This window comes from Silurus aristotelis, assembly GCF_946808225.1.
Source record: "Silurus aristotelis genome assembly, chromosome: 1".
In the NCBI taxonomy this organism is placed as follows: domain Eukaryota; kingdom Metazoa; phylum Chordata; class Actinopteri; order Siluriformes; family Siluridae; genus Silurus; species Silurus aristotelis.
In genome coordinates, this window is record NC_139574.1 from 13,720,197 (window position 1) to 13,864,375 (window position 144,179).

The 144,179-nt window shown below is 38.0% G+C and overlaps 3 protein-coding genes across 6 annotated transcripts; 1 reads left to right on the forward strand and 2 right to left on the reverse strand.

Moving 5' to 3' along the window:
- Window positions 1–12,761: 12,761 nt before the first annotated feature.
- lrrc30a (leucine rich repeat containing 30a) lies at window positions 12,762–15,581 on the reverse strand. Its single transcript, XM_083542243.1, has 2 exons — window positions 14,115–15,581; window positions 12,762–14,024 (listed from the first exon to the last, which is right to left on the reverse strand). Exon 1 carries the CDS (start codon window positions 15,260–15,262, stop codon window positions 14,384–14,386), a length of 879 nt encoding a protein of 292 aa, XP_083398369.1. The 5' UTR covers window positions 15,263–15,581; the 3' UTR covers window positions 12,762–14,024; window positions 14,115–14,383.
- Window positions 15,582–45,618: 30,037 nt separating this feature from the next.
- On the forward strand, window positions 45,619–84,668 carry lama1 (laminin, alpha 1). Its single transcript, XM_083543194.1, has 62 exons — window positions 45,619–45,868; window positions 48,761–48,931; window positions 49,283–49,395; window positions 54,130–54,372; window positions 55,531–55,710; window positions 55,957–56,046; window positions 56,804–56,921; window positions 57,480–57,658; window positions 59,193–59,298; window positions 59,631–59,788; window positions 60,389–60,529; window positions 60,640–60,804; window positions 61,213–61,317; window positions 61,817–62,031; window positions 62,455–62,566; window positions 62,667–62,777; window positions 62,946–63,073; window positions 63,286–63,372; window positions 63,860–64,071; window positions 64,263–64,369; window positions 65,177–65,357; window positions 65,475–65,611; window positions 66,021–66,254; window positions 66,572–66,715; window positions 67,424–67,609; window positions 68,046–68,231; window positions 68,342–68,469; window positions 68,627–68,747; window positions 70,077–70,217; window positions 70,369–70,487; window positions 70,602–70,882; window positions 71,123–71,265; window positions 71,394–71,492; window positions 71,589–71,700; window positions 71,853–72,009; window positions 72,185–72,395; window positions 72,937–73,053; window positions 73,314–73,477; window positions 73,633–73,771; window positions 73,875–73,977; window positions 74,076–74,192; window positions 74,347–74,529; window positions 74,649–74,803; window positions 74,932–75,075; window positions 75,163–75,296; window positions 75,761–75,908; window positions 75,995–76,119; window positions 76,259–76,409; window positions 76,525–76,669; window positions 76,848–76,989; window positions 77,124–77,238; window positions 78,018–78,185; window positions 78,532–78,683; window positions 79,019–79,201; window positions 80,388–80,577; window positions 81,350–81,456; window positions 82,156–82,345; window positions 82,452–82,604; window positions 82,951–83,104; window positions 83,275–83,408; window positions 84,049–84,265; window positions 84,359–84,668. The coding sequence occupies exons 1-62, from the start codon at window positions 45,808–45,810 to the stop codon at window positions 84,520–84,522; spliced, it is 9,276 nt and encodes a 3,091-aa protein (XP_083399320.1). The 5' UTR covers window positions 45,619–45,807; the 3' UTR covers window positions 84,523–84,668.
- Window positions 84,669–85,500: 832 nt separating this feature from the next.
- arhgap28 (Rho GTPase activating protein 28) lies at window positions 85,501–117,282 on the reverse strand. Of its 4 annotated transcripts, none has more exons than XM_083546470.1 (15): window positions 116,956–117,282; window positions 101,266–101,450; window positions 100,283–100,503; window positions 97,996–98,071; window positions 97,698–97,870; window positions 96,796–96,961; window positions 96,612–96,703; window positions 93,814–93,891; window positions 91,773–91,932; window positions 91,492–91,574; window positions 89,136–89,333; window positions 88,714–88,848; window positions 88,483–88,610; window positions 88,333–88,397; window positions 85,501–86,805 (listed from the first exon to the last, which is right to left on the reverse strand). In XM_083546470.1, exons 1-15 carry the CDS (start codon window positions 117,075–117,077, stop codon window positions 86,714–86,716), a joined length of 1,974 nt encoding a protein of 657 aa, XP_083402596.1. In that variant the 5' UTR covers window positions 117,078–117,282; the 3' UTR covers window positions 85,501–86,713. The 4 variants fall into 4 exon arrangements, with proteins under 4 accessions (XP_083402596.1, XP_083402597.1, XP_083402598.1 ...); XM_083546471.1 differs by lacking the exon at window positions 116,956–117,282 and adding an exon at window positions 111,344–111,491; XM_083546472.1 differs by lacking the exon at window positions 116,956–117,282 and adding an exon at window positions 104,615–105,032.
- Window positions 117,283–144,179: the final 26,897 nt, after the last annotated feature.

The window sequence follows — 144,179 nt, forward strand, 5'->3', positions numbered from 1 at the left end:
AAAAGCACTAAACTGTGCCATTCCATGTCTTTGTGGAGCTACTTTTACCTTTCACACCTTTGGGCTCTAAAGTGTGCACTAAAAACCTGTTTGATCCTTCTTTTTTTTCAAACTTTGCTCTCAATTCTAAAACAACGTGAAGGAAAAAATATATGTTTAAATGTAAAATTGCATGGCTGAAACCCTTTCTAATACCAAGTTTGGTCATTTGCGACATATTTTAAACTGGTTTAGGTTTTTCCTTCATCTTGGATGACATTGTTTATCTATCTTTACAATGTCTTAATATGAAAGCAGTTATCTTAATACAATTACCAAACGTTGTACTAGGAGTTAGCAGGAAAATGTCTCAATCAGTGCTGTCTACATTCTCCCTGTAAATACAGGACCTCTCTTTATCACTGGATTATGAGGCCACAGATTATTAAAAAAAAACTGTTAATAGAAAAAAAAATGAAAATGAACTAGAGATGTAGTCAAACTCATTTGTTTGTAGCATATAACTTACATTTAATTTACATACATTATTACAATATCCTAATATGACCACTGTTATCTAAATTCACTGAGCACAAGTTGCGTTCATTTATTTATTCAAGCAACAACAATAACAGGGTTTATATTCCAAGTCAAACCCAATTTTTAAATCCACTACGAACAGATTTCATAACTGATTAATCTGGGTGATGACGTATAACACGATACAACAATGCATTTAGCAGTAACTTCAGCAAAAGTTAAAGAAATCACAACAAAAAAACTTTTACAATTATTTTTCAATCTCAATTATTCACTATTGCATGTCATTTTTCTTACCTTAGTCCCTTTGTTTCCTTTTTAATGATCTCATTGGGATGCATTAATTTAAATTATATTATGTCTAGAATGCAGTTCCAATGGAATGGCGTGTGTTCCAGTATACTATGCCTGAATTCACCCTGTTTTTTTGCTAGTAAGGTGCATGTGTGGCTTTAACGCCTTACTCTAAACACTGAATATGGTTCATATATAATGTAACTTGATGATTTCTAGAGATATACTGTATCTGTTTTCCCATCACCATCAAACATTTTTTATTTTAACAAGTGAATAACATTTAAATATGCTTAGAACATTCAGTCATTTTCAGCAAACGCTTCATCCTGCTCAGGGTCATGGTCAGGGAGGATCCTTAAGCTTATTAGAAACATTAGGTGTGAATTATTGTACACATTTATTTATGTACAAAGTTCTATAGTAAACTCTTTATCATACCTGACGCACAAGACTGTCATTTGCACTACCATGCACTCACACTTTATGTACATTACTGATCTGTCATTTAATCTATATCCCTATTTAATACTCATACTGTCTATATTGTCTCACATAGTCTGTATTATCTTGTCTTGTCTGTTTTGTCCTCTATAGTCCAAGCTGAATGTATAGTGTTATTTATGTCTGTACTTTGAGAGTCACTAACAACTGGAACCAAATTCCTTGTGTGTGTCAACACACTTGGCCAATAAAACTGATTCTGATTCTGAATCTGATTCTGAATACACTCCAGATAAGTCACCAGTTTATCACAGGGAACCATGTACACACATTCCCACACACCTTCACACCTAGGGGCAATTTAGTATAGCCACCTACTAGCATATTTTTGGGGTAACCAGAGAGCCCATATGGACACAGAGACAATGCATTAACAGTACAGAAAAATTAACCTGAGCTAGTTTCATTTAAATGTCAGTAATATTCTGACTATCTATTATAGACAAAGAGATTTTTTTATTCCCACTATTTTAATAAGTTAGGGTACCTGGTGGTCTAGTGGTTAGGATGCGGCGCTCTCACCACTGCGGCCCGGTTTCAATCCCCGGTCAGGGAACCAACCCCAGCCATTAGGGTTGCACAAGCCTTAGTGCCGGTCCCAAGCCCGGATAAATGGGGAGGGTTGCGTTAGGAAGGGCATCCAGCGTAAAAACATGTGCCAAATCAAACATGCGGATGATCCGCTGTGGCGACCCCTAATGGGAGAAGCCGAAAGAAAGTTTTATCTTAATATGTTAGATTAAAGTTTTCATTATGTATAAGTTGATTTGTTTGTAGACTAAAAGCCCGGTGAACTATAAGAACTCAATAATAATAATATAATTATTGTTGTGATATAGAATTAAATGCAAATTAAGAACCACTGCTTTTCAATAAACCTACTGTTTACAGTGCTACTAATCATAACAGTTATTCTCTCTCTTTATATATATATATTTTTATAAATATATATATATTTTTTTTCTCCAGATTTAGTACCCCTTTACTGTAACAATAGCCTCCACTCTTCTGGGAAGGCTTTCCACTAGGTTTTGGAGCATTACTGTGGAAATTTTTGCTCATTCACCAACAAGACTGATTAGTGAGATCAGGCACTGATGTTGGCCAGGAGACCTGGGACCCATTCCAGTTAATCCTAAAGGTGTTGTAGTGGAGTTAAAGACTGAGCTCAATGCAGGCCACTCTAGCTCTTTCGCTCCAATCTGTCAAACCTGGTCTTCATGGACCTTAGATTGTGCACAGGGGCATTGTCATGTTGGAACGAGTTTGGTCCCTGAGTTCCAATAAAGTGGAATTATAATACTATACAGCATAAAAACACAGTCTAGTGTGTTGTGTACAGTGGGGCAAAAAAGTATTTAGTCAGCCACCAATTGTGCAAGTTCTCCCACTTATAATGAGAGAGGCCTGTAATTTTCATCATAGGTACCCTTCAACTATGAGTGACAAAATGAGAAAAAAATCTCAGAAAATCACATTGTCGGATTTTTAAAAGAATTTATTATGGTGGAAAATAAGTATTTGGTCAATAACAAAAGTTCATCTCAATACTTTGTTATATACTCTTTGTTGGCAATGACAGAGATCAAAGGTTTTCTGTAAGTCTCCACAAGGTTTTTACACACTGTTGCTGGTAGTTTGGCCCATTCCTCCAGGCAGATCTCCTCTAGAGCAGTAATGTTTGGGGCTGTCGCTGGGCAACACGGATTTTCAACTCCCTCCAAAGATTTTCTATGGGGTTGAGATCTGGAGACTGGCTAGGCCACTTCAGGACCTTCTTACAAAGCCAATCCTTCGTTGCCCGGGTGGTGTGTTTGGGACCATGGTCATGCTGAAAGACCCAGCCACGTTTCATCTTCAATGACCTTGCTGATGGAAGGAGGTTTTTAGTCAAAATCTCACGATACATGGCCCCATCTATTCTTTCCTTTACACGGATCGGTCGTCCTGGTGTCCATGATGTTTCCACCCCTATGCTTCACAGTTGGTATGGTGTTCTTTGGATGCAACTTAGCATTCTTTCTCCTCCAAACATCTCATATCAACAGCTTTTAAGTATGCATTTTTGTAAAAAAATGCATACTTAAAAAAACAGTGAAGGCGACTTAAAGGAAATTATTAGGGGCTGTTTTAAGTTTGTTATAAGGATAGTACCAACGAGCTACCAATATTTTGTCTCACTCAGAACTGTTCTACATTTAACCAAGTTCAGCACTTCTCTGCAACACATGATTTTAAGGTCATAGATGATTTAAAAAAAATATATCAAATAGGAAAAAAATCAAAACTGAAAAGAACTAGAGATGCAGTCAGACACATATAGTGTCAATCCAGTCTTCAGACAAACGTCCACTTTCACTGTCTCACCTCATCCACTGAAACGCTTTTCATCTATTCAGTCTTGAAGATAAATTGTTTAGATGTCCTTCATTCTTTAGTTATCACAGTTCACTTTGACTCACCATTAATGTGTTATTATTTTGATTCCTCAAAAGAAGGTAACATAATTTTCCTCAGTGCATCTCATCCAGATAAGAGTAAATACCTAAATTCAGTTATGATGGGGGCAGGTAGTGCTGGCTCACAGCTTCTGGATATGTGATTCAATCCTGAGCTCCTACAGCCCAAAAACATGTTGGTAGGTGGCTTGGCTGCTCTAAATTGCCCCTGGGAGTGAATGAGTCATTGGCTATAAGGCTCACCTGCAAGTTAAATTTAGTGACTGAATTAAGTAAGGACACATGAAGGGAATTAAAACGAAGTTATATGTATCAGTTGCACTTTTGAACACTTTTGAAGGGCCATTGAGCCCTTTAATAGAAAATAATTGTTGATTATTAAAATATTGAAAATGATAATCATCTTTGAGAAAATCAAATTCTTTAAATATTATTTAAGAATAAATATTAAAACATAGATTTTAGGATATCATTTGGTTGAAAGTTTATTCGTAAATAGTATTTAAAGGATTTTATTCTTTCAGTGTCCTTGATATGCTTTCCGGGACTTCACAGTTTTTCATAAAACATTTATATAGTACATCTGATGTACATGCACAGACCAGGCATAACATTATGATATTATAACATTATGGCCAGTGAGTGAATAACACTGATCATCTCTTCGTCATGGCACCTGTTAGTGGATGGCACATATTAGGCAGCAAGTGAACATTTTGTCTTTAAATTTGATGTGTTAGAAGACAGAAAAATGGGTGAGCATAATGATTGGAGCGAGTGGGATGTTCCCAGTCTACAGTGGTCAGTATCTATTAAAAGTAGTCCAAGAAAGGAAAAGTGGTGCACCAGAGCCAAGGCTCTTTGATGCACGTGGGGAGTGAAGGTTGGCCCGTGTGGTCTGATTCAACAGACGAGCTCCTGTAATTCGAATTGCTGAAGAAGTTAATGTTGTTAATGCTCGATGGGTCAGAACTGTTTTAACAGCAAAAGAAGGGCCAACACGATATTAGGCAGGTGGTCATAAAGTTATAAAGCCTGATTGGTGTATGATATAAAGAAGTAATTCATGGAAGAGCATCATTAGATTTAAGCAGCATGCATAAAAAAGACAGACAACCCTTTAACTATTGTTGTTCTCAAGAGAATGGGAGAATGGCAAAAATGACAAATATTGGTATCACTTTCATGTTCAGCAATAGCATTTTCTCTCTGTGTGCAATTTTCCAAAAGAAACGGTTGTCCTTGAAAAAAGAAATTTTTATTTACATTGCTTTCAGTTTCCAGGAACTCTAGCATGACCCTTGGCTATTTCCTGTTTCCTGAGGTATGTGCACATGTTCAAATCTTTTGTCATTATTCACCATGGGGAAAAACCAATGAACTCTGGAACACAGTATAGACGAATGCTTGTTAAATACACACATTTGATAACCAATTAAGGTAAAAGTTGATGTATAAAATCTATTGTGTTCACATGTGAATATACAGGTTTGAGCCCTGTTTGCATATATTTATTTTGTTTATTTTCTTTATAAATGTGGCAGCAATGTTGACCTTAACTGTAAAGTGTGCTGGATACAAGTTGTTTTTATGATTTGATAAAGAGACTCCAAATCTCTGTTTTGCCCCCTGGTAGTAGGAGGGTACCACAGTATACATGAAAAGAGCTTTTATTGGCTTTATCTTGGTGTGGGGTTACACACAACTTGGTTTACAACCTGCCAAATATAAGTTACATCAGGGAATGCAATAAATTTAACTACAGATGTAAAGTAAATAGAGGAAAATGTGACTGATGTCAGAATGTCAAGACTTCTATCATTTTTTGTTTACAAGGGCCACACAGACTGATGTCAACAGACAACCTTTAATTTTTTTAATATACTCTTATATAGCCACATTAGGGGTTCAGGATCACTGGTCCTATGTTAAATAAGAGTAGTGCATTATGAGGAGCTCTTTACATTTGATGCCAGTAATCTTAACAATACATGGAGGTCCTAGAGAAAGACTAACTGTAGAATCTACACATTATTCAGCCAGATACAGTCGGGTGAACTAAGGGAAAAAAACAATATAACGCTTTTTAAAAAGGTGTCCACCAGGAATATCTTGGTACAGAAGTGTGTACTTAAAGGATAAACACCATCAATGTTCACAATATATTACCTCAATCTGTGTTTTCATGATGATAATGGAAAAAATCTCATTGTTGATGTGCTAGGTTGGCATCTGATGACTACAAAGACAGATTTACATAATTTTCATCCATCATCAAACCCTGTAGGAGCCCTGTAGGTTCTCAGTAGATGTGGGTGGGTCCTCCTTGATGAGACTATTTATTCAGGATAGAACATTTCACTACTGGGTAAAGGTGGTCATATTAACTTTTTGGAGTGATATCTTTCTTCTGGTACTAGTGGACTCAAGGAAACTAGGTTACTACTGGACCGTACCAGTGAAATGCAGGACATAACAAAAGCTAAAGTTTTTTTCTTTTAATTTGTCAACAGGCCTGTATTTTAGTTACAGGCCTAATGTGATATACTCTAACAGCTACTGTGAATCATGGGCATATCAAAATGTTTAAAATTGTAAACAAACTGGTTTGAAAGGATCTTAGGTTTTATTATGCACCAGTCATCTGCTACAAAATGCTGACATGCATTAACCCTTTCACAAACAAATTATTTGAAAACATTTCCGAGATTTTTTTAAACCTCACGAGTCATGAATATGAATTCAGACTTCCTTTTCTAAATATTACTTAATTGAAAAGTAAATGGATTGTCCATGTTTGGAAGTAGCATGAGTGCAAAAGGATAAAACATCATACCTGAGAAATAGATCCCAAATTCGTTATAACTTAACATATTTGTTCAGGCAAGTATAAACGTTTGAGCGGAATTATAATTAAGATAACAAAATCGTTTTAACAAAAAATAGCGAAATGTTCCTAAAAGCCGACTCGAACTGATTATCGATAAGTGTGAACACTGTATGAAATTAAAGGTTAAAGTTAAATACAATTCTAAATAATATAATTGTCAGTCAGAAAGATGGGGATCACACTATGGTCAAAATATTTTATGCGTCTCTGCCAAAGCATTTTTTTACTCTTCAATTCTAATACATGGAAATCATAAGGCACCAAAATCCCTGTACTACATGTTTGTGCAGTTTGTATAAAGACAGATATCTAAGCTTGTAAGCAACAGTTAGTTGTAACCAGAGTTGTAATTGTAGTGATGGTTGTTGCCTTGGTTACTACTATAGCCATTATATCTAGGACTCAGGTGTAGTTCATTTGAAAATTGCTCCTGGACAAAACAGAAGAACGCTAAGTAATGAGAAATTTTTAAATTGGGTCATCAATTCATACTCATTATCATCACCATCATTGCAAAAAAATAATCTTAACAGCAAGTAGAAGCAAATATATCATCTTATTTCTTCACATTATTATGAGATTTTTATTTTGGAAGTGTTTTATGTAGCCAGGGGATGGAAGAAGAAAATGTCCTTCATTACTTAATGAATGTTTTTAGCAGCAGCATTGCTCAAGGCTAGCTCATACCAAAACATTTTATTTATTTATCGTAGTCGGCTCATTATACGTGCATTGACGAAGACAAGTGCGAAGACATAAAGAGAAGCATTGTTTATCAAATAGATTTTTTTTTCACTGAACTACTTTTATAACTAATTGCATTAATGTACTTAGAACAAAGCTTGTTTATTCCCTTGTAAAATCCTGGATCCTCTCTGCGATCTTTCTCTTTCCATGCTTACTACAATGTCTCACATTCAGCTAGGTAACGTAATGAACAGGCATTATGAGATGGAAAAGACCCATTTGGTTCGAAAGCAAACAGAATGATACACTTGAACATGCAGGTTTAAGCCTGATGAGCACTGTGGCTTTTTCCATTTGGCCTAGCATAGCATGAGAATTATGAAGCTTTTAGATTCTATTTGATTTGAACCTGAAGATTTTATATTGGGTTCCAGCATGTGGCTTTAGGGGCTGAAACCCACCAGTGACTGAGTTCTTGGGAAATCAATGTCTCTCAGTGCCCAGGCTTTGTCCAGACATGTTATATATTGATTGGTGGAAAGGTTACTGTGTCCACATTGCAGCATGCTGAGCTCCAAGAATACAAAATATTTTATTCCTGAAAAAGGCATTAGTTCCATTTTATCAACATTCATTGGTCATCTTCAGTGGTCTGGATGGAAAAGCATGTGAGTAGGTAGGATAACAAATTTGATTTGTTGCATCACATATGTTAGAGGTTGGTCTCCTAAAACCCTCTTTTGTTTATGAAAGATTTGATAGTCAGCCTTGGGTTTACCATTCAAGTTTAATTCAATAATGTTGCATATTGGAGAATAACCACTCCATGTGACCAGAGCCGGAATAACCAGAATGGTTGTTAAATAACTAGTGTATTAAATATTAACCGAAAGAGGATTACAAAAGCTTGCATTCATGAGTGCTTACACAAGAATACAAAAAGTTAATGAACTCCAAAGAGGAACAACAAAAAAGGTGTGGGCAAATTATAATGGATGTTTTTGAAGATATAGCTTTATAGGATTGGCTGCAAATGTTTATCTTTAAAATATTGTTTATGAATAAAAGACCTTTCAGTGTTTTTACTGAACCATTTACAACAAAACAGGAAAACAAAGGGGGAATTATAAGTGAGCGAACAAAAATAGACACAGTCATATTAGGGAAAAAGAAGTAATGGGAAATATGAAAATACTGAAAACAACTGATTATGCAAGTTGCGCAATATGCAAAACACTTGTCGTGTGTAATGTGAACTCTGTTAAAAAGAGACTGATCTTGTTCATGAAATAACATCTAGCATAGTAATTGCCCCTCGGAGGATAACCCTTAAAAAGTTTGTTACAACTTGCTAGAACCCAATTAGAACCCTATACGTATCTATAAGGAACCCTTTTTTTTTTTTTTTTTTTTTTTTTTTTTTTTTAAGTGCAGACCATTCCTTCAATTAAACTCCACTAGGTATCTGGGTTAAAAGCTTCTGCTCAGATCTTGTCTCACATTGGTCAATTTTTCATGTCTGCTAAAATATAAATTGCCCCATAACTACTCCTTTTAAATATTACAAATGTGACTAATTCAGAATTATACAATAATAGATACTAAGATCATGATTAAATAACTGAATATTGTATTCACTGCACAGGCTCATGAAACATCATGAGGTCAGGATTGTAAAAGCCAAAAGTCATGCTGATCTTCTTATCCCACCACTAGAGGGCGCAGTCATGCAGAAGTACACAAAAAAAAAAAGTATGTGTGCTTTGTTTGGAGCTCAAACTAGTACACATTTATGCTACTGTCACGGGAGGCTTAAAGACTTGTTTTGTTGAAAGTACATTTTGATTTATTAAGTTTACACATGCTGAAATGCTCTTCTGACATGCACCATCCAGGTGCTTCCTCTTCGCTGAGATCAAGTCAGTAATTCAGTTACAATTTTGGCCAGACTGCCCTTTTCCAGTCCACATGTCAGGATGACACAGCATTAGTCAGAAAGTCAGGAGGTACTGCCATATTATAAAATACAACTTTTATTTTGTCATGCTATTTACAACATTTGGTAGACATCCTTATCCAGAGTGACTTACATTTATTGCATATATACCACTGATCAGTTATGGGGTTATGGGCCCCACAGGTGTTCGCAGGTGTTAGGGGCCCAGGAGTGGCAGTTTGGTGTGGGTAGGATTTAAACTCATGACCTTCAGAACCAAAGTCCAATGCCTTAACCCCAAAGCTATCACCTCCCCATCCATTTGTGTTCTTTAAACACAAACATCAGTCGCTAAGCAATAGTATTATGTAGCCTCGCAGTTCTTAGCTAAAGCAAGCATAACCAGATCCTATTCAATGCTAAGATAATATTATAAATTCTACTGAATCTATTCTATTCTGAATAGATTCTACTCCAAATTCTACCATAAAGCACTTGTCCTTCCTCATGAGAGTTCAGGTCCACTCAGGCATCAGGAAAGGAGACCCAGAATAAACTGCACGAACCTGTGAAGGACACAAACAAGAGAGAAGCGGCCTTAAAAGGACCAAATCTCCTCTGAATGGATGAGTGGAAATGACAGAGATGAAGTGGTTTAATCAACATCCGGGGGAACATGGGAGCTAGATAGAGAGAGAAAAATGCAGAGGCCTTGTTTTCCAGTGCATATAGAGATAACTACATTGTTTATTGTATACAATATCCGCTGACTTCCTGAAGAAAAGAGGTCAGTGGTATACACTGGTCAAGGTAACCAAGGTTTCTGTGTTGCGCCAAAGTCACAGGATGATTGTGTTTGTACCTACAGGGAAGTATATATTGATATATCATCATGTTGCTTTAAAGGTTTTAAACCATTTAGAGCTTTATCATCTATTTAGTCTTTTTTTTTTTCTTGTATTGCACCAATGGTGCTCTACAAAAATACATAAAAAAACCAACAAGAACATCCTGAGGACAATACGCCCTAGAGCAAAGGTCAATATAATTCAGTCCAGAAGGATATAATTACATCTGCAACATTTACCATCTCTGCCACCCTGATCCATTTTGTCTGATAAGAGAAAAGCTACTGCACCCTTGAAACAGCACTAAGTATAAAATGGAGGGAATCGGTGTGTGTGAGTGTATTTGTGTGTGTGGGGGCTGCAAAGGTGCTCAGGCTTGATACTCCTGTTCACACATAGACAGAGGGTGATTCTGTCTTGCTGGCACATGAGATTTTCATTCAGGCTGTGCATGGAACCATGACGAATCTCATGATGTCTCCAGTGAGAGGCTGCTATTATTCTATACACTTATAGTGTAACTGTGTAAGGTCAGTGTAGCTACATGTAACAACAAGTTTATGGAAATGACTGGAAATGTATATTGTCGAAATGTACATTATATATATATAATGTCATTTTAGTTATTTTTTTAGACACTGGTCCAATTTTATTTCATTCTATATTCTTTTACTCTGGATTTGATCATTTTCTCTTTATATGTCTGCAATGCAGTTCACAGATGATAATTGGGGCATTAAATTAGTGCTTTTATTTTCATCAATAGCGACTCACTATCCACTCTTCACATCATCACAAGGCACTGATTAGAAATTACCCTCACATTAAGCAATTAGCAATAACCTGCCAGCAAATCATGAGGCATTTTATATTTGATATTCATTCATCTTCAGTAGCTGCTTCATCCTGTGTACAGTGAATCTGGAGCCTATCCCAGGTATACTGGACATTGGATGGGAATACTTCCTAGATGGCATCACAGTTTATTATTTGCACACCCACTCAATCAAATATTTACTGTAGCCAGTTTACTTACTGGCATGTCTTTTAGGAGGTGACAGGAAAATATAAAACCCTGAGAAAATCCAAAAAGACAGGGTGAGAACTTCAATGAAACTTCACACAGCAAGTAAATGAAGTTCAGGATGAACCTTGGAGCTGTAAGCTGAAAAAAAAACACTGCTACATATCACTTACATCTGTATATTAATTCGTTTCTGTAGCTGCATGTGTACTGACATATTTTGTTTTCCTCTAGTGCTCCAAACTGAGCTGTGAACAGAAGAGGTCATGCTTCCACTCTCCCTGACTGATTTTACTACTTAGACTGAATGATATTGGGTTATCAATTAAAGTGCCACTTTTTCCAGCATACAAAAAGCACAAAAATAGTAATTCTTTCATCTGTAACAGTGGAATGTTTAAACCACCATTCACACATAAGATTATAATAAACTAAGTACTGTATAATATACAGTACAGACCAAAAGTTTGGACACACCTTCTCATTCAAAGAGTTTTCTTTATTTTCATGACTATGAAAATTGTAGATTCACACTGAAGGCATCAAAACTATGAATTAACAAATGTGGAATTATATATGGAATTATATACATAACAAAAAAGTGTGAAACAACTGAAAAATGTCATATTCTAGGTTCTTCAAAGTAGCCACCTTTTGCTTTGATTACTGCTTTGCACACTCTTGGCATTCTCTTGATGAGCTTCAAGAGGTAGTCACCTGAAATGGTCTTCCAACAGTCTTGAAGGAGTTCCCCGAGAGATGCTTGGCACTTGTTGGCCCTTTTGCCTACACTCTGCGGTCCAGCTCACCCCTAAACCATCTCGATTGGGTTCAGGTCCGGTGACTGTGGAGGCCAGGTCATCTGGCGCAGCATCTCCTTCTTGGTCAAATAGCCCTTGATGCCTTCAGTGTGACTCTACAATTTTCATAGTCATGAAAATAAAGAAAACTCTTTGAATGAGAAGGTGTGTCCAAACTTTTGGTCTGTACTGTAGTTACAACTTATACTGGACATTATTACTTATTTCAAGCTTTTATTTTTTTTATTCCATGGGCCAATAAGTTAACTTTAAATAAGTTCAATAATCTTGTAATTATATTTGCTTTATGGTAATCCTATAATAGGAAATAATAGCTAAACCTGACTACAGTCAAGATTTTGTGATTTCTGCTGTGCATGCAAATCATGTTTAAGCAAATTGAATGCATTTAATGTCAGCCCATATTGCCCTGTTTTATTTAAATGTGCACAGGCAAATGATTAGATAAGTTAAAGTGCAGTGTCAGCCAGAGCACAGAACATTAGGTGTGGTGTTAAAAAAAAAAGAAAAAAGAGGTCAGAGTGGTTGGACCTGCTCAGGAGTGTTAAGTACTTAGTTTGTTTGGCTGTGCAGAATCAGTGAGCTGTGGAATAATTAGAGAAAACTGCAATCTGACTGTCCATTTTATCACAAACCTAATGAGACAGAAAAGCCTGATGGACTACATTAACTTCAGATAGCCACTTGTTTGGGATATTATGGAGAAAAAATTGGAGAGATTGATATTTTTTGTAAAACTGTTTACTCTGCACACTAAAAAATCGAATACATACATATATTCTTTGAATTGATCAAAACACACAGTTGGTTAAGATGTTGGACTTCTGATCAGAAGGTCATGAGTTAAAATTTCAGCACCACCAAGCTGCCACTGGTGGGCTTTCAAGCAAGGCTCTTAACCCTCAACTGCTCAGTCGTATAAATGAGATAATTGTCACTCTGGATAAGGGCATCTGCCAAGTGCCATAAATGTAAATGTACACAAAGTACAGAAATAATACAATGCCTGCACACTATGTCTTGCTTGACATTTATTGAACTGATAATTACAATTATCCAAACTTTTTAAACATTAAGAAAATTATGCATTGGTGGAAAATAGTCAGATTCCCAAACATAAACTTTAAAATGCTGGACAAGCATTAAATAACATACAAGGCCAAGTTTTAATTTTAAAATGTATGTGCCGAATAAACTGAAGTCCAGTGTAGTCCTGTGTGCTGAAAAAGTCAACAAACTCATTATGTAAAAGAAAAGATTATAGGAACTGAAGAGAATAGAGAACAATGGGTAGAAGTTAAACCTAAATATAAACCCACTGAACAAAACATTGTAGGTTATACACATTACTGTTGGCGCTGGAAGTGTTCTTTAAGGGCATTTAGTAAATAACATTCAGTGGCATTTATCAATGTAACTGAGAAAATCTGTCCTGTTAAACAGTTAACCCTGAAGACATCAATGGACTGACCATGAATATTGCATCCTTTGTAACAGTATATTATTTATAACATAATAAAATTTCATATTATAAAACATGGCAAAAGCGATATGCTTATAACAGATGAGTACATTCACTATATAGTACCTGGATGTATCAGCAGTAAAAGTCCGGGGTATATGAAAAGATTTCGATTCTTAAAGATTTTCTTCTTGTTCTTGCTGAAATTATATAGTACATAACGTTCGGGGAAATAAGCCCAATGCCCTTCAAATAAAAGGTGCCGTACTTTTCAACAGGATGCACCACTGACCTTTCTTTTGTAGTAATTGAAATGTCTCTGCTTTGCACTCCAATACACTTGTAGAAAATGGTAGAGGCCGATTATAATTGCATCTCTTCTTCTCTTGGGCTTTCAAGAAAAGATTGTGGACAACAAGGGTCAACGTGACTGAGTCAGCAAGTTCACAGACAGTTTCAAATGAACTCAGCGCTGCACAAAAGGAGAAGAAGTCCAGTGCTTGTTTAGCACAACTGCCAAGCTGGTGCCCTTTGTTTAACATGCTCCTGGGAACCTTAAACGTGCCCTCAAGTCCTGGCACTGCAGAATGAAAAGATTTCAGTATCAGCAACCTTCACATACTCAGAGGGATCTTTTTACACTTTAATAACCAAGCCGGCAAGCACTTACACATTGTTCTCCACTTTGCCTGAAGGTTTTCTCCGTCTGTTTATGTTCTTTTCTACTATTAGGTTTTATAGCAGTAAGAATATTAATGGTATATTTGTGTTTACGCTCAACTTTTTTGTGACGCTTCTAAAAATCTAGTCATCCTAATATATGCAGTCTTCATAAAGCAATGGAAAATGATATTATCTAAGCCTTAACTAAATTTTTTGCTTCCCAAATAGATATGAATAGACCTAATAGTCCAAAGAATCACCACACAGCACAGCATTTCAGTTGGCCTTGAGATAGTTATAAAGAGCCTGGAGACCTCCATCTAACACCTCTTTAATTGGCTTGAACAGAGGGTTATGTATGATATGGAGTCCTTTATCCAGTGGGTGAGAAGCTAGTTTCCCCAGCCTGTTCAGCTGGTGCATTTCAGTAGGAACGTTCTGAATGTCATTATAATCCACATTGAGCAGTTCTAACTTGGTCAGACAGCAGAGCATCTTTGGCAGACAATGAATAGAGTTCTCTTCCATAATGAGGGTCTTTAGATCAGCCAGTGCTTGTATATGCTCTGCAATGTTCTCCAGCCTGTTACAGGCGACATGCAAAAAGACCAGCTTTTTCATGGCATATACACATGCAGGGATATACACAATATTGTTATGGCTCAGGTTGAGCTTCTGCAGGTTTGTGAGTGCAGCGAGACTATCCGGGAGACTTGTGAGTTGGTTGTTTGCCAAGCTCAAGACCTCCAGCTTTAAACAGGAGCCTAGCTCCTCAGGGACATCAGTCAGATGGTTGTGGTATGCAAAGAGCACCTTCAGGTTTTCGAGTTGCCCGATCTCAGGGGGCAGACTGGTGAGCTGGTTACCCCACAAATTAAGTACAACCAGGTTCTCAAGCAGCACCACAGATGAAGGCAAGAAACATAAGCAGTTCAGGGACAAATTAAGCTTCTGCAGTTCTGTTAGCTCCCATAACTCACCAGGAGGTGCAATCATATGTTGTCGAGCCAAGCTCAGCACCTTGTAACCAAATTGCATCACAATGTGCTTGCGGATCCTGTCAGATGATGTCAGGGTTTCCTCACAGGCTGCACTCTTTCTTCCTACACGTTTCATGTCCTCGCTTGTGGGCTCCTTCGATTTTTTTCCCCCCATGCTAGCACAGTGCCTCCACTCAGCTCTTACGTTTTTATGGCCTATGGCTCCTTAAGCAGCTAAGCAACACAAAACATCTTCACTGCTTCCAATCTTTTAAGAGATAGCAGAATCCCAGCTCTGATAAGAGGCCAGGAGAGCTCAGAGCATAGTCTGTGGTCCAGACTTCCATTGACATCCAAATAGAAGTATGTCTGGCGGACTAGGTCATAAACACACTTCTCTGGGTGTGTAAAAGAGTAACGCCTACTCTAGTGTCTCCAGAACATTTGGAAGGAGTTGCAGTGAAAGCCAATGGAGGGAGCGAGGATCTAGAACATATTACATCGGCAAACAACATTGCTGGAACGACTCATACCATGTTTCACTGCTTGTGTCTTCAGCTGCCCCTGTCACTTCAACGTTAATAACTAGCCTAGATTTTGGCTCAGCATGGGACAACTATTTCTGAAGTGGACATTGACTATAATGAAGGACCATGCATTACCATTAGACCATAATAGGGTCTTATAGAAATGTAGATTAATGTCTTTAAAACTCATAGGCAGTTTTGTTATATTACATGGCACATCAATTCATAAAATAATATCATTAAACTTTGATGGCTATTCAGTGAAGATTTCAGTGCTAGTTCTTTCCATCAATAGCTGTTCTGACCATCATAAACAGCTCATAACCATTAAAAAATGCAGATAAATGTGCAGTAAATCATGCAATGGAGCATGCAATATTTAATATTAAATGTAATGACAAATAATGAAACACTGAGAATTAATCACACCAGCGAAAGTGATTATTATCACAGAGCCTCAAGTTTATGACTCAAGTAATATGAATTCAAAAAAATTAATACACAGAAGCAATACATAGGAAATAGGAAAGTTTCTATTTTAAAATGTATAAAAACCTGATTCAGACACTCAGATAGTCTAATAGCTTTCATGCTCGTTGGAGATGAGAACCTGTTTACACTGGTCAGGTCCATTAAGAACTGTACTGTAAATAGCATGGCTTCTCATAAATAGACTCTCAACTGTCATGTGTTGACAATCGTAATGAATTTATTACTCACCAAAGTTTTTATGCTGTTAGCAACTTTTGATCAGGTTACAATGATGGGATAAAAAGTTACCTAAATTGCTAAGAGCATAATAACTTTGGTCTGTTATAGCTTCGGTCTATAGAAGTACATCCAGTATATGTAAAATATTATGCAAATAGAATAGGAATATAATGTGTTCCTCACATTTCTTACAGATTGTGTGATCTAACTGACATACATAATAGAGATTTCAGGTTTTAAACTCCAGTTGCAGCAAATGGAAAGGGGTTGTATTAGTGTCTGTAACCAAAGCTTAAAATGTATGTCATATTTCAAAAGGAAAGTTATGTGTTCAGAGATGGGTTACACACACATGCAATTTTTTGTGCCCATTCATTACTACACAATTGTCTAATTTGTCTGAGATGGGTTTTTAAACGCATTTAGACCAGTGGTCTCAACCTGCTGGCCTGCGGGCCATATATAACCCCCCACTCCCCTTCCCTCCGGCCCGCAACTGATGTAAAAAATAAAAGGCCGCAAAAATATTTTGTACACATTTTTTTGGAATTATTTTTTTTCTATTCACTTCATACCAAAATTACCCCTTCATATTTCATTAAAACAAAAACACACACACAAAAAACACAACTTGAACGCGTAAAAGAAACCCGCGCATGCGGCAGATTTGATAAGAGATGAACTGGTTTTGGGGCTTTTTTTTTGTTGTTGTTTGTCTGCGAAAGAAAATGAAAAATTTCTCTTTAAAAAACAAGCAGGAAAGTGAAAGACGAACACAGACAGTTTCAAGAAAGATGGACATTGCTGTATTTTTTCGTTGAGTTTAATGGAAATGCTACCTGTCTGATATACAAAGAAAAAGTCGCCATTCTAAAGAAATTTAATCTCAAGGGTCATTACTAAACACGGAGAACAGTATGAGAAGTACCAGGAAGACATGAGAAAAAAAAACAGCCACTGAGTGGCAGAGAGAGGTAATGTCCCAGCAAGGCTTTTTTCATAAAGCCAAAAAGGATGCTGATGCTGCAGTTACAAAAAAAAAAAAAAAAATATATATATATATATATATATATATATATATATATATATATATATATATATATATATATATATATATATATATATATATACAGTATATATATATATATATATATATATATATATATATATATATATATATATATATATATATATATATATATATATATGTATGTATGTATGTATGTGTATATATGTATGTATGTATGTGTGTATTCTGCTGTTTACATTTTTTAAGTGGGACAAAATGTGAGTTTGAGACCCCTGATCTAGACCAAAACCTTCAAAGATGAGTGCTTGCCTTAAAGACTCCCCATAAACAGGGATGAGAAACGAAGAAGAAAATAATTTTTTCCGCTGTGTGGTATGATACAACATAAATGCAACATTAAAGCAAGAGACAATTCAAAATGTAAAAAATAAAGTGTTATGATGAACATCTAACAGGAATCTGGTACCATCTAGTACTCAATATATATTACTGCATGAATAATCCTAACTGTACTTTACACATTGATCACTTAGTTTACTATAACAGTGTAGCTTTAAGTGTGTTTATGTCTTATTCTAATTTATGGATTTAAGTATTTAATATTGACCTTAAATGGCTTGCTACAGATCTTTAAGTCGATTTAAAGTATTAAAATATAGAGTTTAGCATAACATGCTGGGGTTACATCAAACTGTCGGATGGAATTGCAGAACTTAATATGGCTCCTCATTCGAACTGGAGAAAACTGCACTGTAACTTACAAACACCTGAGTTTTTGCAAACTCTACCAATTCTTGCATAACTCTCTGAATAGTGTGAATTTATGTCTGAGGTCTAAATGCAATGTGCACAACTCCTCTATTAACTCCTCTCTTACCATTACCCTAAGTCTTTCTACAAGAATGAGAATATAAATAAGTAAGAATAAAAATTATTGTAAAAAATGTATTTGTTTTTTATTTAACAGGGACAATACAATAGACATTCTTACACCGTGACAACCGATGCCATTTGCAGACCACGTTCCTAGTTAGGCTTTTACATAAGGTGAAAACAACAAATGAATCATCAAAAAAAGAAAAAACAAATCATCACAAAATGCAAAAAGAGTATGTAAGAAAGCAAACGGTTCAAACGGCGGCGACCAGTTTGACGAACCAGACACTTTATTTTATCTCTCTACCTTCTCTCACACATGCACACACACATCTCTCCCTGTTTCTCTTATGCTTTTTTTCCCGCTCTCTGCAACAGAGAACACCAATTACACCATATCTCAACAGGTGTGTTATTCTTACCGCTTGTCTCTACCGGCCTCGCCCTGCTTTCAGAAACCGGAGCTCGCAATGCTCGCCGCCCCACCCCACCACGCCCCCTTGCCACAAACCCCCACTGCCTGACTCAACCGACCGACAACCGACCCCTGTGGACATCGTCGAATTTAAACGGCTAAAGTGTTAGATACCCCCTAGTGATCCGCACGTTCATATCTGGTGCTCCCTTTTTAGTGAGATCTGTCAGTGGGCTTGCGATATCCAAATAATTAGCGACAAACCTCCAGCAAGCCAGCCCCAGGAACCAATCTCACCTTCTTTTTGGTCTTGGGTCTTGGGCAGGCTTATCAGTTTGGCGATGCACCTGCCCATGAATCAAATGGAAACCCAGATACTGTACTCTCACCTGCCCAATTGCACACTTCTTCAGGTTTGCTGTGAGTCCTGCCCGCCTCAAGGTTCTCAGGACCACTCTAAAGTGTTGCAAATGCTGCTGCCAGTCATTACTCCAGATGATTATGTCATCCAAGTTGGAAGCTGCATACCCGTTGGGGTTGGAGAATGCAGTCCATGAGGCATTCAAAGGTTGCTGGGGCTCCAAACAAGCCAAAGGGAAGTGTGACAAAGTGGTGTAAACCAAACAGAGTGGAAAAGGCCGTTTTTTTACAAGACATTGGAATGAAGGGGATCTGCCAAAGTCCTTTGATTAAATCCAGTGTTGAATAAAAATGTGCCAAACCTAGTTTGGAGTTCATCCCAAACCAATTTTTGTGGAGGTTTGTTTATCCAGGCAGGGGTAAAAACTCATCCGCAAACTCTTTTTGCAACTTCTTCACCTGTGCTCTCTGCGACGGTGAGAGGTGGTCTCCACAGGGGACCATGGTGAATTCTGACGCAGATTTTTGCTTTACCTCTGGTCCCAGCTCTTCCCGCTTGTTAATCACTATCGCTAGCAACACAGACACTGCCTCAATCCATGGTTTCAGGAAGTTAAGGTTGTACACCCCGAGTGCAACGCCTCTATCTGTGTGCCTAACCTTATAGTTGACATCTCCAACTCGCTGCGTAACCTCAAAAGGTCCTTGCCACTTCGGCAGTAGTTTAGAGCTCGACGTGGGTAGTAATACGAGAACTTTATCTCCCGGTGGAAATTCCCACAGCTGTTCACCCCAATTATAAAATTGGGATAGCTGTTCGAAGAGGCTTGTGGGACCTCTCGAACTGTAAATAATAGGGGTTCGAGCCACTTATCCCAGTTCTGTGCATCTACAAATCATCCAAATCATATTTTTGAGGGTTTGATTAAATCACTCAACTAAGCCATTGGTCTGAGGATGATAGACACTAGTACGGATCGATTTAATCCCCAATAATCTGTAAAGTTTGCTTAGTTTTTGTGACATAAAAGCCGTGCCTTGAGCTGGTTTCAACCCGGGAAAGAACACGGAAAAGTGCCTCCTCAACACTACATGCGGAGATGTTGCAGAGAGGCACTACTTATAGGTATCATGTTGTGAAGTCCAATTTAATTCTCTCAAAGGGGATCTTAAGTAAGGGTACTGGGTGCAAAGGCGCTTTTGAGATGGCTGGCTAGTTTTCCAGCTGACATTCGTGACATGCCACACATGGTGCCAGCCGACTTCCCAGAGCGTAAGGGATCGGAAACGCTGTCTGTGCTGCTCTAAGAACACCTTGGCATTATTCTGCAGCCCCATCTTGTTGAGCGGGATGGGAGCCACAGGCACCGGCAGTGTCGGTGGTAGCTTCTTGTTGCACGAGACAGACTCCATATTGGCAAACTCTCTCCAGAAATCTGAGAAGCAGTGCGACAGGGATTTGCGAAGACGTCTGCTCCCTCATTTAAGTTGCCTGGGATATACCCTGCCCTCAAGTGGACCAGCTTTCCCTGGGCCCACAGGAGGATCTGACGTGCCAGCTTGTATAGGAGGCAAGATTGCAGACCCCCTGGTGGTTAATGTAGGAACCACCGATGTGTTGTCCTTATGGACCAAGACATATTAGCCCTTGAGGTCTGGAAGCAAATGCTTCATTGCTTGAAGCATGGCCAGTATCTCCAGGCAATTGATATGCCATGTGTGATGGAGCCTTCTCCAGAGACCTTGTGCGGAGCAGCCATTCATGACTGCTCCCCAGCCTGTAAAGGGACGCATCTGTCGTAAGTGTAAAGGACGACCAGGAACTCCCAGCATGGGGCCTGAGACAGAAACCCAGGATCTCTCCACACATCCAGGGCACTTAGCTTATTGGACGGGGGAACTTTCTGCTCATCAGCCGGCCAATCTAAATCTACAGCACGGGTCACAACCTCCATTAGCTCCTCACGTGTCTATGTGCTCATCAGCGTCCACCCCTCCCCCAACCCCCCTCCTTGGAGGAATAGAGGTGGAGTGTAGCGCTCTCCACACAGAGGTAAGAAACACCAAAAGGCGTGCTTCCATGCTCTGGGAGGAAACACTGGATTTAGCAGGAGAAATGGTCAAATCTGTTTAAAATTTCCTGCCAGGTCCCAAATCGAGCCTTTTGACCTCAAATGCCGCTTCACCTCGGCAGAAGTGGGTCCGGAATCATGAGAAGTGAGAGCACCCCCCTTCGAGCAGTGCTCTCCGGGAGCAGAGCGGTCACATACGAGCACAATGTATGTGGCGCAATGTGCACAGAATGTGCGCAGAATGTGTGCATCCGGCTCCCTCTGGGGAGCAGTCGGAACGATCACTGCTTTTATTTCTTTCCATATTTTTTTGGACATTTCTCACTTACCAAAAACCTTTATGGGGACAAACACTCACAGAGCTTGCTGAACAAACAGAAGCGAATGCCCTGCCGGTGACGCCGCGCTTTCCATTGGACGGATTACACACGTGATTCAGAGCGTAGACAACGCGAAAGCGTTGATGCAGCTCGAGTTCCTGAAAGGGAATCAATATATCTGTTAGATGTTTTGTAAATTTGATTTTTTTCAGTGCCAGATCCCTCTTTTTCATTGAATGATAAATATAATTATTTATCCAAAGCAAAAAGTTTCCCCTGTTACTTTAAAAAAAACATGTTAACTACTGGATTGTATTTGCAAGTGTGTCCATTATAAAATCACAACACTCATTTAGATTATTAATTTTAAATGTACTGTCCCAGTTTATGTTATTCAACTCATTTTCAAACTTAAAAATTTTCTGATCAGGAATTCCAATTTATGTAATATAAAGAAGACAAATGTTAGCTATTATTATCAGTCTTCTTCTTCTTCTTCTTCTTCTTCTTCTTATTATTATTATTATTATTATTATTATTAATTTTGTTGTTGTTGTTGTTGGTAAAGCTGGTTTGTCAGCATATAATGTTTTTGTGCATTAATGTATGAGCTTTAATTCTGGTACTTAATTTGATTCATAGGATTTTAAAACTGATTTTGGCATGCACATAAAGTCATGGGCACACTTTCAGCCTATTTACATGTTTAGCCAAAACAGGCCAACACAGACATCTGTGGTATCTCATATAATCATCCAGAAAATAGACTGCATGTGAGACATTCAGTGTGTGAAACATACGTACAACTGTGGTGTACAACCAGGTGCCTGGAATGTCAGGAGCCAATTCAAGTAAAGCAATATATTCTCTTCAATATTTAGATGTTCACTCTCAATGCATTTTATCATGTCTTTAAAATCTTTAGATCAGCATATTCCAATTGGTTCCTGAATTTCGGACAATCTGTATAGGCTCTACAGGAATATACAAGTAATAAATATAAGTTAGCATTTTTTGTACATATGTTAATGCTGTAAATGCACCATCTTTCTTTTTGCTGATATTTTTCATTATATGCAAAAAAAAAACCCTAATAAATAATACATGCATATACAGTATTTTATTGAGTATATTAGATAATGGCATTGTTATGTGCAGGTTAATCCAGGTTTTAGTCATAATTACATCTTTTTTTATACCTCATAATATAGTTCAAGTTCTGCCCCTTCTTGTTTGCTGTGTCGGCATTGTAAGAGGAACCCGCACATAGCTCCTGGTGTGATGTTGCTGGTAATGTGAGTCACTTGACGATTTGACCTGTAAAACCGCAACCTCTATTGAGCCTTTTACATGACCCCTTCTGGGGTAAAAAAATAACCCTTGAGTATTTGACTTGCTAATTCACCTACTTTGTGCATGAGCGAGGCTGGGTTGTGCAAGGGCATTAATGCATGTGAAGCAACAGAGGATGCTGACCTGCTGTAAGCCAAGCAACTAGCAGTGCACCAAACTTTAAATTGTATATATATATATATATATATATATATATATATATATATATATATATATATATATAAATATACAGTGAGGAAAATAAGTATTTGAACACCCTGCTATTTTGCAAGTTCTCCCACTTAGAAATCATAGAGGGGTCTGAAATTGTCATCGTAGGTGCATGTCCACTGTGAGAGACATAATCTAAAAAAAAAATCCAGAAATCACAATGTATGATTTTTTAACTATTTATTTGTATGATACAGCTGCAAATAAGTATTTGAACACCTGAGAAAGTCAATGTTAATATTTGGTACAGTAGCCTTTGTTTGCAATTACAGAGGTCAAACGTTTCCTGTAGATTTTCACCAGGTTTGCAAACACTGCAGGAGGGATTTTGGCCCACTCCTCCACACAGATCTTCTCTAGATCAGTCAGGTTTCTGGCCTGTCGCTGAGAAACACGGAGTTTGAGCTCCCTCCAAAGATTCTCTATTGGGTTTAGGTCTGGAGACTGGCTAGGCCACGCCAGAACCTTGATATGCTTCTTACAGAGCCACTCCTTGGTTATCCTGGCTGTGTGCTTCGGGTCATTGTCATGTTGGAAGACCCAGCCTCGACCCATCTTCAATGCTCTAACTGAGGGAAGGAGGTTGTTCCCCAAAATCTCGCAATACATGGCCCCGGTCATCCTCTCCTTAATACAGTGCAGTCGCCCTGTCCCATGTGCAGAAAAACACCCCCAAAGCATGATGCTACCACCCCCATGCTTCACAGTAGGGATGGTGTTCTTGGGATGGTACTCATCATTCTTCTTCCTCCAAACACATTTAGTGGAATTATGACCCAAAAGTTCTATTTTGGTCTCATCTGACCACATGACTTTCTCCCATGACTCCTCTGGATCATCCAAATGGTCATTGGCAAACTTAAAACGTGCCTGGACATGTGCTGGCTTAAGCAGGGGAACCTTCCGTGCCATGCATGATTTCAAACTATGACGTCTTAGTGTATTACCAACAGTAACCTTGGAAACGGTGGTCCCAACTCTTTTTAGGTCATTGACCAGCTCCTCCCGTGTAGTTCTGGGCTGATTTTTCACCTTCCTTAGGATCATTGAGACCCCACGAGGTGAGATCTTGCATGGAGCCCCAGTCCTAGGGAGATTGACAGTCATGTTTAGCTTCTTCCATTTTCTAATGTTTGCTCCAACAGTGGACCTTTTTTCACCAAGTTGCTTGGCAATTTCCCCGTAGCCCTTTCCAGCCTTGTGGAGGTGTACAATTTTGTCTCTAGTGTCTTTGGACAGCTCTTTGGTCTTGGCCATGTTAGTAGTTGGATTCTTACTGATTGTATGGGGTGGACAGGTGTCTTTATGCAGCTAACGACCTCAAACAGGTGCATCTAATTTAGGATAATAAATGTAGTGGAGGTGGACATTTTAAAGGCAGACTAACAGGTCTTTGAGGGTCAGAATTCTAGCTGATAGACAGGTGTTTAAATACTTATTTGCAGCTGTATCATACAAATAAATAGTCATAATCATATATTGTGATTTCTGGATTTTTATTTTTAGATTATGTCTCTCACAGTGGACATGCACCTACGATGACAATTTCAGACCCCTCCATGATTTCTAAGTGGGAGAACTTGCAAAATAGCAGTGTGTTCAAATACTTATTTTCCTCACTGTATATATATATATATATATATATATATATATATATATATATATATATATATATATATATATATATATATATAAACACACAAAAAATTAACCAAAATTTGCCAACATCTCATAGCTGTTCTGAAAAGCACTACATCAGTACAATATGCCCTATTTCACTTGTATTTGGTTGAGTACATGCCACTTAATATTAAATACACACCATGCTCCTAAATTATAATATGGCTTCATTTTTTACATGTGAAAATTCAAATTAGAAAAAAACACATATTTGCTTTGTCACCATGGTGCATGACGGCAAATATTCATACAGGATAATGACCATAGAATGTCCAAAGTTGTACAAATATATAAGATCAGGCTTACCCACTTATACCCCAGAAAAAATTGGGTTGCAGAGATTACTACTTCCATAATAATACATCTTTGAATGTTCAGGGACTAGAAAGAGGCAATAACTGGAAAGTAGAAATTATAATGAAAGCTAAAGTGTGCCCAGATGGACATATGAATCTCAGAAACATAGTCAGACCTGTATAGAGATGGCACCAGTCCTAAACATCGTCGATAAATTACAGCATTTATATAAGACTGAAACAGAAAGAAATTATGGACTGAATCTCAGTTTTAAAAAATTCAGTCTGATCCAGCAACAAATAGAAAAGATTGCAAGATTTAAATTAGAAAATGTTTTTGAGAAATAGAAGTGTTTACATACTGTATAAATCAACTACAATCTTTTTTTTTGGTAGTATTGATTTTTATTACATTTCTTTTGTCTATTATAATTCTTATAATTGCACTGTAACTATAATAATTATCATAAAATTTTAATCTGATCAAAATCAACACTATAAAAAAAACTACATTGATTTATACAGACTGTAAACACATTTTTGGATGAAAAAGCTTATCTGCATAAAAGTGTTTTTTTTAACAGAATCATATTAATGATGCTAATTCAGAAACTACAGTGAAACTAATAGTTAAGTAATAAACTTCTATTTGTTCATTACAGCCAACAACAGTGAAAAAGCATTAAAACTGTGGTTTATCACACCTGAATTCAGTTTCTCCAGCCACACCCAGGCCTGATTACTGCCTCACCGGTTCACAATCAAGAAATCTCTTAAATAGGACCTGCCTGATAAAATGAAGTAGACCAAAAGATCCTTAAAAGCTAGACATCATGCCGAGATCCAAAAGAATTTAGAAACAAATGAGAAAGAAAGTAATTGAGATCTATCATTGTGAAAAAGGTTATAAAGTCATTTCTGAAGCTTTGGGACTCCAGTGATTCACAGTGAGAGCCATTACTCACAAATAGCAAAAACATGGAACAGTGGAGAAGCTTCCTAGGAGTGGCCGGCCGACCAAAATTACCCCAAGAGCACAGCGATGACTCATCAAAGCGGTCACAACAGACACCACAACAACATTACAACAATTCTGCATAGATAAATGGACAAAACCTTTTTGGATTAAACTTGTTGGAAAAGCGATGCAGATGATCTGGACTGGCAATGTATTTGTAGTGCCACATTTTCTTCACTTATTGGTGATGGTTTTGACCAGGGCTGTGACAGACATTTTGAGTTGCAGTGGCACAAACTAAAAAAGTGGCACTAAGGGGGTGGTTCTTGTTAACACAAATTATCCAGTTGTAGCAAATATATAATTAAATGAGACAGCAGACTCATTTCAGATTTATTGTCAAATATTTGATAGAACATCACAATTACACATTGCTGAGCATAACATGAACTATTTACTGTTTCACATTTTGATATTTACCTGTTCCTTTTACAGTAAAAACCTTTTTGAGAGAGGTGAGAGAGGTACCTCAGCCGATGAGAGCAGAGGGGCAGTGGCTCTAGGCAACAGCCCTGTGTACCTCTGTGCACGGCCCTGGTTTTGAGAGTGTTCCATGGTACATGATTGCTAACTATCAACAATTAAGTCTCTCAGGTTCTTTGGCCCATGTATCTTAATAGAATGTAACCCCAAACTTTTAAGCAAATACTACAGCAACAGTTGACTTTTAACTGGTTTTATCAGAATCATTGTTATTGATGGCAGGTTTATGCTATTAATCTATAGGCCTATTTCTGAATGTGACTGGTTACTTCTGAGGACAGTTAGACCCCTATTATGAATGAATGTGCAAACTTTTGAAATCAAAAGCTTTTTTTTTTAATATTATTATTTTATTTTATTTTTATGTTCCCAATTTATATAGATTTTTTTCCACCAAATTTTTGTTTGTTGGAAGATCACATTAAAGATGTAACAAGTCTGACATTTTTGTTGTTATTTCCGTGTTTGCATTTAAAAAACCTGCAATTTCATAAGGGTGTGTAGATTTGTTTATATCCACTGTATGTATATTTAGAATATACATTTATATTGGCATGGTTGTTCAGTTGTACTGACAGCTTCAGGGACCTAGGGTTTGATTTTTTGCATGTTGTGCACATGTTTGTGTGGGTTCCCTGTGGTGCTACTCTGGTTTGCACCCACCTGCCAAAAACATGCAGGTAGATGGATTCGCTGTGAATATATATTTATAGAAATGAAGTATATAAAGAGAAAGGCGAGGACAAGTTGTACAGAGGAAAATATTGTGTGGGCAGTGTGTTGAAACCTTTAAGTGATGGCAGTTGGGTGAAGAGGTAATTACCATGGACGGTTAAAATATAGGTAGAACCTTCCAGCACTCTTGCATATTCAGGAAAAGCACAAGCACCTGATTGAAAGTATTTTATAGCCAGTGACCGTCCTCTCTGCAGAACACAAAACAAGTTTCAAGAGGTCATGACAGGTTTTGGAAATGCTGAATGTTTTGAGCTAACCCAGGAGAAGCAGCCTCTGCTGAACTTTCATGACAAACTTCAGGGTGTTAGCAGATGGAGGCCTCCAGAAACTCGAATGACTCAACCGCATTCACAGCTGTGACATTTATTTCCAGGCGCAAGGTAGGCAGGTGGCTGTTTATGGAAGTCCACCTACATTTCTGCTCTTTTGAGCATGTTCGGGTGCAGTTGTTGTATACACACCCTGACAAAAGATGAGCCAATTCTTTCATGTAGATATACACTATAAGGACAAAAGTATTGGGACACCTGACTTTTCCACACAAATGTGGTTCTTCCCCAAACTGTTACCACAAAGTTGAAAGCAAACATTTCAATAGGATGCTTTTGGTTGCAGTAGAATTAAATATTCCCTTCACTTGAACTAGGAGACCCAAACACATTCCAGCATTTCAATTGAAACACTGACTGCACCCCAGGCCACCTCAGGATACATCACTACCTAACCTTACTAATGGACTTGTGACAGAATGCATACTTCAAATCTAGTAAAACATCTTAACAGAAGAGTGGACATTATTAAAGGGACTAAGAAATTATAAAAATTATAAGTATGGAATGAGATTTTTATAAAGTATTTAATGGCTTGGTGTCAAATTATTGTCCATATAGTGTCACTGCTGGATTGACCAATGGGTTTGTTAAAACAAGTCATTACTGTAGCCAACTGTAGTACATTATAGACAGAAGCTCAGGTGGACAATCTACATATTACCTAATATTTGTTGAGAAAATGCATTCAATAATTGGTGAGTCCATTCATTTTTAGTAATAGTTTGGTCCAGTAGATGTGGATAGAGCCCATCCAATAGGCATGAAAAGTACATACAAAATTCCACACAGGATAGTAACTGAAGCTCAGAATTAAATTGTGCCCCTTGGATCAACTGTGGATGCTACTTGTCTTATCAGAACATTGAGACAATATTTCACACTGGTCCCTTTCTTCTTCATTTAATCTGAAGTGCACCCAGTAGGCAAAAAAAAAAAAAAAAAAAAAGAGGCAAGTGATTACAACTTTTTTGTTCTTCACCACTAGCCTTATATAAAATATATAAAAAGAAAAAATCTACACCTTGAACCTCTTTTGAGTTCACTTGTATTTAATATTTCAGTAAATTCTGATAAGCCTGTTGTGTGCTGCATCTGCAAACTGAAAACCGTCTACTATCTGAGCTCTGATTTCTTTATTGGTCTCCCACGATATCAGGAGGAGGAAAATGGAAAGCTTGGAGTAAACAGAACAATAATCTGGAGATGAAGTAGAGCGGGATGATAAATAGATGGCAGTATATCAGTGCACAGACTATTACGTAGGATAAAGATGCTATTTGTAATGTCTCTGGAATAGTAGGGGGAGTAAAAAAAAAATTGCCACGGCAGACGGCTAATGTGGTTACAGAGTACCCGAATCGAGTTTGGCATACCGAAACAGCGGAAGGGAATAAAAAGCAATCAGCTTTCTGACAAGTGCATGGGTAAAAGATGAAACATTGCTGTACAGTATAACAAGACACCACCTGAAAGAAGTTTAAGCAACTCGCTCTCTCGTGAGCAGAAGGTGCTGTACACCAATTAGTTTCAATAAGTAGGTTTATCTACATAAATGTGAAGCATGAAAAGGAGTACTACTCAACTTAAACAGTGAATTATATTTTATACAAAGCTTTTGGCACCTGATATATTCCCTGTCTGAACGGAACGACAAAAAAAATAGATGTCAGATAAAAGGGCCTAAAATAATCATTACAGTATAGGGGTGTAACGGTACACAAAATTCACGTACCTCAGTTTTTAAGTCACTGTTGGGTTCAATTTCAGTACAGTTAAAGAGGAAGAAAAGCAAAACATAAAATTGCTTGTTGTTTTTTATTAATACAGTTTGTTATTATTAAAATTTGAACAGTTTACATTTTTAAAACAATTAAATAAAAATTTTATAAAATGCCTGCTTTTATTAAATAATATATACAATAATATTTTATAATATTTTATAAAAAATAAATCAAATTAATGCTATACATTTTGATACAAATTTATTAAAATTAAATAAATGGAAAAATTTTATTAAATAGTTTACCTTTGTTAGACCCCATTTGGGTGATACAGATGTGTATATAAGTGTGTGTGTGTGTGTGTGTGTGTGTGTGTGTGTGTGTGTGTGTGTGTGTGTGTGTGTGTGTGTGTGTGTGTGTGTGTGTGCTCAATTCCTTCCATCCTTCAGTCATTCACTCCCATGATATGTGCAATTGTCAGGGTTTTCTCCATTTAAGTGGAGAAAATCTCAAAAAAAGTGTTAGCGCTACAGATTCTTTAGGGTTTTCATGCATGCACAAAACAAATCTTACTACCGGTACGGAGTGAGTAGCCACAGTGACACTGCACTAACTTTAGTTTCGTTTTTATACCCCTGGCATTGTTGGGTATGTTTTTAAATGTAATAATAAGAACGAATACGGTCAAAGTGCTAGGCTCAACAAACTTGCGGTTCACCACTTAATACGTTCCTGAGGGAACTCAGATAAAAACTATGTTCTGCACATAAAAAGGACTGCATTTCGTACACCTGTACCAAACTGAAAGCCCTGTACTGAAAATGTCGGTATGAATACATGTACCGTTACACCCCTATCACAGATGCAACTTGAGTTACAGATTTATTCTAGTCAGAGCTGAGGTGGATCTGTCCCAGGAACACGAAAGGCGAAAGGCAGCGGAGAATTTATTCCAGGGTAGATGTGACACCATGCACACACATTCACACCTTGGGCAATTTAGCCTAACCGGCACATAACCCTAGCCCTAGGGAACCCACATGTACACTGTGAGAATATTTGAAACTCCAAGCCGTCAGCAACCTGAGCTCAGGATCGAATCAGGGACCCTGAGCTGTGAGAAAACTTCCCACAGTGCCCCAGAATTAGAGTAGCTTAGCTTCAGCTTTATTGTCACTATTAAAATAGAGACTAGTTAAACCAAACCTAATCAAACCTATTCTGGTCATTTACATTCATTTCTTCAAACACTAGTGACTTGCTTTCTTTCTGGTATGCTCAGATACATTTTTTCTGATCATTTTCTCTGTAATGGAACTGTGATTTAAAAAAAAAAGTGGTACATTTATACATTATAAATTACGAGGAGTGTATTTTAGATTTCATTTTGAAAAGATCATTCAGTATTGTTCAACTTTTAGTAGTGAATATAAAGATTAAGCACTTCCGCATATTTTCCAGGAGGTGCTTTTAGATGTCAAACCTGATCACAGCTGGAATAAAATTGTTGTATTCTGCTCGCTTTCATTTCTTCAATCTGCTTCGCAGTCACAGTTAATTGGATGTTTACAGCGCACAAGAGCAATCTTGCATTAGGCTGCTCACTTACCCAGCGCTCCAGGTTCCAAATCAGTTTTGAAAATTGCATTCTCTCAGTAGTTGGTCAGAAAATAGGTTGTGGATTTAGAGCAAATTTCTCAATAGCTGGAAATGTAATAGGTGACACTTGGGCAGCCATTACAATAAAAAAAGTGTTATCACTTGCATATATTAAAATGGAGCACTTTTAATCTCAGGAGGTGTTTAATTTTAGCCCATGGGGCATAATCATTGTGCTGCTTAGTGTTTTCTCTTACTAATATTTCTCACTCAATGCACGAGGCTTGCTAATTACTTGTTATATCTAAGTGTACTTCATAAAGTGTACTCAATTGTAAAGTCAAAACTCAAAGCGGTTGTTTTTCATAAGCTGCATACACATTTAAATACATTTAATACATTTATTCCATCTTCAGCTCTATTTGCCTATTCAGGCATGTGTTTATCGATTTGTTTACCATTACATACATGCTGTAGCAATCTTGAGCATTTCCCCCAATTCTGGGTTTGTGAATCACCTGCAGCTTTTTCATTTTCATCATTTTTCCCATCTTCTGTGTCTGGAATTGTGCCCCAACACTTTCTCTGCTCATTGGCTTCTGATGCATTCCACAGCCATTCTCAGGCTTGGCTCTGTTAGTATTGGAGGAGCAGCTGGAGTTTGTGCTCGCTATTGCTCCGGGCATCCAAACGGCCAGGGTGTTCTGCCAGGTGGACGTGCATGCTCCTAGTGGAGCGTGTACACTGCCAACACCGAGCATCTACTAATGGGCTTCAGCTGCTTCCATTACTAATGGAGGCTCAGTGTTCGACTCCATCTCTTCCATTAGTGTTTTGGGATTTTTATTCACAGTGAGATATAGAAGGAAATGAGCATGGGTTGATGTGGTCACGTCAAAGATGATAAGATGGATGCTTCTGCAATAAAATGTGAGAGTGGGTGTGCATTAGCTTAGAGAAAAATGGAGGATATTACCAATATTACCAAGCTTGTTTATATTAGCCTTTGACCCACTGCAAATCCCACAGCTCCAAATATTCCTGCATTAGAGAAGATGCTGCTTCGATGTTATAATGAATTAATACAAGTAGAAACTTGAGCTCTGGCATTTTTTTACATTGATGGTTAGCTGTTTGTGTCTTAAAACTGACAGTACATGGTATATATATATATATATATATATATATATATATATATATATATATATATATATATATATATATATATATATATATATATATATACCTTTTTATTTCCAATTTATATATGTGCTACTTTCTAGATTTTTTTTTGTGCTTGAAAAGCCTATGGCATTTTTAAGCAGAATGAAAAGCAATGTATGATCTGCCTCACATGTAAAAGGATGCTATAATGTGTGTAACTGAATTATTTCTGATTTAATCATATTAATCTTGAAGTTAAAATAAAATAATGTAATAATATAAAATAATCTGTCTGAAGTCAAGATTTTCAGAAGTCTGTGGTAAGATTTGGTTTGTTTTGTACATACCCCATCTGTAACCATAGCTTTATCCCCCCCATAGTGTGAATTCATGTGAATTATAATGCAGTCACAAATGCAGGGATAGAGAGATTTTTGCCTATATAAACATTAACATATATTGAACATTAACATACATACCCCATAATATGTTTATTGTATATTTGTATATTTATATTACATTTATTTAAAAAAAAAATGCTATTTGCACTTCTGATTAGATGCTAACTGCATTTCACTGGCCCTGTACTTGTACTGTGCACAATGACAATAAAGTTTAATCTAATCTAAATCTAATCTTAAATTTCTACATTCTCCGTCATCCCAAAAAATTTCTTTAAGTTGGTCATCTAACATCTCTGTAAACCTGCCTTTGCTGACCTCAGCCTTGCCTTTTAATCATACTGTGAAAGCTTGGCCTGCCAGAGGTTCTCTGGTGTTTTGAAACCACTGAGGTTCACAAATGTAATTTATCACCACATGTTCAAATGTATCTTTTCCACCCTAATGCTCTTCCTTCCCCCAAGCATTGGCTTGTACATTAAGGTGTATCTGCACCAGCTAACCATTTGACCTACCTTTCTGCACACCAACCACTCTTTTGCCTCGTATCCTTTCATCCATCCTGCCCTTTGTGTTCTTGTGTCTATCTAAAAAACTCTCTTTGCTCTATGTGATTTTCTGGACTTTGTGAAACTGCAGTGCATTGATAGTAAGTACTATGCTCATTTGCATTTAAGGACATTTTTTAATCACTAATATGTGATCTGAAAGGTTGTTGCAAGGAAAAAATGTGTAACAACTCAGGAAGAAGAACAATATTCTGTTATTAAGCTGCAAGAAAGGCCTCACAGGACTAGTAGGAATAGACAGGCTCAGTTTGTAGGTGACAGGGTCCATTCTTAGCCAGGCTTTCGCAATCCTGTCAGATATTTTTACTGGTCTTCACAGCCAGTCTGTTTACACTTTACTCAGGTCTTCTCCCGAGCTTTTGACAGCTAAAATCATGACTAAGGTAGACATAGTAAAAGTGATGATTGTAGTTTAGAGAGACTTGCTTGCCCCCTGTTGGTTTTTGTGTGCCCTGACAACTAAAAGAAAAAGCCACAGAAGGGATTGCTGCTGTATAAGCCTATGAATGCTTAGCCAATATAATAGTATCATTAATTTTATATATATATATATATATATATATATATATATATATATATATATATATATATATATATATATATATATATAAGGAGAGAGTTTGACTATGTACATGATTTAAAGCTTTAAAAATATTGCATTGTAGTATATATATATATATATATATATATATATATATATATATATATATATATATATATATATATATATATATATATATATAGTTCAATTTATCTTGAATAAATTATAAGATTACACATGTGTATTGTCCCAAGAAATACTCAGATATACTGAGAGAGAGAGAGAGAGAGAGAGAGAGAGAGAGAGAGAGAGAGAGAGAGAGGGAGAGAGAGAGAGAGAGAGAGAGAGAGAGAGAGAGAGAGAGAGAGCTCCACTGGGTGGCAGTAGAAGCAGCTAAATCAAGTTCACACAAAGTTAAATCTGATGGTCATTAAGACCTTCCAAGTCTCATTTCCCTCTCAGCTATAACAGAAATAATTACTGATTGAAGAGCTATGACACTGGCAGCCTTTTAAAAAAAAGATACTGATGATATACAGTGTTAAAATGTGGATTATTTTTTCTCTAAAAACAAAACATGGTTTATTTTCCTATAGCATCGTGGTTTTTTTAGGTATTTTATTGTTATAGTAGGAGGAGGAGTAACATTAGTAGCAGTTATCTGTAAGAGCAGCAGTAGTAACAGTAGTAGCAGCTCTATGTATTATATTAGGAGTATTATTGCAGCAGTAGTAACAGTAGTAGCAGCTCTATGTATTATATTAGGAGTATTATTGCAGCAGTAGTAACAGTAGTAGCAGCTCTATGTATTATATTAGGAGCCTTATTGTAGCAGTAGTTGTAAAAGCAGCAGTAGTAGCTGTAGTTGCAGCTCTATGTATTATATTAGGAGTATTATTGCAGCCGTAGTACCAGTAGTAGCAGCTCTATGTATTATATTAGGAGTATTATTGCAGCGGTAGTAACAGTAGTAGCAGCTCTATGTATTGTATTAGGAGTATTATTGTTGCAGTACTTGTAAGAGCAGCAGTAGTAACCGTAGTAGCAGCTCTATGTATTGTATTAGGAGTGTTATTGTAGCAGTAGTTGTAAGAGCAGCAGTAGTAACCGTAGTAGCAGCTCTATGTATTGTATTAGGAGTGTTAATGTAGCAGTAGTTGTAAGAGCAGCAGTAGTAACCGTAGTAGCAGCTCTATGTATTGTATTAGGAGTGTTAATGTAGCAGTAGTTGTAAGAGCAGCAGTAGTAACCGTAGTAGCAGCTCTATGTATTGTATTAGGAGTGTTAATGTAGCAGTAGTTGTAAGAGCAGCAGTAGTAACCGTAGTAGCAGCTCTATGTATTGTATTAGGAGTGTTATTGTAGCAGTAGTTGTAAGAGCAGCAGTAGTAACCGTAGTAGCAGCTCTATGTATTGTATTAGGAGTGTTATTGTAGCAGTAGTTGTAAGAGCAGCAGTAGTAACCGTAGTAGCAGCTCTATGTATTGTATTAGGAGTGTTATTGTAGCAGTAGTTGTAAGAGCAGCAGTAGTAACCGTAGTAGCAGCTCTATGTATTGTATTAGGAGTGTTATTGTAGCAGTAGTTGTAAGAGCAGCAGTAGTAACCGTAGTAGCAGCTCTATGTATTGTATTAGGAGTGTTAATGTAGCAGTAGTTGTAAGAGCAGCAGTAGTAACCGTAGTAGCAGCTCTATGTATTGTATTAGGAGTGGCAGTATTATTGTAGCAGTGGCAGTTGTTGTAAGCCAAGTAGTAATAATAGTAGTAGCACCTTTATTTATTAAAGGAGTATTAGCAATAGTAGCAGTAGTTGTATCTTCTTCTTCTTCTTTCGGCTGCTCCCATTAGGGGTCGCCACAGCGGATCATCCGTCTCCATACCACCCTGTCCTCTATATCTGCCTCTTTTACACCAACTACCTGCATGTCTTCCCTCACCACATCCATGAACCTCCTCCTTGGCCTTCCTCTTTTCCTCCTACCTGGTGGCTCCATCTTCAGCATTTTCTACCAATATAATTTATGTCCCTTCTCTGCACATGTCCAAACCATCTCAATCTCGCCTCCCTCACCTTGTCACCAAAACATCCTACATGTGCTGTCCCTCTAATAAACTCATTTCTAATCTTGTCCATCCTCGTCACTCCCAACGAAAACCTCAACATCTTCAGCTCTGCTACCTCCAGCTCCACCTCCTGTCTTTTACTCAATGCCACTGTCTCTAATCCATACAACATCGCAGGTCTCACCACAGTCCTATAAACTTTCCCTTTCATTCTTGCAGATACTCTTCTATCACAAATCACTCCTGTCACTCTTCTCCACCCACTCCACCCTGCCTGCACTCTTTTCTTTACTTCCATAACACACTCTCCATTACTTTGCACTGTTGACCCCAGGTACCTGAACTCCTTCACCTTCTTCACCTCTTCTCCCTGCAACCGCATCACTCCACTGCCCTCCCTCTCATTCACACACATGTACTCTGTCTTACTCCTACTGACTTTCATTCCCCTTCTCTCCAGCGCATATCTCCACCTCTCCAGGCTCTTCTCAACCTGCTCTCTACTCTCACCACAAATCACAATATCATCTGCAAACATCATAGTCCAGGGAGACTCCTGTCTGACCTCGTCCGTCAACCTGTCCATCACCACTGCAAACAGGAAAGGGCTCAGGGCCGATCCTTGATGCAGTCCAACCTTCACCCTGAACCAGTCTGTCGTACCTACTGCACACTTTACTGCCGTCACACTGTCCTCATACATGTCCTGCACCACCCTCACATACTTCTCTGACACACCTGACTTCCTCATACAATACCACAACTCCTCTCTCGGCACCCTGTCGTACGCTTTCTCTAAATCCACAAATACACAATGCAGCTCCTTCTGTCCTTCTCTATACTTCTCCATCAACATCCTCAAAGCAAATAAGGCATCTGTGGTGCTCTTCCTCGGCATGAAACCATACTGTTGCTCACAGATGGTCAAGTCAAGTCAAGTCAAGTTTATTTGTATAGCGCTTTTCACAACAGACATTGTCTCAAAGCAGCTTTACAGAAAACAACAGTGAAGGTGAATGGTGTGCGTTTGTCCCTGATGAGCAGCCGTGGCGACAGTGGCAAGGAAAAACTCCCTTAGATGATATGAGGAAGAAACCTTGAGAGGAACCAGACTCAAAGGGGAACCCATCCTCATATGGGTGACATCAAAAGTTTGGTCATAAATCTTTCAACAATACAGAACAATTTGTGATCATCATAGATCCAGCATCAGCTTCTCCATGCCAGGGCCTTTAAACACTCGGCATCTACTTCTCCATGATCATCCATAGGTCCATAATCTTCACGAGGTGGGACGTGACTGGAGCTGGCCAAACCTCAGGAAGCCTCGGGATGGGGAGAGAAAGAGAAGCAGTGGAGAGGAATTAGCGTAGCTGCTGTTCATGATATTAACAGCACAAGTTGATAATGTGCATGTGATCAGATGTTCTGGAGCACAAGGTTGTGATGTGATGTGCGTGATGTGTGTTATGTGTAGGCTTTGCTAAAAAGATATGTTTTTAATCTACACTTAAACTGGGAGAGTGTATCTGAACCCCGAACACTGTCAGGAAGACTATTCCAGAGTTTAGGAGCTAAATGTGAAAATGCTCTACCGCCTTTAGTGGACTTTGCTATTCTAGGAACTACTAGAAGCCCAGAGTTTTGAGATCTCAGGGAGCGTGACGGATTGTAGCGTGTTAAGAGACTGGATAGATACATGGGAGCCAAACCATTTAGTGCTTTATAAGTGAGTAGCAGTAGTTTGTAGTCTATTCGAAACTTAATAGGAAGCCAATGTAGGGACGATAAGATTGGGGTTATATGATCGTATTTTCTTGACCTAGTAAGAACTCTTGCTGCGGCATTCTGAACTAACTGAAGCTTGTTTATTAATGATGCAGGACATCCACCTAGTAATGCATTACAGTAGTCTATTCTAGAGGTCATAAACGCATGGACGAGCTTCTCTGCATCAGATATAGATAACATATTTCTTAGCTTAGAAATATTTCTAAGGTGAAAGAAGGCTGTTTTTGTAACTTGATTGATGTGATTTTTAAAAGATAAGTTGCTGTCTAAAATAACTCCCATGTCTTTTACCGTTGAACTAGTAGTTACAGAACAACCGTCTAAATGCAGGCTGAGATGCTGGAGCTTCTGTGTACTATTTTTTGGGCCGATGAGCAAAATCTCCGTTTTATCAGGATTTAATAGCAGAAAGTTATGGGTCATCCAATCTCTTATTTCTTCAACACACTCAGTTATGCGAGCTAATTGAGCTGTATCGCCTGGTTTGGATGAAATATATAGCTGGGTATCATCAGCATAACAATGGAAGCTAATTCCATGCCTTCTAATAATATTTCCTAATGGAAGCATGTATATTGTAAAAAGCAGGGGTCCCAGAACTGACCCTTGTGGCACGCCATAATTTACTAGCATTATCCTGGATAGCTCTCCATTTAAATCTACGAAATGGTAACGATTGGACAGGTAGGATTTAAACCAGCTTAATGCCTGTCCCTGAATACCGATGTAATTCTGTAAGCGATCGAGGAGAAGATCATGATCTATAGTGTCGAACGCAGCGCTAAGATCTAGTAAAACTAATAGGGAGATGTAGCCTTGGTCTGAAGCTAAAAGCAGGTCATTAGTGATTTTAACAAACAGATGGTCACCTCTTCTCTCAGCCTGGCTTCCACTACTCTTTCCCATAACTTCATGGTGTGACTGATCAACTTAATTCCCCTGTAGTTACTGCAGGTCTGCACATCTCCCTTATGTAATTCTGTAAGCGATCGAGGAGAAGCGATCGAGGAGAAGATCATGATCTATAGTGTCGAACGCAGCACTAAGATCTAGTAAAACTAATAGGGAGATGTAGCCTTGGTCTGAAGCTAAAAGCAGGTCATTAGTGATTTTAACAAACAGATGGTCACCTCTTCTCTCAGCCTGGCTTCCACTACTCTTTCCCATAACTTCATGGTGTGACTGATCAACTTAATTCCCCTGTAGTTACTGCAGGTCTGCACATCTCCCTTATGCTTAAAGATCGGTACCAGCACACTCCTTCTCCATTCCTCAGGCATCCTCTCCCCTTCCAGAATCCTGTTAAACAATCTGGTTAAAAACTCCACTGCCATCTCTCCTAAACATCTCCACGCTTCTACCGGTATGTCATCTGGTCCAACCGACTTTCCATTCTTCATCCTCTTAATCGCTGCTCTCACTTCCTCCTTACTAATCCTATCTACATCCTGCTTCACCAACTCCACATCCTCCAACCTTCTCTCTCTCTGATTTTCCTCATTCATCAGCTGCTCAAAATACTCCCTCCATCTTCTCAACACACTCTCCTCACTAGTCAACACATTTCCCTCTCCATCCTTTATTGCTCTAACTTGCAGTACATCCTTCCCAGCTCGGTCCCTCTGCTTGGCCAATTGGTATAAATCCTTTTCTCCTTCCTTAGTGTCCAACCTCTTATACAGTTCCTCATATGCCTTTTCCTTGGCTTTCGCCACATCCCTTTTAACCTGCTGCCGCATCTCCTTGTACTCCTGCCTACTTTTCTCATCACTCTGTCGATCCCACTTCTGTTTTGCCAATCTCTTTCCCCTAATGCTCTCCTGCACTTCCTCATTCCACCACCACATCTCCTTGTCTTGCTTTCTATTTCCAGATGTCACACCAAGTACTTTTCTAGCTGCCTCCCTCATCACTCCTGCAGTAGTTGCCCAATCATCCGGCACCTCTTCACCACCACCAAGCCCCTGTCTGACCTCTTCCCTGAACCTCACACTACACTCTTCCTCCTTCAGTTTCCACCATCTTATTCTTCTTTCAAACCTTACTTTCCTCCTCTTCTTCTTCGCCTCCAAAACCATCCTACAGACCACCATCCGATGCTGTCTAGCTACACTGTCCCCCGCCAACACCTTACATTCTCCAATCTCCTTCAGGTTGCATCTCCTACACAGAACATAATCCACCTGTGTGCACCTTCCTCCACTCTTATACGTCACCCTATGATCCTCCTTCTTCTTAAAATACGTGTTCACCACTGCCATTTCCATCCTTTTAGCAAAATCTACCACCATCTGCCCTTCCACATTCCTCTCCTTAAAACCATACCTACCCATCACCTCCTCATCACCTCTGTTCCCTTCACCTACATGCCCATTAAAGTCTGCCCCAATCACCAATCGTTCTTTCCTAGGTACACCATCTACCACTTCATCTAATTCACTCCAGAATCTTTCTTTCTCCTCCATCTCACAGCCAACTTGTGGAGCATAGGTACTGATGACATTTATCATCATCCCTTCAACTTCCACCTTCACGATCATCACCCTATCAGAAACTCTCTTCACCTCCACTACACTCTTACTGTACGCTTCCTTCAGAATCACCCCTACACCATTTCTCTTCCCATCCACACCATGATAAAACAGTTTAAACCCACCTCCAATGTTCCTGGCCTTACTCCCTTTCCACTTGGTCTCCTGAACACACAACACATCTACCTTTCTCCTCTCCATCATATCAGCTATCTCTCTCCCTTTACCCGTCATAGTACCAACATTTAAAGTACCAACCCGAACCTCTACTCTCCTACACTGCTCCTTTTCCTGCCGTCTCTGTAGACGCCTTCCTCCTCTCCTTCTCCTCCTTCGGCCAACAGTAGCCCAATTTCCACCGGTACCCTGTCGGCTAACGATACCTGTGGCGGTCGTTGTTAACCCGGGCCTCGACCGATCCGGTATGAAATTCTCATTTGTGATCCGCATATTTGATTTGGCACATGTTTTACGCTGGATGCCCTTCCTAACGCAACCCTCCCCATTTACCCGGGCTTGGGACCGGCACTAAGAGTACACTGGCTTGTGCCCCCCTAATGGCTGGGTTCAGTAGTTGTATCAGCAGTAATAATAATATCAGTAGCAGCTCCAGTTATTGTAGTAGTAGTAGTAGTAGTAGTAGTAGTAGTAGTAGTAGTAGTAGTAATAGTAGTAGTAGTGATAGTAGTAGAAGCTCTAATTATTGTAGTAGGAGTAGTAACAGTAGTAGCAGTAGTTTTTGCAATAGCAGTATATGTAATAGTTTTAGTAGCAACTGTATGTGTTGTAGTATGAGTATTTATATTAGTAACAGTAGTGCATATAATAGCAGTAGTAGTAATAATTGTAATAGCAACTATTAGTATTGTAGTTGGAGAAGTTATAGTTGTAACAGTAGTTGTAATAGCAGTAATTGTTTAATTATAGTATTAACAATAGCAGTAGTTGTTATAGTAGTGTCGTGGCCAATCAATATAAAAAAGTTAAAATGACAATCAAAAGCAGCAAATTAAGTTCAGGTTCCACCATCCAACACAAATATATTAAAATACCTAGGTTTTTTCTAATTTGATAAAATAATTTTTATTATCTTAAAAGGTAATTATTTATAAATAATGTTTGCCAATGGTATTCTTTTTTTAAGTAACATGTGATTTATGTATGGCCAATGCCTTAGCTTGTTCATGACCCTCTAGCACAGAAACCACCTCAAACCCTCATTATCTATTCTTCTAAGACATTTATTACTGTTTACAAATCACATCTTTAAAAGCTAAGAGCAAGATACATTGTGCTCACTGATGCTTCAAACATGGTGATTCGAATCAAACATTAATCAATTACTTTGAATAAACTAATTTATATGATACATGATAGAAGCACATAATAATGTAAAAGGGTAAAAAGCACAAAGTAGCAGCTGTACATATTGTCGCAGCAGTAGTTATAGTACCAGTAATAGTTGTTTTTGTAGCAGTAGTTCTTGTAATAGCAGGAATCATTACTGTTGTATTAGTAGCTCTATGTATTGTAGTAGGAGTAGTTATAATAGCAGTAGTTCTTGTAATAGCAGGAATCATTACTGTTGTATTAGTAGCTCTATGTATTGTAGTAGGAGTAGTTATAATAGCAGTAGTTCTTGTAATAGCAGGAATCATTACTGTTGCATTAGTAGCTCTATGTATTGTAGTAGGAGTAGTTATAATAGCAGTAGTTCTTGTAATAGCAGGAATCGTTACTGTTGTATTAGTAGCTCTATGTATTGTAGTAGGAGTAGTTATAATAGCAGTAGTTCTTGTAATAGCAGGAATCGTAACTGTTGTATTAGTAGCTCTATGTATTGCAGTAGGAGTAGTTATAATAGCAGTAGTTCTTGTAATAGCAGGAATCGTTACTGTTGTATTAGTAGCTCTATGTATTGCAGTAGGAGTAGTTATAATAGCAGTAGTTCTTGTAATAGCAGGAATCGTTACTGTTGTATTAGTAGCTCTATGTATTGTAGTAGGAGTAGTTATAATAGCAGTAGTTCTTGTAATAGCAGGAATCATTACTGTTGTATTAGTAGCTCTATGTATTGCAGTAGGAGTAGTTATAATAGCAGTAGTTCTTGTAATAGCAGGAATCGTAACTGTTGTATTAGTAGCTGTATGTATTGCAGTAGGAGTAGTTATAATAGCAGTAGTTCTTGTAATAGCAGGAATCGTAACTGTTGTATTAGTAGCTCTATGTATTGTAGTAGGAGTAGTTATAATAGCAGTAGTTCTTGTAATAGCAGGAATCGTAACTGTTGTATTAGTAGCTCTATGTATTGTAGTAGGAGTAGTTATAATAGCAGTAGTTCTTGTAATAGCAGTAATCGTTACTGTTGTATTAGTAGCTCTATGTATTGTAGTAGGAGTAGTTATAATAGCAGTAGTTCTTGTAATAGCAGGAATCGTAACTGTTGTATTAGTAGCTCTATGTATTGTAGTAGGAGTAGTTATAATAGCAGTAGTTCTTGTAATAGCAGTAATCGTTACTGTTGTATTAGTAGCTCTATGTATTGTAGTAGGAGTAGTTATAATAGCAGTAGTTCTTGTAATAGCAGGAATCGTTACTGTTGTATTAGTAGCTCTATGTATTGTAGTAGGAGTAGTTATAATAGCAGTAGTTCTTGTAATAGCAGGAATCATTACTGTTGTATTAGTAGCTCTATGTATTGCAGTAGGAGTAGTTATAATAGCAGTAGTTCTTGTAATAGCAGGAATCGTAACTGTTGTATTAGTAGCTGTATGTATTGCAGTAGGAGTAGTTATAATAGCAGTAGTTCTTGTAATAGCAGGAATCGTAACTGTTGTATTAGTAGCTCTATGTATTGTAGTAGGAGTAGTTATAATAGCAGTAGTTCTTGTAATAGCAGGAATCGTAACTGTTGTATTAGTAGCTCTATGTATTGTAGTAGGAGTAGTTATAATAGCAGTAGTTCTTGTAATAGCAGTAATCGTTACTGTTGTATTAGTAGCTCTATGTATTGTAGTAGGAGTAGTTATAATAGCAGTAGTTCTTGTAATAGCAGGAATCGTAACTGTTGTATTAGTAGCTCTATGTATTGCAGTAGGAGTAGTTATAATAGCAGTAGTTCTTGTAATAGCAGGAATCGTTACTGTTGTATTAGTAGCTCTATGTATTGCAGTAGGAGTAGTTATAATAGCAGTAGTTCTTGTAATAGCAGGAATCGTTACTGTTGTATTAGTAGCTCTATGTATTGTAGTAGGAGTAGTTATAATAGCAGTAGTTCTTGTAATAGCAGGAATCATTACTGTTGTATTAGTAGCTCTATGTATTGCAGTAGGAGTAGTTATAATAGCAGTAGTTCTTGTAATAGCAGGAATCGTAACTGTTGTATTAGTAGCTGTATGTATTGCAGTAGGAGTAGTTATAATAGCAGTAGTTCTTGTAATAGCAGGAATCGTAACTGTTGTATTAGTAGCTCTATGTATTGTAGTAGGAGTAGTTATAATAGCAGTAGTTCTTGTAATAGCAGGAATCGTAACTGTTGTATTAGTAGCTCTATGTATTGCAGTAGGAGTAGTTATAATAACAGTAGTTCTTGTAATAGCAGGAATCATTACTGTTGTATTAGTAGCTCTATGTATTGTAGTAGGAGTAGTTATAATAGCAGTAGTTCTTGTAATAGCAGGAATCGTAACTGTTGTATTAGTAGCTCTATGTATTGTAGTAGGAGTAGTTATAATAGCAGTAGTTCTTGTAATAGCAGGAATCGTAACTGTTGTATTAGTAGCTCTATGTATTGTAGTAGGAGTAGTTATAATAGCAGTAGTTCTTGTAATAGCAGGAATCGTAACTGTTGTATTAGTAGCTGTATGTATTATAGTAGAAGTAGTTATAATAGCAGTAGTTCTTGTAATAGCAGGAATCGTAACTGTTGTATTAGTAGCTCTATGTATTGTAGTAGGAGTAGTTATAATAGCAGTAGTTCTTGTAATAGCAGGAATCGTAACTGTTGTATTAGTAGCTCTATGTATTGTAGTAGGAGTAGTTATAATAGCAGTAGTTCTTGTAATAGCAGGAATCGTAACTGTTGTATTAGTAGCTGTATGTTTAGTTGTAGGAGTAGTTATAATAGCAGTAGTTCTTGTAATAGCAGGAATCATTACTGTTGTATTAGTAGCTCTATGTATTGTAGTAGGAGTAGTTATAATAGCAGTAGTTCTTGTAATAGCAGTAATCGTAACTGTTGTATTAGTAGCTCTATGTATTGTAGTAGAAGTAGTTATAATAGCAGTAGTTCTTGTAATAGCAGTAATCGTAACTGTTGTATTAGTAGCTCTATGTATTGTAGAGGAGTAGTTATAATAGCAGTAGTTCTTGTAATAGCAGTAATCGTAACTGTTGTATTAGTAGCTGTGTGTATTGTAGTAGGAGTAGGTATAATAGCAGTAGTTCTTGTAATAGCAGTAATCGTTACTGTTGTATTAGTAGCTGTGTGTATTGCAGTAGGAGCAGTTATAATAGCAGTAGTTCTTGTAATAGCAGTAATCGTAAGGGTTGTATTAGTAGCTGTTTGTATTGTAGTAGGAGTAGTTATAATAGCAGTAGTTCTTGTAATAGCAGTAATCGTAAGTGTTGTATTAGTAGCTGTGTGTATTGGAGTAGGAGCAGTTATAATAGCAGTAGTTCTTGTAATAGCAGGAATCATAACTGTTGTATTAGTAGCTCTATGTATTGTAGTAGGAGTAGTTATAATAGCAGTAGTTCTTGTAATAGCAGGAATCGTAACTGTTGTATTAGTAGCTGTATGTTTAGTTGTAGGAGTAGTTATAATAGCAGTAGTTCTTGTAATAGCAGGAATCATTACTGTTGTATTAGTAGCTCTATGTATTGTAGTAGGAGTAGTTATAATAGCAGTAGTTCTTGTAATAGCAGTAATCGTAACTGTTGTATTAGTAGCTCTATGTATTGTAGTAGGAGTAGTTATAATAGCAGTAGTTCTTGTAATAGCAGTAATCGTAACTGTTGTATTAGTAGCTCTATGTATTGTAGAGGAGTAGTTATAATAGCAGTAGTTCTTGTAATAGCAGTAATCGTAACTGTTGTATTAGTAGCTGTGTGTATTGTAGTAGGAGTAGGTATAATAGCAGTAGTTCTTGTAATAGCAGTAATCGTTACTGTTGTATTAGTAGCTGTGTGTATTGCAGTAGGAGCAGTTATAATAGCAGTAGTTCTTGTAATAGCAGTAATCGTTACTGTTGTATTAGTAGCTGTGTGTATTGCAGTAGGAGCAGTTATAATAGCAGTAGTTCTTGTAATAGCAGTAATCGTAAGGGTTGTATTAGTAGCTGTTTGTATTGTAGTAGGAGTAGTTATAATAGCAGTGGTTCTTGTAATAGCAGTAATCGTAACTGTTGTATTAGTAGCTGTTTGTATTGTAGTAGAAGTAGTTATAATAGCAGTAGTTCAGATAAGTGTATTCTAACTCTTAATCCTTTAACGTTATCTGTAAATGTTTTTCTTTTGCAGTGCATCTACTGCAACACTGGAATGTCACTCAAAACCAATCAACCTAACCAACTAACTAACTAACTAATGCAAAGCTGTGTTTTCTGGTATCGGATTTGTCGCTCGTGTGTTGTAAACTCTCGAATGGAGTAGTCCATTTTGTCATTGGGGTTGGGGGAGGTGGGGGAAAGAGATGGGGCTCTCCTTTATACAGATTGGTACATTCCAGACCAGGGTCTAGCGGGACAGAATGAAGAGTTGGGACAAAAGTTGTAGCTGAGAGAGAGAGAGAGAGAGAGAGAGAGAGAGAGAGAGCGTACTAAGCAGAGACAGAGAGAGTGCATGTGAAAGTTTTAAACGCTTATAGTGGAAACTACCAGGAAAGTAATCAGTAATCCAGGCGTGCATGTGCGTGCAGAGATGAAGCTCGTGCTGGTGCTCGTGCTGCTGTGTGCATCCTCAGTGTACTGCCAGCAAAGAGGTGAGCTGGAACTAATCCTTCAGTTTGAGCTTCTGCATTATTCTTTTTTTAGTACTGCATTAAATAGTATAAATGCATAAGCATGTGGTGTATGTCATGAAATAATAAATAGTTCATTTTGAAGCAAAGCACATAATACAGGTCTTTATACTGTTATGTAAATGAGGCAAAACTTTTTAATATAGTCAGAATATGTCCTTATCCTAATCCTTTTTTTTTTCTTTTATTTTAACAGAACAATATGTCAGTGTAAAGCTAAAAAAAATGTTTTTCTTCATTTATTAACAATGAATAAAGGGGAAAAAATACAAAAGTTACAATGGCTGAGGCTCTTCAAACTCAACATGCAGAGATTTCAAGGAACCAAGGCCAAAGTAGCATGTGATCATTGAAACACTGCTGATTTCCTGCAATAAATCAATTCACCGTAGTCTTTGTTACTGAAAAAACACTTACGTATCAAAGCAAGAAGGCCGTACTAACCTTGCACTGTCACCATTACGAGTTAAATTACAAAAAAAAAAAAAAAGTGTTTGTGCTTTTCTGTTATTTATTTGTCTTGACGGTGCAGTAACCATTAAACTGTGCTATGCATTCCAATGATCTCAGGTCAGTGTGAATTGTATAGTCTTAACAAAGATATTTGAGCCTCAGCATTTAATTAGAACAGTTAACATGCTTGTGTGTCTGTCAGCTTTGACCTATTGGTGTGATTACTCACCAGTTAATACTCTCACTTAATTTCGCAGCTCTAAAAAGGGTTTTAAATATTTTTTTCTAATAAAGAGATGCCTGGCTTGATCATTAGGGATTAATCTTATAGACACCAACATATAAATTCTCATTTTATAACCTCTTTATTTCTGTAAAGCTGCCTTGGGACAATGTTAAAAGCACTATACAAATAAAACTCAACCAAAATTGAACTGAGTTCTAGACGAATACCACAAAGCATTGAGGGGTGTCTGGTAAACAGCTTGCTATCATAGAAGAAGGACATTCAACTAGAGCTATTAAGCTGTCGTATTTCCAAAAGTCTAGTTGAAATATTCACAATTTGATCCTAAAGTTGTTAAAATCGGTAGAACTTATATACCTTTACACGCATGGAGTTTCAAAATTAGCCTCTGGTTTAGACTCTATACTGTTTTACAGTTTTTAGCCCAGGCTCTAGTGATTACATCACATTAAATAAAGGTCATTACTTCTGGTTATGTCCTGAGTTTAATTCTATTTAAGATGGTCAGATTAGATGTGCAATGTTGTCTCTGACTTTTGACTAACTTGCAATTTTATCTTAAGAGCGCAGATCCTGTCAAGTATTGAGCTGCTGAAAGCACCTTTATGTTTGCAGACAATGGACATTCCAAAGATGAGTGAAAACACAAAAGAATTAGGCGCTTTAATCCGGGCCACTGGGATAAGTTAACCTTTGGGTGCCGCTTTGGTCTGGTGCAGTCAATCATGGGGATGCTGTTGTCCAAACATTGCTGAACGCTGACGCCTGACCCTTATTTTCTCACAGATGTATGCCGGCGTGTACAGACTACACAGCTTCCCTCAGTCAGGCTGACCAATAGCTTACCATTCTCAGAAATGAGCCATGATTGTGTGGGCTCTTGTAACCTTTATTATAAAAAAAAAAAGGTGTACACAGCCTCGCTTGTCCTGCTCCCTCAACCCATCATGAGGTCCAGGTTAATGGTGGTAATGTGTGGGTAGGGACCAGGTGTTAGACAAACTGTAAATGGCTGCTCAGCGGAAATGTGTTAGAATCAGAGGTGCTGGTGAGATCTGACAAATGGATGAAATACAGCTTTTGGGAATTTTGTGGTTGTTGGTATTTGATCAGTAAATTGCAATGTGACTTGTGAGTTCTCGAAAATAACCTTGACCTCAATTATATTCATTATGTGAGATTGCAGGCAATTTGGGGGATCACTCTCTCATTTCTTTAGATGTAACCTTTTTGAAGTACATGCTTATTATTTAGTTATGTATCTCGAAGCATTATATTCAGTAACTACTCTGAATTATTTAGTAACTAGAGTGAAAGAAATTGGAAATGTCTGTAGTCACGAGTAAATATAAATGTGGTCCTGCTAGTCTACAAGGTTAAGGAAAAGGTTTGTATACTATTAATGTTCATTTTGAAGCTTAAGTTGGATAAGTATACAGCGTGAACACAGAAACATGTTAACCTAATGTCACATTAAATATACAATGAAATTGCAATTCTGTCTCTTGACAAATCCATACTTATCCACACCAACATAAACACACGTGGCTTGCTGGCCAGAAGCAGGGCCTGCATGTGAATTCCCTTATTCGCAAGCCTGTTGTCTCTCCTCGCAATAATGAGTGGTCAGGGCTTAAAAGGGGATGGGGGTTATCTCCAGACATTAAAAAGCCTGAGCTCACATGAATAGATGGCTGCCATTGTTAATTGTCCAAGACATAGTAATTTGGGCCATCAGTGGCTATGTGCAAATGCATGGGCTGATAAAGGGGGGGTCACTCTTCAAAGACAGAGGTTGCAAAGTAAAGGAGGAGGGGAAGAGTAGAAAATTGAAGTTGAAGATGGGAGATTGACTGAAACAGGGAGAAGACTGTTTCCACTTAGGGATGACTTGACGTACGTCACTAAATGTTACTTAAATATTCGTTCTGGTGTTCTCATTGTGATCGTTTGGTTTTGGAAAGATTGGTTCATTTAAAAATATCCCCAGAGAACATGAATGGAAACTGGTATTGCAGTGAAGAGTTCAAATCACAAGCGACTTGCTGCTAACAATGGTTTATCTTTTAACATGGAATTTAAATGCAGTATTGCTGCTTGTAGGTTGTTAGTAATTTTGTCCTATTTTTTTTTTTTTTTTTTTTTGGCCCTAGGTCTCTTTCCAGCGATTCTGAACTTGGCCAGCAATTCTGAAATCACCACCAATGCCACATGTGGGGACCCTGATCCTGAGATGTATTGTAAGCTAGTGGAACATGTTCCTGGCAGACGGATCCGAAACCCCCAGTGCAGGACATGTGATGCTAACAGCACAAACCCCAAAGGTTGGTCAGTCTGATATACTTTACTATTAATTTTCACACCCTTTTGCAATCTGATGGATTACTATTAGAGATTTCAGTACACCATAAAGCCCTACATTTTTCAGATGTAGTTAAATGAGCACTCAAATATGATTTGCTTTTCTACATTTATGACCTCCATAGAGATCCAACAGAGATTATATTCTGATGGTATTCTTAGTCTGTGGACTACCAGAATGTATATTATTTTAAGAGATTTCTTTAAGTTGCTCAGGATAAGGTTGGCTGCAAAATGCTGTGAAAATTTGACACAGGTTTGTGTGACAAAGGCTAAAACAAAGAAGTTCTTTAATTAATCCCCTGTCCCAACAGAACGACACCCCATCACCTACTCAATTGATGGCACCAATCAGTGGTGGCAGAGTCCCAGCATCAAGAATGGCCGTCAGTTCCACTGGGTCACCATCACGCTTGATTTACGACAGGTAAGGCGACTATCAGTATGAAATACAGTAACTTCGATACAATGCTTGTTTGAGGACAATAAAAATCAGTGTTGTCATATGTGATTAATATTTTACTGGTGTAGATCACCCAAAGCCTTTTTACACCACGAGTGTTGTATCATCCTCTGTGTGCCTGCTCTCAGTCCTCCCCTCTAACAATCTGTCAGCACCAGCAGGAGCCCACGAGGCTTTTGAAATCAGACCCCAGAACAGGAAATGCACTGTATTTCCTCCTCCTCATTCACCTCCTTCTGCATCTCCTTCCCACCCTCCCCCTAAATGACCAGACTTTCATTAATTGTGCAAGGCCACTGAGCTTACCTTATATGGATTAGCACACATGCTACTGAAGTCTTTCAGATTTACAGCCATGTATTGTATCCAGTTCCTCAACCCACACAGAAAAGTCAAAATGATCCTCACCTGAAATCTCACTCAGATAGTCAGATAGAATAGACCTGACACCAGCAGCTGGGCCACATTCTTCTGCAATTGGATATTTAATCAGAATTTAAAGCCTTTATTTGATTGAAAGGCTAGTGTACGTGTGGAAAAACAATATCCTTCCAGGAAAGTCCTGCAAACGCTGTTAAGTCTTGTTCATGCTGTTGAAACTGTAGTCTGAGATGTTTCTTCCAGTTTTCAGTTCGAGATGGATGCTGTGCTTGTGCAGTTACATCATTATTGCTGAGGTCTCAGAGACGTATAGTGAAAACTCTGTGTCGGCATGCATGTACTGCAGTATGTACAGCCTCCACATAAGTAGGTTTCTGTGGTTAATTATGCTGGAACATAACTAGTTCATGTTTGATACATTTTTTAGACAAAGAATGAGTTCCTAAACCAAAGCATCATGGAACTGATACCACAATAATCCATCGTGACAAGGTTTTAGGCATATTATACCTCTAGAGGAAAAACTTGTCGTGAATTGGACGCTTCACTTTCAAAAGTGTAAATGGGAGATCTTTAGAAATACCCTGTTTAGTCTATATAGCAGCGTGGTTAAATCTATTTAACAATGCGGAACCTAAACACGAATCAGCTTGGCCCACTCTCTTTTTTGAACAGCAGCCTACTGAACAGTGGCAAGTCCAGAAGCTTCTATTGTCATTTCGATCGTATATAGCTGCTGCAGTAGACAGCGAAATGAGAAAACGTTCCTCCAGAACCCTGGTGCTACATAAAACAACATATACAGAACACAGAGCAAAGAACTACAGTAAATTGTTCTAGCAACATAAAGTGCATTGTGGTAGCATTGCTGGGTCTCCAGTTTCAGACCGGATATCCATGAAATTCTCCTATTTCCTCCTACCTTGCCGGATAAAAACATGTTGGTAGGTAGATTGGCTATGCTAATAGGTGTGATTATGTGTGCACGGTGTCCTGTAATGGACTAGCATCAAATCCTAGGTATATTTCTACCTAGTGGATGTACTGTATTGTTTTAGACTATTAATTTAATTAACATTTTTCATTTTTGAGTAGTATTTTGCTAAGGTAAGCATTTGAGTAGTTGACTCTTCGTACCTATTTGCAAGTATTCATATAATTTGGAAGGGCTAACTTTGTAAAATGCTCTGCAACGTGCAGCTCTCTGTATATGCTGAGCTTCCCGTTCCACTGAGGTGGAATAATCCGTTGTGGTATGTGTGTGTGTGTGTGTGTGTGTGTGTGTGTGTGTGTGTGTGTGTGTGTGTGTGTGTGTGTGTGTGAAATTCACTGATTAATCAGAATTTGTAGGCGTTACAGTAATGTTCATAGCAATGATATGATAAAGATGATTAGCATAATGGTGATTTCTGATGATTACTACAAACAGTGACTGATATATGTATTCCACCATTTTGTCTGTTGCTCATTAACCGGATGCTGGCCAGAAAGCCAAACTTCTCATGCGCACTTCTCATGAGTGTGCTTACTTTTTGCTTTTGCTACATAATCCCAGTGCTAGAATGTTTTGAAGTCTCTGTGCTGCCACATAAAAAGAGTCTCGTTTAGCCAGAAGCACTTTCCTAGTCTGGGCTGAAGATGAGTCAGGCTTTTGTCTGAGAGAGATGTGGCAAGTGGGGGGTAGGGAGTGTGAGAGGGATGGACATAATGCAGGCCAGGACAAAGCAGGCCAGCGCCACAGAGGCCTGTTTGAGACCCTGGGGCCTGGGGGGGTATTCACAGAGGATTAGTTTATGCTACCTGCATGAGAAACAAAATCCAGCAGCACCTGGGCTGTGTAATTGGCTAATTAGGCAGCTTGAGGAAAACGCAGGTCTGATGCTAAAATCCATCCTGGCCATTGTTTCTTGCTGATTTAAAAGATTTTCAGATTCACTCAGGGTATAATAAGCGTAATTTGCAGTTATCGTTATGTAGCATGTTGTATCAAAATGAGGTGTACCATGTTTTTTTTTTCTTTGAGCTGCAATTGCATTGATTTCTAGCTGCATTTCTAGTATAATTATCATCATCCTATTATCTTATCCCAAATTCTTCAAATTTTGTCGTCAGTATTTCCACACCATACATTAACTTCCCCCTTTCTTCTGTGAATTTATGTGCTTGTATGTTGAAGCTCACCGGAAGCCTAGCCTACAGTGTGCTTGTTAAGTTGTCACCTCAGGTGTCATGTACCGTGTTTACTGCTTTGAGAACACCGGGTCTAGTTTCAGAAGGATGTAAGTAAAAAACAGTTAGTGTGAGTTAGTGTGAGGACCAACACAGCTGGCCCAAATGTCTCTAAAGATGTTTGGACAGCCGAGTGTGTCTTTGCAGGAGACCGGTATTACCATTTAAACTACCTGGGGGGGCCAAACAGGATGAGAGACCCCCAAATGGCTTCGTCTTCTGTTTGTTTGGTTTGGTGATGTTAATTAGATCAAGAGTTTTGTCTCAGTGCTTGAGGAATTCTACCGCAAGCAAGAGCAGATGAGTGAAACAATTTATCACTTCTTTCACTGATAGGGAAGTGTTTGCTTTGTGGTTTTCAGTGTCTGTGAATGCAGCGTGCTGTGTCTGCAGCTTTGATAAGATCAAAACATGGTGCAAATGTGAAGCTTCTAGTGCTGATTGTTCTTTCGTACTCTGCTACATCATTTTTTATTTTTTTTTAAGGATTTTAGTTTGGGAAAGAAATGAGTATCCTTGAAACTGCCCTGATGGTGTAGTCAAAATGTTTTAGAGCTCAATGCTCAAGGACATGATGACAAGGATAAATTTACTAAACAAATGGCAGAAACAGAAGCTCATTCAATGCCCTGTGGACTCAAAACACTACTTTTCTTAAGACCGATTTACACTAAAGTACACACTTGCAGTGTTGTATATCTTTTGAAGCTTACTTGTGATTTTCCTTAATAGTTGAATTTAAACTGTTCAACTTTGTGACTTGCAACTCCATCTGACTTTTTGCATTCCGCAGAATGTTATTTTCCATAGTAACTATTCTGAAACAACATATGATTACCATATGCGTTTCAAAGCCATTAAACGTGCCAGAGGTTGATAGTTTGGACTCGAAAATTAAAACACTTCCCCTTTAATAATACTTTACACATTCCTTTAATTTATGCTTGTAAGTGTTCATATATCTTGTCACGAGAGAGCTTTGGAATTCCTGTGGCTTAAGATGTGTATGGTAAATGCCCCCTTTCTCACCTGGTTATCGCAAATCACCGCCTCTGCAGCTTTCATTCTCATCACACCAGCACTGCCTTGGTGAAAGATGTTCACATGTTTGTTTGTCTCATCACCTTGACATTGCTATGCGCCAAGCACACATGGGGCTTCAAGACCTCCAGGTTTATCAAAGCAAAAAGGCAAATAGAGGAAAGGACAAAACAGTCAGGATGTTGTTAAACTTGGAACTTTGAAGCATGTTTTTGTATCAAGAATCTTGCTTGTGTCATCCACGCACAGTTTCCACACTATTTTAGATGTTTCTTGACTCATTATAGGGGCTGGGGTTCTCTATACCTTGTGGTTGTGGAAACACACTTACAATCCCTGCTATATGTTTGTAGAGGTTTAGTGTGTTGTGGCTTCCTGAGGAGGCCAATGTGGGAGGATTGTGAGGAGGAATTAGAAGCAGATGGAAGGTCTATGAAAACTTGGGGTTTTGTCTGGGTTTCTCGTTAGGATTTTTTTTTCTAGAGGGGGGGTCTCATGAAAGAGATTTTTTTATACAAAGAGCCTGTCAGAACTTGCTCTGCATGGGAGCCTGGTGAGACATGGACTGAGAATGAGAAGGACATGGGACAGAGTGGGAAGAGAATGACAGAAATGGTCTGCTTTAGTCTGTTTAGAATGAACACAAGAGACACTACGATCTTCCACTTTAGGCACAACGACATCGAAAGCTAGGATAAAAAAGACAAGTCTGGAAAACAGCTGTAGAATTGAAACGCTGCATGTCTACCAGAGGAATAGAAATGGCAGAGAGATGAGCATACACACAAATCAAATAAGCAAATCCAAAAGAAAAATTTTCCCCCTGAAGATGATTCGGTAGACAAACTTAATCCAAGTGCCAGCTCGTGAAAGTTTAATATTCCCAGCTTGCTCAGGCACAAAGCATAATTCGCAGACACCACCTGAGTGCCAGTGTAATCCACCTTTAAGTACTACAGAAACATTTGATATTTGCACTGTGTATTTATGCAATGAACAATATTCTTAAAACTCAGTCACTAAAACTAGCTTTTGCTGTTCTATCAGGTCTTCCAAGTCGCTTATGTCATCATCAAGGCAGCGAACTCTCCTCGGCCTGGGAACTGGATTCTAGAGAGGTCTTCGGACGGGGTCATTTACCAGCCATGGCAGTACTATGCCATCAGTGACACGGAGTGTCTGACCCGCTACAATATCACCCCGCGTCTTGGACCTCCCACCTACAAGAGAGATAATGAGGTCATCTGTACCTCCTACTACTCCCGCCTGGTGCCTCTGGAACATGGAGAGGTGAGCAGCTTACTTAGTCCCCCTTCCTGTTTATGCAGCTGTGTGGAAATAGTTACAAATCCTAAGACTAGCATCCCCCTGTATAACAAATAAGGCAGTTCATGACACTCTTTAAGACCTGAATCGAAAAATTCAGATTTTACGACACAGTAATTCAAATTCGTTCCGAATGCATCACTTTAAAATTTGGCCTATATGTAGTTTGAAATGGTTGTACATAAGTGTTATTTTGTGAATGCGAAGGAGGTTCACAGGGTCAGAGGTCCAAACAGTGAGAGCTAATCTGGCCAGAGTCCAATCTAAAGAATCCAACTGAGCTGTGGAACAATAAACAGTTTTAAAACTAGCCCCATATTATGTTTGCATGCTGCATATTTCTGTGATAGGATGTAAATCGGCAACATTCCTTATATAAATATTGATGTCTCTATTAAGGTTAGGATTGTAAACATGCTTACTTACACTGTAATCAGTATCATCAGTAACAAGACTTAAATGTTGTCTTATTAGTGATGCACATACATTTCACTCAGTGTTAACGGACTCCATTTGCTTCGTATTATAGTATCAGATACGCTTTTTCTATTTCTATCAAAGTCAATCTTTATATTTGTACATACTCATGTTAGGGGTGCGTCCGGATCACTGCTCACGGTTCAGCATGCACGTGAACCACGGATTCATTCCTCATTTTTAACTTGCAGATTGCAAGACAGTTTGTTTTAAAATGACTACACAGACAGTCGTGTGTTCCTGTGAATGTTAATCAGTCAACAACAATGGCTAGCGCATGTATGGGAGCATTTCCCTGCTGTAACTTTTCTTTTAATAATTAGAAAGCAAATTATATTTGTCTCCTCCAACATTTTTTGTTGATGAAAAAATGATTCAATCCGTGACTTAAAAACCGTAACGTTGTCTGAACCGTTAGTTATGTGATCCTTTGCACCAACATTATGTATACATACAGAAACTGCATTTGCTGTCTAAATATTTGCCCAGACTTTAAAACGAAGTGCATCTGTCCACTGATGATTTAGCTAAATTCTCATTCGGGCTTATTTATTAATAACTTGAGTTTAGTTATTATATCTTAGGTCTTCTAACATCCTGTGATCAACAGTAGAGTATGATTGCGTTTATTGTTCCTCGACCCAGATCCACACATCACTGATAAACGGGCGCCCAGGTGCTGATGACCTTTCTCCTGAGCTCCTGGAGTTCACCTCAGCCCGATTCATCCGCCTGCGTCTGCAGCGCATCCGCACGCTCAATGCCGACCTCATGACCCTGAGCTACCGTGATCCCAAAGACGTGGACCCAATTGTCACACGCAGGGTAGGTGTAATAGAAACTGCATTTAAAGTTTATTGCTTACTTATGTCATATAGGATTATTTCTTGATAGCGCATTTAATGGCAACAGCATTGTTTATTGACAGTGTGGGAGCCTGAAAGCATAGAAATGTCTTTATACATTTTTTTTTTATATTGGAGAATACAGGAGAAACCCTAAATCATGATTTAACTCCTATTGTTTGCACTGTGATTTGTAATATGAGTCTTTTTTCCCCCTTAAATTCAGTATTACTACTCAATCAAGGACATTTCAGTGGGCGGGATGTGTATATGCTATGGCCACGCCCAAAGCTGTCCGTGGGACCCCGTCACCAAGGTAACAGATGTTTTTCAGTTCTTAGCCAGCAATCTGTCAATCAAACATAATGAGTTTGTTGCCACACGTATTGTCCGTACCAATGAATGTCCTGTTTATACTGACATTTATTCTATTGTTTAACATTTTGTCCAGCTTCAATATATTATTATAGAATTTTTGTCTAGTTTTTATTATGAGAGTTTGAAATATAATACGTTGTAGACAGTACATCAGAAATGACGCTTAATTGTCGTTTTTTTTATGCTATCAATAGTGAAATCTTGCAATTCTATAAGTACAAGGCTCTTTACAATAAAATAATAAAGGTTTTATTTTTTCTAAAGCATTTTCACCCCCGCAGTTAAGAGAAAATGAACTGATCCAATCTGTGTTAAACAAATCTTGTCGCCTCATTAACAGTGAAAATCATGTTAACAAGAGGCTGAGAAAGCAATAATCCTTTGCTTCATCAATGGAGATCTTAAAAATAACACACACACACACACACACACACACACACACACACACACACACACACACACACACACGGCGTTAAGTGGGTGCTGGTTGAATTTCAGTCTAGGAATGTGTTTTTTTGTGTGAATTTGATTGACAGTCTGTGTAACTCTGGAGCATTTCCTTTTGGTCTTTATTTTCTCTGCCCTCTCTTTTGTAGCCTTGGAAGCTTGTGTGTGTGTGTGTGTGTGTGTGTGTGTGTGTGTGTGTGTGTGTGTGTGTGTGTGTGTGTAAAATGTCTCCCCACTCTCTTTTCCAGAAAATGCAATGCGTGTGTGAGCACAACACTTGCGGAGAGAGCTGTAATGAGTGTTGTCCCGGCTACCACCAGGAACTGTGGCAACCAGGGACCATATCTGAAGGCAACACATGCGAGAGTAAGACAGAGAAACACACACAGGACACTCCAGTGCCACTTAGGAAATGAGAGCAACTCTGTGGCATATGTATGGCATGCTGGGAGAATCTTTTGAATGTGGCCGCGACTAAATTTTGGCAAACAACCATAATTTCCTAATGTAAAAGCTTTTCCCAGCATATACCCCAGCCGCATAATAAATATTTTACAATATTGCATAATATTATTGGTAGTTTTTTTGTGCTCTACACAGTTCTTTGAAATGTATTTCACATTATTACTTCTATTACAACTTATGATGGATAATAGCATGTCATATATCACCACTGCTGTGTACACTTTTTTGCTGCAGTTGCGGGAAAAAGAGTACACACACATTCAATTCCATGGATATTTTTGGTGGAATTAATACATATTGAACTAATATTGGACTCATACTACTTGTGTTTTCTTCTTGTCACCTGAGACCCCAGGGTCCTGATAAAAATATGATGGAGCGTCTATTTTCCTTTCTTTTTCCCATGATTGCACTCAGGAGTAACACTGATTTTTATTTGTTCTCTGTGAAAATCTTCAGAATGCAACTGTCACAACAAAGCAGAGGACTGTTACTACAACCAGACGGTGGCCGAGCTGAAGATGAGCATGGACACGCATAACCAGTTTGTGGGAGGTGGTGTGTGTATCGACTGTACGCAGAACACTGCAGGAATTAACTGTGAAACTTGTGCTGATGGTTACTACAGACCACACAAGGTAAATGGTTAAGAGTTTATCTGTGTGTGTGTGTGTGTGTGTGTGTGTGTGTGTGTGTGTGTGTGTGTGTGTGTGTGTGTGTGTGTGTGTGTGTGAGGCCCAGTAAACACCCTCTTTCTATACTTGTTTTATGACATCTGAATTGCATTTTGTGTGTGTGTGTGTGTGTGTGTGTGTGTGTGTGTGTGTGTGTGTGTGTGTGTGTGTGTGTGTGTGTGTGTGTGCATGCATTGTGTTAACCACTAATAGTTTGTGTGTGGTCACGTTTCAACAACAAGGACAAGTTAATGTTTAAAAAGAGGAGTGAAGTATTCTAACAAAATCGCAGCAGCTAAAATATTATTTGAGCAGTATTTGTAATATTTAGTGATGGTTCTATATGATTTTTTATAGAACACAGAGTTTCTTTGTTGTTGATGTTGTTTTGAGTCAAATTACTTACTGTCTTTCTGAAGCACTGTCACCTTGTGGTGGCTTAGTTGTTGTGTGAGTTTAAGCCGCACCTTTGCCTGGCTGACACGTAAATCCATTGGATGAGGGTTCTAAAATAAAAATCATACTAAAAAGCTGACAAAATATTTTCACAATACAAGTGGGGGAAATTATTATTTGATCCCCTGCTGATTTTGGTAATTGACCCCCTTACAAAGAAATAAACGGTCTAGAATTTTTATGGAAGATTTATTTTAACAGAGATTCCGGAAAAAAAGGAAGACAATTATTATATATAAATTCATATTTTATATTTTATAGACTGAGTAAAATAACTATCTGATCCCCTACCAACCAGCAAGAATTCTGACTCCCACACACCCAAATTAGTCCTGTACCTTCAAGAAAGAACTCCTAATATCAACTCATTATGTGTAAAAAAAAGACACCAGTCACAGAATCAACCTCAATTCAAACGTCTACACCACCATGGGCGAGATCAAAGCCATCACACCATCAGCAAGAAGCTTGGTGAGAAAAACACCACGGTAATTCGAGAAAAGAAGAAATACAATATAAGTTAGTTGCCCTCGCTCTGAAACTCCATGCAAAATCTCACCTCATGGATGTAACTCTGAGGGATCAGCTCAGAGTTACACGGGAGGAGCTTGTTAATGATCTTAAGTGAGCTGAGACTACAGCTACCAAGAAAACCATTGGTAACACACCAAGGTTTCTCTGCTCAAACCTGCACATGAACAGGCCTGTCTGAAGTCAATGAACACCTGAATGATTTAGAGAAGGTTTGGGAGAATGTGATGTGGTCAGATGAGATCAATATTGAGCTCTTAGGAAAATTTAAGCTCGACTCTGAGTGATTAGAGGCAGAGAAATGCTGAATATGACCACAAGAACACCATCCCCACTGTCAAACATGGAGCAGGAAACATTCTGCTTTGTTAGAGGGTAAATTTACAAAATCAGCAGGTGATCAAATAATTACTTCTCCCACTGTTGCTGTGATGTACTGTATGTGTGACAATAAGGACATCTTTAATTTTTCTTTCAGTAATTACTTGTTTCTTGATGCTCTTGTTCTTAGGTGTCTCCCTATGCAGACAATCCCTGTGTGGAGTGTAACTGTGATATGAGAGGTTCAGTCAGCCATGTCTGCGTTAAAGACGACAAGCAAGCTCACCCTGGTAAAGGTAAGTAATATGTGTGCAAACATGCATACAAGTACATACAGGAAAAAGACACAGACACATATGCAGCAAAATGCTAGGAAAAATTGAAATTATGAAAATATTATCCTGATAATATTCTTAACAATTATTTTCATCTTAATTAATACAAATTTTATCATAAGATAAAATTTTTATTCACTATTACATTACCAGGCTGCTGATTATAGTGACAATAATCATGATTATAATTAGCTTTTGAAATATACAGTATATCCTTCTAATGTTTTGTTATTTTCTTCAGTTCTTTATTACTCATGTTGGTCGTTGTATCGGTTTCTTGTGCTTCTATGCAGGTGTTTTTCCAGGTCAGTGTGCGTGTAAAGAAGGGTTCGCAGGAGAGAAGTGTGATCGCTGTGCGTTTGGCTACAGAGACTTTCCTTTGTGTACACGCTGTGAGTGCAGCCTTGAAGGAAGCCTTAACATTGACCCCTGCAGAGAGTGTAACTGCAAGGTAAGAACCAATCACAGCTCATGTATTTGCATACCATGGCTCACATGTTCGAAAAAAGATTATGTTAATTGGATAAATGAAGCAGATCACCCACCTTGTTTGATTGAATATAATTTTGATTTAAGCTTATTTTATAATGATTATATACACTTGATAGGCAAAAGTATTGGGACACCAGACCTATGTGGTTCTTCTCCAAACTGTTATCAAAACTGATTTAGGAGGCCGGAACCTGTTCGGGCATGACAATGCTCCTGTGCACCAAGCAAGCACCATTAAATTTGGTTTACATGGAATGTCTTGAGTGGTCTCATATAGAGCTCAGCCACATCTTCCCAGAAGAGTTATTATAACAGTGAATGGGAACTAAATGGGATGTTCAATAAAATCTTCTAAAATCTAAAATCCTTAACTCCTTGACACTGTAAATATATTGTAGCCCTTTCTGGTCCAAATAAAGTGTATACCTAAACATTTTTATGTGATTGAGCATTCACATGAACTATTAACACTGACTGCAGAGCTTATCTGCATGTAAACTATTTGTCATATGTCTGCTGTGTGAATCCGCTTTTGACCGAGCGCATTATGCCTTTTCAGATCAATGTGATGGGGGCGAACTGTGACCTGTGTAAGCAGGGGTTCTACAACCTGCAGGCCAGTAACCCAGAGGGCTGCACTGAATGTTTCTGTTTCGGTGTCTCTGACGTGTGTGAAAGCTCCATCTGGACCACTTCTCTGGTAGACTTGTTTAAATATACAATCTAGCAGTGTACCAAATACTTAATTAGTAAGCAATATGATTGTATTTTTACATAGTCCAAAGCTTCACAGAGTGTCATTCTTTACAGGTAGTACACAGAGATGGTTGGCTTCGTCCCTCTACACACAGCTCCTCAGTCTACACAGCCCCGATTATAGAGGACAACCTTATCATCTCTGATAATGCTAGTGCTGCTAGGAGCTACCACTCTGTGTTTACCTGGACTGCTCCAGAAGCCTTTCTCAGCAACAAGGTCTGCCTTTCTGTCAATATTTTCCACTTGATTTCTTTCATACTCCTTGAACTACCCCTCCCTCTAATTACACCTAATCACTGACAGACTCATTACCACATGTGAAAATAATGAGCTTATACATGACCAGGGTGACACTTAATATTTGTAGCCGGGTTGATCCCTCGGGTGACAAATTAAATTGAAATACGTAATTATCCCTCTCAGCATCGCCAGTTCTTAGTGAAGAGGAAGGTAATTAGCATTAGAAACAGTTCTCATTTAGAGGTTCTGCTCCCATGTTAGTATGCATGTGAAAGAAATCCAACAAATGTCCAGCTGCTATTATTGTTGATAAACCTCATGTTGTGTTTGATGAACGAGGCCGACGCAGGAGCTGATGTTTGCGTGTTTTTTTATTCAACACAGCTGACTGCGTATGGAAACTTCCTAAACTTCAGCGTGGCTTATGATGTCTCAGTTGACAATAATGTGGACAAAACTCTCCCGGCACATTTCGATGTGATTATTGAGGTAAGCTACATGCTGCTTTTAGCAAAGGATTTTACATTTTACGTCCTTTCAATGTACCACTTACTACGACTGTCGCTCAAAAGATAGCAGGTGAGATATGGTTCAACATATCATACTGAGCTCAAGAATTCAAATCCTGATGATGCCACAGTTGTCTGTGGCCAGGATTCTTCAAGAGAGCTCTCAAGGAGGAAGAGGTCACAGTCTTTCTTCCACATAAGTCACAGAGACAGTGGTCAGTCACAGGAGTTCATGCTACAGAAGTTGGTGAATAGGGTGTTATGTTGTTTCCCTACCTTGCATGAGGTGCAGATGAAAAGAAGTGGTCAACTGGCTTTACATGCCTCAGAGGTAGCACATTATAGCCTTTCCTGCTTGGTATCTGTTGTGTGAATTAGGAGGAAACTATAACATTATGAAGTCATAACGTCATGCCTGATCTGTGTATATGTGCAATAGTATGTAATAAATTGATGACACATTCTCTCCTATCTGACAGGGAAACGGAAAGGCACTGCGCCAGCTTCTACCCACACGTCTATTCCTAAATCCCCATAGAGAGCAGCAGGTGGCACTGGGGCTTCTGCCACATGCTTTCATAGATATGCACACAGAGCGAAGGGTGCAGCGAGACGAGCTGATGAGTGTTTTGGCAGACTTGGCCAGTCTCAGAATCAGAGCTCACCTAAACACCAGTGTGGACGGAGTGTTCAGGTGGGAAACATTCTCATAGACACCTGCTGGCAGCGTCTCAACATATACCGTATATACCCTAAAAAACCCTACATTTGCCTGCCACAGAAAATGTTAAATATTTGTACAATTTTGTTGTATCGCCGGGGACTAACTCTATTTTAACTCATTACCCATCAGGCCCTTGTGTTGCTCCTCATTTTTTTTGCATAAAGTATTTTTATGCAAAGGGTCAGTGCCAGATAAAAAAAAAAATTGCCAACTTTATTCATGAATGATCTATAACCTATTCTTTAACATAATAATCCACTGAAATGCTTAGATATAAATCAGTGTACAATGTTTCTTGTGTGCACTTTCATCTAGATTTTAGAGCAATCCCTATCTAGATAAAATCCTGAAACCCAGAACCACTCCAAATACACTTTTATTTTGTATTCACAGGCTGAGCACTGTGCACATGGCTATAGCTGATCCCACCTCCATAAGCTCTGACATATCTCCAGATGTAGAGCAGTGTGAGTGCCCCTGGGGGTACTCCGGGACATCCTGTGAGGTACCAGTACACACATGGCATGAGATTTATTTCCCCAGTTGTGTCAAATTTCTTAAAAAAAAATTGTTCGGATGTTTAAGGCATTTTTTTTATCTTCTAGACCTGTATTTCTGGGTTTTACCGAGTTGGAGGCATCCTGTTCGGAGGGAATTGTCTGCAGTGTGAATGTAATGATCATGCCACCGAGTGTGACATCAACGGAGTGTGTCTGGTGAGTTCTAAAAAATTTGATGTCATCTTATATTATATAATCTGTTGACAGAACCAGATTTGTAATTTGAAATGAATATGAGAATGAGGTAAGTCGTATGCTATGGCTTTCGAAGTCTAAACTATGTGTGCGTGTGCGCATATATAAAATACTCCGATTCTTCCTCAGGACTGCTCTCACAAAACTATAGGACCTCACTGTGACCAGTGCCTTCCAGGTTACTATGGTGACCCCACAGACGGCACAGAGGAAGACTGTCAGCGATGTGCCTGCCCGCTGACACTGGCGTCCAACAAGTGAGTTAGTGTGTGTGTGTGTGTGTGTGTGTGTGTGTGTGTGTGTGTGTGTGTATTGCCTGGCAATCAGCTGCCTTTTGTAGCCTTGGAGTCAGTGAATGTCTGTAAGAGTGCTGGGAAGACTGTTGAAAACTCATTTTAAGAATCGTAACGCTGCAGAAATCAATCACATATGCACAAAATGTTTATTTTTTTATTTCTTTTGTTTGCAGCTTTAGTCCCACTTGTACTTTACGAGGTCCTAAGGAGATCACGTGTGATCAGTGTGAGCAAGGATACACAGGGGCCAAGTGTGAGAGGTAAACTGGAACAGTCATGCCTAAACAAGGGAATGCATCGACTTGCATTATCATTAACGAGCCCTATTTGATTAGTGTTCATTTCTCAGGTCAACTTTTGAAGTACCATATTTTCTCATTTCCTTTCGATACAATTGAATATTGGTTATTTATTCAGAATCTCGAATCTTTGAAATCCAGATGTTTGTCACACATGGTGAGAGAATTTATTCCCAGAAGGCTACAGCTGTAGTTTTTCTGGTGTGTGTGGATTTAAGTTTAGACTTTATACAAGCTGTATTTTCATTCAAATGAAAACCTGATCCATAGCAATAAAACGTTTAAGACAGTTTTTGGATGCATACACAAAGCAAATGGCGTGTAGAACAGAATTAACTAAATGGACTTTCTTAGAAATAATCTTTCTTGCATGCTTTCTAAATTTTTCTTTTTTTTTTTTTTCTTTTGCTGTATATAAATGTGTTCATATGTGCATTTTTCCATTCAGGTGTGCTAATGGTTATTATGGCACCCCCACCATCCCTGGTCAGAAATGTTCACCGTGTGAGTGTAACGGGAACGTGGACCCATCCGAGCCAGGCTACTGTGACTCTATTACTGGCGAATGTTTAAAATGTGCGAGACACACTGCGGGCCGACACTGTGAACGCTGCGAGGATGGATACTACGGTGATGCTATTATAGCTAAGAACTGCCGGGGTATGTGCATAAAAAATTATGTTTTAATTTGCAAGTTTATTAAAAAACATTTAATTAGTTCTTTTTAGAAAAAGACTAGAAAAAAATAACTTGGAAAATGAGTATTTAGGGCCACCCAGAGGACAATATGTGTATTGCAAGTTCTAGCACTATTTATGAAATAATCTTTTGTGTCTTTTGTGTATGTTTAGCCTGTGGCTGCCACACGAACAGCTCCATTTCCAGTGTATGTAACATAATAACTGGCCAGTGCGAGTGTAAACCCAATGTAGAAGGAGACAAATGTGACCGCTGTCAGGTATGTTTAAGCTCTTCTGAGACGCAGCTTTCTTATTTTAATTTTATTTATTATTGTTTATTACGCCTGCATGCAAGTATGACGTTCAGCGATATACCATAGAACTGCTAAAATAAGTATAATAATACATATATTTCCTACCATTAAGTTAATTTTTCAACATTAATAGCTCATTACAGTTACTGTAAAAACAGCTCTTTGCATTTGGCACCAAAATAATAAGAATAATAAATATAATTTATCATATGTCCTTGCACCAACATTTGAATGGATGGAGGGAGATTCCGGTGGAAAGAGGCAGATTTTTGGAGAGAAATCAGGCATAATAGGAGCGCAGCTGTTCCTCAAGCCCAGTGTCAGATGCTCGGGCTGGTGTAAGTGGTGACAATTGAGGTAGTCTGGAGCTCCAGTAGGTCCCTGTTCAATGTGATGCCTGACATTTGGCCAAACGGATTTAATCAAGATGAACGACACAGCTCACATTTGTTATTTGGATAATAATTGTTCACAGTTTGTTAGGGAAAGCTGTTTTGCAGGGCATTTGTAAGCACATGTGACTCGTTCTGTTTCATCTCTATCTATCTCTCTCTCCCTCCCTCTCTCTCCCTCCCTCTCTCTCTCTCTCTCTCTCTCTCTCTCTCTCTCTCTCTCTCTCTCTCTCTCTCTCTCTCTCTCTCTCTTTCTCTCGCTCCTAACAAACTCAGTATTTCTTGTATATTTTCCATTTTTTCATTCATTATATTGTCAATTTACTTCAATTTAAGTGATAATTCTTCGTAACGTCTGGCTGTATTCTGTGTCCCTCAGCTCGGTTTCTTCGGCATTAACAGCGGCGATGGATGCAGGGAGTGCAAATGCAACCAGTCGGGATCAGTATCAAAAGCATGCGATGAAGATGGGCAGTGCCAGTGTACCATTGGCGTAGCAGGCGGTAAATGTGAACGCTGCCAGCACGGCCACTACAATTTCACAGACAACGGCTGCACACGTGAGACTTTCCGCTATGTAACAAAACACCATTGTAGATGCTGTTTCAAGTGAGAGTTAAAGAAATGAATTTGAGATTTCATTGAAATTTGTACTTACTCATGAAACCTGTTTATAGCTTGCGATTGTGCTCACACACACGGCAACTGCAATGCTGTAACGGGTGAGTGTATCTGCCCACCAAACACCAGAGGAGAGAAATGTGAAATATGTGATGATGATCACTGGGGTCATGATGGAGAGACTGGATGCGAGGTACTAAACAAAATATATATATAGTATTCATATATAATAAAATCCAGTGTATGTGTTTGGTTATTACTAGATAATTTAAATGATCCTTATGACATACCTTGATTTACTTAAATCAGATTAATGTTGGTATTAAATTTCAGGAAATGTAATAAAGGCATATCCAATGCAGCTCAATAATGAAATTCTTCAGCGCATGTATAAAAATGCTACCCTTAATGTACACTATGGACTTCAGAATGAACGAGGAAAACATCCCATGTGTTGTTTAATAAATATACAACTTTAAAAACAAAGTTATTATTAAAGGAATTAGCTTCCTATTATTACTTGTAATTATTTCCAAGATTTTTTTTTCCCCCCAAATTACGCATTTATAACTCAATAATCATGGTATTGTTTGTCTCCCCAGCCATGTAAATGCAACACAGCCGGTTCAAACTCGTCTCAGTGTGACCCACTCAGTGGCCAGTGTGTGTGTAGGCCGCACTTCACCTCTCAGAAATGTGACCGTTGCACTCTAGGCTTCAGGAATTTCCCAGAATGCACGGCGTGCAACTGCGACGCTGACGGCACCCATGAGGAGTTTTGTGATACAGAACTGGGAGTGTGTGGATGTGAGAATGACGGACGGTGTGTGTGCAAGGTAGCGCTTTTTTTTTTGTGTGTTATAAAAAATAAAAAATAAATCCCTCTCCAAAATAATTGGTTTAAAGGGAAAAAGTGAATTAAGATCTACATTGTAACAAAGTGAAAACAGTGTAAAACAAGTACCACCTAACAGAAATCAACTCGTTACTCATATGCAGATTTTTATTCGATCATATTAATGATGAGCAAAAGTAAAACAATATTCTTTAATAACTCATTAAATAAATAGATATTGTATACCCAATGTGACAAAAGATTTCACACACTTTCCTTCATTACTACATTCTGATTTCTCTCTCTTTTCTCATTCAGGAGAATGTAGGTGGAGGAGGTTGTGATGAATGTAAGACTGGGACATTTGGCCTGTGGAAGCAGAATCCAGCTGGATGCAGCCCCTGCTTCTGTTTTGGGGTCTCCTCTGTCTGTGAGGAGCTCGGTGGACTGGTCAGAGTGCCAGTGAGTCTGCTCTCCATTTACGATTCTACTGTTTATTTTTGATGGCCCAGTGTTATGCACTTAACATAAAAGCTATTGAATTAGCAATACCATACTGTACAATGTGAGATTCAGCAGCAATGTGCAATAGTTGAAAAGCTGGTAATGAATAGAGGCAGTAAATAGAAATTACATAATACTCACACAAGACAAGAAAAGTCTGAATGTGCATGAACTGAGAGTATAAATTTCAAACCAAAGGCTAGCATGCATTAAACGATGGGGTCAAAGTGGTTCATTCATTGTTTGCAGAGGCTTAAATAAAATCCCCGCAAATGCCACGACTGAATTATATTCAGTGATGTATAACTCTTTTTTGCTGTTTGTGATTTTTAATTCAGGTATCATTCTGGGATGAATTTCTTTTATCAGTTCAGACAGTCACGTTGCTGTATGAAATAGGTTGGAATTGGATTTAAGAATGTTCGATTTCTCTATATCTTTCTATAAACAGCCAGACCATGTATGAGTAAAATACAATCAGATTCATGCAGAACCAAAAGTGTGATTGTGTCACACTTTCAATCAATAATCAACAAAACAGCAGCACAACCATTCATCACTTTGATCATGTGTTCTGGAGGACAAATGACAAATTTGAATGATTTGCAGCTATATTTATTACTGTTGCTATATTTGATCACAATTATCTCTCGTACTCCCTATTAGATCACAGTGGGTCCTTTGACAGAGCGTCTACATGTAGTGAGCCAGAATGACCTGCAGGGGACACTACAGGGTGTCTATCATGCTCAAGGTGAAATTCTGCTAGATGTGGCTCAGCTCCAGACTGAATCAACGACTCTCACCGGACCGTATTATTGGCGACTGCCCCAACCTTTTCAGGGCAGCAAGGTACAACACCACACACCAGCGCAGTCAGATTCCTTTCAAATGCATTCAAATATTCATTTTCTTATAAACGTATCAAATAAAATGGTTCTGCGTTCTTAAATGATGTAATTTCATTTAAAATTACAGCCATAAGTTATAAATAAATAAATATGTATATATATATATATATATATATATATATATATATATATATATATATATATATATATATATATATATATATATATATCTTTTTTTTTTTTTTTTTTTTTTTTTGCCAAGTGCATTGGATCTTAAGAATTTATAAGCATATTATAAGCATATCTTATGCCAATTCAAATTGTTTTTTAAACTTGATAATTGTTTCTGACAGCCATAGTATATACTTAAATCCTACAGAAATTCTTTCCTAAATTTATATCTAGCACAACTAAAACGATGTCATATTTTTCGGCAGCTGCTGTCATATGGAGGTGAATTATCATATACTGTAGCCTTTGCTGCTATGAATGGATCAGGTCTGTCCAATCATGAGCCTCAAGTGCTGATGAGGGGAGGACACCTGAGGAAGCTGGTGATTTACACTGACATGCCTGCTCCAGAAAGCGGCATTCGCACCACACATCATGTCCCTCTCACAGAGGTGAGCTTTACTCACACACTCACACAGCATGCAGAATATATATAAGTGATAACAGAGATGGGGCAAATAGACAGAGGTTGTTTAGTAACATATGTATCTATTTTTCACAGCACAAGTGGAGGTACTTCAATGCAGTGTCTGAGAAAGCTGTGAGTCACGAAGACTTCATGTCTGTCTTGAGTAATGTGGAGTACATCATTATTAAAGCCTCATATGGGACAGAACTCCGGCAATCCAGGTCGGTACCTTGAAATTACAGTTTTACTTATTTGTCTAGTGAATTTTCAGCAGTTCATTTAAATTTAAATTGTGTATACAATTAGACATTTGATTTTGTACCAGATGTATGGTTGTTTAATCTGCAGCAATAAAATAATTTGTATGTCTCTCTCCAGGATCTCTAATATCTCTCTTGAGACAGCAGTAGATGTGGATGAAGCTCCTGAGGGCATGAGGGTGGCCAGGCTAGTGGAGATGTGTGAATGCCCTCCAGGTTATGCAGGCCTGTCCTGTCAGGTAACTCCTGATGTCTTCACTAATAACTCTACGTACTGTAGTAGCATTGTGGCTTTTTTTATATATATGTCAGGAACCGAACATAAACAAGTCCAATTTGCATTGAATGTGTGGCATATTGTTAATGATCACATGGAGCATATTTATGGTCTACCTGCACAAAATTACACAAGTTTAAGCTCTATATTTTTTTTTCACTTCCACTGGAGACCTATAAATCCTATAGAGACACTTTGAAGGACTCATATTTGCTGAACACTAATTAACACTCGTTATTTTTGCAGAATGCAATGAAACGTGTAGGCAATTGGAGAAAATCAAGCAAATGCCCTTTATTTACTGTCCCATTCATGAATGGCAGTGTATCAGCATCATTTGTAAATAACTTCCAATAATAATTCACAAAATAATCATTAAGGCATCCCAAATATATTTATTTTATATAACATCGACTGACCAAATGTATCTGCTTTTATCCTTTAAAATAAACACAGATAAACAGCTTTTGTTGTTCCTTTCCTAAATAATCTTTATATATAATTTTTTTAATAATGAATGTGTTTTTAGTGTCAGTTAATACTGTATATGTGTAACTTATATTATACGGTAATTTCCGGACTATAAAGCGCACCCAAATATAAGCCGCACCCACTGAATTTGACAAAGATTTTTATTTTGAACATAAATACGCCGCACCTGTCTATAAGCCTGTCTATTTAGTGTCTACACTAAAACTAATGAACTTTACACAGGCTTTATGAAAGACAGTGTCTGTTACACGGCTTGTATCTAAACAGTAGCCTACCAAGAAAGTCATTGTTCACCGTCTTCCTCCTTCCTTTCACAACAATTTCTCTCGAGAATTTATCTTTTGGTATCGTCGTGCGTTTAAAAATCACCATCGGTGAATCTTTTCTCCCGATGCCGTGCAGCTCAGAACACAGGTGAAGTGTGTTTTTTCATGCCCGGTTGTTTTCAGCGTGACGAATGATTTGCATTTCCTGTAGACAGTGCGAGTGAGCGGCAGGTCAAACGTCAGAGGAACATCATCCATATTTATGATGTGGTGCGGCCCGATTCAGTGGGAGCGCGTCTAATTTAATATAAACAGTTTCATTGGTTCACCTGAACCCATTTTCATTGGTCTAATATAATGGGGCTCAGTTTTTTGGCTTGAAGTTTGTGAAACCGGGAAAAAACCCGGAAAAATCCATACATTAGCCACTTCGTTGTTTAAGCCGCGAGGTTCAAAGCGTGGGAAAAAGTAGCGGCTTGTAGTCCGGAAAATACGGTGTATATTTTAACATACAGCATATGTGTTTTTTGTAGGAATGTGCTCCAGGTTACTATAGGCAGCAAGTTTCTGAGCTCAACATGAAGGGGAAAAATACGCCATTGATTCAGCCCTGTGTGCCCTGCCAATGTAATAACCATAGCTTGTCATGTGACCTGGACACGGGCGAGTGCCTGGTAAGACGACCTACATCATATTTATCACATTTTGACCCTTAAGCTTTGTACTACCAGTGCACCTATTACAAGCTTATTGACATATGAACATTTGCAATATTTAATGCCATATTATGCTGCATTTTTCCTGCTTATTTTTTTTTCTAACCAGGGCTGTCAACACCACACAGCTGGAGATCACTGTAATATATGTGCCCCAGGATATTATGGGCAGGTGAAGGGCTCCATCAGTGATTGCTCACTTTGTGCATGTCCACTGCAAACTAACAGGTAACAACTCTCACTTCTAAACCCACAAACACAAGTTTATTTTTGTATTATTATAGTTCCAAATACAGGTAATAAATCGCAGGTATATTAACTGTTGGTGGTGTGTTCGTGCAGTTTCAGCCCCACGTGTGTATTGGATGGAGTCGGTGATTTCCTCTGTAATGCGTGTAAGCCTGGATATGAGGGACGCTACTGCGAACGGTGTTCATTAGGTTACTATGGCAACCCCTCACAGCCAGCTGGAAAGTGCGAGGAGTGTGTGTGCAGCAAGAACGGCTCACTGCACAACATGTGTGAGGCACAAACAGGGAGGTGTGAGTGCAAGACCGGGTTCAGGGGTCATCTGTGTGATCAGTGTGAAGACAGGCACATCCTCATTGACGACCAGTGTGTGTGTGAGTATCCTGAGCTCCTCCAATGCATCATGTTATGCGTTTTGTGTAAACTAAACCGTGTGGAGTTAATCAAAGCAGATGAAACCATCCTGGAAGAACTTGATGCTAATATTTGTTATATTAACTTCATCAACTTGATGTTGATATTTGAGGAAATATAAAGTTCTCTCTGTATGTGATGGAAATATGATATGATGGATAATCTAATGCTAATGTATATTTAACTAATGCTTTCTTCAGCATGCAATGATGAATGCACTGGGGTGTTGCTGGATGATGTTGATGCGATAGAGGCCTCGATACAGTCCTTGAACCTCAGTGGTGTCATCCTGGCTCCATACAGCCTGCTGCTCAACCTGGAGAACCTGACCCAAGACCTTCAGGTAGGCGTACACTTATGAACTCCTTACTGATAATTAGCTAAACTGAAATAGATATCAACTCTCTACAGGATAAACTGATACGCTGATATGTAAAATAATGACCAAATTCAATATTACTGTTCACATAGACCAAGTTGTCAACGGAGCAGAACTCAAGCTATCAGTTGAGCAGGAGAGATGAAGATGTAACACATCTCATTAAACAAGTGGATCAACTGCATCAAAAGGTTTTTTTTTTACCACATCTGATCTCGGATCTGATAGATGAGTGATGTATATTTACTGTAGAAGCTCTTTCACCACCTTACGTTCTTTGTTTTTAGTCGATGAAAGTATCAGCTTTTGGTGAAGATGTGTTGTTGGCTTTTGAGGAGAGTGTTCATCAAGGAAAAGGTCTTCTTGACCTGATTTCCAGCATTCACACCGCCATCCAAGGTACATGATCCCTGTATTCATAACTACATATACGTTGACTGGCTTTTATATAGTCCTGTGCTTTTTAGGGAGAAATATGATGAGCCAGTACATTCGACAAATAACCAGTTAAAGTGAACTCCCTCTTATTCGGCCTGGTTCTTCTCGTCTAGTTGTGAAAGAGGAAGTGAGCAATCTCAATGAGACAGCCAGAGAGGTGATGGAAGAAGGACACACTGCTGTTCTTTTGACACAGATGGAGGCCATGTTGGAGAATATCAGAGCTATCGACTTTGTCAGCAGCAACAACGCTGCTGTAGAAGAACTCAAGTAAACCATTTAACATGCTTTTCAACTTATATTCATCACATTTTGCTAGATAAATTAATCAGCTCACGTAGCATATGCCTTAGAATACAATCAACCTGTTTTTGGAATAAAATAGTCAAAACCCCCTTAAGCTGGAATGTTCTGTGTATAATTACATACCCTGTAATGTTCGCAGCGCTGCAGCGGCACTGCTCGACAGTGTGCAAAAGGCAATAGTGGAGCCCTACGATCAAACTGAGAATCTGAAGCACAACATTTCCACTGACCTAGCCAGACATCACCAGCATCTCCAGGATGTCCAGGAGCTCCTCAACATAGCCAAGAATCACAATAATTACACAGAACATCTTCTGATAGATATCCACAACAATCTGGAGGAGTACACGGTGAGTATTTCTCTTTAGTTGATGTTTGATGTTTCCCTTCAGATGTTTGCTTGGAAGCTTGAATGTTTATAAGGATGGGATTATCATTAAAGGATTAGACAAATGTATTCATTTCAGTTTAGTTTTAATTGTATACAGTGGACATGGTCTCGAAGCAGCTTTACAGAAATAAAGAGGTTATAAAATTTGAATTTAGAAGTTAGTGCCTATTAGTTTTATCCCTAATGAGTAAAAAACAGTGCCGAGAAAAAACTCCCTGTGATGGACCGAGAAAGAACCCGTGAGAGGAACCAGACTCATAATGGAACCGATCGTCATCTAGGTGGAAGGTCCTTTCATTGTAGCCTCATCATTGTCGACGTGTACTGTTCCGTGAACTGTTCGTTGATGGGCACCTAAATGCAGAACTGTTCCAACCAACGGTAGTCTTAAGCCATTGTAGCAGAGTGATTTAACTTTCATCCAAATTTATTCTCATAGCTTTTTGATATGTTCAATATGGAAGATATTTAAGTCTCATGGTACCTAAATGTTTTCACAGACTTTGAGGTATAATGTGAGCAGTCTGAATCAGTCAGTGGAGGCCCATCTGGAGGATGCACAGGATTGTTTGACTGATGCACTCAACATGGCTGAAGACATGCGCAATCTCACAGCGGTGAGGCCTTATATCGTACTCATGTTCAGTTACTTATCTTTTATGCAACAATTCCAGCAGTAAATATATGTAGTACTCCCAGTACTCAATTGTGAAAATGTTTTTACAAAATGTATACAAAAATGAATGCAAATGTTTCTGTTGTCACACCCTGTGTTGCTTCGAGTTTGAAATGAAATGATATAGGTAGAATGTTGTGGTATGATGTTGGTGTTGTCATGTGCGTGTAATGTTAATATTTTATGTCACTGCTTAACCAGAGGGTGGAGGAGGCTAAGGAGGAGCTGCTGCAGTGGAGTCCCACTGTAAGGAAACATGTGGACACACTAGTGATGGAGCTGACTAAGAAAGATACATTACAGTTAGTGTACAGAGCAGAGGACCATGCCCAAGCTCTCATGACAGAGGCACAGACAATCTATAGGTGTGTGTTCATGTTTTTAATGCATATACGGAAACATACATACTAAGGGTCTTTACATTACACACAGGTGTCTATAACCATGAACCGTGAATGCCTGATATAAAAGCCTTTTTGCAGTGAGTGTGATGTTTTTTTTTGTTGTTGTTTTTGTCTAGTACTTTGTCTGGCATTAGTAAAGCATCGCTGAATGCCACCACCACTTTTCACGGTATCTCTGACATCAGTTCTGACATCCAGCAGGCTGAAGATATGGCGTTTTTAGTCCATCAGAATGCTAGTTATGTGCTTAACGTGGTAAGTCAATGAAATAGCCTGTTATGTAATTGTAAAGAATCTCAAACAGTGACTTGTATTTATGATTTATTTGACTGTTTTCCTCACCACTTTTTCCTAAAAGGCTCTACATTCAAATGAGTCCTTAACTGAATTGGGCAAACAGGCCTTACAAAGAAGCCTGAAGATTCTAAATGAAAGTTCAGATTTAAACAACTACACCGAAGGTAAATCATCTCACATACATACTCAAATTTCTGTACAACATAAATTGATATGAATACGTCCTGGTGTTATGCATGTTTATTTTTATTTTATTTCCCAGGACTGGTCCTGAATGTCAGTGCTGTAAATAACAAGCTCAGCGTAGTCAACGTGAGCATGAACAACATCTCCCAACTTCTCCCAGAGGCTCGAATCAAACTGGAAGGTCTGCCCAGTGGTGAGTTTCCTCACAACATGACCACAGTGTCAGTCCCGGCCTCTCTGACTGTACTATTAGTACAACCGTAAACACACTGACTTATTAGTAAAAATACGAATACCGCAGCCTCACTGTCATTTTAAATCTTCAACATGTACGTGTCGTTGTGCAGGAACTAGAGAACAGGTTCTGGCAGCAAAGCAACAAGCTGCCAAAGCAAATGCCTCAATACAGAATGCTCTTGTGCATTTGGAGGATTACCGCGTAAAGCTTGAGGCATCATCTTCCGCTGTGAGCTCAGCCAACAGCAGCGCCGGCACTGTTAATGCGATGGTTAAAGATTCTGAGGCCACTGGTGGGTTCCTGAATAGTTGATTGAATAAAGTTTAATTTGTATTGGCATTCACTTTCCAAACACTCAGCATACAATACACTTAAGCATTTGCTCTATTAATTGTTACCCTTTTTTATTAGCCAGCGCGGCTGAATCTAAGCTAAAAGAGGCTCAGTTGCGGACAGAGAGACTTTTCGAGAGGTTGCAACCTCTGAAGTTGCTGGGAGAGAACTTGAGCAGGAACCTGTCAGAGATAAAGGAGATGATCGACCAAGCCCGAAAGCAAGCAGCCTCGGTCGGTGTTAATCTTTAATATGTAATACCACATGGTTATTATGCAATATACTTTTTCACTTGTGCTTGACCAATAGTTTACTAAAAATCCTAGTAAAACTATAATTTAAATTCTTTTTTCGGTTGCAGATCAAAGTTGCAGTATCAGCAGCCCGGGATTGTGTGCGTGCATACAAACCAGAAATCACCTCCAGCAATTTCAACACACTCACTCTTACAGTAAAAACGACTGAACCAGACAACCTGCTCTTCTACATGGGCAGCAGCTCCAGTGTAAGTCATTCTGCTTTTATTAACTCCCTTTGTTTCTTAATTTTTTGGGGGGGTTCAGTCGATAACTGAGATGTTTATCATTATCAGGTGGATTTCATGGCTCTTGAGATGAAGCATGGAAAAGTGGCCTTTTTGTGGGATTCAGGCTCGGGTCATACAAGACTAGAGTACCCCAACATTCAGATAAACAACAACAAATGGCACAGGATTAATGCTACTCGGTATGTTTTTCTACTAGTTTTCAACTTCATACTGATGGAGATCATTTAAGGCCTGTTCCATTGATTCAGTGCACTCTGTTTTGACAAGGTTGCATTGAAGTTTGTATAATATCGACACTGCAAATTATCTCAGGACGTTTGAACCAGAACAGACTTTCCTGAATACTCAGACACCATAATGCATGAAAACACATGAAGCCTCTTTTTTTATAATACCACTAGATGTCACTATACTCCTTTTGGTCAATGTGAAAAACTGTGAGGCTTCATGACAACTGACTGCTGTTTCAAAATGTCATTACTCTGATCATCACTTATTAAATAAGAATTAATTTACTATGTTTGTGTGTTTTGTTTAAACTAAAGGGAAGATGTTTACCTTGACAGGATTAGAGTAACCGTCGCTTCATTAAGTCAACTAAATTATGTACTCAGTATATTTGCTTTATGCTACTACTTTGTAGATTTGGAAGGCAAGGCTCCCTTACTGTTCAGCTGTTAGACTCAGAGCCAATGTCCTCAGTGAAGACCACAGCACCAGGTTCCACCACAGTCATGGAAGTCACCAAGTCCACATGGGTGTTTGTGGGAGGCCTCGGTCAACAGATTAAGGTAGTTAAGTTTTTTTTATTCTACAATACATTTTCATGTGGGTTATGCAGTCATAACATTTCTATCTTTGTTCAATATCTTCCCAGAAATCTTCAGCAGTGAAGATGATCCACTTCACAGGATGTATTGGAGAAGCATCTCTGAATGAGAAGAACATTGGGCTCTGGAACTATGCTGAAAGGGAAGGAAGCTGTGGTGGTTGCTTCATGAGGTAATGCACTCTAATTGATGATGTCTATTCATGTAGATGTCAATATTGCATTGCCATTTTGAAAGCTTTATAGTGCAGGTGAAGCCCTTTTATGTGGACCAATCTATGGATGTGGTTGCGACTGTTTTTGTGATTTCAGGCCGCAGACAGAGGAGACATCTTTCAACTTTGACGGAACTGGATATTCAGTTGTAGAGAAGTCTCTGCGGCCAATATCCACAAGCATTGTCATGTTTTTCAAAACTCTCTCACCTAATGGCCTGCTGCTCTATCTGGCCTCTAATGGCACCGTATGTTCTTTATAATACTCAGTACCTAAAACTACACATTGCCCCAGTTTAAAAGTGTCTGTTGTAATTGTCTGAGCCTTGCTTTTGATATATTTTTTGTCTTGTATTTCTGCAGAGAGACTTTTTGTCTATTGAACTGGTAGAAGGCAAAGTGCACCTGACCTTTGAACTGGGCTCTGGCCCCCTCACACTGACCTCCTCAAAAGTGTACAATACAGGAGTGTGGTACAAAATTGCACTGCAACGCAACAAACGCAAGGGTATTGAAACTATATAACATTTATAACTAACTGGTGAGATTAGGAATGTCTGAAAGGGGTGCACTGTTACGAGTTTTACACTAAGTGTGATGCTCTGTGAGAAGAAGGACTGTGAAGCCTTTCTGTAAAAAATCTCCTGTTCATGGCATAACAAAGATTCAATCTATTTTGTCTACAGGTTATTTATCCATTATGACTGCTGACAATCCATCAGAGAGAGAGGTCAAGGAGGCAGAATCTCCAGGAACTGCCTCAGATCTAAACCGCTCAGATCTGGACCCTATCTACATTGGTGGGCTGCCAGCATCCAGGCCAATCAGGTAACGTCTGCCTCAGTGCATGCAGAGTGGTTTATCACTGTATATAAATACTTTATATAGTGTACGATATGCTATATTAAAGCCATTATTCCAGTAATTTTTTTGAACTCTTGACTTCCCCACTTTTTTTTTAGGAGGCAGGTTGTTGCACGCTCATATGTGGGCTGCATTAAGAATGTTGAAATTGCACGCACAAACTTTGACCTACTGAGAGACGCCTATGGTGTAAAGAAAGGCTGTGTCCTAAAGGTAAGAAGCCAGCCTGAATATAAAAAATGCTTTCAAAGTTTCAAAAAGCTTTGGTTTATAACATACATGCGTTCAGGCATGGAATTGATAATTAACTGAAAACCAGATGTCACAGAAATTAAATTGACCTCCAACGTGCCATTTTACAGATGTTCCCTGGAGGACAGTTTGGTTCTGGTTCTGGTTCCTGTAGCAAATGTGACATATGTGACCATGAGCTTTGAATACATTTCGACTCTTTGCTGTACACATACACTGATCAGGCATAATATTATTACATTATAAAATGATGACATTATGACAGGTCAAGTGAACAACACTGAATATCTGGATTTACTGGACAGCAAAGGAACATTTTGTCCTCAAAGTTGACGTGTTAGAAGCAGGGAAAATGGGCAAGTGTAAAGATTTGAGTGAGTTTGACAAAGACCAAATTCTGATGGCTAGACTAGATGGCTCTTGTGAGATGTTCCCGATCTGCAGTGGTCTGTATCTATCAAAAGTGGTCCAAGGAAGGAACAGTGGTGAACCACTGACAGGGTCATGGGCAGCCATGGCTCACTGATGCATTCTGGGAGTAAAGGCTGGTCCGTGTGGTTTGATCCAACAGATGAGCTCCTGTAGCTCACATTGCTAAAGACCTTAATGCTGATTTCTATATTGTGCAGAAACCAGAGCCATTGAGTTTTTGTAATAATCTGTTTGTGTGTGTGTGTGTGTGTGTGTGTGTGTGTGTGTGTGTGTGTGTGTGTGTGTGTGTGCGCGTGTGTGTGTTGCAGCCTATCCGCAGTGTGTCTGTGCTGGGTGGAGGGTATGTACAGATGCCTGAAGTTACTGTTGGTCCTCAGAGTGAACTCATGAGCAGCTTCTCCAGCAGAAACAGCAGTGGACTTATCCTGGCAGGATTCAGCTCAACCAGCATCCATAAACGCAGACACACACAGCAGGTTTAAACACAATCAGAACCCTGGAGCTTTAGCACATGAACGGATATTTGTTTGTAATTTTTAAGCCCCTAGAGATTTACTTACGGTAGCTGCTTATGGCTTATAACGAGATGGATGTGGTGAGGTTGTGGGATGAAGAAATGCAATAAACAGAGTACTCTCTCTCTCTCTCTCTCTCTCTCTCTCTCTCTCTCTCTCTCTCTCTCTCTCTCTCTCTCTCTCTCTCTCTTTCCCTCTCTCTCTCTCTCTCTCTCTCTCTCTCTCTCTCTCTCTTTTTCCCTCTCTCTCTCCCTCCCTCTCTCTGTCTCTCTTTTATATTTCTCGGCTTGTCTGTCTCTCCCACTAGCCTTTCCTGGCAGTGATGCTGGTGTCAGGCAGAGTAGAAGTCCACGTGAGCACGGCAGAGGGAGGAGCCCTGCACAAAGCCGTTTTTAAATCCCAAAACGGCACATTCAGTGATGGACAGGAGCATTCCATCATCCTGCAGAGGAACAAAAGGTCTGGACTCAATACCATCTCAGCCTTTTGAAAAACTTTAGTATTTAAAAAACAATTCCAAGTAGTGAAATGACTTAAGATTTCATTATATCGACCAGAAAGTAGCCTTCTGCCCACAACTGTCAATCAGAGTCACATTAAACCATGTGGGTGTCCATAAGTACATATAAATAGAGAATAAATATATCCTTTAACTGCCCTGTAATATTGTGGTATTCTCATTAGCTGCCCTTTGTAATATTGTTATACAGAAGGAAAATTCTCCAGCATGAATAATTGTTACACATTAGTGTTAATTGTTTTGTTTATGGTCTATGGTATGTATGTTGATACAGGACATTGACGGTGTATGTGGATGAGGACCAGCAGGAGACATTAAAGCTGGGTTTCGCTGCAGAGAAATTACTTACTCTGAGTCATTTCTATATCGGAGGCGTTCCTCCAGGAGAGGTCACCGGAGCGCTCGACTTCACTACGCCGTTCTACGGCTGCATCAGGAACATTGCTGTGGATACCATGTGAGTATCGGGACTGCATTCTTAAAACTTTCGTCTGAAGCACTTTTACCTACATCTTAGTAGACTAGCAAGTCTAGAATGCAGCATGGTCAGCTTTACCAGGAAAATTCATTCCAAACATATCACCCCCAGTGTTCTATAATGTGTTTGGTTTAGTGTTGGACAACTCAGTCCTGCTTGTGATGTTTAAGGATCCTACTGGTTTAGCTCCAGTACTGCTGATCTGCTGGAGCACATAGTCCATCCTGAGAACTTCTGATGTAGAGATTCAAAGATCATTAGAAACACTGTTGTTTATAAATCCACACTATTGTGGCAATTATTAATTTTAGTTTTATAAATATTAGTTTTAATTATTATTATTATTATTTTTTTTTTTTTAGATTTGAATTACATTTTTATATAAATATATCATTGTTTTCATTTATTTAAAAAAAACTGGCTTAAATCTTTTTTGTTGCTTATAAGACAGAAAAGTGAAATAAAAAAACAAACAAACAGTTATGTTCATTTTTAAATAATTACAATAATAATATGTAATGTAATCCTACTCTAAAAATAGCTCATGAACTACAGCATAAATAGATAACAAGAAATTTTCAACCAAATCTGTTTATTTCACAACAATATTTTCATTACTGATTATGCATTATTTGCACACTGTGGCTTATTTGGTTTATTGGTTCATTACATAAAGAAAGAAAAAACAGGTAATAAAAATGATGGTTACCTTGCATAACATTAACTTTGTATGTATGGTTAGTCAGTGTAATATATTATAGTAGTTAGTTACATTAGTTCACTATAACGTTAGCTATTATACAAGAACAAAACATGTTAAGCTGCATAAAACAAATTATATATATATTAAAAAATGAACCTAATACGCAAGCTATTACGAGACTCGCACACATGATCATATATGGTTAAATTAGTATTTGTGTTAGGGTTAATGATTACAGGTGACCAAAAATATTGGTACAGTCAACATTAACAAGCATGGATTTGCAGAAAACATTATGTAAGCATTATTTACCACATGATAACATTCTTTAGATGCCAGTGTTTCTTTGAGTCATCATCTGAAAAGAAGGACTTGGAGATATTCTTTAGGACATAAGATAAGCATGTTTAATTAGTGTCATGTAAAGGCTTTGTGTTTGTGTGTGTGTTGTGTGTGTGTTAGGTTGTTAGACCTTTCAGGGGCAGTAAAGTATGAGGGAGTGGACATGGACAGCTGCCTGTTGGAGGAGCGTCCGAAACGCCTGCTTCTGCCAGACGAAGGTGATGTGCAGCTAGAGCCCACTGCTGGCCCAGACCAGGGACCCCTGTCATCTCCCAGTGAACTCGGTGCTGTTACACCTGGAGCCACCACTGTGAGTTTGCACTAACAAACCCAAAAGAAAAAAAATATACTGTTTAAGGGCTGCTGTTGATAGGAAATAAAAATCTGATCTATTTAAAAATGCCAACAATTGGCCTTAAAAACAGAAACGAACAGAATTAAAAGATTAGTTGCAACTTGGCAGCAGCTTCCTGAAATCCTCAGTTCGAAATTTTCCATTTCAGCTGTTTGAACAGTGGAGGGAGTTTAGATTAGGGCAGCTTTTACCTCCCTGAATCCTTTTTAGATCTAATCTCTAATGACGCACATTTGAGCAGAAAGCGAGCGAAACGGTTTAACACGGTGTTAAGTATTTATACCAACAATTCATTTTCGTGTCGTTGCCAACCAATGAACTGGTTTTATTTGATTCCTTTACAGGATTGGCCTACTAATTTCTGATTGAATTCACCAAATAATTCTACTATGAGTTGTTTGAAGCCTGTAATGATAATAGATATTTTTAGCAATGCTTAATTAAGAATGCGTATTAACCATGACATCGCATTCATAAACACTGACTAAAAATCATAGCCTCATGGCAACACAATGCTTCTTGGCGTCTCTGCATTGCATAAAGGAAGTGTCACAATGTGCAGTGACATTTCAGTTATCTCAGTTACTGTTCTATATACTGAAAACTATAACTAAGGTATGTAGCTGCACTGCCACATGCCTTAGATTCCACTGCGCATTGCCAAAGCAAGATTCTTGTCTGATTAAGAGATTAAAATAAGACTAATACGGGAAATGTCATTCCTTAGTGCGCTGCTGCGGACAACACAGGAACTATTCCGGATGCACACCAGCTTGGACTCTCCAAAAATAGTCACATGATGGTCACCTTCAAGAATAAAACAGTCAGGTCGAGGTAAGCGCTTTCGAAGAATCGAAACTGTCCCCTTCATCTATTTTTCACAGTATATATTTTTTCATGCACATTTTCCAGCATGGATTAACAGCAGCTGGATGACTGGATGCTTAAATATAGAGCACTGAGGTGAAGAGTTTCTGGGACGATAAAGAAGCGATGGATTTATTATCAGATCGTTGGCAATTTTTAGTTTAATCATTAGTGCCTCAAATTCGACTCGAGGTATTTATTCATGGACAGCATTCAGAAGAAAACCTCATACATTCTCACGTGCATTATTCAGGAGCTTAAACTGCAGAAACGTTCAGAAATCCGGATTGCACATCCCGTCCTGTTCCCAGCTACGGCTTATTGAATCACATCATTTTATTCCTATCATGTGTACCGGGGTTTAGAAACATAAATAAATGGTTAATCAGAACTTCAATGCTTTTGCACTGATGTGAAAAAAGCAGCTACAGTAACCATAACAACATACCGCATATCTCAGTATTTAGGCTAGCTAACCACAAGTATCAGATTTTTCCGAGTGTTTAATCCTGAGAAGGAGGCAGCTGGCTGGGCCATCAGAGCAGAGCAGAACTTATAGCCAACGAGCTACCCAGAATGACTGGATACCAAAAACTGTGTTTGTTAACATGGGCACAGTTTCATCATAAGCAGATGTTTTGTAATTGCTGTGCTTATTTTCTGCAGTTTTACAGTTGAGCTGTCAATCCGAACACTGGCTCACAGCGGAATCTTGTACTACATGGCTAACGCTAATCAGCAAGATTACGCAGTGCTGCAGCTGCTAGGAGGTCGACTGATGTTCTCTTGCGACCTGGGTAAAGGACCTGCCATCACCACATCACCCACACACATCAACGATGGACAGTGGCACACAGTAAGTTACCGTTTAATACGCATGTGGAGCGTTCCTGTATCCGAGTGCATGGCTTATGGGATTTGTGTGTGTGTGTGTGTGTGTGTGTGTGTGTGTGTGTACACAGGTGAGGACCAACTTCACTAAAAAGAACATACTGATCAGTGTTGATGGAGCTGAGTCGGAGCGAACAGCCATTAAAGGCCAGAGTCTGGACGTGGAAGGGAAGCTCTATGTAGGCGGCTTGCCGACAGGATATACAGCCAAGAGGATCGGAAACGTTAGTGTTTATCTGTTTCCTTCAGAACGAACTTAAAAACATCTCAGTTATTTTGTTAAATGAGCAAGTGCTTAAATCTGTCGGGGGTGGGGGGGATGGGTGGGGGTGTGGGATGCCAGAAATGTTACATCACGATACATGATGGATTTTTCCTCATTTTATAATATATACAAAGAGAATTAGGTGTAGCAGCAATTACTGTACTGCCACATTTTCTGTAGTTTTTTTTCTTTTGGTTAAAAAGTGTGACACCTCAATAGAAGTGTATCGTGGCATAATTTACTGGACTGTCAATACATGGACTACGCTGAGTGATTTCCATCTGGCGTGTGTGTGTGTGCTGCAGGTGACCCACAGTGTAGCGGGCTGTGTGCAGAAGGTCAAGCTGAACAACGCTGAACTGAACTTGAACACTGCAGCTGCAACTCACGACACCGGCTCTTGCTTCAGCTCGGTGCAAGAAGGCACCTTCTTCAACGGCTCAGGATACGCTGCTTTCAGTCAGTATCACCCACAGCTTCGCTTCCAACTACAACTTTATCCATGAGCCATTTCCTCCTAAGCGATTGTACCAGCTGCTTTAATGATCATGCCGGTTAATTAAAAAAACGAAGAGATGATGAAAAACGGCAGGGAGCACTAAAGTCTTGGTTTCTCTTGGTTGTTTCAGTGAAAGAGGGGTATTACGTGGGCTCTGACGTGACCGTGAGCTTGGAGTTTCGTTCCACGGCGCTGGACGGGGTTCTCCTGGGAGTGAGCAGCGCCAGAGTGGACGCCGTCGGACTCGAGCTCATCAACGGACAGGTGAGATACGCATCAGGACCCCGGTTTTCTGCCTATATGAAACACAATGGGCAAAGACCAGGCTTGCACAGTTGTTCACGTTCGTGAATACACAAGAACCATTTCTGTTACACACTGACGCTGGAGACTCATTCCACGAATGCTACATTATCTATTATTTACTAGCAGCAAGTTTCACTGCATGAACATGTTAAAGTTTTTTTAGGGGTAATGATATGAGTGCATTTAGCCTGTGCTTTTTTTTTTTTTTTTTTTATAAACCTATTATTAAAGCAGCTGTTGAAGAAAATTGAATAAACACCTTCTTTCCAATCAGAATCAAGCAAAAAAAAAAAAAAAAAAGGGTAACAACCTCAAATTAAAAAGAAAAACCTACTTCATGATCATTTCAGCTTGAATTGACATTATACACACAGTGAATAAACTTTGTACACTATCCTCTTCATGCAAATGGAGAATTACAACAGTGACCAAAATGCTTAGTGGCGTTTATATTATTGAGCAGTAATTTGTACATCTTTTGTAAAAAAAAAAAAAAATTTAAAACAAAAAAAAAACAAAAAAACAAAAAAATCTGAGCAGTAGTGAATTTTGTGCTGTATAGTAATGTTTCTCTGTGTGTGTGTTTTTCTGTGTACAGGTGGTGTTCAATGTGAACAACGGTGCTGGACGCTTCTCGGCCGTGTCCAGGAGCAGGTCAATGCTGTGTGACGGCCGCTGGCACACTCTGGTGGCCAGGAAACTGAAGCACAGCCTGAGTCTGACTGTGGACGGAGTGACCGTGAGCGCAGAGAACCCTCATTCTTCCTCCACATCGGCCGAGACCAAGAATCCGATCTACGTTGGAGGATTTCAGGGTACAGTCGCTGTACAAATATTATACAACATGACTTTCATCGAAAGTGGGAATGAAAGTGTTAAACGTGTTTCTTCTCGTCTCTTAACTACAGCTAACGTAAAGCAGAGCTGTCTGAGCAGCGGGACATCGTTTCGTGGATGCATGAGAAACCTGCGCCTCTCCAAAGGTCATATGATAGACGTGTTAGATTTCAACTCCGCCTTCACTCGGCCCGGCGTCTCTCCTCATTCCTGCCCTGCTCCTACAGCTGCCTGAACCATTAGACTACGAGTTCCATCACTAACTGTAGACTGTCTGTGTAAAAAATCCATTCATTCCAGTTATTTCAATGAAACTGGTGTCAAATTATTTGTATTATTTGAGAAATGTAAAAATAAAGTGAGCAAGTCTCAGGAAACTAATACTTTTTTTTAATGAAGCACACTTCCATCCAAGATTATTAAAAGAACTTACTCTGAGAAACTCCTGCTCTTTCACTTCCTAACACATTTGTTTTGTTTTTTATTAATCCTCCTTTCAGTGAGGATTAATGATTACAGTCCAGACTTCCTTCATAGCTGCTCTTTCCTGTTAGTGTAGAAAGTATGAGATTAAAAACTGCTTTTAATTAGGATTTTAAAGCATTTTTTCTTGCCTGCTGAAAAGTGGACAAATGAGGCTCAAGCTAATGGTTTAAAAACCTGTCAAATACTGTTTTTTTTTTTGTTTTGTTTTTCAATCTTACAAGAATTCTTGGAAAATGAATATTTTTAAATCAGCTGTTAGGCCATCTGCATTCTTAAATGTGATTGGCTAAAAGGTATTTTAGGTATCTTTAACTAACAATATTTATATGAATGTTATATGATTTTAGTGTTTCTTATATGGTGAATATAAAATTATTACAATATTTTGGGTTATTGGATACGTTTTCTGTAAGAAGGTGTTTATCGTTTTTTGGAAAATGAACAGTTTCAGGGTTTAAATGTTTCGAAACCGTAAAAATTCTGTGCGCTTTCTTGACCTTATATAACAGACTGCCTTTTTGATGGATTAGTTTCAAAAGAATGCATCATTCAAATAATAATCATCAAACATTTAAAAGGTTTGTGAACGCAGACAAAAAGCTGCCTGTAGAGTTCCTCTATAAGCGAGCTAGAAATCAGCAGACGTTCCTGTCAGTGAATTTCTGATCATTTGTACTGGAGTATTGAGTGATATTGAGGCAGCACAGGACAAGAAAATACATTAGAGTTGGCGGTGTCAAATCATGTTAATACAAAAACAAAATAAAAATATACCACAGTCAAGTACATTACAGTTTAGCAAAAAAAAAAATAAATGTACAAAAAGAGAACCAATTACTAGAGTAATGAGGAGTTTCATTCTTGCTAACAATACTTAGTGTTAAGAGTAACAGTGGTGTTGGCGAGATGTACGACTGGCCTACTGGATGCAGGTTGAGCCGGATTTTGGTCCGAACTCTGAACAGGCTTTGGGATTAGAGAGTAAAGTTGAAGCTCGGCCCAGAGCGTAATGTAAAACCAGTCCTTATCAGCTCGTTAAAACATATCCTCTGCTCCAGCACAGACACCCAACGCTCCACCACGAGCCTGTCTGACCGCATCGTTTTTACTCTCCATGTCACTTTTGGTGCCAAACAGTCGAGAGTCTCGTTTGCATTTTAAATTCACAGTCCGCAGGTTACTGTGCAACAAGTTTTCATAGCGTAGTGCTTAAAAAGAAATGCAGCCTAGTCACTAAAGCCTGTTAGGGTTTCATGCAGCACAGCTACTGAATCCACATCAGCACATTGTGAATTGGCATTTACACTTGGTATAATAATAATAATAATAATGACTGTATGATCAGAATGTGTATTGTACCTAATCATAAAGTTCACATGGCTTAATTGCAAGCATGCAGTCAGTGTATGCAAGTAATACAAAATTCGGCTATTGTTTACATGGTAAAAGTGATACCTGGATAAATTAGTGGTATAAATATTATATGTACATGCTTTTTTTTTCCTCTTTGTTTTTACACTTGAGGCCTTGTAGGCATTCGGAAAACGTGCTTCAACAGTGGCCTTAAATCAATAAAAATAAAAAATAAAAAGCCCACGATTCTGGTATCAAACAAATCTCAATGGCCAGCATTGCATTGTTCCTGTTTGACGCAAGCCACGGAGAAGGAAAAAAAACCCAAGGAAAGTCCTTTCAAGAGAGCACCTGTCTCAAATTCAGCTTTCCACTTTAAGTATAAAGCGAAATCCTTCGAAAATATCTGAAAAGTGGGCGGAAAAGGTTGTTTCAGCTCCATTGTTCAAAGCTTGTGTTTTTAAGTGTGTTGGAAAAGAGACGTTTCTCCGATCTCCTGGTTTCATGACCCTCATTTCAGTGATGTGTGAAAAGGAGATCCAGCTGTAGCGTCCACATTCTTATCTCGTGCAGAGGCCTAAATATGTTCAGGTTGTTCTGGACTTCAGGACCCATTCACAGTGAGGGTTGACACGGTACACCTCTAGCAATTGAGTGTCAGGGTCAAGGCAGCGCTCCCCTGGGAGGAAATAAAAATATTACTTGATTAGGCACAGAAGTCTGTGAGACAATGTCATGTTACAGAAATGCTTCAACACAACAAGTCTTTCCTCTTAAAGGTATTACAAATTATTTTAGAAAAAAAACAAACAAACATGCAAACAAGTATAGATATTCAATTACCCAAAAAACAAAACTTCATTGTATTTTCTTAATGCACATTAAGAACGAGGAAGCAAATGAGGACACAATCTAAAAAGTTAAAACTTATGAAATACAATTGTTATGTAAGAAAAAAAGCACTAATCACCAGCAGGGTTATGCAATTTATTTACCACCCTAAAGCTTTCTCACTCTTAGACCACAGCAATTTGCTTTTAATTCTTTTAATTACTGATTAAGAAACACACACATACATATATACATATTATATACACATACATAATATATATATATATATAATGTGTGTACAGTCATTTTATACACAAATATATATTTATATATATGTATGTGTGTGTGTGTATATATAATATATATATATATATATATATATATATATATATATATATATATATATATATATATATATATATATATACATACACACACACACACATACATATATATATATATATATATATATATATATATATATATATATATATATATATATATATATATATATATATACTTGAAAAGTATGAATTTAAGGTACGTTTAGAACAGATTTAGATCAAGAACAGATAAAAATGTCTTTTTAAAAAATTTAAAAATAAAAAATAAAGTCTTTTTATCTGTTCTAAACGTACCTTAAATTCTTGTCAAGTTTTTAATACTCTAATCAACATGGACAAATATAAATGTTTAATGCAAATGTATGATTATTATTAGTGAAACCAGACTCACCATAGTGCATGAACACCAAATATTCTTTTAAATGTTTAAAAATGTTTGGAAAAATAGTTTTAAAGTAATTTTTTTATTATGGTGTTTTAAATGACATAAATCATCGGGACACCAAACGGAACTTTCGCTATGTTTCCACACGGATGGTTTTAATTGCCGGATGTCCGCATCATGGCAGGTTTTGGTGCTCGATTTGAGTGTATATAAAACAAATGTTTAGTGAATAAAAATAATTTTTTGGTGGACATTGCGTTGCATTGAAGGTTTGGAATTTTCTCTCATTTATATTTATAAAAAAAAAAAAAAAAAAAAAAAGGTAAAACACAAACGCATGCTGCATTAATTGTGCGTTAACTAAATTTGTACCTTCAAAATTAATTTGCGTTAATGCGTTATTATATAATTTACATTTATTTATTGTTTTTTTTTATATATATATATATATATATATATATATATATATATAGAGAGAGAGAGAGAGAGAGAGAGAGAGAGAGAGAGAGAGAGAGAGAGAGAGAGAGAGAGAGAGAGAGAGAGAGAGAGAGAGAGATTTCTTAATTTGATTTTATTTAATCGTTTTTATTGTTTATTTTACACAAGTTAATGAGAAACGGAGGTCAAAACAGAATCAATAACTTACCTATATTCCCTCCAACCTCAAACAAATAATGCTTCTGTTTTCTGCTGCTGTTTCGAGACGCTTGCCTAAAAAAAAACAAAGTAAGGATCAGACATCTTCTTAGCTGCATTCCTCAGTGTGTAGAAAAAAAAATAAAAGCTGCTCACGCACCCATTCTCGATATCAAATCTTGCCATCACGTCCCGAGCCTTCGTCTTAGTGTCCAGCTGGATTGCCATGGAGATTTTAGCATGTAGTGGTGCCTGCACTCTAATGACACCATCACGAAGATCAGTCACCTAAAATAGGAGGGTTGAGGACACTCAGTAACTCTGTGCAAGAGTGTAGTAATCACAGAAATCACTTTGTTCATGCACTATTCACATGAGTGATAAAGCCCACCTCACTCCTTTCTTTGTCTCTGTCAAGGTTGCGTCTCCTCAGTAGTTTCCTCTTTGTCTTCTCGGAGCTGGGAGTCTTTTTGCTCATGGAAGCCTCGTTCATTTTCCGCACGTGAGAGATGAAGAAACAGGGCACCTGTAACATACGCAAGACATTTTCGATCAGGCATGTGATTGGAAAAATCTGTCTCCCAGTCTTGAAGCGAAGATTGGTTTGGTCCTCGAATCTTTCATTTAAAAGGATTTTAAACTAGCAATCAGGTCACGCTTTGGTCAGTGGAAAAAAAAAGACAGGCAGAGTGACTTCCTGCTGTTCACATTGCTGCTAATGGGTTTAAATAACCAAGTGCATTGATCTCAGTTTACTATCCGCCTCCTGTCAACACGTTCCCCCTGTATCTGATATGAATTTTGAATCCTCACCGTCCAAAGAAGGTCCTGGTGGATGATGAGAAGGCGGACGAGGTGAGCTGCCCTGGCTGCCCCCTGCATCTCCTCCTGCTTGGCCTTCTTTCCCCTTAACGTGAAAAGATTCGGTGCCACAATCATGGAGACGTTCCACAGACTCATGCGGTTCTTCTCCTCGTATGCCACTACCTTCCTTAAAAACTCCAGCAGAGCCTAATCATAACACACACACACACACACACACACACACACACACACACACACACACACACACACACACACACACACACACACACACACACACACACACACACACACACACACACACACACACACACACACTACACCTTATGGAATGAAGTGCTGTAAAATACAATCAACAATAGGAGTGATATGATTTAGTTATGTTACTCGTTTTGGAGTGATTTATTTCTTTAATACCACAAAAATGCGCCAATATTATTAAATAAATAAAATGAAAAAGCGAATGATGTCATTCCTTTGACAACAGCTCTTTTTTCTCCCTCTTTGAAATTAACAAGGAAAACAAAATCTCATAAAATATAGCCATGTTACAAGCTGTTGGATAATGGATAAAAAAAAGTGTCCTGACAGAAAGCTACACCATAACAATGTATAGCTTTTTTCCTATAAAAAAAAAACAACACATTTTATACAATCTAAACACCCATAAATCAGCTGTTTCTATCGAAGCAATAATGTTAACGATGAGCGAACGCATTAACGTTACCCTGCAAACTGAATTACGATGAAATCTGTTCCTATAGAATATTAATGAACAGCTTCATACTATCCGTGAGCGAGAGTCCATCAGCGCGGTGTTTTACGCAATAAAGAAGCAGAACTTAGAAGTTAAGGGTCCTGATTTGAGTATATATACATCAAATCGTGCTTTTATATGAACTTTTCAGGTCTGAACATTACAGTCAGGTGTGTTCACAAGAGTTGGATTGAAGCCACTCAATGAAATTCTTACACCGTAATCTAAACCAAGCAAGTGATGGAGACACAATGACGCTCTCTGATGACAGATCATTCATGTATACCTGAATGCTGTGTTATCTGGCTCATAGAATGTGATCTATTTTTAATCTAATACACACAATGTGTATAAGCACACACCCATTCCTGAACATGACACCATCAAAAACTCAAGAATGTATTTATGTGTTTTGTGTTGACGGGATTGAATGCCAGTGGCTTCAGGGTAATTGTTCACATACTAAACAGTGTGTTTAAACAATAATTCAAATGTCTGATTCGTAATGTATTTTTAAACTGCAGCTTTTAATATCGAAAGTTTTTGTTTTGCTTTTTATAAACCTGGCAAAAAAAATATGAAACTAGACCTCACAGGAGACCTGACTGACCAGTTTTTCAACTGGAAGCTCATTCAAATGTTTAGGAATGAAATTGCATATCTGCATGTGCACACAGCGACAGACACGTTCCTCTTCCTGTAATTACTCTCCTCCTGCAGCCTTCACCAAGGTGACTATCATTAAATCGGCGACGGCAGCAGACGTGGCCAACTCAAACAACCTTGGTTTTGCCCCGTCCCAGACTTAAAGTCAACACCAAATAAAAAGAAATGTACTATTGTTATATACAAAAGCCACAGAATGTAATCAGAAATGCCAGATGAGGTCTTAACCCAAAAACACAAACAAACTTGCCTCCTTAAAAGACTCATGAGAGAGAGACATTTCCCCCCAAAATGCTACCACACAATTTTCACTTCACATGAACTAGGAGACTCGAACGTGTTCCACCATGACAATGCCCCCGTGCACAAAGCCACCTTTATAAAGATATGCTGTACATGGGTTGGAGTGGAACATCTTGAGATCTCGAGTTAGAGCTCTGACCTCAACCCTACTGAACTCTTTTGGAATGAACTTAAACACTGCCTGCACCCCAGGCCTCATCACCTCCTCTACATCACTACCTGATTTTACTAACACCCAGTACCTGGTGACTGAATGAGCACAAATCTCCACGAGAGCACTCCACTATCTGATGGAACACATCTTCCCAGAAAGGTGGAGGTTGTTATAACAGCCTAAAAAAAATGGGGAAGCTATATAGTCAGTCGGAGACACATCTATGGTCTCCAGTGGCATCGAATTATATCATTCTGCCATGGGAAAGTCATCAGAAAAGTTTTCTGTGTTCATGTAATATGTCAAATGGCTTTTTATGTTGTAATTCATGGACGTTTTGGCTTAACATCGCATCACGATGCTAACGAGATAAAAAAAAAAATGTAATGCTGCTGGACATGCTGGAAATAATATAGGAAAAAAGGGCACGATACTGCAGTGTTTTTAAAAGCAGACATGCTTCTTACCTTCAGTGTGTCTCTGTTAGCTTCAGGCAGAAGCAGGACGAGAAGGTGCAGAGCCTGGAACTGGTGTTTGTGTGATGTGATATCTGACACAAGCGAGACAGAGCCGTTAATCTCAACACACTCATTGATACGCAAAGCTACACTATCTGCTTGCCGTCATTGACAGCGAGTTCCAATTTTGTGCAACTAGTAACACACTTTCATTGGTGGCAACTGAACTGTGAATGGAAGATTTATTTAGGTGTTCCAGTGAAGTGTTTGTGTGTTTTTCAGGTGCTCACTTTGTGCAGCGGTGAAGGCAGGCAGGTGCTGCAGCGTGAGCAGTGGGTACGGCAGCTCTCTGATGAACATCTTCAGCAGACCAGCTGCATCATTTTGTCTCACCTGCTCCCAGTCAAAACTGTCATTGTAAAACTTCGCCTCCAGCTCCTGACGCAAATGCTGTGAATTTACACACGCAAAGTGTAAGCTGCAGCCATTTTATTTAGATTGCCATCTTCTTTTGTTTGTTTTGAATCATAAGCATCGCTTAAACTATTTCAACATTGAATATTGAAATTCTTTAGCTATACCGTTACAGTGTTGTTTAGTAACAGAAATTCTCACCACTTTCCAGCAAAACCCAATGTCTTGAAAAGAAAAATTCCAGTACTGCTATACAACGTCATGGCTCTGAGTTACACCAAACTCGACACAAGTAAGTGATGCATGATATGACAACTGCGGTGGTGTTCACTGTGGTATTAGCATAACAGGAACCTGTTCTCTTTGAGCAGAGTTTACGAATAAGAATGTGATGGAGATGGAAAGCCCCCTGCACCGCCCTTTTCGAGTACAGATGGAGCAAAAGATAAATCCCACTGTCACAGCAGCTTGGAGGTTACATGTAAAATGAAAACGGACCGTCAATGAAAGAAGATTCTACTTTTTTTTCCCCTCCATGCATCAAAGTTTCTCTGTGCACACAAATACTCATGTATACTCAGTTCCATGTGTATCTCAGCCTGGAGCATATGTGCTGTATGTGTTAGGGGTACTAAAGTAAAACAGCTGGGCTGCGATGCAAAGTTTTTAAGGCTCAGAGAGGAAAAACTATTTAGGATAATCTGGTAGGGGGGCTCCCCATACCAAAACACCCAATGTGGTTTCTGTTTAAACTCTATTAAAATGCGGCGATGGTAGTCTTTTAAAACACATGAAACAAACACGAGCATCTGCATTTATGTTTATGTACATGTTAACTCCTTAATCTTTGATCTGTACATTGAACAATAGTTATTGAGGCATTTTCAGCTTGACTCCCGATTAAACAGTATATTGCCAAAAGTTTGCGGACACCTGGTAATACGTATGGTATGTTTTTTTTTCTTTTCACATTTAGTTAAAATTTCCTCGTATAATTCCCTCCACTCATCTGTGCAGATGTTCCACTAGATTTTGGAGTGCTCTTCTGGAGATTTGTGCTCATTCAGACACAAGAGTGTTAGTGTTAGTGAAGTCAGGTACTGATGTAGGGGAAGTGAGGAGGCCTGGGATGCAGTCAGTTTTTAATTCACCCCAAAGGTGTTCAATAGGGTTAACGTCAGGGCGTTATAGTAGGAGATCTACCACTCCTAAGCACATCTTCATGGAGTTGGCTTTGTGCACAGGGGCACTGTCATGCTGGAACAGGTTTGGGTCTCCTAGTTTGAATGAAGGGAAAATTTCATGCTATTGCATCGAAATACACACTGTATAATTGTGCGCTTTCAGATTTGTGATACCAGTATGGCTGGGAAAGTCAGGTGTCCCAATACTTTTGTAACAATGAAAATGAATCTAGATATTTCTATAGATAAAGGGGTAATTAAGAATGTATAAGTTTGTTCTAAACTGATTCTACACATACATGCAAATGAACTGCATTTTGATTTTTTTTTTTTACGGTTAATTTCTGCGAGACCTGGATTGGATTAGACCACCTGAATAAGATGCAAAGCTTCACAGCCTCTTAAGAGATTTCCATCGACAAGCCAACCCCCCGTTCAGGCGGTGCTAGCTTTCATTAGTTCTGAGTAGTTAAACATGAAAAAAGAAATGTGAAAAATGTGAAAAACTGAAGCGTAATGGTAAAGAAACAGAAGGCGTGGCTAAACAGGTCTTTAGTTGATGCGATACGTATGCGCATTATCAGGCAGTCGTATCCTTTTTTGTGTGTGTGTGTGTGTGTGTTACAATCTAAGGTGCCGTAGTGATGACGCGTCTACGATTTGAAACTAGATGATGTGGGATGCTGCTGCTGAACTGCTGATTAAGTTATGAGGATCTGATTAGGTGCTTTACCTTTACTCTCGAGGCAGAGCCAGGCACCCTGAGAATTCCTTCCGTCTGCAGCCCTGTCTGCTCCAACTTCGACAACAGCTGCATACAGACACACAGACACACAGACACACAGAAACACAGAACTGTTATGCTCATGATAAACCCTCAGAGCTCAATAAGTTGTCTTTGTTCACTCAATAAACACAATAAACGTATGGCATCTGCTAGCTCCAGCGTGTGTGTTTGGTTAGCCTGCGTCTCTCTCGGACTCTCTGATACACTCTGCACATTGTTTAGAGATAACGCAGTGTGTTGTGCAAACCTTCTTCAGCATTCCACTCCTTTTAAGAACAGATAGAAACTGTTATCTCCCACTGATAAGCCAATCAGACGGCAAGACTACAAATAGTGAAGCCTAAACTAAAAAACACAAATGGATAAGCTTTCTCATCCTCTCCCCTATTCTCAGTGCAGGGTTTTTTTACATACCCTGTTCTGCTGGGTATCAGACGTAGCAATTATTGTAAATACAGCTGCTTGAGATTATACGAGAAAGAAAATATCCTCTGCTCTGAAGGTTATGTGCAATCTGCTAAAACGGTTCTCTCGTCGTTTAAGTACCTTATATTGCACCAATCAATGCTGATTGCATGGATGACTGCATGAATAAGCATGAACATTGCAAAAATATACTGTGGTACGACGTGCCCTGCTCTTTCAGTTACATTTCTACTCTTCTACATGTACAACTGTTTAAATATTCCTTAATGTTTCATCATTGTAATGGAATGTTCTGGTTAATTCCTTATTAAACTGGATCAAGCAGTGAGGAATCTGTACTGAACATTACATTCCCAGCATGTGGTCGACTATTGAACCCCTTCCCTCCCACACGCTATCTTAAAGCAGACATGAAGCCAAATTGAGTAAAAGAAACCGAGTGATTTCCTAACACAAAGCCTGATTTCTTAACACAGTTTAAAGATAGTCTTTGGGCAACTCTTACCATCGAGAGGATTCTCCTCAGTAAATAGTCACTTATGGATTTGGTTTAATCTCTGGAATGCAGCCTAATACTATGCTGCCCAGAAAAGTCCTAGATGACACAAACCTCTTTTCAGCATTGTGATTATTGCAGGAAATATAAGGTCACTGATTATAATTGATATGCATAAAGCTGCATTTTCATTTATATTTAAAAAGTTCTCGCATTTTTGACTCATATATGAACTTCGATCTGTATCTAAAAAATCCAGAACTCCATTTTCCACTGCATCACTGAGATAAACTTGTATGAAAGTTTTGATTTTTTTTTTCTTTACACAAAATTCTTGGTCTTCTTTAGACTACATAAGTCTCTGTTTAGTGTAATTGACATCTAGCAAAAAAACTTTGGAACAGTATGGTTTTCTTGGCATAGGGAAAACCCAACACAATGTTAGATCTTTTATAGTGTTAGGCTGTACTACACTGTGGAGTGAAATTAAATTCAGCTACATGCTTAGCTAAGTGTTTTTAACCATGTATTTGTGGCTTGGGTAAAGTTCTGGGTTACGGACCAAAAGGTCGCCATGCTGCCAATGTTTGGCCCTTGAGCGAGGCCCTTAACCCTTTCCGCTCCAAGAGCGGTCTGACATCAGCTTCATAACAAACTGGGACATGTAAAGAAAGAATTTCACAATTCTGAAATCTTTATGCGACAAGTAAAAAGCCTTTTTTGAAACAGGTAGCTCGAATGTCAAGAAGTTTTGAGTATGAAAATCATTACATAGCTACAGCTTTAAACTGTTTGGATTCATTTTGCAATTCTACAGAATGACTACTAATCCACATCTTCTCCAAACAATTTTCTCTGCATCGCTGCGTAACGCTGATGTAACAGAAGTAAAAGGTGGCCAAAAAATACTCTACTTTAGAAGAGAATATGTGGCACTATAAAATATTCGGTGGTCCTTATGTACCCTCCGCATAACTGCTGATTCCACGTAAAATGGCACAAAACTTACCAACTTTGTGTTATTTATTTTAAAGACAACCTCCATGCAAACCTCAAAGCATTTATAAAACAGTCCTAGTGGTTCTTTACAGCTGGGTAAGTAATAGATCCTATGGCGTTTCATAAAGATAAGAAAACACTGTCATTAGAGGGACAGCATGTTAATATCAGCGACATTTAGCAAATGTTATAATTGTAGCCTATATAAACTTTCTGCCATTCCTATAATATAGCTAGCTAGATAAATAATAAGCAGCAGGTCAGGGAGTTTGGATATGTTTGATATTTTGTGTCATGTCAAGAATCTTTACATATTAGAGCAGCTGATTATCAGTATAAATAAAAATAAATACCCCAAACAATACTGAAGCAAACGGTACCCTATTCAGTTCTTAAAATGGCACTGATAAAACAGTGTAATGCCATATCAAGTGTAAAGATATGTCACTGTAGTCTACAACAGTCGTCTTGTCCCTCCAGACAAGAAAAACACACTTCTAACAGCTACCCTATACTCAAGGGGAAAGTGCAGAAACAAGGCTGAGATCTGATAGTTCTTTGGAAAACACTTGCTAAGAATAAGAAGAAAGGCCATGGAAGTCAGGATAAGATGTATCAAGCTGTGGTTTGAGCCGGAAAGAGGGAGGCACCTGAGACCTAACCGATGGGGTGTTGATTAATGACTTATCCAAAACATCGAGTGCAAAGATTGGCTGTGTGGAAGTTTCCACTTTGGGACGAACCAAAAGAAGCATTGCTGTAGTTCAGACCTCTGACACAACCCAGCAAAAATAAGACTAACTCCAAGAGATAAGCTACGCACCTTTTTAAAAACAAGAGGAACTTTAGAGCCAGGAAATTTCTTTTGGTCATTTTCCAACAGTGTAGTCAGGGGAACTCCAAATAAGCCAGTTTCTGCAAAGAGAAGGCGGCCATGATCACCAATCAAAACATATCTAGAGAATAAGTGGTGAAATATTACGTGTGAAAATTTCAGCAATACTCACCCCGCACCTTGCTACGAACCACCCGGTTCCTCTTTAGTTCAATGCCCATTGCATCAAAAAATGTGGTTAACTCTATCAAAGCGATATAGCCGATCTTCTTGATGTCTTCAGAGGACAGGTCCTGGACTCTGGTCAACCCCTGCTTAGGCTTCACAATCTGAAATGTCTAAATAAGACATAAGAAGTAAGACATAGAAAACAACTTCTTCTTTCGGCTTCTCCCATTAAGGGTCACCACAGCGGATCATCCGTCTCCATACTGCTCTGTCCTCTACAGCTGCCTCTTTCAACCCAACTACCTGCATGTCTTCCCTTCCCTTCCTGGTGGCTCCATCCTCAGCATTCTCATACCGATATACCCCATGTCCCTCCTCTGCACATGTCCAAACCATCTCAATCTCGCCTTCCTTAACTTGTCTCTAGAACGTCCTACAAGCGCTGTCCCTCTAATAAACTCATTTCTAATCTTGTCCATCCTCATCACTCCCAACAAAAACCTCAACATCTTCAGCTCTGCTACCTCCAGCTCCGCCTCCTGTCTTTTACTCAGTGTCACTGTCTCTAAAAGTAAGACATAGAAAACAAGGCTACAATATACGTATAGTACGTTTATTTATAGTATGTAGTATAATTTTATTTCAAAATAAGATATGAGAGTTCATTCCAAAAATTTTTCCTCAGGTGAAATTTCCTCTTGAGGATTGTTTTGGTAGACAGTGTATTATAGCAGTGAACTCTGGCATCCTTCTTTCAGCTCATAGTGCAATCAATGAAAAATAAAAAAGCAATAAAAAGCAATGATGACAGATGGTGAGGGAAAGGCACTGTGGCCCACATAAACTGTGTGGGAGCGTGTGATTATTGAGAATTGTGGAAAAGCAAAGCTGGAGGCAAACATTTACTTGTAAATCCTTGTCCCCTTTGCAGATCCTCTGGCAGTCAACGCAGTCACGGCCTTTCCGATGAGCTGTCACTCCTTCAGAGTACGGCACTTCAAAGGACAAGATATTCGGCTCCAACTGACACTCTGGCATACTGCTCTCCACAGGGTTAAACACTGGACATGACTTACGAACTACGGTAGACACACATATACGGACATCGTAAAATATATATTAGAGTTAGGTATATTACATATAAGCAAAAGGCTTTCAGGAGGCTGGTACAGCGTTTGGTTAGCATCAAAAAACACAGACTAACCTTTTGGAGGTGTCCAATGGGGCAGTACTGGTGTAACCGGCCCATTTGGAGATACTGTGGGTGTTGGTTCAGAAGGCTGTAAAAACAATGGAACTAATGTTCAAATGGATTTGTTACAATGATGAAACTTTAACAATAATTAGAGTTAGTAGTTTATTCAAATGGATTAAATGGACAGATACATTATGGTTGAATCCAAACCTCAATAAAAAAAGAATAATATAAATTATATGTTCAATTGGTGAATAGCTCTGGAACCTATTAGAGCCCTATAGTTTTAATATATATTGAAATATCACATTAAAATGATGTTCATGTACTGATCATGAATTTATTTTACAGTCAAAATGATCCTCAGGTACAAAAACCTCATGGTGTATGGGACTATCTGTTCCTGAACGACCTTGAAATGTTTCATAAGCTGAATCACATCATAACAAATGATAATGGTTTATATTCCCAACCAGACTTCCTGTGGTGATCCATCCCTCACTTTGCCTCCATTCGAACAGAAAGGTCCTTAATGACCCATCATCCTCTTCTGTAATCTAGATCCCGTTACACAGATCTAAGTTTAGTACATTAGTCCACTGTGCCAAGTTCTACTCACGACTGCATCTTTACAATCATCACACAGTGATTCTCAGTTGCCAGTCCAGCTGGCTATGAGTCACTGCTCTACATTTTCTGCCGACTCCTTTGCCCCGTCAAACACCATTTGTTGACCAGATGTCCACTAAAAACATTCTCCCTGCACCCTACATTTCGCTTCATGATAGTGATATGCTAGAACATTCAAAGTCGGATTCACTGCGTGTTCTAACATGTTCCAGTTTTTCCCCCTTCAATGCTGTGCCTCTGTGACACTCATTCTGGTCAGCCCCTGGTCAGTTACTCATCCACTTCACATGCTCTTAGTCACTGAGTCACACTGGGGTGGTTTTAAGAGCTGCCTTTATTTTGGTGTTTATTACTAAATTCCCACACATAAATGACTCTCAATTCATTCTATTGTACAGTGTTTTAAACAGTAGGCATTGTCGCTGCACAAAAATCCAGATGTAGCAAACCAGAGGTGACAGGGAAATAAAAAATAAAAAAAAGAAATCCTTGAAATAATTTGAGTAAACAAATTAAATATGGAACTCATCCTCTTCTGGTTTGTACAGTGCAAATATAAATCATTACCCACTCCTTGGTTTTGGGCAAGTAACTTGTTTTGCATCTTGTATGTGAAATTTACTTAGGAACGTGAACATGGTGTATCTCGGCAGTGGTCATTAGGGTTTAATTATGCATCTTAAACTAGAGTTAATGCTTTCCAGTAAAATGTGCATACAAATATACAAAATAATTGCTATTGATAGAACCACTGCAGTGGCAATAAAGAGTACTGATACATTTGCAGATGAAAAAAAGCAGAGTAAAGAATGTTCAGAATGAGTATAATATCAATACAAGTCCTCAGATGAGCACAGAAACATCATCATGATTACAGCAGAAGTTATTAGAAGTTGCAAAGCTACAGTATTCAGGTGAGATTATCCACTGAAGCAAGAATGAGTCAAAATACTGTCTGGTCTGTTTTCTTGACAGTTCATGAAAAAGTCTAAAGGCTAAATCTAAAACGAAGCCCGTATTTATTTAAATTGCGGATTGAGAAGTCTAAAAATCTTTATACTGCCTGCTTGGGTTATCACATATGAACACAGTATTACTGATGGCTAATATAAATGTAGTCAGAGTTGTTTCACATTCTTGCCCTACCACATTCCAACCACATTCAGCAAGACAGATATGTTTTCGAAATGAGTAGAGAGCAGCTGACCCGGCAAATGGGCGGCATGCTCAGGAACGTCTCGCCTTTCCTGTCCTCACACTAAACCCAGCTGTTGCTCTTATCCTCATGAGTAGGTTTCTAAATGAGACTGACACCTGAAAGGCTCCACAGTGACTGCGGACGACATGAGATGCAAGAGCAAGTGGCGGCTTTATCTACTGCGTACGCAAGTCACCAGCTTATAGACAGCTTAGAGAAAAGAGATTGTGCAGCTAATCTGAAATTTTAGGTCATGAACCAATTAACCAGTACTGATCCAACATCCTACGAGTAGACAGCGGCTTACTGCTCAACCCTGAAACGATATTCCTGTCCATGAATTAATATATAAAGTCTAAAAAAAAAAACTAACCGGCAACATTATTTATAACAGACTATATTATAGAATCTGAAAAACTGTAGGATTTCCCAGGAGCTTCTGGATCATTAACCATGTCTTCTGCTTACCGGCGTGTCAGTGGTGGAGAAGACATCCCGGACATGGCGAATGGACTGCTTGTTCCTCTTGCGTAGGGTTTGAGTGTAGTTGTTCAGACGTTTCTTCACCATCGCGGCTTGTGATTGGGTGAGTGTGGATAAGAGAGCCTCGGCAGGACTGTCAGTGAGAGCTCCAGACACCAGCGTCGAGAGACCCGCTTCATGCAGCCACGCTTCCTCCAGTTCCGCTTCTAACACGCGGAATTAAACAAACTTTAGTTCGAATGCTACAATACTGAGCGTGTAAAGCAACAGTCAAGCGTGATTTTTAGAAAGTGATAAACATCTCAGTGCTCAGAATGTCTGAAACAATGGAAGTGATTAAAGTCGGGTATGGAATGTTTGCACTAATTATAGATTTCCGTGTAAATTGTTATCAGAATAACAATTTCATTCAAAATAAATGTAGAATATGGAGGTTTCGAGACTCGGTTCCCTTTATTAAAATCATTGAAGGTCTATCTGGAACCCATCTCCTCACCCAAATGTTTAAATGGTTCAGTCTGCCTCACATGCATTATTCATTTAATGTGCCTAATTGTTTTTGAATCATGGACCCCCTAATGTTTTTCATGCGTTTCCTTATGAATAGAAAAATCACCATATCAAAAGAAAATAGAAAGAAAACCAACAAAAACAGCATGAGCGAAAACACCTGTTAACCATTTTCCTTCAGTAATCCCTCTGTAGACCAGGGGGACCAGTGCATGTACAATGCCAAATATTAAATCCAATTCTGCCAAGCATACAAAAAAACTATCCAAGGAGAAGCAGAAGCAGGCCAAAATCCAGCAAATCCCGATATTAAATTAAACGCAATAAAAATAAAGCATAGGCTTTAATCATCATTACCACCAGCTGTATTTATAGCGCTATGTTAAAGCTATAGAGATATGATACCCAAGTTAAAATCTTGGTAAAGTGTTGGTTCATGTACAGTGGTCTGCACTTACCATCAATGCTGCCCTTCTCCATCATCTCCTCCTGGCCTCCTTGGCAATCCTCTTCAATGTTCCTCATTTCACTCCAATAATCCTCCATGGAATCCTGAGAGTCTCGGGACACTGAGCGTTCAGGAGGAGAGGGCGGCATCGCGCCTGCCGAATTCATCCTCACTAACCCCCGATGCTGTGCTTTCCTAATAAAAAAAAGAAATGTTTTCCAAAAATGTCTCAAATCCATTCTCTAAGCAAATGAACAAAGAGACAAATGAACAAAGAGACAATGATACACAACAAATCAGACTACATAGTAGATACTGTGACTTAGTGTATAAGTGTAAATGTTAGAGCATTACCTAGCAGTTACTATAGAAATAATCTGAGTATATAGACACCCTGAGATGTTTACAGAATTACACATTATACCCAGCAGCACATAGCCCGATATCAAAAAGACTAAGTCTCAGCTTGCTGCAGTTCATACAGGATGTCCATTTTGCCAGGACAGCCATCTAATTTCAGGATACCTTGAGTCCTTGAAGAATGATGAAAGATGAAAGAGCTAGTGACACCACAAAGACCTCTACACTTTATCTTTGCCGGCAGCTGCTGGAATAAAGGAAAGATGGAGGTAGAAGGATGACAGACCAACCCAACCCTTTCAATGTGGAAATCTTCTAGATTACAGCTCTCAATCAAAAGCATCAAAGCAACAGATCTTCTACCTCCAATCTTCAGTAGTTTTGGAAGAAAAAGTTAAACATTATAACTCCGAAAAAGCCTCCGAATGCAAATCTGCGATCTTATTCAATTGAGTTTTGAACTTTCCTACTGAAATATTGATAATGGAAAACTAGCTGACTATGAACTGTTATCGCGGTGACTCTCACTCGCTCTCTCTGTTTCTCTGCCAGGAAGCAGACTTCACTTAGAGGATGTTATTGATTACAACCATACAAGATGCCTCCTGTGTTAAGAGAACTCTATTCTGATAGCCTCCGAATTCCCTAAGAGGCATCTGCTCTCAGCTTCCGACAAGTTTTATTACTTCAAATCAACATACTTTGGAATCTCAGTCATGCATGTATGACATGCAGGCTTGAAAACAAAGTTAAGAGTTTTTAGAGTTTAAAGCCCAATCACTCAATCTATCACTTTGCAGCACTGATTACAACTTAAATAATTAATAATACAATAAAAAATCCTACAACTAGCACAATAGCTGGTTTGTGTCAATTCTGACACATCAGCAAATCTAAGATGCTGTTGGCTGAGCAGTAATATTGAGTTTCACTATTGATAAAAACATATATCTCTCACTTCTACATGCCTATAAATGTGTTCATCTTAGAAGACAAGACCTTCAGCAGTGTTTATCAGATCCCTCCTTTTTGTAATTTGGTCCTGGAACTCAATATGGTTTTATAAGCAAACCAGTAATAACCACACTTAGAAAAGAAAACAGAGACTATTATGCATTATGAACATCATTCAGTTGCATTTGTGCTCACTAAAGTAGACAATCAAAGATGTATTCACTGTAATGTCCAATAGACAAATGCATCCATCAGCCTTTCAAGAAAAGCACAGGCATATCCACTAATGAGTTCACTAATGAGTTGAAAACAAAAGTTCCTCTACGCAAATCACTGAAACCTCTGGATGACCTGCTATCAGGAGGCAATCAATGACATAGACACACTGCCTAAACCGACTTTACACTAGACAATAATTGTCATGATTTTTGCCATTACTCACTTTGTTCTCGGGTTCAGATCGCCTGACCTGGTGCATATTTACATTCGATTTCAATTCAATTCAATCTTTATTTATATAGCACCTAACAACTACCAGGTAAAGCCTAGGTGCTGAACAAAGTGCAAAAGGCAACGTGCAAAACAGTAATAAAATTAGAGTTATTATAAAAGTAATAAAATATACAATATTATAAAGGAAAGAACTAAAACAGAATATATATATATATAAAACAAGCATGAAAACACAAATCAAATAAACGTTAAGAAGCAGAAGACTAAGTAGACCCTCTACTATAGAACAAAGGCTTTAGTGAATAAGTGGGTCTTCTGGTTTGGCTTTAAAAGTAGAGAATACATGATTGATATTATTTTCTGTAAATAAGTCATGCAAATATGTATCAGGTCTGCCCTTAATGAAGGCTGATCAAGTACCAATCCATCCAAAGAGTCAACAACTTCAGCTTTTGCTCGGTCAGAAACTTCCAATCAAACCCTCAGTGTGAGAAACTGAACACGCTTATATTACTATAAAAGCTACCAATATAACATAGGATTTCACAAAAACCAACAAGAGAGCTACTAATACAGCAGTGACCATTAAAAAAAACATAAATTAACATGCTAGTGAAGAGAAGGTTTTTGAAGAATGGTTCTGTTTATGCTGACCCGTGTTATGCACAAGCTCGGATAACTGATTGATGATGCAAGTAGAACGTAATCTTTTACTTTAAACCTAAAAAAAAAACAATTTTTGAAAAAAGTTTCAAAAATATTTATTATATAGTTTAACATGGAGAACACATTACCATAAGATTTGGCAAGACCTAACTAGGATTACACTAAACAGCGTTTAAGCATCAGTTTTAACGTAAAAAAAAAATACTAAACAAGTTAACTTATGTCGTGAGGGCTACACCCCTACTTGCATTAATAAATGAATGTCCATATATCTATGTGATGTTCATGCCAGGTTAGCATTTTCAAGCTTACATTTCAATAGCAAAAAAAAAACTGCCTGCATTTTTAACACTCAGAATCAGTGATTGACTATTAATACTCCCCTGGTAGAACGGCATGAGTGTATATAAAAATTGTGGGTTGGTATGTATTTAATATTCAGAGCATGCTAACTGAGAAACTGAAATATCTAAACACATACTAGATCGCTAAATGACAATAATAAAATAACATGAAAATAAGCAGTTTGAAACAAAGTATAATTCACAAAAACAAAAATAAACATAGTACCCAATACCGAATTTATAATTCTAATTAGAATAAATGCAATACAATGGATCTAAACCTAATACAATGCTGCCGCACCAGATGAGCATGAAAACAGAACATAAGTCTGACTTCCTGACTTATAAAGAATTTGGCTTGGCACAAATCCTGAGGAAAGCCAGGGAAACTACAAGACAAGCACCTCTGCAAGCAGATGATTGTATGAAAACAAACAGAGACCATTGCAAGTTCTTCTGAAATTCATCTAAACTGTCTTCTACAGTTACAGATATTTTTAGCTCTGATGATCCAGCTTTAAAGAATCAATACCCCTTGAAAAACAGACTCCAATTAACGTCTGAGCAGAAAACGCGGATTACCTTTCAGTGCCTCATCCAGCTGTGAAGGACATGGAAGGGCATCAGAGTGGGGTAGTCTGCTCTGATTCGAGATGTAGATCATAAAATCAAAGGCACTTAAAACACAAAGAAGGAGGGAAAAAGAAAAAAAACAAAAAGACCGAGAGCTACAGAGAGGAACAGAAACAGATACGATGAGGCTCAACTGACCCAATCTCAGGATTTCCTCCTGTGACAGCAGGAACTCTGTGTGTAACCTAAACTGATCTCCCCTCCCAAATACCTCTCTCCATCTATCCATCTAATTCCATGTGAGGCAAACAACTTTTCAGCACACGCATTTCTTCCTTCCCTGCCCCCCTAGTCCTTCTCTGTTTGGTCCACCCCTCCCTCTCCCTTTACGTTATCCTGTTCTCTCTCCCTCTCTCTCCCTCGCTCGCTCTCTGATAGAAGCCACTCCCTGTTTCAGTCTTTACAGGCCTACTACTTCCCTTTAGAAGGAAGGGAGTTAAAGGAGTTAAATGCCCGTTGTTTTACTGTTTATGCCAAGTGCTCTCTTGAACCCTGCACAGTGAAACTAAAAATCAAGGCCAATTTAGATGTGAGGAGGTGTTCCTGCAAACCAGAGCAGTGAAATGAGTGTAATTTTGGAAAACCAGTCCCATATGTAGGTAATCAGCAAAGCCATTCATAACTCCACACACTTTCATTTCAAAACAAACCTTTTAGAGCGAACCATGACAAACAAATGGAGAACAAACGTTTTATTAAAAATACGAAATACAACGATGCGGCTTTCGGAAATTTTGGCATTGCACAACGCGTTTTGCATATGTACCGAATGACATCTGCTCAGGCAAAAAAACAAACACACATATGTACACATCCCCTTTTTCAAGGAAAACAACTCTATGCAGAAGAAATATCGGCAGATGTACACGATTTCGAATTATCCCTTGTAATACATTTTTAAAAAGCTGAATTGTACTGTGGCAAAACAGGAACGAGGACTAAACTGGAATCATGGTTCTGGTGGTTCAGCCCAGTAAGGCTGCTTAAACCAGAAAGGAAAGCTGAAGATCCCTCAAAAATCATGACCCAATTCCTCCAAGTATGTAAACACAAGAGCCATGCTGCAAAACGCCAACATCCAAACATACACAAAACTTTTGTCTTTCAGCAACTTTTTAAGAAAGTCAAAGAAAAGGTTTGAAACACTCTGACGAAGCACTTGGAAATGTTTTCCAGTCAAAGCAATGTCCATATGGCCTCTCTGGCCATTTATTTAATCGACTAAAACATTTTCCATTTTCCTTATTGATTAAAATAGGCATCCACTTCAGTGCTAATAAAATCAAAACAGAGAGCCAAACTGCTGACCCTGGCACATCTCTGCAAAATGGTCAAATGAGGAAAGGTTGATTCGTAACACAAAAACCTTCTCAACTATTTGCAGGCGCATGAATAAAATCAGGAGTTCGAGATGATTTGATCAGAAAGGTATGTCAACCACCCCAACTAGACTGTAGCTAAAATAAGAAACACATGTTACACAAAGATGCTTTAAAGAGCTCGAAAGGAAACTGCTCCAAGTTTCACTCAGTGTGAAAGAAAGGATATCACTAATGAGTCATAATGATAACCAGAAACACAATGAACTTATATGGTTTTATGATACAGGTTATATGGCTAAAGCAAAGTCATTACAAGCCTTAAATCTATGACGGCATATACTACATTTCAAGAGAGTGTGACTTGCATAATGAGTACAGAACCATAAGCATTTATTGACATTTTTTCCAAGCAAATTATGGTGCGTTTAAAAGCAACATTCTTATGACTCATTTAAGTGTTCTACTCGGTCATACAGAAAGTATCCGAAATATTTCCATGAAGCATTTTTGAGCTTTGGACAACAGAAAGTTGCGTTTCCTTCATTTATACATGCTTCACCTATTGAACGATGCCTCTGATTAGACTCGGCTATTATTAAATCACATCCCAGAACAGGGAGCACTTTCATATCTGCATTCAGGGACACCAATATTTGCCAATTCAAATACTGAAGCAGCCAAAGTAGCCCACATGGCGTTCACAAAAGGAGACAAGTGGCATTTATAGCACTGCTTTGGGGAAAACCTTTAATACAGGCCACACTGAATAAATATAGCCACCATGCCTGTTATTCTTTACACTGGTCTTTGCTCATTAGGTCTAGAGCGTTAGGCAGTACTGTGAGAGCACAAAGTATTGCTTAAAAATGATTTAAAGGCTGGACGGCCTACAAAATCGATCAATACTGCTCTGAAGTGAGGCTGGGACTCAAGATGATTAGTCTCTGACAGGGTTATGGACAATTCCGCACACAACTTTAATAACTTGTTAACCCATGATGAAACAATAATGATTGGAGCTGTTCGGGTTTAGCCTTCAGCCTGGTCACAAATGAATCTGAATCTCTGTGGTTGAAATGAGCAATAGTAGTCAGCTGGTGATAAATGGGTTTTTGACCGCAATAAGCTTTCAATTTCGGATCCCATGAGCTGAGGTCAAAGCCACCATAAACATGTCTTTGCTATCCGGCCAGTTACTGTAAAAAGCTTTATCGTCGGACGTATTAATTCATCTAAAGAACTTCAATTCTATGTTAAAAAGACGACCTTTCCTCAGTATTGCAGTAGCTAGGATCATTCTTTTTTAACATTAAGGAGAGGAACTACACGGTCCCTAATACTTCCTGATTTGATTAGGGATGTGGGAAAAGACTGTCGTGTAAATCCACAACCTAAATATGCTTTGGCATATGCAAATATATCGCTAGGTCACATAATACATAAGAACTTCCCATTTCTTTCGGCTTCTCCCATCAGGGGTCGCCACAGCGGATCCTCCGCATGTTTGATTTGGCACGTTTTTACGCTGGATGCCCTTCCTAACGCAACCCTCCCCATTTATCCGGGCTTGGGACCGGCACTAAGAGTGGCTGGGGTTAGTTCCCTGACCGAACCCGCAGCGGTGAGAGCGCCGCATCCTAACCACTAGACCACCAGGGGACCTACATGAGAACTTCCCATTAAGGTATGATAATGTTCAAACATAATTGGGTCAACAAGTGGAACTGATGCTCGGAGCAGCAGGTTGCTTGTTTAAATATATTTAAATATATTGATTCCCTTCAAGAAGATCTGTGTTCCATAGTGCTTTGTTTCTTTACAATGTCCACTAAGACATTAAAATGTAACAATAGATTTCATCACAATACATTTTTCTGAGATTCTATCAGTCCATGGAGCCAAAAAAATTTAATATTGTGTTTAATAAGTTCAATTAAATATGAGTGAGCTTTTGATTAAAGTACATGTACTCTAAAATAAAAAATTTCTATCCTACTAAAAGATTGCATCATAATCTAGTTTAAACTTATAGCCAAGAATTTTCAGAATGACTCTAAAATCCCTCCAATGGTGCAAATAGGTGATGTTTGGAGAATGTTTTTTTGGGGGGGGAAATTCACTTGCATTCTATTCTAGGAAGGTTCATTAAAATTCAATGTTTGAAACTTCTTAAGTATTTCCCAGGACATTTGTGTATGTATATTTACAGTATGTATTATTTCAATGCTATGTCTATTTTCTTATCTAACCCATGTTCAACGAAAAGATTAATTTGGCATCTGTTCATAATTTTTTTAAGAGCTAGACATCTCTCGTAGCGTGACACTAACCAGACGAACCACACCTTTTTGTTACCCATGCAGGGGTGTCAGACTGAGTGTCATATGCACTAAAAATGGAGCAGATTGTAAATTAACATCTTTTTTTTTATGTATTTCGCATTGGTGCATTTTGCTGTTTGTTACTTGACATTACTACACTTTCTCTGGGCTGTCGGTCTGTGTGTTTGCTTGGCAACATGCAACTCTCTATCCAGCTGTGATTCCTTTGTTACTGTATTATTTCACCATAACGTGTCTGAAAATCCAGTTTCTTGATTACCTACTTAATTTCGTGTTTAGAAAATGGTTGAATGCATGCAGTATCACGAGACAGATGCTGCTGTATTGAATATAAGCATTGTTATGATTACCTGCAGTCTCCTGCCTAATGCAGTGCAGCTGTTCACTGCAACAGCACTTGATATATTCTGATATACAAGTGTTTTCCCAGAATACAAATATTTCCATTTTCTCTGATGAAGAAATACTTTTTTGCAGCCACTCTCTTCACTTCATAGTGTGGATTAGGAAAAAAAATAAAAATCGAAGCATAAGCATTTAGCGTATGATACCTTTCAACCCATGGCTTCTATACAATTCCAGTTAGGCCCAGAAATATTTGGACAGTGACAAGTTTTTGTTATTTTAGCTGTTTACTTAAACATAATAATTATATAACTGTATTTTTAATATGTGTTTAAAGTGCAGACTCTCTGCTGTAATTTGAGGGTAATTTGTTGCCGCCTCTTTTTAAATTGACCAAAAGTAATTGGACAATTGCCTCAGAAGCTCATTTCATGGGCTGCATGGGCTGTTCCCTCATTAATCAATCATCATTAAAAAGGTAGATAAAAAATCTGGAATTGATTCCATGTGTGGCATTTCTGGAATCTGTTGCTGTGAATCCCAACATGCAGTCAAAAGAACTCTCAATGGAAGTAAAACAGACCAATATTAAGATGGAAAAACAGAAGAAATCCATTAGAGAGATACAGAAATGTTAGGAGTGGCCTGAAAAAAGATAAATAAATAAATAAAAAAGTGCACTGGTGAGCTCGGGAACTAAAAAAGGCCTGGACGTCCACGGAAGACAACGGTGGTGGATAATTGCAGGATTCCTTATATGGTGAAGGAAAACCCCTTCACAACTTCCACCGAAGTGAAGAACTCTCTGCAGGAATTAGGTGTATCAGTATCTAAGTCTACTATAAAGAGACTTCATGGGAGCAAATATAGAGGGTTCATCACAAGGTGCAAACTATTAATCAAAAATAGAAAAGCCAGATTAGACTTTGCCAAAAAACATCTAAAGAAGCTGGCCCAGTACTGGAACAGCATTCTTTAGACAGATGAAACTAAGATCAACCTGTACCAGAATGATCGGAAAAAAAAAAAGTATGGAGAAGGCTTGGAACAGTTAATGATCCAAAGAACACTACATCCTCCGTAAAACATGGTAGAGGCAGTGTGATGGCATGGGCATGCATGGCTTCTAATGGCACTGGGTCACTAGTGTTTGATGATGATGTGACCGAAGACAGAAGCAGACAGATAAATTCTAAAGTGTACAGGGAAATGCTTTCTGCTTAGATTTAGCCAAATTCTGCGAAGTTGATTAGACGGCGCTTCACAGTACAGATGGACAATGACGCAAACCATACCGCTAAAGCAACCCAGGAGTTTTTTAAGGCAAAGGATTGGAATATTCCGCAATGGACAAGTCAATCACCAGATCTCAACCCAATCGAGCATGCATTTTACTCGCTAAAGACAAAACTTAAGGCAGAAATATGCACAAACAAGCAATATCTGAATGCAGCTGTAGTAAAAGCCTGGCAAAGCAAAACAAAGGAACAAACCCTGCGTTTGGTGATGTCCATGGTTCAAGACTTCAGGGAGTCATTGCTATAAAAGGATTCTCAACAAAGTATCAAAAATGAAAATTTTACGTTAATCTGTCCGATTACTTTTGAGCCCCAGAAATGAGTCAACTCTGTATTAAAATGGTTGCAATCCCTAAATGTTTAATAGCATATTTTTGTTCAACCCCTCTTATTAAACCTGAAAGTCTGCCCATTAATTGCACCTCAGTTGTCTTATTTTTAAATCCGACGTGGTGGCTCACGTAGCCAAAATCATGAAGATTGTGTCACTGTCCAAATATTTCTGGGCCTAACTGTATGTATCACAAGAAAATCTAATACATAGATATAACCAGAATTCCTATTTTTATGCCTGTAGTTCATTAGAGGAAGCACTGTTTACACTTTAAATTCATTACATTAACACTTCAAGCCAAAGTATTTGACAAGTGTAAACCTCCTTTAGCCTCTACATCTTTCTCGCACTTGTTCACACTAACTCCACACATTCGCTATGCAAATTCTGTATCCTCAATACGGCTTGTTGCAATTTGCAATCGAGTCCCTGTGGTGTGAGTGAGTTCAAAACCAAATGATCATTCGTACAAAGAACAGCACAATTAACTATGTGATTTGTACTCGAGATCCTACAATGATGCACATCCCAGTACAAACCAACCAAACTGTTATCTGATTCAGTACTGCTATGTACAAATCCATTCATACAACTCTGGTGAAACTAGTATATGAATATTTGTGCAGTAAGTAATTAGCATATTTTAAATATTTTTACAGAAGGAAGAGGCTAATGAAAGGTTTTTAAATGAGCATAAACATCCTTCAGTCAAAAATCACCAATGTATTCTGTGAACCATATTTCAAAATATATCTCAGACCGAAGGTCTACAACGTAAATATACCTACCACATAAGAAAATTCATATAAACTTCAAACTGTGATTAATAGCATAATGCAATTTCCTTATCAGAAGCAAGAAAATTTGAGCAACACCTCATAAAACTAAGTTAAACTGTCAAGAACTGGGATTCAGCACAAATCCTTATCTAAGCACGTCCTTTGTAAAGGACACAATAAGCAAAATTCCTCCAGCAACAAATGCTTTGTACCAGTTCACCGACACACTTGGCGAGACTGGTGAATAGTAATGTTTACCTGTGCATTGTAGGAGGCTCTCTCTCCGTACGTGTAAGCTGTAAACACTGACCTCCTTTTCTCATCGCTGCATGGAAGAATACTGAGCAAGTTTGAGTTAGAGCACCTAATGTCTACCTGCATGAGACGTGGAATGTCGCAGAGCAGCACTATGAAAAGCACATACCTGGAGCCATTTCCTCTTGGGCTGAACTCACGTGAGGCGATGATCTCAGTGTGTAGGACCAGCATGCAAGTTTGTCGATTTGTTATGCTTAAGGGCGATAGGCTTTTTGCCAAAACCAAAATTCTATGAAAAGGATGACGTTTCCACTTGTTTTCACTTATTGAACAAACAAAATGTATCGGTTTCATTTGAAAATGACGTATGGACCAGAATTTATATTCACACGTTACAGGTTTTAGTGCTCCACAAACAAATGTTAAAACCTGGTGATTTTATATACAGTTTATCAGAAGGCTTTAATGCCTTTCCGTTAACCACCTGTCAGTTCAAAGAGCTCTTTATACATCAGCAGAGGGTCACACAGCCAGCATTCGACTTCCTCACGCTTTCATCTTCTGTGCAGGGCTACAGGTTAACCATAGCAGGTTTATTAGGCTTCACTCACAAACTTAATAACAAACAAAACATAGGTTTTCCATTAAAGAAACACCTGCACCTACACTGATCAGGCATACACATTATGACCACCTGCCTGATATTGTGTTGGACCTTTTTTGCTGCTAAAACAGTTCTGACCCATCGAGCATCAACAGCCTCCATTTATTCAGCATTTTGAGCTACAGGAGCTCGTCTGTTGGATCGGACCACACGGACCAGCCTTCGCTCCCCACGTGCATGAATGAGCCTTGGCTGTACACGACCCGGTCACCGGTTCACCACCTGTTCCTTTCTTTGACCACTTTTGATAGATACCGACCACTGCAGACCAGGAACATCCCATAAGAGCTGCAGTATTGGAGATGCTCTGACCCAGTCGTCTAGACGTCACAATTAGGTCCTTGTCAAACTTGCTCATATCCTTATGCTGGCCCATTTTTCCTGCTTCTAACACGTCAAATTTGAGGACAAAATATCCTGCTTAATATACCCTACACACCAACAGGTGCCATGATGACGAGATAATCAGCGTTATTCATTCACCGGTCATAATATTCTACTGTCCTTATTTTTGACATAATATTTAATTAATAGTGTATTATTCCGATATTTTTATTAAATATTTCATTATTTCAACACCATATTACATTATATTACTGATTATTTTGACATATCTCCTAGTTTTAGGTTAATATTTACTGCTCCACAGTCTGTCAGTAACCCATATTGACATCTAACCAGTGGGAAATCATGGTCGTTGTCCTAATGCTTTGTCTCTTTATATGGAAAAAATCCCACAACGGTGGTCCATAACAAAACAAAATAATGTCAATATTCTGAAATAACGCCACACTCTAATTTATCTTACAACTTGCTGTTCTGTATTTGCACATGTACAATAAGAAACAATTACGCAGAACATAATTAAGGCTAATATCTTTTAAAAAGTACATAACGCTCTAATGATTTAAATGCCAGAACAACCAATAACACAGGGCATGGTTACCCAACCCTCCCACAAACATCTGCATATCTTATGTCCAACCCTAACATATTTGACCTACTTAGTCACATCTATAATAGTGCTTGATAATTAAACTCCATTAACGAGGTTGCGTGACAATGCACACGCATGGAAGGCCATGGTTGACCTCGAGTGCATGGAAACATGCATAAGTAAACAGTACAAATGACCACACTGTACAGGGAGTGTAATACTTTGTTTTTAGGCGAATTACAAAAGCCACCTTCATCTGAGAAGCCGAGCTCCAGCGGATGCCTTTGTGTAAAAGACAACGCTCAATAGAGCATAGTTTGGAAAATGATCCTGCTCTTAAACCAAATACTCACATCAATGCACCAACTTTAAAGTTTACGGTCAACTCAATCGCAAGACTGCAGGAGTCACCTCTGTATGTTTTACACATTCTGAGATAAGAGCGTATGTTAATGGCTGTATATATAGAGAAGTCGGTTACTTGTTAACTTTTAACTTTTTAGAGCAGTTATTGCTACAATGATGTGTTAGGACTATAATTGCCCCAAACAATTTTGTACTTCAAATCGCTAAAAATTAACAGTTGATAACTTGATTTAAATAGATCTTATGACAGAACTATATAAAAAATGAGCATGGGTTCTCTTTTGAGTCTGGTTCCCCTCAAGGTTTCTCCCTAATATGACCTCAGGAAGATTTCCCTGTTACCATCAGCGCCTTTAAGAATAAATTTTCCCAGTCTATTCATTTCTGTAAAGCTGCTTTGTGACCGTAAAAAACATACCCACGAATACAGGTGAAAAACCGAGGACAAGGTGGAATAATATTAAATAAAAGAATATACATAAAAAACAGGTTTCAGAAGCTCTCCTGTCAAGGCATTTCTAACCTCACGGGTAAACCGACTGTGTACTGTGTAATGCAATTATTTTAAGACAAGCCTATATTTAATCTAGTGTGTCAGCTGGTTCGACTGAAAACAGAGTTTTTGTAATAATTTTAGCATAAAAATAGTCTTGCTAGCAACCAAAAAAAAAAAAAAGAAGAAATCAAGCACAAAAGAAAGTAACCAAGGGAAAGGCACAAAAGCAGGAAATTCAGATTAACAAGAGCAACAACAATAAAAAAAAATAAATAAAAAAAAAGCACACGAACAAGAACGAATCAAATAAGAATGCAAGTAAAAATGAAAGTGATCACTCATGACCTCAAGCAATAAATCAAGATGGAATTAATTATTCGAAACTCTTAACAATTTAAAGATGTGATCAATGTTAAAAAAAATATATAATAATAATAACATTAAAACGCTACTAAAGTGGTGTAGAATTTGGATATGTGAAAGAATGCAAAAAATAAAAGTTCACCATTGTGTGAACACGTTGAAATCCACTCAGGGTTGTACATCACAGATACACGCTGTCAGTGATGTAATGTAAACCTAAGCTGTTAGTGATGTGACACAGATGGGAGCACAATATGGTGAGAAAGACAAAAGAGGACATAAGGAGACAGTATACCCTGTCACCACTTGCTGCTGTGCATTTACATCATTCGCTGATGAGATGCCAAGAGGACAAAGCCAATCAGTATGTGGAGATTTGCACCGAGTGGTGCGCCACAAGGGCAGACACTAACATACTTTCGAGCCAAGATGTGCAAGACCTTTACTGTTCTTTCTCCTTTTGCCTTGACGCATAGTGACCATTTCAGCTTCAAACTCATTGCATTGTAAACCCAAGCACTCAAAGAATATGTGCTTTTTAATACTCGCTTCCACAAAGTGTATTAATTAATTATGCAATTTGATTATCCTATAGATTACCTAAAATAATATTAGAGGAATAAACATGGTTATGGTTTTATCATTATTTTATCCGAGGTATTAACTCTTATCTTTTAAAAGAAGCTTTAGCTTCTTGACCAAATGCCATTTCTGACTACTATTATTTGTTTCCATCAACAAATAAACACCTGGAAATACAGAGTAAACGGAATGCGATTATTTTGGGGTTATTTCTCGACACTGACCAGAAAGCAGTGATTCGGTACAGTGAAAGCATTGCCACAATATTTCCAAGGAATGTGTAGTCAGGGAACAAAGAACTGTACATTCTGACAGAGAAGGATGTTGACGTAGATGTGCGAGTGCTTAAAACCAAGTAAATCATTGTTGAGCTATGGCATTGATTTAGAAAATGTATTTAAGTAATTTGTGGGATTAGCAAACAAGCTCAATTATGTAAAGCTTTGTTTAAAAAGAAATATTAGAAATGTGACTGTGACCTGTTAGATCGATTGAGTCACACGTCGAACCCGTGAACACTGCATTTGTTGTTAGAAGGATAAACCAGAATAAAGACCAAAGAGCTGTCGATGGCAGAAAAACAAGAATCTGTGATGCTGACAAAAGAGGGGAAAACCTGCCAAAAGAACTTTTTTCACAAGCTAATACCACAGTTTGGAAAGTCCTAGGGAAAAATAACCACTTGTGTACTAACAACCAGACAACAAACAGGTTAGTTAATAAAAATTAACTAGACGATGATAGAAACACTAGTTAAGAGTTAAGCCTAAAAGTGAACACATCTAGATCTAAATATCACAAAACAACAGATGAAATTCTGTTCTCTCACATTCGAATTTCCTTTTGACCAAAATATCTACAGCATATAGCAAAAACAAATAATTGGCCTTGCTGTTTGAAAACCTTTCAAAGTATATAGAATATATTTAAACTACATTGTGAACTTGATACGCTTTTTATTATAAATGCCAGGGGTTGTATACTAAAATGTTGATGAAAGGAAGTCTGGTTTTCTTTTTTTTTTTTTTTAGTTCATAAAATGCAACATGGAAATGCTGTGGCTCAATAAAACACACTCATTTGATATGTCTGATGTTGGTCATGATTATGTATTGGTTACAGGGTGAAAAGTCATACTGCAAGCCTGTGCAAGATTGAGCAAGAATTTCAAAAGTTTATCTGCTAAATAATGCACAAATCAAAACTGCACCATTACCTGTTAATTCCACTGTATTTTTGTATGTATCTTTGATCTAGAATGTGTTAGTGTTTAATGCTTCAACCTAGAAACTAATTAAAGTCACGTTTAAATCATATACTGTATAATCATTTTTTGTTTGGAAAGTAGACATTAAAAGTACAAAGGCACCGTGTACCCAATAGTGTTTGGGACTTAAACAGTATTTTTCTTATAGTGTTTAGAATGGGAAATATTCAGTTTTCAACAGGTTAGTCAACAGGTATACTGTCTAGTTAAGACGAATATGAATAAGTTTGCACGGACGCAGGTTCTAATGATGCAAGACAAAACTAAGAGTGCATTCTTCCTGTTCATCCTGATGAAGTGAACGAACACAGCCCGACTCTGAGCACAGTGTTAGTGCACGTGAACCAGAATCATTGTCACCTTTATTGACAAATATCATGGGTTACATGTACAAGGAATTTGTCATGGTGTGATGCTGTCAAATTACAAAAAAAGTAAGAGTGCAAATTATAATATTTTCTAAAGGTCCAAGAACCCAAATGTGATCATTTCTACATAACTTGTTTTTTTTTCTTCAGATATATCAGTATGTAAATATGAAGTCACAGAATGCATCTTCAATAAATGTGCCCATTCCAAATGAATATTAAATTCATATTCAATGCTATCAAGAGTGGCAAAAGAAATATTTCTAAAATAAGCACAATAAAGGATATTTTTATGTAAATTGTGCACATATCCTGAAAATATAGTCAACCATTTACATGACCTGACTGTTCTGTGTGCGTGTTTTGCCTACAGATTGCCATTGTTTTGCAAAAGCTCTGCACAGATACAAGCACATAAATGCATCTTGTATTAACTGTGCATGACCGGAATAAACAGCACAGACCACAGCATACATCACATTATAGATATCATCATATATATATATATCATCATAGATCCCATCATAGATCCCAGCACATCCAGGGTAAATGTGTGCTGTTGCTTTTACCTGGTAGAAGCAGTGTGTGTGCATGTGAACGGCTCATAGCTCTCATCCACCAAATGTATCCTTGAGGCAGGGAATGAATTGTAGGCGGTTAAAACGACGCTTCCTGACTCCTTTAAATCCATGGAGAGAACAGAAGCAGGGTTGAAACACTCGGACCAGCGCACAGCACAGAGAACTTGGGCTCAAGCGTTCATACCGGAGCGCGCGCCACTCCGCTTTTCTTTAAGAAAGTGTATTGTGTTTATCGCAGCGGTCCTGCGCGCGCTCACGCTGTAATCAGACGCCACCGGCAGGAAGCGTAGAGGCGCTGCGCCGCCGCGACCAATCAGATAGCGGCTAGTCTGCATATAATTATAATATATTATACATCTCCACCGCTCTTCTGTCTTTAATTACAGCCATTCCCTCTCTATTACCTTTTAAAACCACTTTATATACTTCTTACATTTTCAAACCAGTCTCTTTGCTTTAGTTGTAATCTATTTGGTGACATGATCAATATTTTTGCTTCTCATAGCCCACCGTTTTCCGCCCATCAACCTATTTCTTGTCATGACTAAAAACATAGACATTCCTGATCACCTGTTCATCATCATCATCATCATCATCTTTTCTCTGCTTGTGTTATATATGGTGGTTGTTTAGTCTGGATAGATTCATTAGATAACGCAATTAAAAATTATTTTATATCAATATATTCATTTGATGTGAGGTTCAGTTACCAGTGTGACGCTAAAACACAGAAGTAATGGCTACTTTTTACTTAAGTACATGTCAGAACCCAAATTTCTTTAGTTTAACTTGAATAAAAATGTGTAGTGAGTACTTAAACTCTTACCAAAATCTTTTAGACATGAGTAACTGTACTTCCACTTTAGTGGAGGTTGTGTGTCCTTTTGCCATCTCTGAACATATCTACCTTTCTTCGCTCCATCATATCATCTAGCTCTCTCCCTTTACCAGTCATACTACCAACATTTAAGGTACCAACCCAAACATACCCTAAAATTCTGAAGTGATTTAGATGAAGTGGTAGAAGGGGTACCTAGGAAAGAACGATTGGTGATGGGGCAGATTTCAATGGGCATGTAGGTAAAGGAACCAGAGATGATTAGGAGGTGATGGATAGGTATGGCCTTAAGGAGAGGAATGTAGAAGGGCAGATGGTGGTAGATTTTGCTAAAAGGATGGAAATAGCAGTGGTGAACACGTATTTTAAGAAGAAGGAGGATCATAGGGTGACATATAAGAGTGGAGGAAGGTGCACACAGGTGCCCTATGCAGGAGATGCAACCTGAAGGAGATTGGAGACTGTAAGTTGTTGGCAGTGTAGCTAGACAGCATCGGATGGTGGTCTGTAGGATGGTTTTGGAGGTGAAGAAGAAGAGGAGGAGAGTGAGGACTGAAAGAAGAATAAGATGGTGGAAACTGAAGGAGGAAGAGTGTAGTGTGAGGTTCAGGGAAGAGGTCAGACAGGGGCTCGGTGGTGGTGAAGAGGTGCTGGATGATTGGGCAACTACTGCAGGAGTGATAAGGGAGACAGCTAGAAAGGTACTTGGTGTGACATCTGGAAATAGACAGGAAGACAAAGAGATGTTGTGGTGGAATGAGGTAGTGCAGGAGAGCATAAGGAGAAAGAGGTTGGAGAAACAGAATTGGGATCGACAGAGTGATGGGAAAAGTACAAAGACAGGAGTACGAGGAGATGCGGCAGAAGGTGAAGAGGGATGCAGCAAAAGCAATGGAAAAGACATATGAAGAAACAATGGATGTTGTAAATAAATGTGCGTTGCGGTGAAGGTTTTAATTTCACCTTTTTTCTATTTATTTATTCATTTATTATTTTAATAAAAATAGTCAAACATTGCATTAGTGATGTTAAAATCAATTTTATGTCTTAATGTTGACACAAATATATATACAGTGTATATATATATATATATATATATATATATATATATATATATATATATATATATATATATATATATATATATATATATATATATATATATATATATATATATATAAAAGCCAACAAGCACTCAGTAGCCCTGAGATCTTCCTAAGAAAGGCATTCCAGGTGGTTAACTCATGAGGTTGTCTAAGGGGAATGTCAGGAGTGTGCAAAGCTGTCATCAAAATAAAAGGTGGCTACTTTAAAACTATGAAACATATTCTGGGTTATTTAACACATTTTTACACAGTTCTATGAAAGAACATGTATGGAATTGTGTAAAAATGTGTTCAATAACTCAGAATATGTTTTATAGTTTTACTTCGTTAAAGTAGCCACCTTTTATTTTGATGACAGCTTTGCACACTCCTGACATCAAAAACTTTTTTATAATACATGAATTAAAGAAAAAACATTTAAAAAAGTGTTTACAGTTTTTTGACTATTACTGTGTGTGTGTGTGTGTGTGTGTGTGTGTGTGTGTGTGTGTGTGTGTGTGTGTGTGTGTGTGTGTGTGTGTTTATGTGTGTGTTCCTGACCTAGTTCTGAACAAAAAAACACCCTGTACTTTAATATTTATAATTAATGTGATCCTCCATACACCAGGATGTCCTGAGTTACACCTTTTTAGAAACTGATACGTCCCTCATTGATATTTTGGTCAAGTTTCCACTTTTCAAAAAAATGCTTTCTGTGAAGTTATAGTGACTAGTGAAGCTTTTCTTTATCTCTATCTGATGTGATGCATCAGCACTTTAGTCCTTTATCTTGTAGTCTTACTTCCTCATTTGTACACATTAACTACTATAGCTTCACTTTTATCCTAATATTGCTCTGAGTGCAGTCATGCTTGTCATCTTGCAGAAGGCTAAGTAGGCGAGTATCTGCTGTAACTCGACACAACTGTGACAAACAGTAGCATTACATTTATTGAGTTTAGTGCTTGGTGTCTTCACTAGGTCTTTGCTGGATGTTTGCATTTATGTGACATTACTGAAAAACGTGAGGGAGATGATAAACTTTTCCTCTTTTATTTTCGGGATTGAGCAGAGAATGATTTTTATTGCATATCATATTTTTACCTATTATACAGCATTGTATCTGTGCTAGCAACAACCACTAACGTCTCACAGCACTATCTAAAATACTATACCAAACAACAAATAAGCACCATAAGCATCACACATTATATTTTTTTAACCTTTAACCCAAAGTTTTTGTAAAAAAATTTCTGTATTATTCCAAAATCTTTCCTTACATACTAACAGGTGTTTAGACTGTAGATCTGTTTAGACTGAGAAAGATCTCTTTATGCAACCCCAGGCATTAAAAACAAAAAAGGCATATTTGCCTTCCTGTTAATCACATTGTCTAGCTATTTAAAAGCCTTTCCCTTCACTAATCATGTGTTCAGATAGGACTGAGTTCACTGTGTTAATGACTGCGTACCTACTTCAGAATTTTACATTCTTTTATAGATCAGAGTTCATGAGTTGAGACACAGTATTGGTGTTTCTCAATATCACAGAGTATGTGGAAATACATAGTAATGTGACGTCTACTGGCCTATCTCTAAGTAATTCAGAAAAACTTCTAGTTCTCTTGCAAGTTGGTGCTTTAATAGCCTTTTCTCTCAATAATAAAAAAAATAAAATTATATATATACAGTGAGGAAAATAAGTATTTGAACACACTGCTATTTTGCAAGTTCTCCCACTTAGAAATCATGGAGGGGTCTGAAATTGTCATCGTAGGTGCATGTCCACTGTGAGAGACATAATCTAAAAATAAAAATCCAGAAATCACAATATATGATTTTTAAACTATTTATTTGTATGATACAGCTGCAAATAAGTATTTGAACACCTGTCTATCAGCTAGAATTCTGACGCTCAAAGACCTGTTAGTCTGCCTTTAAAATGTCCACCTCCACTACATTTATTATCCTAAATTAGATGCACCTGTCTGAGATCGTTAGCTGCATAAAGACACCTGTCCACCCCATACAATCAGTAAGAATCCAACTACTAACATGGCCAAGACCAAAGAGCTGTCCAAAGACACTAAAGACAAAATTGTACACCTCCACAAGGCTGGAAAGGGCTACAGGGAAATTGCCAAGCAGCTTGGTGAAAAAAGGTCCACTGTTGGAGCAATCATTAGAAAATGGAAGAAGCTAAACATGACTGTCAATCTCCCTCGGACTGGGGCTCCATGCAAGATCTCACCTCGTGGGGTCTCAATGATCCTAAGGAAGGTAAGAAATCAGCCCAGAACTACACGGGAAGAGCTGCTCAATGACCTGAAAAGTTTCCGAGGTTACTGTTGGTAATACACTAAGATGTCATGGTTTGAAATCATGCATGGCGCGGAAGGTTCCCCTGCTTAAACCAGCACATGTCCAGGCACGTATTAAGTTTGCTAATGACCATTTGGATGATCCAGAGGAGTCATGGGAGAAAGTCATGTGGTCAGATGAGACCAAAACAGAACTTTTGGGTCATAATTCCACTACACGTGTTTGAAGGAAGAAGAATGATGAGTACCATCCCAAGAACACCATCCCTACTGTGAAGCATGGGGGTGGTAGCATCATGCTTTGGGGGTGTTTTTCTGCACATGGGACAGGGCGACTGCACTGTATTAAGGAGAGGATGACCGGGGCCATGTATTGCGAGATTTTGGGGAACAAAATCCCTCAGTTAGAGCATTGAAGATGGGTCGAGGCTGGGCCTTCCAACATGACAATGACCCAAAGCACACAGCCAGGATAACCAAGGAGTGGCTCTGTAAGAAGCATATCAAGGTTCTGGCATGGCCTAGCCAGTCTCCAGACCTAAACCCAATAGAGAATCTTTGGAGGGAGCTCAAAGTCCGTGTTTCTCAGCGACAGGCCAAAAACCTGACTGATCTAGAGAAGATCTGTGTGGAGGAGTGGGCCAAAATCCCTCCTGCAGTGTGTGCAAACCTGGTGAAAAACTACAGGAAACGTTTGACCTCTGTAATTGCAAACAAACAAATATTAACATTGACTTTCTCAGGTGTTCAAATACTTATTTGCAGCTGTATCATACAAATAAATAGTTAAAAAATCATACATTGTGATTTCTGGATTTTTCTTTTAGATTATGTCTCTCACAGTGGACATGCACCTACGATGACAATTTCAGACCCCTCTATGATTTCTGATAGCAGGGTGTTCAAATACTTATTTTCCTCACTGTATATATATATATATATATATATATATATATATATATATATATATATATATATATATATATATGGAGAGAGAGAGAGAGAGAGAGAGAGAGAGAGAGAGAGAGAGAGAGAGAGAGAGAGAGAGAGAGTTTTGTTTTAAGAATCAGTCGAAAGCTTTTTAATGGCAAACATCAGTAAAGCCAGTAATAATAATTAATAATAATTAAAAAGCTTCAGTGGGATGTATTCTCTTCAGAAATGTTTGTAAAAAGTTAAAGCTCCACCTTTTTAGCAATAAAAGTATTTATTAATTTTTTTAAACATGAGTGTTTATATAAAAAGAGCCTGAGCCTGTTCTCAAGTGCGATGGCTCATATATCACATCATGTGCCACACACAGGCATGAGTGAGAACAAACACGTGTCTCCTGTGCATTCTGACCTACATTGTGTTTCTCAGGTCGCATGTACCCACAGGATCTCTGTACAACTGAATTCCTAAACTCAGTTATAACATAGTCTGATTTTTGCATTGAGTAAAGCAGAGTATTATTTGTGTAACAAACTGTGAACAGTTTATAATATTTCTTAATTTGAACAAGCATAAAAAAATTCATGAACTGTGACTATATAGGTTATTATGACCTTAAAACTACAACTCTGCAGAAATAGTGCTGAATTGTCCAAACCTTTGAGCTTAACTGATTAAGAGAAAATTAAACAAGGACACGGATTAGAAATGATCACAATGTTTTACCAGGAAAATCGTTTTTCTAACTATAGTTGTCGCCCTCTCACAGAGAAAATGAAGAAAAAAGTTGTGAAATCTCAGCAGGAGGAGTGTGGCAGGGTGCTAGGTGGGCAGCTATGGTGAACAAAAAGAAGCACTAACACACTGAGAATGTCCTGTTTCACATATTCACTTGTGCACACTCATGCACTCATGCACTCAGAATATAAAAGTATGTAAGAGCAGTACATAATTTACAAATATAGTACAACTCTTAAAGCTAATATTAATATAACTTTAAAAGTGATAATATTATAACTTTGACTGATTTTGCTTTTCCCTGGTGGAAACAGTGATTTCTCAGCTGAGCGGTGGAGTTGAAGTATTTGATTTATTTGGCTGAGAATCAAATGATTTGGATAAGCGCAATAAAGACTTTGATTGGCAGGTCCTGGTGTAAAAACTAATGTAAAAACAAAAAAAGGGTCGTTCCATAGAGATTTGTTTCTTATAACAACTGATTTCTGATGTTATATATTTTAATCTCTGGAGAAAATACTGTAAATATTGTTAGTATTAATGCCTTATCTCTAACTTGCTTACAACGTTGTACATGCGGGATATGTGCTGCTTCCTACAGAGATGTATGAAATGTGAAGAAATATAAATAATAATAAGTCTACATGCAGCTATTTCAGAAATGTCATTAATGATCCAAGAAACACAGTATGTACATATTTAGTAAAAATGATCTTCTGTAGAATTCAACAAACAGCATTGCAAAAACGGATCTTATTGGAAAAAATGCCATTAATGAGTGATCAACAAACTGAAAAATGTATGTAGAATGTAGAATATAGGCCATTATCTTTTTAAAAAAATAAATAGAACAGGCCATTCAAAAGAAGGAAAAGGAGAAGAATATCTAAAGATAGGAAACAGGCTTTCTTTTGGTTACTCTGGTTAAAATTAGGGTTAGATTTAGATGTAGGGCAACGCATTAATTAGTCATGATCATCACTTTACTGTGTGTTAATTAGACAGAATGCGTTTGCATGTCAGGCAGAAGAAATGCTACCACAGTAATAATAAAATTAGATTTAGTACAAATTCAGAAATATATAATCCTGAAAAGACATTGTTTAAACATTGATAATGGGAGACAGTGCTGCAGTGTTTTATTTCAAAGTTTTATCACAACCATTTAATGATATCTGTAATTTAACCGTATATTTTAATATAAAAATGTTATTCCCAGTATGTAGGGTTACAGTCTCCTTTAAAAAGATACCTAAAAAGATTTAAAAACTGCTCATGCAGTAAATCCGATAGTGCCCTGCGAGTCCGTATTGTAAGATATTCTCATGTTTTATTCACGTCTATAGAATTGATTTCAATGATTTATCTTTATTAGAACAGGCTAGTTTCTCCACTAAACTAAATAAATGATTGCTACAGAGAAAAATACAGTGGGAACATGTTTGTGGTGGCCCCAGAGCCGGTGTCTGGTTCCGGCATCTGTCAACAAATTTCAGATCCATCTGGACAGCCCCTCGTGCCAGGCTGAACTAGGATCGTGTTGCAATCTTGTCTGTGCCTGCCCAGTATTTGCTGGGACAACAAACTCCTAGTTCTCATTTAAGAAAACTACAAGAAGAAGTAGAACTTTATTTATTAACCTGTTTAAATTAAATTGGTTGGATCCAAACTTCAATAGCGAAAAATCCCTAGAAATATTGCAGAAATACTTCATATGTATGACCAAATATCACCCATTATACTCTACATAATATAGAAAACAATTTGGGTATTGTTTTCAATTTGATCAAGTTGATCAAGGCTTAGTGTTCAGGAGCACGGTTCTGATAACCCCACAGCAAGATGGCACTGGAAACAGTGAGAGAGAACTGTGGAAAACTCTAGCTGGCTGAGCTGTGAGGTGACCCAGGAACAGTATCGCCTGGCAGTGCAGCATTACAGCCATTCTTTCTATTCAGGCTCAATGAGATACACCACAACAGCCTGTTTCCTTTAGAGGTCATACTGACAAACCCTTCACTTCCCTTTCACACCAGGCCTACATTTGGAAAAAAAAAAACAGCAGTTGCATAAAAAGTAGAGATAAAAACATGAGACATGTGCTGAGAATCCATAAACACTGCCAAATGAACATTATAGGTGGTGATGGCGGTTGCACAAGTGACCCTATACCCATAATAATGAGGTTATGTAGTGTACATTAGAGCAGCAGTATAGCCAGACCATTTAAAATGAAGTGGCCAATTTAGGCTCAATAAAATGATTGGGGGGAATTTTGGGTGGGGCAAAACACAAATCTGCAAACACAGAAAGTGACAATCACACTTGATAACCCTATTCTGATTATAACCTGTGTAAGATCCCTATTTTTTATATAAAAGATATACAGCAGAGATAAAATAAGATGAAAATCAATAAATAAATAAAATAAGCCTCAATAAAAGTCGCATCCAACATAATATTAGGCTACATTTGTGTTCCAAATTCTGAAAAAATATAACGTTATGCCCCCAAATAGGCCAGAAAGATGCTTTGTGCTGGGGAAATTGCTCACCTAGGCCACATTTTTTAGAACATTCATGCCATTAGACCCGTTTTACTTTACAAATGAATCTATCAAGCTAATAATAATAATAATAATAATAATAATAATAATAATAATAATAATAATAATAATAATAATAATAATAATAATAATAATTCTTCCTATTTCAGCTTCCTCCATTAGGGGTCGCTACAGAGGATCATCCGTCTCCATACCTTCCTGTCCTCTTTCAAACCAACTATCTGCATCTTTTCCCTCACCATATCCATAATAATGATGATAATAATAATAATAATAATAATAATAATAATAATAATAATAATAATAATAATAAAAATAATAATTATAATTATAATTATAATTATAATAATAATATCATTCATATCAGTATAATATCATATATCATATACATATAAGGTCTTTTTTTCTAGTTTGTTATTAAGTTTCTGTTACATTTTGGGAAGAAATTTTTGCCTTCGTATTACAATAAAAGTTTCTTTCCTCTGAGAGCCATGCATGATTAAAACAGTTAATTAAAATCTTGAATTTAGCACCATATGGGAGGTAATTTGCATTATTAATGAACTGTGCTTTTGGCACTGTGTCGTTCACACTGCTTCAGCTAAGAAATCACTGAAATGGTTTGTCATTCACTACAACTCAGAAAATATTATTTCTCATGCAGACCAGAACAGATACGCAAATAAAATGTGATTATCCAAGCCTTTTTCATTCACTTATAATTGTTCTTATGTCAACCCTGAACAACGCTGATCATGCAAATGTTAAAGGTTAGAATTTGCATTAATTGTCAATGTAAGGTTTTATGCGTCATGAAAGAACAGCGGATGTCCTGACCTATACCGTCATTACTCAATTCATTTCCATAAGATGTTCTATCCGACTGTGGCTAGCTCTTTGAGATAATGATACATAATGGGTTCTGATGTCACATGATTATTGGTGTAGTTGCTGAGATTGGGTGCTTCTTTCACACCAGGGAATTCTGAATGGATTAGGTAATGGACAGTGCTGATGTAAAAACCAGAGATGCTTTTAAAAACCACAAAAGTGACTGGGGTTCTCACACTTACATTTCAGCGATTGTGCACACCATTACCTTTGGAGAATATCGCCATGGGTTCTGTGGTGTATACTAAACATTTAGAAAGGAGTAAGTAAGTAGTTCTATTTCACTTAAGTATAAATATTTTGGCCAATTGTACGTAACTTTTATATTTTTCGAAGCAAATTGGCATTTTTACTCAAATAAATTATCAAAGAAAATGTGTTCATTACAATATTATTCCTTTTTCTACAAGATTACCGTATTTTCCGGACTATAAGCCGCTACTTTTTTCCCACGCTTTGAACCCCGCGGCTTAAACAACGAAGCGGCTAATTTATGACTTTTGACCATTACCAACCGAACATCAACTTTTTTAGGATTATATTATCTTCACTTTTAAATTCTATACTTTCAATATTTCAAAATATTTCTATCATGTAAAATCCTGACCACATTCACATGCAGAATGATAGGGATCGAAGGTTGCCAAGGTAAAGCTGTAAAATTTGCTACTCCATATTTCCCCTCAGGGAACAAGATGGTGTTTGAAACTATGTGACGTGTTGATTTAGCTTGTCTATAAGATTGTTTTAAAACGTAATGATTAAAAACTAATAAACTTGAGAATGAGATTTATACTGTACAGCATTCCTAAATAAATGTTGTTAGAGGAAGGCAAATATAATTAGTAAAACAAAATAACTAACAGCTGTGCAAAAGCATTACAAGAAAGGCAGAGCTGAAATCACAGATGTCGTAAGACATGTATAACCATATCCTAAGCTCTCGTATAAGAAATATGACGCTAGAGGCTTACCTTACTTGACAGACTTAATTTACTTTGACAGTGAAAATATGTTTCTTCTCACAGCACTCTTTATCAAGGTCTTCAGGCAATGCAGTACAAGCCACACAAAACTAGCTAGCTAGATAAAGATAGAAAGGTTGTACACAAAATCTTGCATTTGACCATAAATCGGATGTCTTCCTGGTAAAGAAAAAAAGAACACTTCAAGACATCATTAATATCAATGTCTGAGGAGCTTTGGCGAGGAAAAATTCTCTGAAACTATAAGATCGCTTCGTTTCTTGCTGCTGACTGTATCTCCAGGTGTCCTTGAAATGGAGTGAGTTCCAGTGAGTTTGCTGTGTTGTGCCCAGTGTAAACAGAAAGCATAGATTGTTATATAAAATGAGCAAGAGGTGTTGACCTTAGCAGACTGCTGCGTATAATGTAGGGCTCTGAGTGAATCAGGGAGTGTGAGCATATTGTGGAAAATTCAATTCAAAATCATCAGGTGGATTTAATAATCATTATCATCATTATTTCAGTCATCAATCATTATTACTATAGTACTAAATACTTTTCTGTGTGCACATTTGATCATGTAAGTTCAGGTTATCTAGCAGGGATGTAGGTAGACAGTTTGCTATGCCCAAACATCCATCAGCAGAAAGCAAATAATTCGCAAACACACGTTGCATTGTTTAGGAAATTAATCAGACACTGTCAAGCACCATCTCTGTTGAACTAGTGTTATTATGGTTATAATGTGCTGGCATGGATTGTATGTGTTTACACCATGTTGTGACACTCTACTTGAACCCTGTGTCATAGGACCAATATTACCAAGTCATGTAACAAGTAACAAGTACTGTCACTTCCTGGTAAGATTGATGTTACAACAGTTTATGTCACATGAGCATGTTTGCTAAATCTACTCTAGGTAGCATGATCCTTACTCTTCTTCTTCTTTTTCTTTCGGCTGCTGTGATTAGGGGTTGCCACATTGGATCATCTGTCTCCACTATTTAGCATGATTGATGCCATTGATAATTGTAATTTTTTTTATATATACAAAGTACTTTCTTCAATCATGATGGTCTGTGTTGCTTAGGACCTGGAACACTGGGCATGATGCAGGAATACACCATGGATAAGTAATAATAAATAATAAATATCAAATCCACCTATCATATGCTTTTAGCAGAAAACCAGAAGAAACCCACATAGGCACAAAGAAAAGATTCATAAAAACGTTAAACAGACAGGACTCAAAGCTCAGGATTAAAGTAGACTCTCTTAAACAGTGTGGCTGCAATACATTTTTAGTTCATTTCATTTCATCATTTCATCTTCTCCCGCTTATCCGTAATTCTGGTCGCGGGGGCAGCAGTCTAAACAGATCCCCCAGACACTTCTCCGTGTCCAGGGATCGGGCTGTCAAGGCCCCCGCCTTCGACTGCTGCCCAATACTCTCAGCACCGGTCCCTTACGGTCCCTCCTGCAGGTGGTGAGCCCACGGGAAGGCGGCCCCACGTCGCTCCGATGTCACGGTCCTTGATTTATTTTCTCGTAAGGGTCCCTGGAGCATAGAGGATTAAGGGCCTTGCTCAAGGGCCCAAGAGTGGCAGCTTGGCGATACCAGGGCTCGAACCGGCGACCTTCCGAACGGTAACCCAGCGCCTTAACCGCTGGAGCCACCACTCCCCCATTTTTAGTTCTGCTGCACAAACTTTATTATCACAAAATTATTATAATTTTTTTTTTTGTGGTTTGGCAAAATTTTCATTGTGACAAATGTCATGAGTAGCCTCCTTTTATGTTAAAGTGTCATGGTGGAAGAATTAAAATAATGGTCATAACACATGTAATGGAATAGAAAACATTAGCTAAGTCTAGTTCTATTTTTCAACAACGCACCTGTGACCTATGCTAAAAAAAACATATTCCATGTGACAGTTGTAACTATTAATGGTAATGGTGTCATCAATGGCATCATCTTCTGTACAACTGGACAGGAACTATGATTACTACCAATGCCAGAATATGACATCTACTAGAACATGTATTTATCACATGGTTTTATCTGCATGATGCAGGGTTTAGTAAAATGGTGTAGTTTTTACATCCATACTCATGTGACATTCTGGGCATTTTTTAAAAAGCGACATAAGTGTGATTATTTAATAAACACCAGATTCCATCCTGATATGGAAATATAGAAAATAATCAGAAATGGTTTACAGGTGCATATTGTGTAAATTGTAAATAGATTTTTATTACTGTTGAAACACATTAGTGTTTGGAAGAGGGAAGATGGACACCTGATTATGTACCATTTTTATTTCATGTATTTTAAACTTGTTACACACTTCCATCTCACACTCTCCTAAATACCTTTAGTATTAAGCCATTCGTTTAAGGGATTAAATGTGTTCTTGAGTTAAAAATGTCCTTTCATTTCCCCTTAATGTAACTGTATATGGGGTGTCATGCTATGCACTGAATATATCACAGTGGCAAAACCCCAGTTCACACATTGCATGCAACATGTCAGACTGCTTTCAACAGTTCTTTAAATAATAACCATATCAAGCACATGCCCGTGCCGAGCAAGCACACAGTGTGTTAGATATAAAAAAAAAAAAACTAAAAAAAAAAATTACTGATAAGCGGGAGAAGATGAATGAATGAATGAATGAATGAATATATATATATATATATATATATATATATATATATATATATATATATATATATATATATATATATATATATATATATAAAAGATTTTGAGGTTTTCATTGGGAGTGATGAGGATGGACAGGATTAGAAACAAGTTTATTAGAGGGACAGCGAATGTAGGAAGTTTTAGGGACAAAGTGAGGGAGGCGAGATTGAGATTGTTTGGACATGTGTAGAGGAGGGACATGGGGTATATCAGTAGGAGAATGCTGAGGATGGAGCCACCAGAAAGGAGGAAAAGAGGAAGACCAAGGAGGAGGTTTATGGATGTGGTGAGGGAAGACATGCAGGTAGTTGGGTTGAAAGAGGCAGATGTAGAGGACAGGGGGGTGTGGAGACGGATGATCCGCTGTGGCGACCCCTGATGGAAGCAGTCGAAAGAAGAAGAAGATATATATATATATATATATATATATATATATATATATATATATATATATATATATATATATATATATATACATATACTTAGCGTGTCAATATAATAGCAAAGATTTAAGGCTGTGCATTACAATTCCGATCCTCCATTACAGTAACTATAATATCTCAAACCTTGTGCCTTTGAAATATTCTAGGATCACATTACAAATGCCTTGTTTAATCCTTTAATAGAGCAGGATGTTAATACTATTACTTCACTACAACACTATTGTTGTATCTTAGTGCTCATGATAGGATTCACATGCACTGAACCACACATTCATGCACACATGCAACTTTTATTACTTTTTTATTACTTTATTTTTGAGAGCTTTTATTGCACTAGCATATGCATCAAGAACAATGTGAATTAGATTGTATTGGGAAACCTTAAAGCTTTAATGTGTAATAATTTCAACAGAAGAGGTCAGAAAGCCTGGTCGATAAGTAAAACTGATTTACTTTCATTTTGCAACTGTATAATAATAAACTGCACAATTCAGCATCATTGTGCTTCTTTTGCAGTTTTTTTTTTTTAAAGTTAATGGGCATTTCCTTGTGTGTGGGAGCAGTGGTTTTGGTTTGTCAGCAGATTAGAGGGTGTTGAGGGAATGAATGACTCATAGCCCAGTTTTATCTTTTCACACAGTGCAGTTCACTTTATAAAAATGTTAAGCAGCAAATCATTTAAATGCTAGGTTACATATATGTATATTATCAGAGATTACTTTCATCTTGCAAACTGATTGTTATAAACAGAAGGGGTATCTTAGTAGTTAAGATGTTACTGATCAGGTTGTGGGTTCTAATCCCACATTCACTCACTAGTCAGCTGCCACTATTTGGCCCTTGAGAGAGGCTCCTCACCCTCACCTGCTCAGATGAAAGAAATTGTAAATCACTGTATATAAGGGTGTCTGCCAAATGCTATAAATGTAAATGTAATATATAAGAGACCAGACAGACTTCATAAGCGTCTTTTGTACTTTTTAAATGCATGACTAAAGTACAATATAAGATGGAATAACCCCTATTTAGTTCAGAGCCAGACTTATTACTGTTTTCCTCACAGCAGCTTACACTTAAATGAAAGACATATTATTATGTGCTTTGTAAATTGCAAGTAAAATAAAAGCTACCATTTATTGCTTAGAGATATTTCACACATATTTCATTATATTTCACATATTAAACACTTACACTGATACATAACACATTTTGTAGACTACACTGACCTTGAGAGGTATTTCTAAAGAAGTGTTTTTCAGCATCAGTAGAAATGTAGGCAGTATAAACACATGCAGTGTTCAGGTCATTGTACTTTCTCTGAATACTTCTTTTGTTTGAAAGACCACGGCTTGGTAGTAGCTCACTGTTGGCTAAAAGCCAGCAATCTCCTTTGCCATTACCAAATGATGGATGCTTGTAAACTATAAGGTCTATACTTTACTAGATTAAAGTGAAAAGAAAGAACATATTCAATTAATTCATGATGTTAAATTATCATAAATTCTAATTCCCCATACAGACTCTTTTTTTCAACTGAAAGCTTTTTGTGTCTTTTTGCCCAACCTGGGACTTTTGTTTGATATGTAATTTTTGACCAACAAAATTCCTTTGTCCACATGTTGCTTTTGCCCAAACAAAAAAAAATGATATAGGAAATTAACGACTATGCTCTAGTTACAAGTTTTATTCCCGCCTCAGGGAACATGTTCTCTTTTTTGGAAGGGGTTTTTACTACTTTTTAACACAGCTCTTTCTAACTCATCGAATTTTGTAATAATATTATTATTTGCTATTGATTAAGATGGAGGAATGCTTTAAATGATGTTGCCAGTAATACGATGACTGTTCTGTTGGAGATTGCGTTAGAAAAGCCCAATATAAATAAAATAAGTAAAGGGTACTATTTGCTATGATAAAGACATTTGTTAGAAAATGAGCAAATCACTAGATTTTTTTAATCTTCTTGCCTAGAAAGAGCTCTGATTTCAATAGACTGTGGCTTAGAGCGCCATCCTGTGAGTCATATGTGTAACTGACTTTCATTATTTTCTTTTTTTTTTAACATTTGTACTGAGTGAATGTTCTGCACCCTTTCTTTTTAAATGGATAGTTACTTGAGATATGTTGGTTCTTATTATATACATAGATTGATTAATAATATTAATTGATAATTTACTGTGTACAGTATATATTGCTGCAACAAATACTAATACTACTACTAATAATAATAATAATAAAAATAATAATCTTTCATTATTTTTTAATCTATTATTTTTGTTGTTCTTTGTCTTTTTCTTATTATTATTGTCAATCCAATTAATAATTAGAGAAAGAAAGAAAAGGTAAAGCAAGATGCGTTATACCAACCACATGTACATTACAATAAAACTCTTTTTTTTGCATATCACAGTGATGTTAGGAGCTTGGGTCAGAACTCAGGGTCAGCCATGATACAGTGCCCCTGGCGCCCTGAGGGTTAAGGGCCTTGCTCAGGGGCTGAAAGAGTGGCAGCTTGGCAATACTGGGGCTTCAACCCCCGACCTTCCCATCAGTAACCTGGAGCCTTAACCACTGAGCTTTCACCTCCATAGTAGTACTGGTTGTGGTAGCAGTGGTACTAGTCATTATATTTGAAATCAGAAATGTTCTTATGTTTATTGAGGTATTTTTTAATAATAAAGAGTGTAGGGCCACTCATGAATAATAGATTTGTGGGAAGAGGGCAAATAAAGGATAACCTTAAAGACCCTGCATGAAAACTTTAATAAAGTCTTTCCTCAGATTATGGTTACTGGAACCCACCCTGGAGCCAGGCTTGGGGTTGTTGTTCACAGGCATGCAGAGATGGCAAACGTACACACATCCTTCAATCAAATAGAAGACCTCTGGTAAAAGTTGTGGTACTGACTACACTTTTTCACCCAAGTTTATGTAAAGAAGTTTGGACTTTTTTGTTGGAAAATGGTTTTCGGCGCATATATTTGCCAGTTTACAAATTCCGTTTAATAGTAAGGATTAAAACATTCCACCCAGGCTGTAGAACTGTGAACCAACACTTTGTTCTTTTTATTAGTCATAGGGATTGTGCTAATCCAGTCTATATGTGTAAGGTAATTTTAGAGAATGATTATGTGCCTTGGAATTTGCTATGACAAGTACTAAATAGTATAGTGTATACACCTACCAGGCATAACTTTATGACCACCTGCCTAATTTTGTGTTGGTCCCCCTTTTGCTGTTAAAACAGTTCTGATCTGTCAATCATTAACATTATCTTTGGGAGTTTAAGATACATGAGCTCGTCTGTTGGATCGGACCACACAGCCCAGCCTTCGCTCCCCAAGTACATCAATAATTCATGGCTGCCCATGACCCTGTTGCCGGTTCACCACTGTTCCTTCCTTGGACCACTTCGATAGATACTGACCACTGGAGACCGGGAACATCCGACAAGAGCTGCAGTTTAAGAGATGCTCTGACCCAGTCGTCTAGACGTCACAATTTGGCCCTTGTCAAAATCCTTACGCTTGCCCATTTTTCCTGCTTTTAACACGTCAACTTTGAGGACAAAATGTGCCATGATGAAGAGATAATCAGTGTTATTCCCTTCACTAATCATAATATTATAATACCAGAATCTTATATTTGATTGGTGTTGTTTGGTGAAGCAGTGAGTGCTGTATTTAAAATTTAGTTGTAGGTCTAAACCAGTTTATTTCTTTTCTGGTTTTCACAGACACCAAAATATAATTCTTGTTATACTTGCAGAATTTGCAACCTACAAAGGGGACTTCCGATGCATTAATTTTACTGTGTAAAAAGGCTAGGATGAGATTCAGCATCTGGTTGACTGAAGCTATGGACCTCTCCTAGAAAAGAATGGGATGATACCGTCAGGTAAGTGTAAGTAAAATGCTGGTCATGGTAGAGGTGTTATTGTTTCTTGAGATCCTAATCATGACTAATGGGGAAAAGAGAATGTAAGATTCACAAGCAGCAGCATTGCTCTTGCCAATCTGTAGCTGTGTAGCAGGAGCTTGTTTTTTGGGTGAATCATTTTATCTTTCCCTATGGCCATGAACTGTAAGTAAGTCTTAATTTGAACGAGCTCTGCTCGGAGGCTCTCCTGGATTATCAAGCTCCTCACTATATCATGAGCAGTAAGGCATGTAAGGCTCTGAGATTGGATGAGGAACGTATCAATCAAGGAGAGCCATAAAGTAGAGCCACTCCTCTGCCAAATCTAGATAAATTAGTTCAGGTATCTAGAAGCATTCAGTTAGGTTGTATCCTGCTAGGTGCTATGTAGACTTATCTACAGCTTATTTATTCGAAATATAAAAGTATGCACACACCTGACCAATCCTACCCATATGTGCTTGTTTAACTTTGTGTTAGAGATGTTTAATACAACTTTGTTGATATTATAATCTCCACTCATCCAGCAAGGCTTTACAGGTTTTCTAGGTTTTAGAGCATGCTGGGAAATTGTTTCTACAAGCTTTAGGCCTGGCACTGATGTCTGGTGGGGAGGCTTTTCATTTCATCCCACTGGGGTTAAAGTCAGGGCATTATACAGGCCATACCAGTTCTTCCACACCAACCTTGCAGAGGTTGCTTGTCATTATGGACCTTTTACATTCATAACCATAAATTCTTAATGCTACAGTCTAGAAAGACATTCTAGGCAACTGGGTGCTGCAAATGTTGTGGCAATAGTTTCTGATCAGCTTATATATGGGTGTTATTGACAGGTGTATGCATACTTTTGCCCATAATGTCTTTATTGATTTGTTTTAGTTGACAGATATTGGGAACATACATGCAGAAAAGTTTTGTACATGCAGAATAAAAAAAAAGATTTTGATTCTGTAGCCACCCTTTCGAACTGTAATTGATATAAAACCCAGTGCCATTAATGACTTAAATTAATTGTGTACAAAATAGTTAAGTGGAAAAAATACAATTATTTATAACTGTAATCCTTTAATGCCAACCCGCTTCATCTCATGCACTATAATAAATTCAGCTTGACATATCAAAGGAGATTGATCTTTTTGAAGAGAGCAGACATGTGAGAGTAAGTTGTAGAGAGCTGAAGGAAAAAAAGCCTTCCAGTTCTTTCATTAGATAGCGTTGCTTCGGCAGTTTTACAGATGGCTCCAGGGGTGTGTGTGTGTGTGTGTGTGTGTGTGTGTGTGTGTGTGTGTGTTGGTGGGGGCTGGGAAGATCTTCCTCTACCTTGCAGTAGGTAACACAGGCTGACAACAGAAATGCAATTACTTACATCATATTTTCTGACATGATATTTGACTGTCAAAAATACACACTGAAATGTGGCTGTATGGAAATGAGAGCCAGAGATTCAAAAGACTGCATCAGTGCGTCAGTACAATGTTTTATAGAAAAACAGTAAAATAAAATATATATAGAACTTGAAAGTAAAATCATATTAAACAATTGAAGTAAACCAATAATGGGCCAAATCCAATATAAATCCGTAGCTACTATTGTTCAAATGTTGTCTATTTTTACATGCCAACACTAAAGCGCAATCCATATTAAGGGAATATTCTCTTCTGTTTGAGCAAACTCCTGCGGAAGTAACAGCAAATCAAAAGCACATGAGCATTAACTTAAAACAGAAAGGATTCATAGATATGGAACACTGTGTGCTTGTTGCACCTCAAACTGAGAGACAGGAACTACAACTGGAAGAGGTTTAAAACATTAAACAGGAAAGGTCAGTCAAAATTCATGTATTAATGCATTTATTATTGCTTAATTATTTTATTATTAACAACACTTACTGTTATCAAAGGGTCTTCATATGATGCTACTCTGATCAAGATAATGCTTGTAAAGTAAGTAGTAAGTAGTAAGTAGTTTTTGCTAGGTTAACTAGATTCTGGCTCTTCAGCCACAGGACTGTGGACCTTTGTTTCATTCGCAGTCTTTTCTGTGCATCGGTAAATTAAAGTCCCATTAATTCTGTATTATGGTGGGTTGAGTTACATTTTCATTAAATATGTAATAATTAGAAATGTATTCCACATAAATATATGTTTAATAGTTTTATGTTTAATGCTATATGCATGTTATTGCAGGCGATGTCTCACAAACAACGCCCCCTTACCTCATCTCACCCGCCCTGCAACATTAAAATTGTCGTGGGAAAATGTGTTTATCTGTGGCACTTGTACACTGTGTCCGTTCAAAAACAAACACGTGATGTTCACTAATGGCCGATCTTTCCTGTTATGAATCAGTACCAATGTTTCTGAATTTGTTGTTTTCTAATATACTGTTTTTATATATGTTATATATTAAAAAATATGTTATTTGTTTTTCCCAATTTCCTGTTGTATTTTCAATTTTTCTTTTGGTTCGTCATCTGTTTGTTTCATTGTTTCATGTTTCCAAATTTGACTTTACTGTTGTGGTTTTGATTTTCCATGTTGTGTCTTTATATGATCTTTTTGTTATCATTTTGTTCTTTTTGCAAATGTGTTTTTGTAGTTTGTTGCCTGTTGTTTTGTTCATATTTGTTGTGATTTTGACGATAAACTGATTTGTTTTTCAAATTTTGGATTCGGATTTGTACAAAATTGCAGCTTTATTGTTGTGTTTTCGAATATTATGTGCTTTTGACTTCTCTGTTGTGGTATGTTTTGTGCTGTTGTGGTTTTCATTTTATTGTTGTATTTCTAGATATTTGCTGTTGTGTTTTTTCGGTTTTGCAGTTGATTAGTTGATTTTGACAATAATTTGATGGTTGTATGTGTTTTTGATTTTCTGTTGCTGTTTGTTTTTGTTAATGTGTTTTGCACTTACAGCACACTGTACTTATGAATACTTTGCAGGGCAACGTGCATGACAAAAGAACTGCATGACTAATGCAATCCTAAACATAACAAATATACATAAAACTGACATTTTTGCTGTTTGCATTCAAGCCTTCGAATTTTTACAAAGACACTCAGGTTGTTAGTCATTTTACATTAACAACCAGTATTAAAATTGCTGTCATGCTGTGCCATACCCAACACAATCTATAAACACAGTCTGGAGAGTATGTGTCATCATGGCAATTATTTATCATTCTCTTACGTACAGTGCAATTAATGGTAGACTACTCAGATTGAACCACTTCCAATCTACAGGCATTTTCACTGAATGGAATGGTGATCACTATGGTATAAGTCTGTGTGTGAGTCAGAAGGCTTGGTATGAGAAGCTGTTACATGGTCTGGTCGTGAAGAACCAAATGCTTTGGCACCTTTTGCCAGAGGTGTAGGAGGGTGAAGAGTTAGTGTGAGGCATGCATGCAGTGTGTGGTTTAATTGTCTGTGATAGAAGGGAAAGAGACCCAGATTTGCATTCATTTTTATGATTTATATTAACACACTTGGTGTCAGCCAAATCAGGATGGGCTTCCCTTTTGAGTCTGGTTCCTCTCAAGGTTTCTTCCTCATACCATCTAAGGGAGTATTTTTCTTGCCACAGTTGCCCCAGGCTTGCTCATTGGCGATAAATACACATAGTTCACTTCAGGCTCTGCGCCTCGTCTTTATATGCTGAATTATCATTCTTGCTGGTGAGACCCACCATGGTCATGTAATCAGAAAGTCTGTTGATATTGCATAATTGTAAGTCAGTTGCACAAGCAGCAATGAGCTGAATGCAATAGGGCCCTAGAGTTCAGTTTGATGGTGTTGGAAATGCTGTTCCTAATTTAGATTGATGAAGGTCTTCCATTCAGGAAGTCCAGAATCTAGTAGTTGGGTGAGATGTTCAGGACTAACAGGCTTAGCTTTCCAATCAGGAATGTCTTTCTTTAATGATGAATTGAAGCCTATGAACAGCATTCATATGTATCTGTTCTAGGTATATTAGATTATACTCAAGTGCAGTAAAAAGTGATTTAAAAACATTGCTTAGTCTTAGTAACCAAGTCTTAGTAACTATAATAATATGCAGTTTTGTAAATTACAAAGTGATCATCCTTGTAAACACAATCTGCATAATTAAAAAAAAATCTGAGTACATATCAGGCTGATATAGTGCTGGAATAGTGCTAGTGTTTCTGCTTCACTGCTTTACAGGCAGTGGAACCTGATCTCTTCTCAGCATTTCTCTTTGGTAAAATGAAATCTGTCTGACCTAATCTGATTGTTAGGTCTACAGAGACGTGCCATTCTATGTATTTTGTCTTATGGCTCATCAGTGTATGTGATGCCTACAGAATGTTCAGCTCACAATGCACACATTTCTCACATTAGCTTAATAAAATAAATGTTTTTATTATTTTTTTGAAATGTTTACATGTTTTTTTTAATACATCAAGTAAATAATTGATCGTTTAGAAATTTAAATTTAAAGCATTTGGCTCAATAAGTATATCATAAATCAGATTTTTTTGATATAGAAAATAAATAGGGATGAAAGATATTTGCATGCATAGTGTAATAACCGTTTATCACAGTTAGAACAGGTACAGTGGGCTTTGATTCTTTTTCTCTCATTATTTTACTCTCAGACCCCATAAAGTGTGTGGGGGGGGAGTGGTGGCTCCAGCGGTTAAGGCGCTGGGTTGCCGATCGGAAAGTCTGGGGTTCAAGCCCCGGTATCGCCAAGCTGCCACTCTTGGGCCCTTGAGCAAGGCCCTTAACCCCCTATGCTCCGGGGGTCCCTTACAAGGGAAATATCAAGGTCCGTGATGTCGGAGTGACGTGGGGCCGCCTTCCCGGGGGTTTACCACCTGCAGGAGGGACCGTAAGGGACGGTGCTGTGAGGATTGGGCAGCAGGCGGGGGCCTGCTTAGACTGCTGCCCCCGCGACCCGAATTACGGATAAGCGGGAGAAAATGATGAATGAATGACCCCATAAAGTTAAAACAGAATTTTAGAAAAACTTGTAATTTTTTTCAATGACAAAAAAAAAATATCACATGTACATAAGTATTCATCAGTGGTGGACTAAGTACTTAAAGTATGTAGTTGAATTAAAGTTTCATTAAATATTACATCAGTAAAATAAAAGTGCTCCTTTTAAACTTTCAATCGAGTAAAAATCCAAAAGTATTTGCCTTAAAATGTACTTAAGTATATAAAGTACTATGATTAATTATGACTATGTATAATGTCCTATTGGCACTTTTCTAACAAGATTCTTTCCTAATCAACATTAGGTTATATGAGCATACCAATCTATTATTAGAATGATATTAATTAGTCAAACACTAAATTATAGTAAAAAGTACGATATTTGACTTTGAAATGTAGTGAAGTTAAAGTAAAAGTCCCCCAAATAGAAATACTTGAGTAAAATACAGATATGCAAAAAACCTACTTAAGCACAGTAACAAATTACATTTACTTCATTACTGTCATTATTCAGACCCTTTGCATTAACACTTAGCAAAAATGAGAAAAAAATTATTTTGTCAAGAGAGGTCAAGTCCCAAGACTTGATCGTTGCTGAGATGTTTCTACACCTTGACTGGAGTCTACCTGTCGAAAAGTTTATTGATTGGAGATAATTTTGATGGGCACACACCATTCTATAGTCTCACAGCTGACAGTGCATATCGGAGAAAAAACCAAGCCATGAGGTCAAAGGAACTTCCTGCAGAGCTCAGAGACAGGACTGTTGCAAGGCACAGATTTTGGGAAGGCTGTAAAAGAATTGCTGCTGCACTGAAAATTCCAAAGAGCACAGTGGCCTCCATAATTTTCAAATAGAAGAAGTGTGACAGAACTAGGATTCTTCCAAGAGCTGGTTACCTGGTCAAATTGGGCAATCGGGGAGAAAGACCTTAGAAAGAGTGGTGACCAAGAACCTAATAGTCACTCTGAATGAGCTTCAGAGATCCTGTGATGGGACAGAAGTTCAAGTAGGACAACCATCACTGCAGCTCTCCACTGATTTGGGCTTTATGGAAAAGTGGCTAAATGGAATGCTTTCCTTTGTGCAAAACGCACTTGGAGTTTGCCAACACATTCTGAGATTCCTTCAGGTGCCTGTTGGTGAAAATATATGGATAATGTAATACATACAGTATCTCACAAAAGTAAGTACTCCCCTCATATTTTAGCAACCATTTTAGTATATATTCTTAAGGCACAAAACTATAGAAATGAAACTTGAATATATTTTAGAGTTGTCAATTTGCAGCTTTTATACAGTAGCAGTACAGATTTACTGTCCTCTGAAAATAACTCAACATGCAACAAATTATTGTCAAAATATCTGGCAACAAAAGTGAGTGCACCCTAAGTAATAACAGCTGTATGTTGTGTAACCATGCAAGGTCCCCTGGTGGTCTAGTGGTTAAGATGCAGCGCTCCCACCACTGCGACCCGGGTTCGATTCCCGGTCAGGGAACCATCCCCAGCCACTCTTAGTGCCGGTCCCAAGCCCGGATAAATTGGGGAGGGTTGCGTTAGGAAGGGCATCCAGCGTAAAACATGTGCCAAATCAAACGTGCGGAGGATCCGCTGTGGCGACCCCTAACGGGAGAAGCCGAAAAGAAAGTTGTGTAACCATGCAAAGACACACGTCCTATTTATCATGTTCGTATTTTTGTCTGTTTGACAGGACCATACAAATTTGTGTATCATGCATTAGAACAGTTAGAATTTGGTGCTTTGAGTACAATTCTATCATACCTCATAGCAAAGAACTCTCTGAGGATTTAAGGATTAGAATTGTTGCTCTCCACAAAGATGGCCTAGGCTATAAGAAGATCAGTTACACCCTGAAACTGAGTTCAAATGCAGTGGCCAGGGTCATACAGAGTGTTTTTTAAACCGGTCCAAGAGCTGGAATTACTGGAACCATGTCCTGTGGTCTAATGAGACTAAGATTAACTTGCTTGGCACAGATGGTGTCCAGCATGTGTGACGACGCCGTTGTGAAGAGTAGCGTAGTAGTGGTGGTAGCATCATGGTCTAAGGCTGCATGACTGCTGCTGGTACTGGGGTGCTGTTAATTAAGGGAAACATGTATGCCAACATGTATGCCAACATGTACTGTGATATACTGAAGCAGAACACAATGTCTTCCCTTCAGAAACTGGGCCAAATGGTAATAATAATATTGACCCCAAACACACCACCAAGATGACAACTGCCTTGCTGAGGAAGCTGAAGCTGATGGAGTGGCCAAGTATGTCTACAGACCTGAACTCTATTGAGCACCTGTAGGGCATCCTCAAGTGGAAAGTGGAGAAGCGTCATGTGTCAAACATCCAGCAGCTCTGTGATGTCATCATGGAGAAGTGGAAGAGGCTCCCAGCAACAACCTGTGCAGCTCAAGTCCATACCCAGGAGGATTAAGGCAGTGCTACATAATGGTGCTCACACAAAATATTGACACTTTGGACACAAAGTTTTTACATGTTTACATAGGGTGTACTCACTTTTGTTGACAGCTATGTTGACAATACTTGCTGTATGTTGAGTTATTTTCAGAGGACAGTAAATCTGTACTGCTATACAAGCTGCACATTGCACACTAATCTTAAATATGTCCAAGTTTAATTTCTATAGTATTGTCCCTTGAGAAGAAATACTCAAATGGTTGCTGAAATGTGTGAGGGCTGTACTCATTTTTGTGAGATACTGTATATAGACAGATACTTTCAAGACTCTCTCAACTTTTTCTTCTTAGCTGAATACAGTTGACTTGTACTTGACTTGTACTTGTACTTGGACATCTTTAAATGTATGGCTGGTGAAAAATGGTAAACACACAATGACATGCACACACACACACACACACACACACACACACACACACACACACACACACACACACACACACACACACACACACACACAAACTCAAATATATGTACATGTATATGATACCTTCATGACTCACCTTTTCTTCATAGCTAGACACAGTTGACTTGTACTTAGGTATGCTGCTGTTCTGGTATTTGTCTTTATATTTTACAAACATGGTGAAAATGTGAAATGATGTGTAATCCCACTCGACATTGTCACCCCCACAAAAAAAACCCACAATCTGACTCCTTTGAAGGTTTCTTCCTCTTCCCTGAAGTAGTTCCTGGAAGTTGTCACCCAGTTATCACTATAGGTCTAATGACTTTCTGCTCCATATTCCAATGTTTAAACCATTCAACTACCTCTGCCCTAATTGCAAGTAAATATGAATATAGTATACCTGTACATACAGTATTTGAATTTTAGAGTTTATCTACAAACCAATTTACAGTACAAAGACTTTTTACTTTTAGAGTAAATGAAAAAAAAAGCTGTGTGCTTGCACTTGTACCAGCTTAGCAACATGCAAAATCACACCTGGTACACTGTGGAGTGTAGGGATTTAAATGTAAATCTACATCCTGGTTTATGTGAAGCTGCTTTGTGGCAATATATTGCAAATATAATTTTATATAAACAAATGAACAAACAAACAAGCCATGAACCTCCGTAGGATGAAAGTGTAAAACATTTTCATATTTTTTTGTATGTAAAAAAATTTAATTTTTTACATACAAAAAAAAAATGAAATTTTTTTACATACAAGTAAAAAAAGGGGCACAATTAATTTAATGCATTTACTGTGTTTAAAAATAAAATAAATAAATAAAATAATAAATTTTTACTTCATTTGAATCAGAATCAATCAATTGATTAGCTGGACTGAAACAAGACCTAGATTAATATAAACATGATACAATAATTAGATTTTCTGTAACAAAATCTTATCAGAGAGCCACCTTTATTTATTCAGTTTAGATTTTGTGCATGAGGCAAAAACATTTAATCTAGAATTAAAGTGTGAAAAGTTCATTTATAAGTAATTGTGCATGATGAATGTTTTCCTGTCTGTCTAATGTGACTAATTCAACCCGAATGACAGATTGTCTAGTCGTTTAAAGAAGTATATTGCACATGGGTATAATATTTAAAGACAAAAAAAAAATGAATAAACTATGATAAGATAAAACACAACTAGATGCAACAAGATGGCCAAGCATAGTGTACATTGGCCTGAGACAGAAAGTGACATAATAATGCAGGGATCATCCAGGTGGATAAAGAAGAATATTGCACATAGGTATAGTATTTCAAGACAAAAAAACTGTTAAATGATGATAACACATACACAAAAATGACCAAGTGCTGTATTGAAACAAGATATAAACTAATGCAAACATGATTACAACTAACATGTGACAGAAAGAGACATAATAGTGCAGTGATTGTCCAGATGGTTAAAGAAGTATATTGTACATGGGCATGATATTTCCAGACAAAAACAAAATTCAACCATGATAACACATAAAAATAGACACAACTAAATGAACAAGCATAGAAGACAGTACACACTGGTCTGCGGCAGATTGTCCACTCAGTTAAAGAAGTATATATTGCATATGGGTATGATCAATTCAAAAGAAAAAAAAAACAACCACAGTAACACCAACACAACTAGACACAACTAAATGGCCATGCATAGTGACAATAGTGCAGTGAATGTCCAGGTGGGTAAAAAAGCCACCTAGCAAAGAAGTACATAGGTATGAAATTTCACGAACAAAAAAACAAATAATTCAACTATGATAACACAACTAGACACAACTAAATGACCAAACATTGAAGACATTACACAGTGGGTAGAGACAGAAAGTGACATTATAGTGCAGTAATTGTTGTCACTCAAGACATTAAACTAATACAGCCACTAACAC

Bases quoted from the DNA above. Each gene is read 5' to 3' on its own strand.
- lama1 (XM_083543194.1), top strand. From the start codon at position 45,808: ATGAAGCTCGTGCTGGTGCTCGTGCTGCTGTGTGCATCCTCAGTGTAC. The intron at 59,299-59,630 runs GTAAGTAATATG...GCTTCTATGCAG, and splicing joins GCAAGCTCACCCTGGTAAAG to GTGTTTTTCCAGGTCAGTGT. The intron at 63,373-63,859 runs GTAAACTGGAAC...TTTTCCATTCAG, and splicing joins ACAGGGGCCAAGTGTGAGAG to GTGTGCTAATGGTTATTATG.
- arhgap28 (XM_083546470.1), bottom strand. From the start codon at position 117,077: ATGGATTTAAAGGAGTCAGGAAGCGTCGTTTTAACCGCCTACAATTCA. The intron at 98,072-100,282 runs GTAAGCAGAAGA...TTGTTTTTACAG, and splicing joins TCTCCACCACTGACACGCCG to CCTTCTGAACCAACACCCAC. The intron at 88,849-89,135 runs GTGAGGATTCAA...CGTATGTTACAG, and splicing joins ACCAGGACCTTCTTTGGACG to GTGCCCTGTTTCTTCATCTC.
- lrrc30a (XM_083542243.1), bottom strand. From the start codon at position 15,262: ATGGGGGGAAAAAAATCGAAGGAGCCCACAAGCGAGGACATGAAACGT.